Source organism: Erpetoichthys calabaricus, chromosome 17 (assembly GCF_900747795.2).
Source record: "Erpetoichthys calabaricus chromosome 17, fErpCal1.3, whole genome shotgun sequence".
Taxonomy (NCBI): Eukaryota; Metazoa; Chordata; class Cladistia; order Polypteriformes; family Polypteridae; genus Erpetoichthys; species Erpetoichthys calabaricus.
In genome coordinates this window covers 23,719,958-23,864,136 of record NC_041410.2, presented here as the reverse complement: position 1 = coordinate 23,864,136, position 144,179 = coordinate 23,719,958, and the positions used below count along the sequence as shown (strand labels likewise).

The window sequence follows — 144,179 nt, the reverse complement described above, 5'->3', positions numbered from 1 at the left end:
GCTCCAGCAGACCCCCGTGACCCTGTAGTTAGGATATAGCGGGTTAGATAATGGATGGACGGATATGAGCTTATATAACACCAGTAACAGCGCACTGCAGAATACACTTGACCTAAGCATTCATAGTTTTCATCCTCTTTCTCTGTACATTTAGTATTTGTTTGATGCGCTTGCTGCTTCCTGAGCAGCTCTTCTTTTCTCCACCCTAGCGGCCCGCTTCTCTCTTCTTTCGTCAGCATCTTTTCACGTTAAAACTGATTAAGTAAGTGTTTATGTTGCAATTACTTAGTACATTTTCTTTAATTTTTCACTTAAGCTTGCACTTAGGTCTTCAATCTGCCTCAAGAATGATTTAAGATATGAAGAGGTAGGGGAAGTGATGGCGAAGGGATGAGAACACCGCCTGTACGCATGTGGGGCCCTGCTGGCCGCTGCCAAGAGTTGATTCTACAATAAAATAAAATAAAAATAAAAAGAGGAATAACCTTGGAGGTCAATCATCACCGTGAAAGCAAATAGTAGACGTCAGGTAATATATGTGTACCAAATTTTAGGTCAATAGTTCAAACGGTTTGCAAGGTACAGGTGATTTAAAATCCTAGACAGACAGACAGCCATGGTAGCGTATTCAATTAGAAGATAGATATATAATTAATAGAAAAGTAGCGTTCTTATATACGATATCCTATTGTAAGTCTCTACAAATGAGTCCGGTGATAAAGTCAGATGGCCGTGAGGACAGAAAAAACAAACAAGCATAAACAAATCTCCAGTTAAGGTTGAAGAAAAAATGAAATCTGCTGGGGTTCCAAGGCCAAAAGACCACCCAGCCCCAACTAGGCATTTTAGCTAACATAAATGTGCCTAAATTATTCTTAATTGCTTCCAGGATTTGTCCCAGAGGATTCAATGCCTTGGGTATAGTGGACAGCTGGGGTACTCGCCTTCATTCAGGCATCACAGTTGGCTGCACAGTGCCTTGATCAAGTGGTGGGAGCGCAGAGTGCCACTACAGAAAAAACTGGAAAAAATTAGGGAAAAGAATATGATGATTCTATGCCTATATAGTCTTAATTATTGTCTATTAAGAGAACAACTAAAATGTAGCTTTGATAAAGGCAAATTAAAAAAGTGGGGTTTTAAGCAGTTTTTAAAAATGTGCCATGGTATTAGCTTAGTGTACCTCTGTTGGTAAAGTATTTCAGATGTTTGGTGCATGACAGCAAAAGGCCGCCTCACCACTTCTTTTATGCTTAGCTCTTAGAATAATAAATAGACTGTTATTAGCTAAGGTTACAGCCTGGAGTGTAGGGGGACAAACATTCCAAGATATGGGAAGGAAAAGGATTATATAAGAATTTATAAGGTTATATAAGGTTTTATATACCCCAAGATCCAGGCCTTTAATGACCTATTAGGCACAGCCATCAGCAGTGTGTCTGTCTGCAGAGAGAGTGTCGACCTCATCGAGAGGTTTACTTACCTCGGCAGCGACATTCATGTTTCTGGTGATTCTTCCTATGAAGTCAGTAGACAGATTGGGAGAGCATGGGGGGTCATGAGGTCGCTGGAAAGGATTGTGTGGCGCTTCTGATATCTCTGCAAATGAACGAAAGTCCAAGTCTTTAGAGTCCTGGTGCTTCCTGTTTTGCTACATGGTTGCAAGACCTGACACTATCAAGTGACCTGAGACAAAGACAGGACTCCTTCAATGCTGTGTCTCTTCGGAGAATCCTTGGGTACTGTTGGTTTGACTGTGTCGAATGAGCGGTTGCTCACAGAGTCCCGAATGAGCCACATTACCTTTATTGTGAGGGAGTGTCAGTTACGACACTGCGGCCATGTGGCGTGATTCCCAGTGGGTGATCTGGCTTACAGGATCCTCATTGTTGGGGACTCAAATGATTGGACCAGGCCAAGGGGACACCCACGTAACACCGGGCTGCGGCAGATAGAGAGTCATTTCCAGAGGGTGGGTTGCCAACCAGGATCCCGAACTGTTTCGTTGTGTGGTGGGTGTGGCAACGCGCTGTACCAGTGCATGCTCCCCAACCTGTCCTGACCTGACCTAACCTACATACCATCAGTAGTGCTGTAAAGTGTAAGGGAAAAGAAAAAAGTGCTTGAAACTGCCTGCCTGTTTTACTAGGACATCATGACTTCATCAGTACCAGCATATTTTATATCAAGAAATGAGATCATATATAACATTTAACTTTGTGCTTTAATGCATCTTATTCTGTAAATGAAATGTTTAGACAAGACTTTTAATGATGAACTATTTTGGAACATTTGAATGTTATTTAGTGGCAGAGGGGTATTGTTAGAATGCACCTTTTATCTGAGTGCTCATTAGTGGGACTGAAATGTTTACTATCTACTATACAGTATGTAAATGAACCAAAGTGACAGTAGGAGTTGTTCTTTTAAGACTAGACAGACAGACAGACAGACAGACAGACAGACAGACAGACAGACAGACAGACAGACAGATAGATAGATAGATAGATAGATAGATAGATAGATAGATAGATAGATAGATAGATAGATAGATAGATAGATAGATAGATAGATAGATAGATACTTTATTAATCCCATGGGGAAATTCACAAATCAAGTACCATTTGATTTACCCTTCACCATATCACTTGCTATGGAGAGCCTTGCTGCTCTCATGGTGAGTCTCCACCAGTTGGTGTAAACACAGGACATCTTTGGATTTCAATTATAATGATGAATCAAAACTTTTTTTATTTACTAAGTACTTTCTGCAACTTAACGTCAACTGTATATTTCAGTTTCTCTGTATTACTAACATTGCTTTATTGTTTCAGTTTATACTTAATTTTCTCTGATAAAAGGCAAATCAGTAAACGTATACATAAGTTACAAGTCTTGTGTAAAATAAGAGAAGGAAAGGAAGGAGAAGTTTTCTTAAGTTGCTAAGGCTGTGTTAAATTTCTTGTTCTTAACTAAGTCTGTTAACCTTCTTTTTAAAATATGTCATTTTATATGAGTATTGCTCATTTAATGCCTTATCAATTCAGATTATATGGAAACGTTAATAAACTGGGTATGCCTCTGTTATAATGTGCTATATTTTTTAAAATTATGTATACAGTATATCGCTCAACAGCATACTTGACCTAGTCGCTGTTCACAAAGGGATTATTTTTTATATATATATCTTCAGTTTTACTCACAAAAGCCAGAAGCCGCTCATCACAGTGCAAGAGACGCCCCAGTCCTGACAGTCGGTGCAGCGGTATACCTCAGCTCATTCAAAGGGATGCACTGCTGTGAAGTTTGCGGCTTTTGTCTTTTGTTCAATCGATTATAGGACACTCTACGACTGAGGTTTGAGTCCAACCGAGACCGCGTGACATGTATTACCATATCATAACAATTAAATCATTACTTTGTTGAAATATTAATGTCAAACTGAGCTGAAAAATCCTGTAAATCAGCCTTGCTGCATTTTCTGGTGGCAACGAGTGTCCTCTTTATGCAGCCTTGCTAACATCAGTGCTGAATTTTCCACTGTAGCTGATGGGAAGTATAACAACGCACACTGCACGATGTGGTATTCTGGGGCGTACACTGGAAATTTGGAAAAGGTAGGTTAAAACCTATAAAAAATCATCGGGAGCGATTTAGCTTTTCGCCTGAATGCTGCTGTGCTGTTATCGACGTGTGTTTTGCTGCCCATCGTTGCCGTATAAGCTGGCATATACCTTCGCCATAGTGACGAGGAGCCAGGGGAAGAAAAGTGCAATTGAATTACTGGGATAGAATTGATAAGGACTTCATTAGGGAGGTTTGGATGTAGGAGAGAACATTATCACGAATGTTTTCACTTGATCTTTGTACGACTTGTATTCGTAATATTCGCGTTTTGTTCGTTATTTGACGTGCTGTAGCATTTTAAATACGCTGCACACTCTTTTTTTGAGTTGTGTTTGCATTCCGTTTCAACTTTATAGTGTATGTGTTACTGATGACTTTCTAACAATCTATATGTACGTTTCGGATATAGTAGTGAAAAACGTTTGACATTTAATACTACGATCATTCACTTTTCGACCGGCGATTCCAGTCCTCCCTTTCTACCTGAGGAGGAGTCAGGAAAGAAGCACTTTAAACTGCGCTGGTTAGAAAATCGACGCTTTTGCTGAACTTGAGATGTGGCGTGCCACCAGTAACGTAAAGTATTATCCATCTATCCATCCGTTCATATTGCTCAACCCTTATCCTTATGAAAATTCTAATTTTCCTGGTTTCTGGGTGTTATGTCAAGCCTTGGATGACAATAAGAACAGACTGGAGTGAAGAGTCCCTGAATAAAAGATACGTAATCCTTTTTAATAAAGATTACTTGTTACAACTAAGTATTTAATAAAGTGTCATGGGCGTTACTAATTATAGACTAATCTGTGCCATGTACTTAGTTGATTGCAACCTATTATGTTCATTGTGCATATTCAAAGTGCATTATTGCAAAAAAAAAAAATGGCTATGTTCGCTGGTAAATGTTTTTTCTTTTGCTATTTTTCTTTTTCATACTTAAATATGTTCATGCTCTATTCCTGATACCACATTTAGGTGTATTCTTAAAATGAGATTTTCAATGTCCATATTATTTCCCTTGTTTATTTACAATAATTCTTAAAATGTTGTAGAGACAATATTAACTTTAAAATACAAGTCGAAGTATTGAAAATTAAAGTAGAAGAGAAAGCAAAAACAACATAATACAGATTACAGAATGGCATACCTGATGAAACACTGAAGTGTGTTCGGTGACTTATTTAACTTGTTTGTTCGGGGACTTATTTAACTTATTTAATTACACGTTTTTATAAAAATTAGTCATATTAAAAATAACAGTCATAACAGAATATAATCATATGTATTAGAAGAACACATAAAATATTTGTTTTTAAATTGCATTTTAAAATATTATGTAGTGAAAAACCGAATCTAAATACACATTAGATTCAACTCAGATGACATATAAATTGCAATGATTTGTACTAGTTGTCGATTGTGGAGAGTCAATGGCCAAATGTAGTTCATATTTAAAACTTAAGTACTCTATGGAAAGTTAAAATCTATGCTGATATCCCCCTGTGCACCCGTAAGCAGCCGACGTGAATGTGACTTCGTGACCACACACATCTATCTATCTATCTATCTATCTATCTATCTATCTATCTATCTATCTATCTATCTATCTATCTATCTATAACAAGGAATGCAAATTGATCATTTGTACGGAGCAAACTCTCATTGAGTGCCTTATAGCGTAGCACCGCCCCGAGACACAATGAGCGCAGAGGACTGGACGTCTTAAACCACATTACCCAGCTTGCTATGCGACACGTATACGTCAATAAAAAACGGAACTACCGGCAGGCGTATTTAGTTTTCGAGCGGAACTAAATGGTAGAATTGTGCTGAAAGTAACGTATATCTCTTTCTAAAAGTAAAAGAAGACAGAAAAAAAAATCTTCGTTATTTGGGACAGCTATTTTGCTTAAATAAGGTGAGAAGTTTTAATATAGTGTGAAAATAACCTTACGGGATATTATGCATATTTATATTTAATACTTCTGGTCTTTTAAGACGGGAACTGTAGGCGTTTCCTCGTAGTGTTAATATGCCTACTTTTGCATTGTTTTAAACGTTTGTACAGTTTCCTTACTTAAAAGAACATGTATAAAGCGTAAATTATTATTGTCATACCCGCTTACTGAAATTATGTGTCGCAATATTCAGTTTCTAATACATTTCACCTTTGAATTCAACTGTTTAGCTCATGTTTCATATAGCATTAGTTATTAATGATAAAATAAGCTTCATGTCCTTAAACATCATTTTGTAGTTCTAAAATTGGGACGGGAGTTTTTTTTTTATTAAAAACGTACACTTTTTCATTTATCACGTAATCTCAAAAATGAACCTTGTCAAAAAATCCATACACCCGCAGTCTATGATGCGTACGAGTTGTCGAGTAATCGGTTTTTATAGAAAGCCATGGACTGCGCCTGAAACTTAAGTACTGTATTTTTAATACATAAAAATGAACGTTAAGTGTCACATTGACAGACTCGCGAGTGTAGTACAAATAGAAAAATGCAGTTTTTGACACACACATCATCATATTAAACATGATTGATAGTATTATGTTCATGTTGGAACAAAAGTTTAAAAAAACATCTGTTCAAATAACTTGGAGCATTGCATCTCTGTCCCACACCATAATAGACAAGAATGTATTCAAACACACAGGTTCATTTTATTTATTTGAAAACACAAATCCACATACTTGTGTTTCAATACTTTCACAGTACTTGAAACCCTGTGAGGGGGGAAAAAAGCCAAAACAAACTCCTTTTAGGCATTTTTTTAGGCCTGTGTAGTCAATACCACTTTTATATGTACTGCATATATAGTGTTAAACAACATGCTAATTTAAAAGGTGACTACATTTATGGTTGACCTCAGCAATTACCATGCTATTAAGACTATATTTTGTGACTATATATATAAAAAGATATAGCACTGTCAAAGTTTTAAAAGACAATGACCATGCTGGCCTGGGTAAGCCATGTTATCTTTGGATGTCTTCTGTTCTGCTTAAAATGGCTGGAACAAACAATATTTTTTACTAGTTACAATATGTTGAAAACAGGAAATCCAAAGCTGATTGCTAAGAGTCCCTTCCAGATATCAAGGCCACCTTGTAAGTTACATATAATATCTTGTATTTAAAAATATTAGAAGCATAAAGCGTGATATTTTAAAGTACCGAAATACAAAGGAAAAGTGAGGGGAGCAGATTTAAAATATCAACAAAGGCTCTGATAAGTGCTGCAAACCAATATGCCTAAAACGGTGAACCTTGCGATTGCTATCACTATATTACATGTTTATAAATGTGAATTTGAGCTGTTCAGCTATAGTGATATAGGGGGGGAAAGACAGCAGGTGTGGTTTTTCTTTTATTTGCCTCTTTGGAAGGTAGTCAAAAGTAAAATTTTCATGTGTATAAAAAAAAAAAAATGTTATCGGCCCTGGTGAACTCTGTCAAGTTAATGAAATAATAGTGTCAGCTTTATGACTGGTTTGGTCAATAGTTCAAACTGATTTAGGCCAGCTGCTCTCAATTTAGAGTTGCATCATGCTCAGAAAATCTCCAGTAAAAATGTAATTTCTATCAATATAAGGGGATTTTATGTCTTTGGGGCTTCACTTAAACAGTAGTCACATTGTCTAAATAAAGAAAATCAAACTTGCTATAAGTGGACATATTATCTAAAGCTCTCTAAGAGTAATATAGTGCATGAAATTTAAATGGCATCAGTCAGGAATGGGACAAAATAGGGATCTATGACAAAACCGCAAGGTGGAAACCACTTTTCATTAGTATCAACAAGAGACCCCATCCGAGTTTCCAAAAATGTTTAATTACATACGAGGGCCCCAGAGAAATTTCTGTAGACCGTTAAACTAAAAGCACAATTTTTGCCATATATGTTCTCTCAAAATCCAATATAATGGGAGGGGTAACACTGCCATTTACAGTCTGAATTTCATGGGAGCAGTCATTGTAGTATCATGGTTTTGGTATGAACTGACTTCAGTATTATGACAGAAATCGGCTATGGTGGTACTGGGGAGGTCTAGACGTGGTTATCGACTAAAAGCATATGATGCGGTTCTATATGACTGATGTAATTTTCAAACCAATTGTGATTTTTTTTTTTTTTTTTTTTTTTTTTTTTTTTATATAAAACATTATGAATAATTATTAACATTATTGATAACTTTGAAAATGTTTTTTCTGTTTTCATACTTTCCCTAGTTTATTATATATAATAGAAGTGAGTTACAAAAAAAAAAAGCTCTCAGGAGCTCTTCAAACAAAATGATTACATCATAAAATGAATACTCTTAATGACCGAGTTAAATACGGCAATCAGACTGTTCAGTAAGTTCTGTATGATGAAGTAAATGTGCTTTTGAGTAAAGATTTTTTAGCTTTTTGTTTATTGCCAATTTTCTCTGTAACATTGCACAGAAAATGTTTTGAATATTGTTTTGGTGGGTATAAGGACACTTTACTGGTTTTAAATAAGCTAATAAATATCTAACATGTATTTGCAGAGGCTGTTGTTTTCTTGTGTTGTCTATAATTCTGACCTTTGTGGGAGAGATGAATCTAGAGAGAGTTCCAAATGAAGAGAAGCTGAACCTCTGCAGGAAATACTATTTGGGTGAGATGTTTACATAAAATCAAATGTGTGTCAACAAATAAGAAACCAAATTCCAGAGGTCATAATAAGTGTATGAAACACACACCAAATCATTTTGTCTAATTTACATACAGTAAATTTGCGGAAAGATTACATTCATTTACAGGCATATGTACTCTGTCTTCAGGCTTTAATAGAAAAGCCATATTTGAACTGTGTGTTAAGCTTATTAGCTCACTGCTACAGCAAAATACTTGCATAGTTCTAGAGAGCCTATAGCTTAGATTTTTTGATTGCAGAAAAAGTTGACTTTGCATAAATCAAAAAATACAAAATTAGTAAATAGAGGTGTGCCAGTCAGGACATTAATAGACAGGAAATACTGGTAGCCCAATAAACTTTCTCCAGTGCTAAAATAGTTTTACTTTAAAGGTGTTGAAACATATATGCATTGTATTACTATAGGTGGATTTGCATTGCTTCCCTTCCTGTGGCTTGTTAACGTGGTTTGGTTCTTCAAGGAAGCTTTCATGAAACCAGCTTACACAGAACAGGCACTGATCAAATCATGTGAGTCTCCTGTTAAACTGATTTTTTTTTTTTTTTTAAATTATGCATAAAGTGAAATTTTATTTTAATGCTATTTCTTCAAAGTTTCAGTTTATTTATATTGCGTTAATAATCTAAAAACAAACAAAAATAAATTCCTATTTATCTTTGAAATCTGTAGTTTGTGTGCAGTCCATTTTGTTTTTCCGCAAAATAGTTCAGAAAAGGAGAATATGGGGATGACTGCACAGAAGTTGAAATAGAAATGCTAAATAAAGTTGGTAATTTACCAGTGGCTCAGTTTACTCCTTTAATATCTGTCAGTGCTTTAGTAAGGGCTTTGGAAACTTGGGTAGCTTTCAGTTTATCTGTAGTTTTCTGATTTCATTTTTACCCATCTGTAAATAATTGAAAAATATACAAAGCTGCATAGCTCTATACTTTAATATGACCATTGTTCAATGATTGATTTAAAAACCTTGGAATCCATCTGTTTGCTTAAAATGCAGGAGTTTGGTGAGATTCAAATTAGTAATTTTTAATTTGTCTCTGAAAATCCTGCAGTAAGTCGCCTATTTATGTGCTGTTGAAATTAGCATAGCTCTATACTTTAATATGACCATTGTTCAATGATTGAGATGGATTCCAAGGTTTTTAATCAGTTTGCTTAAAATGCAGGAGTTTGGTGAGATTCAAATTAGTAATTTTTAATTTGTCTCTGAAAATCCTGCAGTAAGTCGCCTGTTTATGTGCTGTTGAAATTAGCTATTATCGTTTCAGTATAAAAATGATAGTGTGTCTTACAGTGCAGCTGTTGGTTCTGAAGCTGCACTGTTGAATTGCATTAAAAGTAGTCACTTTATAAATTGTGATCAAAATGTTTTGTGATTTATTATATAGTGTAAATAGCACTTCTGTGCTATTTGCAGTTTACTGCAGGATGTTCCAGTACCTTCTAACTTAAATATAATTACATTTTCTGCAGGTAATTTTAATTTGCATAAGTTGACATGCTTCATGTGTTCTGTTGTATTATAACAAGAGCAATTTTAGTAAGATTGAAAGGATACTGACCACATTCAGATGGACCATTTGTCTCTGAATTGAGCAATTTCATGGATTTAGAGTTTCTATAATACTGCCCTGAATGATCCAACCCTTCATTAATAAAATTTGGTTGCTGTTTGACTATAAATCGATTTTTAGTGAATCTAGTCAAACATGGTGAATTTCACTGTTGCATATGTGTTATAATCAGACATTGTGCAACACAACCTTTTATATCCTCCATTTGAAACACATTGATGTACATCTTTTGAAATATACCAGATGTCAAGCTTTTTATTTAGTATTCCTGTGGTCATTGTAGAACACCTTGTAAAGTTGGGCTGTGTGAAGTGAAGTGAAGTGAAGTTAAATGATGTGATTGCTTGCTATTAGAAAATGGCTAAACCCCGTGTTGTTTGCCATGCTAGTGCTGCGTACGTAATGCTTTCAGTCAAGAATTTTTCACTAAAGAAAAAAATTATAGAGCTTTTCTGCAGAGACTATTTTTCTCTGATAATACCAAGGACACGCAGTTAGGTTGACTGTCAGCTGTATATTATCCCAGTACTAGTGATAGTGGACAAGTGAATGGGTTTGCCCTGAGATTGATGGCAGCTTGATCACCGATGATTGTTGCCAGGATATTCTTCAGCTCTTCTTGAATCAGCACTGATGAACACGGGTTTAGAGAATTGATTCTTGGGTGATGAATGCAGAACCACAGTGACAGGAGTTATCAGCAGAATAGTTTTTGATTGAAAGTACCAAGATGTATTTTGCTCTGGTATTTTGTAATGACATGCTTTTTAAAATGGGATGGAACTTGTTAGTTTCTGTATATTAAGGAACTACTTTCATTTTGCATTATGTCAAGTTGGGAAAAGTAAGCCATGGCAGTAAAAGATGTGATAAAGGTTATTTACTTGTTAACAATTATAAATTTTTTGGAGATTTAGTTGTATTAAAAATTCATGTTCTCCTTTAAAGCTCCCAGTATTGCCTTACAAACAGGTGCAACATCTCTTAAAAATTATATATATATATATATATATTTTTAAATTTGAGGATAAACTTACAGGTCACTAAAATGGCTATTAAAAATTGTGCTTAAAGTAGTAGCATCCGATTATACAGCTGAGTTTTATCAATATACAAATTAGAAAATACTGTAGAATGAAGATCCTAATAGCAACTTACAAAGACAAAAGAATTCAACCCCAAGGAATGCCATATCTACTTGCAGAAAGGAATGTGGGAGTACTGTCTTGAAAACCATTTGATAAGTAGGAAGAACAGTGCCTGACTGTTCTGTATTTAGAGTGCAATGGACAACCGTATTAAAAGCTACTGTCACAGTGATTGCTCACAGGAAATGCCCACACAAGGTGGCATCTTCCCATAGTTGCCTGTGTGGTGATTAAAGTCTTTAGTATATACATGGATGGATATAGTGTGGTTTTATAAATTCAAATAGGAAATTGAAGTAGGGGTTGTACTAGAACTGCCATGGGATAAAATTGGTGATTGCAAATGGTAATAAATAGTGATCATGGTGATTTATTTGATTATGCTCCAATTATTTAGAACAAAAACACTAAGATGAAAAAAGAAAAAGCAGATAAAAGTTTGTACTGTTAGCAAATTTATGAAGACAGTAAATAACACATAGAAGTTGATCAAGCTGGAGTGTTTTCTGCTCATGTGCTTAGCGTTCATCCCCTAAATCCACAAAGCTGCAGCATATGTGCCCTACCTTCGATTGCTCCTCCGTGGGATGCATTGTCTGGTGTCTCGGGTCTTGATGACCTGTGTGCACCGACAGAGAGGTTCTGAGGGCTGGTTTCTTTGGTTCTTGAGTTAAGTTTTTCTCAACAGCCAGAGCATGCAACAGTCACATATGGTCTTGGGTTATACTCTTGCCCCTTCCTAACTAAAACCCATAAAAAACCAGTTGAGTCAAGTGTGTTATCTTTCATTTAAGATTCAGTCATAGTATATTTAGTCTGGACTGTGCTGCTACTGCAAGTGAAATTCTGTCTGAGGGGCTTGTATTTAAGTTTTATGATGTAAATCAATCAAATCTGCTATTAATTTAAATTTACTAATGTGTAATGCACAGGTGTGATCTGGTGATAGTACTTGTTCTAGAAGCAGATTCTGCATTTTCTTTATTAGTGAGTGGATGTGCCCCATGATAAACTGTAGTCCTCTTTGTGAATGGTGCCTGACTTGCTGACAGTGCAATAAGGTTAGGCCAGGGGTGGGCAGATTCAGTCCTGGAGGGCCGCAGTGGTTGCAGGTTTTTGTTCCAACCCAGTTGCTTAATTAAAAACCAATCCTTGTCAATTATTTAATTTCATGGCTTCTTAGTGCTTTAACTCTGCCATGTCAGGTCATTCTCATATCCTAGATTTATTTTCCTTTCTAAGGATATCATCCAAATGATTTGAAGTCTAAAACAGATGAGTAATTCTCAGTGCTTCACTTTTTTCTCTTCACTTTCCTTCCAAGTATTTAATAATAAAACCAAATAGTGCGTGATAAATACACGCAGGTGTAAATGGTAACAAGCTAAATGGAGAAATGCTGGCCTCTTTTGTTATTTGCATGGTATTGCTAATTAGGAGCAATTAAAAACCAAGAATACAGCTGTTTAAGACTAAAATAAGCAATAAGGGTTCAAAATCTTAATGAGCGAGACAACTAAAGTGTTACTTGAGCAATAAGGACTTCTTATTAAGCAATTGGGTTGGCGCAAAAACCTGCAGCCACTGCGGCCCTCCAGGACTGAATCTGCCCACCCCTGCGTTAGGCTGTGATGTAGTAGTAAAAGAAAAATTGTAAAACTGATGGGGAGAGAGAGGAATATACTAAAAATCAGCATATTTTGCTTTAGGGGGTTATCATCCATCTATTAATTTATATTCTTAACTTGCTTATCCAGGACAGGGTCACAGTGCAGCTGCATTTTATCCCAGCCATCACCTGTCTCAAGACAGGAACAACACCTGGAAAGCATGCCAGTTGTAGGGGATACATTTAGATACTTTATTAATCCCAAGGGGAAATTCACATTTAGTCCAAATTCCTATTCGTTTTCAACTTTGGATGGGAGCTGGGGTCACTGCATTTTTTGGTTATTGAAATAGACATTGTGTAAAGGACAGCAAGCAAAAAAATAGCATGTGAATGCTGTGTGACTCTAAAATTTGCATGCCTTCATATAAAATTTATCCTGCTATCTGCAGCCCTGTCTGTTTTCAAGGGAATGGGGCTGCATTCACTTCGCAGTGCCTTTGTTCAGCTCCCTTTTTGTTGGTTCTCTATTTTAAGAATGTGAATTCTGATTGAAAATAAATTGATTTAACAAGGTAAGATATTGTATTAGAATGGTCAATTGAATGTTAATTTTTTTTTTGTAGGCTGCAAAGTAAAATTGGACATTACCCTAGAAGTTTTGTGTATTTGTTAGTATTTTATTAGTCTTGTTAAGAAACTGCAATACAACTATTTACCTCTGTAATAACAACTACCATTGAAAAGTGCTTTGATGAATGTCAATTTCCTTGTGTGGGACCCAGTAAAATATCTCCAACAAGCCATACATAAAACTAGGTAAAGCTCATTTCAGTCTTTGTATATAGAAAAGAAAGTGGCATGTAGTAGAAATTCAAAGGGCAATTAAAATGGCTGTTAACCTTCTGGTTTTTTTTTTTTCTTCCTCCTTTAGATGTAAAGAAGTCTATGCTTGGTGTTCTGTTTTGGGTGGCAATACTAACTGCATGGATCACAACATTCCAGCACTTCAGAGCACAATGGGGTGAGGTGGCCGACTATTTGTCTTTCACCATCCCTCTTGGAATTCCCTGAGTGCCACTCCTTGAGACCACGTAATTGAGGAGATTCATGGCAGCCTTTTCAGCAGTAGCCTCAGCCTTCTTTAGGCCACCCAATACCCACATTTCAGTGCCAGAATAAAACCGTGACAGGCAGTTTCCAGTTAAGGGGCTACTTCTTTAGTCAAAATTGGAATTCTCCTTCAAGTACTCCTTAAGGAATTATTTGCATCAAATTGTGTTCAGAAGATAAATGAAAATCAAATTGATCATTACTTTTTAGTTAGATTAATAATCTGTATTTCAGTATATTTTTGTTGTGCTGTTGGTGTAGCCTGCTGTGTAAAGTAATCATTGCTTTAATACGTGTATTTTTTTTTTTTTTTGGGACTTTCATTTTTAGCAATTTTGAAAAATACAATTCAATGTCATACATAGAATTGTGCTTACTGTATTGGTCACTTTGAACCCTCTGTGATAATCCCCTACGGTAGGACTTTTTAATATTCAGCGGTGTTAACATTGGTTTGTCAATTGCTTAACTTTGAGTAAAGGAGGAGGTGACATCCCTGCGCATAAAACAGTTAAGACTATCCATATAACAAGTTGGAAAAGAATAATTACTGGCCCCGCAATTTAGGTTTGTATATTCTGTTTTAATGGGGTAGCAGGTTTGTTCAGGAAAGTATTGGGTTTAGCAGTACTGCTGCATTTGGATACATAGTCTCTAAATAATGAAGGATTTGTGAAATTAATCACAAATTTCTGAAGTTTTCTTTTATATATGTTGCATAGTTTTAATGTTCACAAATAATACAGCTGTTTATACCAATTTTGGGAAAAGGTAAGCGTTAACACAATTTTCACTTGTTGTTGATGCCCATATAGTCTCATAAATATACTGTATAATTCGAGACACTGCTAATCCTGGTACAACATGTTTAGCAAACAATGGTGTATTTACAAAAGTGGCATTGATGGTTACAATGTTTCCATTTTACAGTTTTACTCTTAAAACAGAATTGTCAAGAAGGTTCTTTAAATGTTTTCCGGTACATGTTGTATAATTTTCTTCATCAAGTAAAAGTGGACTTTTGTGTATTGAAGCTTGGCAAAGAGGTTCAACTATGTGGTAGGGGATGAAAAAGTCATTCAGAACACCAAAGTGTTCATTTTCCTAGAGTACAGCTTGAAGATGGAGGAGGCTGTAGTCCTGCCTGAAAAGTGCAGGTGTCTTTCCCACAAATGAAATATTTAACAGATACTAGGGTAGAACACTAATCTAATTTATGGCATTTCGCTTGGTTTGGCAGCCCCTGTACACCTGCTGTGTCTTTTCCTTGTGTCACGGGCTGTTAATAAACTTCATTTTGAAGTGGTAACGTTCTTAATTTTTTTTTTATATAAAGGATTGATATAAAACAGTGCAATACAAAATATCAAAATTGTCAATCAAGTGAAATCAGATTTGGTCATTTTAAAAAGAAGTCAATAAAGGAAAAAAAAAAAGTGTCTTTTAGCTTTATTTCAAGTAAATGGTGAAAAACGGCGTGTTAAATCCTACATTGAACCCAATCCATTGTGTTTATGTATAGTGCTGAGCAGAAGGCATGTGTTCAGTGCACCACGCACTGAACTAAAACAGGCATAGAAGTATTAAGACGATATTTAAAATGTTTTGTGTATTTTCATTATTTACACAAGGTAAGTATAATTTTACAAATTAGCCACGGTAGAGATTTTCATTCATAAACTGGCATAGATGTCATTTTTTTTTTTAAGTGTTAATATGTATTTGCACTAAAAAAAAAAATACATTACAAAAATACTTCAAGGCTGGTATGGAATCCACAGCTTCGAATTATTATAATGAGCAAATTTTATTGGTGTGTTTTTTAAATATATAAATTAGTGCTCTCTTGGAATATTGGCATCCTTGGTACATAAAATCTGAACAGGCCGTGAGGAAACATGTATGTATTGTGCATCGTCCTCATTTTTCATTTAAACTCTTAACAAAAAATCTAACCTTTTAATTCAAGTAAAATAATTAAAAAGCAATTCTCAAACTTTTTTTTTTTCTCACAATACATGGCACCCCTAGAATGTTTTTAGGTTCATCTAAGTGAGTAGGAACACATGAATGCCTGGTCCTTACTTCCTGTGTCACTGGAGTGTAAATATGAGGTGACACACAGTTTAAATTCCTTTATTTGTCAATGACAATGGGAAAGACCTAAGAGTGTTGAGATACACAAATCAAGAAATGGTGGTTAGAAAACAGCTAAACAGTTGAAAAATGCTCATTTCCATTATCGGCACAGTAATGAATACATTCAAAGCAACGGAGTATGTTAGGAATCAGTCCTGAAAGGGATGTGTGTTGGTATTGAGCCCACGTGCAGTGCTGTGGAAGGCCTAAGTAGCCAAAGAATCTCTAAGGATCATAGCTGGAAATCAGGTGCTGTTTGGTTCTTGGCGTCAGAAAATCTCGAAACAATAATCAAATGCCACCTTCACAACCACAAGTTGTTTGGGAGGGCTGCTAGTAAAAACGCCTCTGTGGTCATTAAACACCAGTATCGAGTGCCTACGGTTTGCCAAATGCTACTGGAACTTTGAATGGTATGTAGTTCTATGGGCAGAAATTGAGGTTTAAGCAACAACCACCCGAGGTGGGTTTGGTGAAGAGGAAATGGGAGGCAAGCAGAACAGTACCTCCTCTCCACCATGTAGTGTAGTGTGGTGCTGAATCTTTGATTTGAGACTGCTTGTCTAGCAGCAGCCCTGGACAACTCGTTCAGGTATGTGGTATCCTGAACAGCAAGTAGCAACATATAATAAAACTACAACCTCTCTCTGTCAGAAAACCTAAATTGGGAGGTTGTTGGATCTGGACAGTATTTCAAAGCACACTTCAAAATCAACACAAAATGGTGAAGTAACCATAATCGCCGTTCCATTCCCCTTGACCTAAACTCCAATGAAAACTGAGATGAGATTCTACAAACTTGGCTTTTGAAATCTGACAGAGCTGGAGACGTTCTGCATGAATGGATTTTTAACCAATCATCAAATCTCACTTGCTATGTGTTCTCCCACTAAGAGAAAACTTGGAACTGCTATCTTGTCAAAGTGGGGAAGGCTGCACAAAATCTGAGGGGTGCCAATAATTGTGGAACATGTATTTGTTTCGTCACTAGAATTTGTTTTTTCCTTTCAATTATTTTACTGCAATTAAAGGTTTTTGTTAATTTTGAATGAAAGATGAATTTGATTTTTTTTTTTTGATAAGCCTCAAGGGGAAATTGTCTTTCACATGACCTTTGGGGGTGAGAGCGCAGGATCAGCCATTGTACTGGCACAGTGGAATAGGATCCCTTCTGGCAGTAACAGGATTTGAACTGGCAACCTTCCAGATACCAGCACAGCACCTTAGCTTCAGAGCCACCATGAACAATAAAAGTTTTTCTTCCTACTCTGTTTTGCTTTTATTTATCAAGGGTGCCAATGTTAGTGGAGGGCACTGTATATTTTCTTTTCATTGGGTAGTTGGAGAAATATTTGATGGAATTCAAATATGACGGGTTTAATGAAGTGCTTGCTTACTGGGATTCAATTAAAGTCTGGATGGAAAATATGTGATGAATCAAGACATTATTATTAACACTGCAGTAAACCGTTTTAGCAGGTTAAAAGAATCTTTCCATAAACGCAACATCAGCAAACAGCAGAACAGGACACCCAGTTTTAGGGAAGGGAGAAACGTACATCTGGGTACAGATCAGCAATCCCATCGGATGACTAGTGGCTGCTGTGAGCTCAGCTGCGGAGGGAACTGAACTGTCTTAAGGGTTCAAATCATTCCAAACAGCAAATTTGTGGTAACCACCCCTGGAAGTAAAGGATTCTTACTGATTTGATTTTTTAATCTTCTTATTATAAATGGTATGTTATTTGGCAGTGCTGAAAAAATAATTGACAAGTCCAGAAAACTTTAAAATATTTCAAGGAAATGGTTTTATTATTAAAGTGGCTTTGAGGCTCATCTTTAAGGTAAAGTAACACTTAAAACAATAAATCACACCTTATATTTCTAGCCTAAACTTGGGGATTGGTGGCATGATTGGCACTCCAGCCACTGTAAAAAACCACCCGGATCTCTGGTTGGTTTGCTGTGTGGTAGATCAGCGCATACTCCCAACCCCTCTCTTTCTCGAAGCACACTTGAAAATGAGTATTTTTCATATTCATAATGATACTGTCCTTTCTAATGTGACCAAGGATGGATATTTAAACTGTGAATGTTGTCTTTGACCTGCTGGGAATTTCAGAGTTGGGCTGCACACACAGTTGCCTTTAGGTTAGGATGTTCTAGCAGTGCTGCGTCACTCGCAGTTTTGAAATGTGACTGAAACGGAATGTGCAAGGTTGAAAAAGCAACAAGTGATCAACATTGTCCAGCAGGCTGCTGCTATGTGAATGCCAGGGACATTGTGTGCTGGTGGCAGCTGTTGACCAAATCCAAACACCAGCAGTTCTACTGTTTCTTAGTCCTTGACACTGAAGACTAAAGAGTAATTGATTCAATGTGAAGGCTACTGCTTCCTGAAAAATGACACCACGAGTAATGTGTCGCTATTGATAGTGGCATTTAAAACCATTTGTTGTATCTCATATAAAACATGTAAAAACTGAAAATAGAACTGTCTCAAATGGTTAAATAACAATGGACAACAAAGATTTTGCTTTTTGAACACTATTTCGATTTAGAGACTTTTTGGAGTGTTTTTCTGCAAATTTTCGTCAATATCGCTTTGAATTTTAATTCTGTGTTTGGACTTTCATCGTGACAATGCAATGTTTAACTGCGCGTGATTGAATTTCATTTCTTTCTCTCTATTAAATAAAACAACTTTTTCAAATGTTTGGCTCCGAGATTTGTTAATTGTCTTTGCAAAAGTTATTCTAACGGGAAACTGTTAACATTTTAATATGAATGGCATATCAAGATCTACTTTGTTGTCTAATGTTATCCACGGAAGATTCACTACATTACCTTTCTTGGATACATCCTTTTTTCTACAGTAATTCTTGCGGTGGAAGACCAGACGGTGTTTAACGGTTGTATATATTCTTTGGGATATTGTAAGTTGATGTTTTCATCTTCCGCAACATCACCACCAACTGTTTTAGCCTAGTCTATTGATACGCATTTAACCAATTTGCCATGTTACCGATCATCAATTTTGGCGTCAATTCATTTGACTTCATCGTTTCTCGGTGCTAGGATTGCCCATGTACTCATTTTTCCTGTTGATAACCCTTCGTGATGAAATTCTTCAATAAGATTTGGGCATAATACATCTTCTTTAATTGGGAACTTAAAGTGAGGAAAATGTTAAAATTTATAAGAGTTGAGAGTGCAGGAACTGTGTCTGACAAAAACATTCACACGAATGAGAGGTGAGAGGACCGTAGGCATGGCTGATCATGGTTGAGAGGGGAAAAAATCTCATGGCCAAAGACTTGTCTCGCGGGACTTGAAAAAATCTCTTGAAAAGTCTTGTCTCATCGCAGGATATTTTTATATAATAGAGATATTTAAGTATATATATATACTGCATATATATATATATACAGTACAATAGTTAAAAATGGTGCATCTTAGATTATCTCAAAGTAGTGGCACTGCTACTGTGAATGCAGCTCAGACATACCAAGTACTCCAAATGGGGCAGCCAAGCTGAAGAAAGAACTGGCCGCTACATAGGCAGTTGATTTCAGGGCAGAAAAGCGTGTACCATAAACCACTTTTCGGCCCACCAAAGATAGTTTTGCCTCTTCAGCTAAAACTTGGACTGATGAAAAATTTTGTGATAGCAATAAAAAAGGAGGGTAAAGGATTTCAATAGTTGGGACAGGTGTTTCCACAAATAACTGATGCCAAGATTTAGGAAGGCATTTTTGTTGGGCCACAAATCAGACATGTCATCTGTGACAAGCAGTTCAAAGATCTGCTAGTGGAGCAGAAATCTCATGGCAGGCATTCACGGATGTTGTTGAGAATATCTTTTGTCAGCTACAGAGCACCAAACTACATCCTGCTGGCTGTCAACATGCTTCGAGGATACAAAACCATAAACTGCAAGATGTCGCTAAAGATTTGTTTTCTGCTTTCACATTTGGATTTCTTCCTTGCTAATCTTGGTGCAGTTAGTGACAAACATGGTGAAAGGTTTCATTGCAAAGATAGAAAAGCAGTATCAGAGAAGGGAAATCCATTAATATTGGCCGACAAACAAAATCAGCAGCCAAATACGTTTAGCTCTGTTGAACTAATGCAATGTGTCAGCAACATTAAGTGGTTAAACACTCTAAACTCAATGAATGTTAATTTCATGTTTCTGCAGGTTCCAACATGATACATTCAATCTAAAATTATATTTGTGTTCAACTTGGAGCTGTCTATCACAATCACCAAAAATGTTTCAGGAAGCAAAACTTAGGAAAAACGTGTTATCCAGTGTAATTAGTAACAAAAAATTAATATTAACAGATAATTTTAACATAATGCGAAACACACACACAAAAAAGGGAGTAAGGGATTTACCACTACAGATGACTAATGTGAGAGAATAATTTATATATTTAAGGGTAACATGGTTTGTGCAGGGGCAGCATGGTGGCGCACGGGTTCGCCTCCTGGTTCCTCCCTGCGTGGAGTTTGCATGTTCTCCCCGTGTCTGCGTGGGTTTCCTCCGGGTACTCAGGTTTCCTCCCACAGTCCAAAGACATGCAGGTTAGGTGCATTGCGATTCTAAATTGTCCCTAGTGCGTGCTTGGTGTGTGTGTGTGTGTGTGTGTCCTGCGGTGGGCTGGCGCCCTGCCCAGGGTTTGTTTCCTGCCTTGTGCCTGTGTTGGCTGGGATTGGCTTCAGCAGACCCCCGTGACCCTGTAGTTAGGATATAGCGGGTTGGATAATGGATGGATGGATGGATGGATGGTTTGTGCATGAAGTGGTTTGATGTGCAGTGTAGATTAAAAAGAAATATACAGTATAGCATCTATCTTAGAAGTAGCATAAAACATGTTCAAGGAAACCAGACAGAGGTCAACAGGACAACAAAGAACAAGAAGGTTCTGGGTGATGGTTCAAGAAGTTGGCTGACTATCATGTACCCAGTAAGACTTGACAGATGTCCCGCATACAGGAAATCAAGAAGTATTGGAAAGTATTGTAAGGAGCAAGAAAATAGTGAAATGAGACTTTTATTAAGATATGTTATTTGGACATGTAAGCTGATGAAACGAGATGATGGTTATGCTAGCCAGCGAACCAATCACAGTTAAATGTCAGATGGTTTGTTTGTGTGCATTCATTCAGCAGTGTTATGTAAATTCAGTTGTTTTTAAATAAAGACGTCTGCTCTTATTCTTTGACCACTTGCTGACTACCTCTGCACAGACACTGTCCTTTAGTAGACTGCTGTACAGGGGTGCTCCCTGCTGAAAAGAAATAAAAGACACATTGAGCGAGCTTCCTCCTGCCTGGATCTTCATTTGATTAACTATTTAAATACTCAAAGAGGTCCTGGTTGATTTCTTTCCTTCTTTAATATATACGTACTTTCTATTTATTTCTACCACACTAAGGTTTTTAAATGGCAACTAAGAGAGATTCATCAAGTAAATCTAAAGTGGACAAGAAGCACTTTATTTAATGTGTTTTGCAAATGGAGAACACGTTAAGGTGCTCTAAAAATAAGTAGCTACTGCTTACATGTAGTGCTGCAGTTGTTTCTGTGCTGGCAGGCCCAGTGGCCCACTAGCTTGGGACCAAAAAGGGCCAAAAAGAGATTACAAACACAAGGTCCTATAAAAACAAAGAAAAGTCCTGGACCTGATCAAACTTTACTAGTTACATAAAAGGAAAACAAGGGTGCTATGCCATGGCCCACTCTAATGGGAGACGGACCTGGCCTGGTGCATAGAAGGTTTCAATTGTGCAGTAACATCATGTCAGGAGGAAGATAAGAGGCATCCAGGTAATTATTGACTAGTAACCTAAAAATGGTAGGCATTCCATTTTCTTCAAACATCTCAAAGGAAAGCTCTAAACTGGCCCATTATGAGTGAACGTGAGTGTGTTTGTGGTATGGTGGCTAGTGATGTGAGCTTTGGACTGGTAATTGTCTCACATCCGGTCTCAGATCCCAAACACTCAGATGTGTCCTGTAGTGGGCCAAAACCTAATCCAAAATTAGTTTCATGCTTTGTGCTCAGCGTTACCAGGACAGACGTGAACTTGATAAACTGAGAAGAAAATGGAAGGCTGGTTAAACTAAGGGTCCCTCTATTTAGTAGCATGGCTGACCTAACTAACTCTTCTAAAATTTTTTTTTGACATTTTCATTACCCTTTAATAGGCCACCAATACAAATATTTAACACTTACCCATGTTGCCTATTAAATACGAGTAACAGAATACATCTTAGAATATTTACTATCTCAGAATATTTACTATCTCTTGTCGTACATGTACCTTCAGTGCCTTTCCTTTGTTTCCAAATGTGTCTGAACCTCTGTTGACCTTCAGCCCCTCTGTCGAGCTCATTCCTGTGAAGCCTTCTTCTCAGATTCTGTCATTTGGAGGCGATTTGCTCACCTCTTTTAAGGTCGTACTTCCTCAGATTGCTCGGAGGGATTGGACACACGGACCTTAGAGTTTTATTATATACTATACAGATTGTAAACCTTTATTCTTAAACGTTTTTCAAAGTCAAATATTGGCAATAAGTTTTTGCTTAAACTTCAAGGCTGGGGAGGCTTTTGCAAGTAAACCAACTGCAAAGACTCTAATCCCTTTTCTGTACCTCATTTCTTTATGTTGTTGTAGGTAGCCAAAGTCTACCCCAGTAATTTTGGGAATAAGAAATGAACCCACTCTGAATGGGATGCCAGTCTGTCAGAGGGTACATTCATATCCAGCCAGGTTAGAGCTGTCAATTACCTGAACACATAATTGTTTGAAGTGTAGGAGAGCACCTGTGGATGGGAAGAATGTTCAAAGTCCATATGGATGGTGACCAGGGTGAGAGTTAAAAAACTACGCTATTGAAGAAGTAACACAATAAAGCAGTCAGTCAGTTCTTTACCTCACAAAAGAGAGTACTTGATGTCCTCTTTAAAAGTAGGCCTGTGGTCACATTACACTGGGTGTTGTGTTTGGTGTTCTCGCTCTCTCTCTCTCTCTCTCTCTCTCTCTCTCTCGCTTTCTCTCAGTCTTTTAGCCTCAGACCCTCCCTCTTGACAAGCAGAACTGATCAGAGCAGCACAATGGAAAGAGTTCCCTCATCCTTCTTTTCCAGCCCATGGCCTGGGCAAGGATTGGTCACTCACAGCTGGCCATGGGTCACTGGCCAACTGGGACAATACAGCTGGACACCGATTTCATTCAACATTCCATCAACAGTTCACAGTGGAGCAGCTAAGGTCAGTGTAATAATAATAATAATAATAATAATAATTCTTTACATTTATATATAGCACTTTTCTCAGTACTCAAAGCGCTATCCACACAGGGAGGAACCGGGAAGCGAACCCACAATCTCCACAGTGTAAGATCTGCGGCATGGACGTTTAATTAAAGCAGAAGAGAAATTGTTGTAATTGGTTTTTTTTTAAATTTTATTGTTATACAATATTGAATGACCATCCATCCATCCATCCATTTTCAAACCCTCTTATCCTGAGCAGGGTTGTGGGGATGCCGGAGTCTGTCTCCGCAAGCACTGGGCACAATCCCAGGACAGGCCACCAGTCAGTCACAGTGCGAAAACACACACACACACACACACATGCACACGCGCACACACACACACACACACACACCCCTAGGTTCAATTCGCCTAGCTTGCATGGCTTCAGACTGTGGTAGGAAACCCATATATACATAGGGACAACATGCATGCTCCATGCAGGGACGACCCGGGATGTGAATCCAGGACTCCTCACTGCATGGCAATAGCACTACCACCACCCCAACCGACAGTGAATCACAACAGATTTAATTTGGCTTTTTTGAAACTGATCAACAGAGAGTGATATTGTACTGTAATATCAAAGAGAAAACAGATCTCCACATAAAGCTCTAAATGAACTAGAGATATAAAACACAATAAATAATTGATCACCAAAGTATTCACTCACATCAAGTCAGCATCTAGCTGATGAACATTTGGCAGCCATCACAGCCTCCAGTCTCTGCCCACCATACCACATCTGGACACGGCCAACCTTGTTGTTCTTTGTTGTCCACTTGATCTATTTTTGGTTTCCTGATGTGCCTCAACAGGTTTCTGACATTTATTAACCCTTTTCAACTACTTCTAAGATAAAGTAGATGCTATATTTTAATGTGGAAAGCATAACAAAACACTTTATACGCAATAACTGCACTACCCCTAAATGACTACGCAACCAGTAAGTCTCATTTTTCTTCCACATGGTGCACTGCAAACCTTATGCTGAGGTCTATACGTTGATCATTTAGTTTTCAACTCATCACAGCTACTAATACAACATTGAGTTCTTTGTTTTGCTTAAAGATGAGCTTTTCAAAGTTTTTTAACAATAGGATTTCTATCTTCTCACATTAAACAATTATTTGGTACTCGTGTACTAAATGGACGGCAGTGAAACCTCCCCCACGGAACCCAACACTACAATGGGTAGGGGGAAACCTTATGCAACCTCCCCTCTTTAATTTGGTGCCACGACCTTTGGATCTCTAGTTTTCCAACCCCAGACATGGGGACGCACTCACTCTGAGGCGGCTTAGCATCTCCATGCATGTCTTCAGGGAGAAAAGCCACACAAGCAAAGGCAGAATGTGCAAACTGCACACACACAGAAGGCCCAGCCGATAAACTGAAACAGAATCAATGCAGTTGTTACTGAAGAATCAATTAAAGCATAAAATCCAAACAGCTATAACCAACGGAGAAATGGAAAAGAGAAAAGCTGGAATTTCAGGTATGATTTGATTGCCCAAACTCTGGGATGAGGGGAGAGACGTAAACAGTTGACCCCTGCAAAGTCACGGTTCAGAGTTCGCGGCCTCAGTCGTTTGCGGATTTTTCTTTAGAACCTCACTAATAACTGTTCACAGAAACCGCAAATATCCTCTGCAATTTTTTTATAGCTTTTTTTGTGGCAATATATAATTTTTCATGCATTTTAATGCTAAATTATTAAAAATATAATTTAATAATTTTGTAACATAAACATTAACGTAAATTCAGCTAAATTTCCATATAAATATAATACTGTATACATTTTTTAGTACTGTAGAGAGAACACAAAGCAGCCGTACAGGAAAATGCGGCTTGGGATGGTGAAGTACTATACCCCTGTACTCAGAGGCGGGAGGTTTGAAAGTAGCCAATCTGAGAGCGTTATTCATTTCTCCTTGCTGCCGATTGGCTGCTGCCCTGTGACGCATCTCCAGCAGATGCAGCCCAGCATTCCCACATCATAACAGTTTACCGCGTGTAGCTATCTCGAGTGTTTCACCGAGTGTTCTCGTGTTTTTCGTTTTGCTCTTCTTAAAGCCCTAAGATGCTGCCCAAACGCCCTGCACGTTCTAAGGCTTCTGGCAACGAATCTAAGCATGGGATTCCTACAGTTGTGCTTGAAAGTTTGTGAACCCTTTAGAATTTTCTATATTTCTGCATAAATATGACCTAAAATATCATCAGATTTTCACTCAAGTCCTAAAAGTAGATAAAGAGAAACCAGTTAAACAAATGAGACAAAAATATTATACTTGGTCATTTATTTGTTAAGGAAAATGATCGAATATTACATATTTGTGAGTGGCAAAAGTATGTGAACCTTTGCTTTCAGTATCTGGTGTGACCCCCCCTTTGCAGCAATAACTGCAACTAAACATTTCTGGTAACTGTTGATCAGTCCTGCACATCGGCTTGGAGGAATTTGAGCCCATTCCTCCGTACAGAACAGCTTCAACTTTGGGATGTTGGTGGGTTTCCTCACATTAACTGCTCGTTTCAGGTCCTTCCACAACATTTTCATTGAATTAAGGTCAGGACTTTGACTTGGCCATTTCAAAACATTAACTTTATTCTTCTTTAACCATTCTTTGGTAGAACGACTTGTGCGCTTAGGGTCATTCATTGTCTTGCTGCATTGTCTTGCTGCATGACCCACCTTCTCTGTTCATGGACAGATGTCCTGACATTTTCCTTTAGAATTCTCTGATATAATTCAGAATTCATTGTTCCATCAGTGAAGACAAGACGTCCTGTCCCAGATGCAGCAAAACAGGCCCAAACCATGATACTACCACCACCATGTTTCACAGATGGGATAAGGTTCTTATGCTGGAATGCAGTGTTTTCCTTTCTCCAAACATAATGCTTGTCAATTAAACCAAAAAGTTCTATTTTGGTCTCATCCGTCCACAAAACATTCTTCCAATGGCCTTCTGGTTTGTCCATGTGATCTTTAGCAAAATGCAGACAAGCAGAAATGTTTTATTTAGAGAGCAGTGACTTTCTCCTTGCAACCCTGCCATGCACACCATTGTTGTTCAGTGTTCTCCTGATGGCGTACTGATAAACATGAACATTAGCCAATGTAAGAGAGGCCTTCAGTTGCTTAGAAGTTACCCTGGGGACCTTTGTGACCTCACCAACTATTACACGCCTTGCTCTTGGAGTGATCTTTGTTGGTCAACCACTCCTGGGGAGGGTAACAATGGTCTTGAATTTCCTCCATTTGTACACAATCTGTCTGACTGTGGATTGGTGGAGTCCAAACTCTTTAGAGATGGTTTTGTAACCTTTTCTAGCCTGATGAGCATGAACAATTCTTTTTCTGAGGTCCTCAGAAATCTCCTTTGTTCGTGCCATGATACACTTCCACAAACATGTGTTATGAAGAGCAGACTTTGATACATCCCTGTTCTTTAAATAACACAGGGTGCCCACTCACACCTGATTGTCATCCCATTAATTGAAAAACCCTGACTCTAATTTCACCTTCAAACTAACTGCTAATCCTAGAGGTTCACATACTTTGCCACTCACAAATATGGAATATTCTATCATTTTCCTCAATAAATAAATGACCAAGTATAATATTTTTATCTCATTTGTTTAACTGGTTTCTCTTTATAATAATAATAATTCATTACATTTATATAGCGCTTTTCTAGGTACTCAAAGCGCTATCCACACAGGGAGGAACCAGGAAGCGAACCCACAATCTTCCATAGTCTCCTTACTGCAAAGCAGCAGCACTACCACTCTTTATCTACTTTTAAGACTTGAGTGAAAATCTGATGATGTTTTAGGTCATATTTATACAGAAATATAGAAAATTCTAAAGGGTTCACAAACTTTCAAGCACAACCGTATATGGTTCAGGCTCTCAAAGTTAATAATGGCATTGATGCTGCCATTCAGACATATAAAACCCTCCTCACCACCATGAAAAAACAACGACAGCAACTTCCCATCACAATGTTCTTCAAACCTATCAAGAAAAGCCAGCATGAAACCCCACCAGAAGAAGACCCATCAGAAGATACGAGTCCTCCAGAAGCACCTGAAGAAGGAGCTGTGCAGTCATTATCTTCATTACATACCTTCATCGTACTGCACAGCTTATTCATCATCATTATCATCTTCAATCAATATCATTCATTATTGGTGAGTACCTATACATTTTACTGTATTTTTACTAAATTCAATTATTACTGTATTTACCCTACTTATACCACAGAAAACAACAGCGCATACCTAAGAAAACACGATTGCATGAATTACAGTACATATAGGGGTAACATTGGTATTTTACATTCTAGCACTGCGGCAGACATAGCAGTACAGTACTGTACGGTATGCGGGTTTACCTTTACATTCTTTTTTTGGGGGTAATGTATTAAGCTGAGCTTGAAATGAAATGAAATTGTTTTGGGGGCATATTTAGGGTTTAAACTATAAAAATATACATTTATAGGCATTTTTTTGACCACATCCAAATTTAGCGAATTTTGGGGGTCGACTGTACTACGTTTGGTTGACTAACAGCAGAGATAATGGCAAAAACTGAAGAAAAGCTGGATGAGTGCCTGCAATTTGTATGTGAAAGCAGCACATGAGGATGTGAAGTATTTTAACTCCAGGGTATTCACCACAGCAGCCTCCCCCTCCATTGTCTTCTCTTATCATGAAGATAAAGGCGGTAAGCTGAGCTGATTGTTATCTCTGCAGCAGCACTAGATGCAGGCAGGTATTCACTTCAATTCGACTCTTTCCAAGCCTAAGTCTTAGGCTGTCTGCCTAGGCAGTTGGCTTCATTTTGTGAAGCATATTTGAGTTTAAATTGGCCAGAAAGGCTCTATCAAGTTTTTCCCTGAAATCACTTTTTTGTTATTTGTTGTTTTTTTTTAATTCTTTAACACTCCCTTCTTATTTATTTTTTTTCTATCTGCTGTACTAGTGCTATGCTGTCCACTAATTCAGACTGCCATTCAACTTACATGTTGTGTACGTTCATTTCATCTCTTCACATAAGAACATAAGAAATCTGACAAATGTGAGGAGACCATTCAGTCCATCAAACTTGTGTGTTTAGCTAATAGCCGCAATGCCCCCAATATGTCACCCAGGCATTTCTTAAAGGTTATCGAGGTTTCTGATTCAGCAGCTATTCCACTTGCACTTCAGAACGGGTCATCCACCTGAAGTTAAGCAAGTTCAGGCCCAGCCAGTGCTTGGGTGGGAAAGCTTGGGCTGCTGCTGGAAGAGGTGTTGGTGAGGTCAGCAGGGGGCGCTTATCCTGTGTTCTGTGTGTGGATTCCAATGGCCCAGTGCAGTGACGGTGACACTGTGCTGTAAAAATGGAGCCATCCTCCAGATGAGACAATAAAACAGAGGTCCTAACTCTCGGTGGTCATAAACGATCTCTGGGCATCCTTCGTAAAGAGTGGGGTGGATCCCAAAGTCCAGGCTAAATTGCTCACCACGGCCTAGTCATTCTGGCTCCTAAATCATCCCCTGTCTCTGATTGGCGATCTCTCTCACCCCTTCACCATCTAACAGCTAATGTGTGGTGAGCATACTGGTGCAATAATGGCTGCCATCGCATCATCCAGGTGGATGCTACGCATTAGTGGTGGTTGAAGTAGCTCCCCACTCCTTATGTAAAGCACTTTGAGTAGTGAGAAAAGCGCTATGTAAATGTAAATAATTATTATTATTTTATGTCTTGGTAGTTCCTCAAAACTCTTTGCGTAAAGAAATACTTCCCTGGCTAAGTACTAAATTTACATCCCCTTAATTCCCATTAGTGTCCTCAAGTAAGTCAGTCGCCATTAAGTTGAAAGAATTCTGTTGGTTCTGCTTTATCAATGCCTTTGAGTGTTTTGAAGAGCTGGATTAAGACCCCCCACAGTCTCCTCTGCTGGAGACCAAACAGGCTCAACTCTCAGACATGTCCTTAATGCTGCCTTCCATTTACCTCAGAAGCTGAGATGTCAGAGCAGGGAATGATGTCACACTCAAGGTAACTGCTGTGAAAGAAGTCACCCTCGGGCACACAAAAAGATTTGGGGCACCCACCCATATATTATACCTAGCTGCAAAGGTTAATTGAAATTGCACAGATGCGCTCAGGATGAGTTCTCAACATGAACTGATGAGTAGTGGCAAAGATGGCAGCTTTAAAGGCAACCAGAACCAGAAGTGACATCACTCTTGGGGCCCGAAACCGGAAGTGACATCATTCTTGGACCTGGGACCGAAAGTGCCGTCTTATTGGGAGTCGGAACCAGAAGTGATGTCTTGTATGAGAAATCAGGCAGGATTTCCCGTGTTTGGTGTGCAGAGAAAATAGAGAAAGGTTTAGTGTACCCTACTGCCCCCTGGCCTGGCATGGAATTACCTTCTTTCGGTCCACTCAGCTTCCTCCTACTCGCACATGTGTGACACTGCGTTGCAGTAAAATATTCAGAAAACCAGTCTAGATGAATGCAGGAAAATTAGGTGTGCTTGCTCTTTTCAGACACAAACAACTACTGAACAAGTGGATAACAACACATTACGCGAGTGTTTCACGCATCGAAACACCGTAGCAACATTTCCACATATAGAAGTTGGACAGTACTGTGTGTTCAACTGATTTAATGAAACACAGATAGGCAGAAGTGCTAATAAATGGTTTAATACCTCAGTTTTCATTGCTGCTGATGCACAGTGCAGCTATCTTGAGGATGGGGTTGGTGAGGCTCTCCCGACTTTCTGAGTAGGAAATCCAATTTGTGAAAAATGTCCTACTTGAAACCTGAAAAAGTCTGACTTCCCAGGTTAAATGAAACACAGCACAAGTCATGGGATGAACTTGACTATTTTCTATTGCACTGCTTCAAGTGCTGCTATGTCTTTCTTGCAAGGTGGTGACCAGACATTCGCACAATGCTCCAAATGTGGCCTGGTGCAAGATATTGTTTGAGTATTACATCCCTTGATTTATGTAGTTGCGCTTGTTGAGGGTTTCCAAACAGTTCAAAATAGTTCAAATGCAGCTACCAGACAAGCATTCCAGCACCAATATGACTCGCTGTAGATAAAAACTCCACAGTCCAAGTGTCTTCCATTTAAAGATTTTAGAGGAGACCCTGGAGAGATGGAGATATCCTCTAGAGAGGAGAGGAATGAAGTGAGACCACCATGACAGAATACATGTGTGTGAATGAGAGGGAGGTCAGTGGAATGGTGAGGATGCAGGGAGTAGAGTTGGCGCAGGTGGATGAGTTTAAATACTTGGGATCAACAGTACAGAGTAATGGGGATTGTGGAAGAGAGGTGAAAAAGAGAGTGCAGGCAGGGTGGAATGAGTGGAGAAGAGTGTCAGGAGTAATTTGTGACAAACGGGTATCAGCAAGAGTGAAAGGGAAGGTCTACAGGATGGTAGTGAGACCAGCTATGTTATATGGGTTGGAGACGGTGGCACTGACCAGAAAGCAGGAGACAGAGCTGGAGGTGGCAGAGTTAAAGATGCTAAGATTTGCATTGGGTGTGACGAGGATGGACAGGATTAGAAATGAGGACATTAGAGGGTCAGCTCAAGTTGGACGGCTTAGAGACAAAGTCAGAGAGGCGAGATTGTGTTGGTTTGGACATGTGCAGAGGAGAGATGCTGGGTATATTGGGAGAATGATGCTAAGGATACAGCTGCCAGGCAAGAGGAACAGAGGAAGGCCTAAGAGAAGGTTTATGGATGTGGTGAAAGAGAACATGACTATGGTGAATATAACAGAACAAGACGGAGAGGATAGGAAAGTATGCAAAAAGATGATCCACTGTGGTGACCCCTAACTGGACCAGCATGAAAGAAGAAGAAATGACATTCGAAGCAAACACATCAAACAAAAAATAAGGGAAAAAATTGGTAATACACACAAAAAAGGGAGGAAAAATGGAAACATGGTATTCTGTGGATTAAATATCTAGTTTGTAGTTGTTATCTCAAGTTTGTATATGTTATCTCATCCACCACATCTACATACTGTGATGTGTGGCTCACAGACTTCCAAAAGAGAGAAGGAGGGGAATCCAGGTTTCTGAAAAAATCAGCTTTATAGTTGTGAAGACAGGAATATTCTCAAAGTATTTATTCAAGTGGGAGCCGTCACTCAAACACACGCATAATGGCAGCAGTGACGATGACGTCATCCCTTCGAAGATGAGAAAAAAAAACCAGATAGCCTTCCTGCACCAGAGAGACGACAGACAGTGAGCCCAAGGCCAGGTCAGCGGCCCGTTTTAGACGTTCCCTGTATCACCCATAAGGCAACAGACACGTTACCCTGTGAGAATGCAAACCAATCGTTGTCTACGTTAATAGAATGTCGGCGCGCAGAGGAGTTGGTGGGTGGTTGGGGGTCTCAAAAATCTCACAATACCTTAAGTACAAAACAAACATAACGATCAGAAAATACTCTATGCCCTTAATGCCTGCCTGTCTGTCCAGCAGTTCATGTTTCTCTCTAGCTGACTAACTTCATTCTAAGGGTATTCTACTGTCACACATTACAAACATTCTATTTTCTTTAACTTACAGGGGGGATAAACTGAATCTTCCATTATCTACGTTATGTTATCTATTTTAGATTCAAATTCAAAACCCAGCAAACTAAGATAAATTTACCATTAACATTAACTTAAAGGATTTGGCTCTTACATTTTATATTCAACAGTGTTTACGATGTTACCTAACATTTTATTTGCCTTTTTAATTGCTTCTGTGCATTGCTTGGATCATGAAAACTGCATCAATGTCAACCTCTAAATCCTTTTCAGAGGCTGCTTCCTGTAGGACACTGTCTCCCATCTTGTATATATAACTGACATTTCTTTTGCCCACATGTAGCACTTTTCTACATTAAACTTCATCTTCCAGGTGTTCACCCAGTTCTGACGCTTGTCCAAATCGTCGTTAACCTGCATCCAGCCTTGCAAGCAGGTTCTCCAACTCACAGGGAAAACTTGGGGGGTTGGTGGCAGCACTGGCACTGCAGCCATCGTAAAAAACCTCATACTGTGTTCTAATGTGGTGCTGAGGTGTCACCCGCTGCACCCGGGTCCCAATCCAGGTGGTCTGTCATGTGGTGGGTGCAGCAACATGCTGTCAGCATATGCTCCTAACCTGTCTGCCATTCCTCTAATTTTAGGATCATCCACAAATTTCACAAGTTTACTAATCATACTGAATGTCATTAATGTCAGTCAGCGAAAAGTAAGGGTCCAAGGACAGACCCCTTCCACTGATGACCTCACTCCAGTCTCCTCTTATCTGTACTCTTTGTCTCCTGGCGGTTAAGCAACTTGGGACCTAATTTTGCAGGCTCTCTCTGATGCCTACAGTTTCTCGTTTTGGAATTTATCTTCAGTGTAGGACTGAGACAAAGGCTTCTTGAAAGTCTAAGTAAATTATGTTGAATGTTTTGTGTCAATAATCCCATTTGGTTTTTCTAAAAAATCTAAAAGATTGGTTTGGTAAGATCTTCCTATTATAAAGTCATGGTGGCTGTTATTTAATGTTATTTTCATGTAAGTTTGTTTTCTGTTGGGAAGTCACATTGTCTCCATTTTCTTTTTCTATTATATCATACTCTGTTGTTCCTGGGGTATCACAATGGAACATGCTACTCCATCACACTTCCTCAATCCTGGTTTCAAATCCTAACCTGGACATGATCTGTGAGCAGTTTGCAAAGCCTCCCGATGTCTGTGTGGTGTGAAATGAGTAGCCCGGATACAGACAGATACGGAGACAGCCAAGTCTAAAACACACACGTTTATTTTTCTTCTGCACAACACACAGTCCCGGGATTTGTTCCTGCCTTGCGCCCTATGTTGGCTGGGATTGGCTCCAGCAGACCCCCGTGACCCTGTTTTAGGATATAGTGGGTGGGAAAATTACTGACAACACACAGTGCACCAACCACCACAATAGACTTACAGTCCTCTCTTTCTCTTCTTTCCTTCCACCCGACTCTGGCCCTCTGAATGGAGTGAAGTTGCCCCTTTTACGTTGTACATGGATGTGCTCCAGGTGCGCCCTGATGAACTTCCTGCAGCACCTCCTGGTGTGGCGAAAGTGTTGCATGGGCACCCAGAAGCACCCCAGGTGCCTTTGATGCCCCACCGGGATGCCTGGAGAAGGGAAGGTCCGGGAGAGGCGCAATATCTTCCCCGGGCACAAGAGCAGCCCCCCTGGATTACATCAGGGCCATGGATTGGGAGCTTGGAAGCTCAACCCTGTTTCAGTCCTTGGCCACAGCCAAGGGGGTGCCTGGATGATCCCGGAGCCCTGGATGGCAGCACTTCCGTCACACTAGGAAGTGCTACCGGAAGAGGAACCAAAGGCACATAAAAGGGGCCGCCTCACTCCAGCCGGAGTCAGGTAGAAGAGGATGGAGCTTGTGAGTGGAGGAGTGAGGACGGAAGAGAAGAAGGAAAGAAAAGACTGTGAGCAATAGTGCTGGTGGGTTGTGCACCGTGTGTGAGGTGCAAAGGACTGTGCAGTGAGAAAACAAAATAAATTGAGTGTTTTTTGCATATCTGGCTGTCTCAGTATCTGTCTGCATCCGGGCTTCTTTTACAGTGGATTTTCTTTTCATATTCCAAAAACTTGCTGGTTGGGTTACTGGTGACTCTAATTCAGCATCATGCTGTAATGGTTAATGTACTGCCCTCAGTACCCTGGGTTCAAACCTTCTGCTCAGTCAGTGTGTAGTCTGCACATTCCTACTGTGTTTGCTTGTTTTTTTTTTCCCCACATCTCTAATACAGCTAAGGTTTTTATTGACTCCATTCCCAAAGTCACTCCAGAATGCAAAGAAGATTCCCTGGGGAGGGAGAAAGCACTGTCCATCCAAACTTGGAGCTGCCACCCCTTATCTCAGCAGGAGTTTATGGCTTTATTGTATGGGTCATATCTGGTTACAGATAATGAATAGAGTCCTTAGAGTTATTGGGGACGTGATGCTGATTAGGTTAACTGGTGGGTTTAAACTGGTTTTGTGTAAATGGGGCCAGAGCTGAATCCTGCCTTGTGTTCAACAAACTGACCCCTGTGGTCCTGAACTGGATTAAGCGGGTTTGAAAATGACATGCTATGTGGAAGTATGTGTGAGTGTGCTCTGTTAAGCTGATGTCACATTGTGCAATTTCTAGTCATAGGGTAAGTCAGACTTGCGGACTGCAGTTGCCGATCTCATCGCTGTACCATGTCAATTTATATAACTGTAAATCAGTGGGCACATTTATCACCCGAGTGCCAACCTTCCATTGCAGCTAACTCTCTCCTGTTTGTGACAACCAACCAATGCTGCCTAACAGAGCCAGTACTGTAAGAAGGGTTAACAGCTGCGACAAATTCAGCCACAATCTCGGCCCCTTTGATTTTTCACTTTTCCATTCTATTGTGGTACATAAAGCACAAGACATCAGACAGATGTCCATCTGTACTGTTTGTGAGGTCCAAAACACCCGTGTTCCTTATTCCTTATCACACTGTACTTGCAGATGAGCATTCGTTGGTCATCAGCTCTCATGCACACAGAGCCCACCCCTACAACTAAAGACAAAATCAAAACAGTCTGATTTTGTCGGCACAAGTTGCAGACTAGATGGAGTGAATCACAGGACATGTCATGGCTGGCATTCACGAGAGCGTGCCGTCAACTGCCTCTGATTCACAAAGATTAAAGACTACGGCTGAAAATAGCTGGAAAAGTCATCTAATGTGTCAAGGCCTTTATAGACTGCAAACCACTTCCACGGCTGTCTACTGCTTTGTGACTGGTGCTGTCAGAATAGGAACCAGCTATCCGTAAGCCTGAACTGAATAAACGTGTTAACAAAATAAATAAAAGTGGATGCATTGCTGTTTGCTTTAAAGAACTGCATGATGACTGCCACTGTGAAAGGAACTCAAGAAATTAACAATTCATTGACAGATTGCTTTTGTTGGCCTTTTTATTGTATTGAATGCAGGCACAAATGGAAACAGACAGCTTCACTATAAGCATGGATGTCAGACACTTCGAACCCGATCAACTCAGTGTGAAGGTTTCTAGAGATTTTGTGGAAGTGCATGGGAGACATGAACAAAAGAAGGTGAGGAATTAAGACATAAATCAATGGCAGTGTGTGGGCATACAATTGAGGAAGCGGAGGGGTGTGACATCTACAAAGTTGGAAATCAGCCTGGCTAGAATGGAAGCATTAGAATATTAGGGCAGTTTTTATGTGACAGGCCACTCAGTCCAACAAAGCTTACCAATCCTATCCTCCTAATTTCTCCAAAAATTATATAATTTTGAATTTCCCCAAACTTCTACTATCTATAAAAATACCAGGAAATTTGCTCCATGTATCATTGTTTTGGTTTCCTGTTTGTTTTTTGGGAAATTTACCTTTAACAAATTTTCCATTGTGTTCCCATGTTCTTGATCAGATCTCATTTTAAAATATCAGCTGAGATCCACTGAACTATTTCCTTTCATAATAATAAATAATTCTTTGTATTAATATAGTGCTTTTCTCACTACTCAAAGCGCTCAGCAATTGCAGGTTAAGGGCCTTGCTCAAGGGCCCAACAGAGCAGAATGCCTATTGGCATTTACGGGATTTGAACTGGCAACCTTCCGATTGCCAGTGCAGATGCCTACTTCAGAGCCACCACTCCACCTAAAAACAGTTGAGTTTCCCACGTTTGGGGAAATCACAGGGGTCAGCACACCCGGAGTGCAATGGATGAGCCTCACCGTGGGAGAACCACCTTAGTGATCATGGTATCTCCCCTGCCAGGTAAGTATAATTTTAATTCATAATTTTAATTGTGCCACCTTTTAATCTCAGATTGCTCAAATGGAAATGGTTCAACTCCTTCAATGTCCCCTCATTGCTCATAAACTTTAAGTCCCAGCATCAGCCTAGTCGCTCTTCTCTAGACCTTCTCTAGCTGTGCTATGTCTTTTTTGTAAAATGGAGACCAAGCCTGCACAAAGAACTCACTAGTGTGCTATAAATCTTAAGCATAACCTCCATTGTCTTGTATCCCTCACATTGCGCTATATAACCTAGCACTCTGTTAGCCTATTTGACTGCTTCTGTACACTGTCTGGATGTAGATAGTGACAGGTCCACCAGGACTCCTTCTCATTGTATTCAAGTTTCAGGCCCCCACTGCATATTCAAATTGTACATTTTCACTTCACATTTACTTATAATACATGATATGTACTACAAATTGTGAATCCTGTCCAGGCCTCACTACAATGATTCACTGATTCTACATTATCAATCTCTTCAACTGGTTTAGTACCATCTGCAAACTTAAACCAGGTGGGATGAAATAAGAACACGGCAAGTGGAGTGTGTGCCTGTACTTGAGTCATGAAGATCACAAGTAATAATTAAGATTCCATGCTGCAACACAATGAGTGCATTCACATGCGCTTCAATAACCCAATTCTTCACAGAAACTTGATTTCTAAAATGCCATGGAAACCATTATATCCAATTTGATAAATCGTGCTACTGGCCTCCGAGAAACCTGGCTGACAGAGGTAGATTTCTCGGCGAAAAAAAACGATTATGTGGTCATGTAAACCTGTAACTGGATTACTGTTGAAGGTTCTGTAGTCTGCTGTGAACACGGCCAGGTAAGCAGAACAATGTAGGCCGGAAAAAAGGTTGGTGTGCCAACCCATTTAGAATACACAAATAAAGAAAATTAGCCATTCGGGCAAGCAAACAATCAGGGCTTCTTAAAGCGCTGGTCATTAAACTTTTAGCTGGAATGAGTTGGAACTCTCCTCGTATTATGCTGGGTCCAAAGGAGACGCCACCTTCCAGGTTCGGGCGCCATTTATATAGTTTGGACCAGAAAGGGTGCGAGATTCGTCAGGGCATTGTCCTGTGTTCGGGAAAAGGAGATTATTAATGTCAGTAACTCCTCTCGTTCAAGTGCTTACCTCGCTAGAACCATGAAGATGGCCCCGCAGCGTACATGTGTGACAATGAGCATGCAATCTACGTCCACAAAATACATTTCCAGTGTCAAATGCATTATTCATTCACCTGACTGAAAAAACTCTGTCTCAGTACTTCAGAAATTTGCTAAATTTATGCTTTTGAGACAAATGCACAGTGCTAAACTCAGCGACATAATATCGAGAACAGTAGGGGAAACAGTTAAAAGTAATGTGCGTTACGTACTCTGATTGCTTTTTAAAGTCACAAGTAACCTAATGCAATACTTATCTTTTATTAAAGTGAAAATACCTGTGTCATTATTATTCCAGCGGCACGGGGTGTAAGGCAAGAAGCACACGTACCGTTATGCCAGTCCCTCGCAGGGCACAATCGCACAACCAAGCAGAAATGAGTAAGCTGCATGCAACCTGGCAACAGAAACCTATAAATAAAGCATCAGTTTGACTAAACATATTTATAAAACGCAAGTAAATGATCACAGGTGTCATGCTTAATTTCAGATTCACAGTTGCTGATTAGCGTTTAATAACATAGGAGTGTTTTGCCAAAGGAGAACTCCAGAAGATTCCTTGCACAGGTTAACAAGGATTATTAAGAAATCAGGTTTCTGTCTTAGTCGGACTATTCATCGTATCCTGAATATGTCGTAACCTGAATACGTCTGTGCATGTAAATGCACTAACTGAAATAAGAAAAAAGTCCAAGAAGGGGAATACATTTTGTAACTATCACATTATGTCAAAGTAGCAAGACTTGTCGCTGCCTGCGAGGAATCTGGGATTTGAAATTTTGGAAGTTGGACGATTATACAAAAAAACGAAAGAATACGTCAAGGGTTAAACACTTTTTAATTGCCACTGCATGGTCACTGCCTGCACAGGACTCCCATAGTGCATACAGCTGCCAGCTCTTCCCCAAGTAAGCAACACACACAACTGGCTATCCACATCTAAAACAAAATGTTATTCATCAGACCAGGCCATCTTCTTCCATTGCTGCATGGGCCAGTTCTGAGGTGCACATGCCCATTGTAAGTGATTTCTGTGATGGACAGTGGTCAGCATGGGCACTATGACTGGTCGGCAGGTACGCAGCTCCATTCGCTGCAAACCCTATACTCATGGACAATATTAAGTTTTTCATCAATTTGTGCTACAGTGGCTCTTTCTGTGGGATCGGACCAAACATGCTAGCCTTTGCACCCCACGCTCATCAATGAGCCTTGAGCACACCTGACCCTGTCGCAGGTTTACCAGTTGTCCTTCCTTGGACCACTTTTGGTAGGTACTAACCCTTGCCTACTGGAAACACTCCCACAATGCCTGCCATTTTGGAGTTACTCTGACCCATTCATCTCCCCCATCACATTCTGGCCCTTGTCAAAGTTGCTCAGATCCTTACACTTTTCCATTTTTCCTGCTTGCAACTGTTCATTTGCTATCTAATATATCCCACCTCATTGACAGGTGCCATTGTAACAAGATAATCAACGTTATTTACTTCACCTCTCACTGGTTTTAATGTTGTGGCTGATCAGTGTATATAAACACAGAATTAAAAAGAAATCTTCTGCCATGCATTCTGCCTCCTCCATTTACCTGACAAGCTGATGACCTGACAAGCTGCTTTCAACTAGTAACAGGTTAAAATCAACCCTGGTAATTAATTATTTCTTGGCAGTTTGGTAAACACTGTCTCGTCAGAAAAGTGAATAAAAAGAAATGATTGGCCCCTTTAAAGCATTGTAAAAACAATTGGTGTAAAAGCATTTATCAGGATAATCTAGTCCTTACATTTTCTGATATCTTCATCTAGGATCAACATGGATTGGTGAGCAGAGAGTTCCAAACGCGACACCGGATCCCAAAAGGTGCGGCTGTGTCTGCTATCAGTTCATCACTTTCCTCAGAAGGCATTCTTCGGGTAATAATCCCATTGCTCAACTCCAAGTCCCAAAATGAACATTTGGTACCCATCTCAGTGGGACAGGATATGCTGGAAAAGATCAGAGTGCAAACAAAGGACAGAGAGGCGATATATGTACAAGACAAACTAAGTTTGAAATAAAGTTCTGACTGCACAAAACATTATGGTGTAGGATAGTATCAAGAGCTAGGACATTGCTAAATTCTTTGCATATTAACACCATACTTTATTAAAGTGTGTTAACTTAGCCATTGGTGCTTTTCCACAGCTTAATGAACACAAAAAAGAGACTCTGCGACTCCATGATTTGCTCTGAGGGAAAGGAATGCAGTGTCATGCTACTGTGTGTTTAGGGTTTCCTTGGTGCAAAGATTTATGGGAAACCAACACTGTGGGGGATGGAAGACAGTTTTGGACCCCTTGTTATGTTGTGTTTTTTCATTGGAGTTTCCAATATTTCTAAGCCTTTACAGCACCACTTCAAAACAAATGGTGTAATGAGATCCCCAATAATTTTGCGAAAACCATACAAATCAATACAGGGTCTGTCGGAGTTAACATGTTTATTAAGATGGCCACAAGCATTGATGATGTACTACAAAACACTAGAATTGAAGAAAAACTAGAAGGCTAGTCTCACCTTTCCATACTCTTGTTAAACATCTGTTGAACTGAAACATTCTTGTGTGTGCTAGTCTCTGAACTTCTTCAATGTAATATTGTTAAACATGTCATGGAGTTTGCACAATTCTCCTTGTGTCAGTGTGGCTTTTATCAGGGTACTCCAGTACCCCTGCTATCCTAAACAAATACAAGTTAAACCAAAGTGAACGGCGTGTGTCAAATTGGTTGTGACATTCTGCAAATTTAAAACAGATTAAGTACTTGATAATACTGGTTACTGCAAAAGGTGCAGCATAAAATAAGGGCTTCAGATTTTATTAGCTAATATTACCCCGTTGAGATTTCTAAAGGTAACATTCTAAAAATGGCCAAAAAGATAGAAGGCCGTGTCAGAAAACTAAGAAATGGGGAAAATGAAAGTGCATATAGAATTTAATCGAGAAATGGTTTAGTCAATAAATGAAAAATAGCATTGCATAAAAATAAATTAATTAAAAATAAAAAAAGAAATAATAATAAAATTGGAGCATTTTATTTTTGCTCCATTGTGTACTGGCAGCACAGTGGCTACTCTAGCTTCCTCACAAATCCAGTGTCTGAATTTAAAATACTGTATTTCCTTAGATCAGGTGTCATTTTGGCCCGGACGTTCTGCATGGGCACTGCAGTGAACTAAAGTTCATCTACAGTTACTACCTCACTTTGCGTAGACTTCGAGTTTGGATCTTTCTGGTGTGGAATACAGCCCTGACACAGTTAGTCGGACACCGTAGGTTGTCCCCAACACACGTTTATTCATATTTACAAGTTACAAATAGACAGCACACAACCCAGTGCCCCAGCACCAATTACCCACAAAGTCCAGGCCCCACAACAATGCTTCTCTCTCTTTGGTCCGCCTCCTCTCCTCTCGAGATCTGTCCTTCTCCACTCCCGACTCCAGCCATCGAATGGAGGGGGGCGGCCCTGTTTATATCCACCCGGATGTGCTCCAGGTGCCTCCCAATGAGCTACTGCCGGAATTCCCTGGTGTGGCAGAAGTGCCGGCTATGTACCCGGAAGCACTCAGAGTGTCCCTGGTCTTCTTCCCCCCAGCACTTCCGGGTGTGGCGGAAGTGCTGAGGGCCAGGGCTCCTCAGGCATTGGGGCACCCCCTGGCGGTGACCAGAGGCCCCTAAAGGGTTGAGCTTCCATGCTCCTTTCCTGTGGTCCCCAAAGCCAACAGGGCAGTCACCCCCTTGTGGTCTGGAGGAGGTGTAATCCCTCCTCCGGTCCTTCCGGGCGTCCCAGCTGGGTACCGCCCCCAGCCGCTCGCCACACTGGGTAATGATTGGAAGAAAGGTCATGATAGTCAGTTACAATTTTGTAAGTGGAATTGTATTTTCTTTAAAAGTGGATCATCATTGTCTGATACATGTTGAGATGTTTTGTTGGTAACCCACCTTAATAAATAACTACATGGACAAAACCCTCCTTATTTTTAAAGTAAAAGGTCTGTTCTGCTCCTGACATACGCCAAAGGCAGCTATTGTTTTCTACATTGCTCACATATAGTCAGCTGTCAAACATAAAACACAATAAGAAGTACAATGTGAAATAAACTTTAAAACACGTAAAATATATTTTATTTTAATAAAACACAATATATACAATGTAGAACAAAATTAAATAAATCAATGTTCTGAAATCTTATTTAAGAGTGTTTTTCATTGCCAAATATGAAGATTAAGGATTATATTCAGAAATCTTTGCTTCAACTTCACTGTAAAAAAACAAAAGGAAGAAATAACAAAAATTACATTAGCACTTTGAATTTTTATTAAATATGTCACTTTTTGGTTGAATCTATTATCCTAGTCTGATAGCATCTAGTCTTTTGGAAAACAATACTATGTTAAAACCCAAGGTATTTTATTGCTTATATAGGGGGAAGAATGCCCATTTCTCATTTTAGATGTCAGACTTTTTTTTTTTTTTTATAACTGCAATATGATTTGATGAAACAAAGGAATACTCCACCCAAAAATGATTTTTATATGTTATTTACCCTGTATGTTTTGTAGTGATGGCTGAGAAACATTTAATCTAATTTTTAAAGCAAAATGGACAGAAAAAAAGTTTATGATATACTGTAATAGTAATGCTATACTACAGGAAACAATGTGAGAAATGTAAGATTTTTTTTTTCCTTTTTCCCCATGGAGGTTACTGGTGTTGCATAATCCATGTGTCAGTTATGCAGTCAAATGCTCAAAATGATCAAAAGGACTTTCTCATAATATTCTGTTTATGAACTGTAAATAAGGGGGCGAGACAGATCCCTTACCTGACAATAAACACCCTATAAACCTATGATTAGTACATTTTAAACTGAAGGAAGACATTCAAATATAAAGTCCATGGTAATTAAGAAAACCTGTATATTCCAGATAAAATGAACTCAGATATTTAACAAAACGGGGGTTCAAGTTTTATGGGTTCCCTTTGAATACTCCTGTTGATTGATCCATATTACTAACCGAGAATAAACCAGATATGGACGCAGGGACACGGCGATGGGACCATGAGACGTACTGCGCAGGCGCGCGTCTCATAGACCCGCAAGCGAAGTCGTATCCACTGCAAACGAAGGAGTCACGGACCAAGAATGAAAGAGCTCAACTAACATGAATGAGAAATGAAGCAACAACGCGCCCATAGCTACCACTAACGACACAACCACCCAAAAAAGAGGATTCTGCGCTGCACCAAGAGTCACACGTAAGAGGCTACGGAGGCCCCACAGGTCCACAAAGATAGTATGGAAGCCTCAGACGTCACCACCATATTGTGTGTAGCACTACTGCGGAGTGAAAGCGCAGGCGTCACCGCCATATTGTGAGTGGCACTACTGCGGAGTGAAGTTAGGAATAATGTGCTGCTTGGGATTGTACAAACCGCTGAACGCTTTACACCAAATTCAAACACAATACAGTTTAACAATCCAAACACGAGCCCACCTAGATAAGATCAATGAACGCAGGGGCCTAAACACGCGTCTGAAACTGTGGAAGGAAAGCAGGCACGGGTTCAAAACGAACGAGCTCGACTGACGGATATACAAACACGAGCCTGCCTGGATAAAATCAATGAACGCAGGCGCCTACAACATGCGTCTGAAATGCCGTGGGTAAAGCGGGCACGGCTCCAAAACGAACAAGCTCGACTAATGTATTTCAGGATATCCAACGCCGGGGGTAGGCGAGCGAAGCGAGCAGGGGGCGGAGCCCCCTTGTATCATTATATTGCATGTTCCAAGTTTGTGTGCCACTGATGGACTACAACGAGCTCTGGCCTTGCGTTCATTCCTGTATGGAAATTTATATGGGTCCTGAATATTACGACTTCAAATGTATCTCACGTCAATTATATTATATGTAAAGGAAGGAGTTATATTATATGTAAAGACATGGGTTAAACTTCCAGCCCACCTTTTCTCCATTTCTGGTACTGTACTATCAGTCGTCTATAGGTGACATGCAAATAAGAACTGTATTGCATCTATGTATACATATTGATAAACAGTAACCTCATTGTTATTTATTTACTTTTTCTCAACCCCTTAACTCCAATCTTCCCTACCAAATGATGGAAGAACTTCACTTCCAGCTGTAATCATATGAAAGTATAAGGATTCGATTTTTCTCTTTTTTTACCATTTACAAGAATCAATCTGAGTTACTAACATTTGCAATATACAATCTATTGGAATAAAAAAATTTAAATTATTTCATCAGCATTGTACATAAATAACAAATGCATTCCCGCTGATAGCACAAATTTATTTTGGATTTGGAATATTACAACAAAGTTTGATGTGATATCTATAAATTGTAACTTCTCAGGCAAACTACAAACTCATTTTTTTCTTCATCTCCAGCTCACAGATGCTCCAAGGTTGATTAATACTGAATGTATGATTCGTGAAATGATGTCATCAAAGAGAAAGTGGACAAGCATGAAACCTTAGGTGAAATAGCCTGCCGTGTGCTTTGTGTGTATCTCTCCTGACTAGATAAAGTTCTGCCTGAAGCTCTGTGAGCAAAAACAATGGGCATTGATGACCTTAAAATAAAAAAGTAAGTGGATGCAAAGCATTGCATTTACCTCTGAACAATTACACATCTATAACACCAAGAGCTTTAAACACACATTTGCTAACTGTATTTTCCAACAGTTTTTTAATCTTAAATAGAATTATTGGTTGCCAGTCAAACTACAAATATATGGTCTCAAGCTCAGCTGTATTTATGAAAACACAAGACAAACGTGCATGAAAAGTACTTGAAAGACAGACACCTAACTGGAAACATTTATTCTTGTTAACATTGAATCACAGTAGATTTAATTTGGCTTTTATGATGTTGATCAACAGAAAAAGGATCTTTAATGTAAAAGTGAAAACAGATTTCTTTAAAGTGGTCAAAATTAGTTACAAATATAAAACAAAAAAAAAACTGAATTCATCCAAGGGAGTGAGTACTTTTTAAAGGTGCTGTAAAAATGCATTGCATTGCACAATACCTGAGCTGCTCGTTGACCCAATCTCTCTGTTGCCGTAAGACTTGAAGTAACGGATCATCTTCAAACTCAGCTCCATCAGAATCTTAAAATGTTTAATTAAAAAAAAAAAAAAAGAAAAATGAACTGCAGCAGGATATGAAATGATACACTGCATAAGCTGATATTACAAAGAATCTACTATTTTCCTTGATATTATCCATCCATCCATCCATTGTCTCCCGTTTATCCGAGGTCGGGTCGCGGGGGCAGCAGCTTCAGCAGAGATGCCCAGACTTCCCTCTCCCCGGCCACTTCTTCTAGCTCTTCCGGGAGAATTCCAAGGCGTTCCCAGGCCAGTCGAGAGACATAGTCCCTCCAACGTGTCCTGGGTCTTCCCCGGGGCCTCCTCCCGGTTAGACATGCCCGGAACACCATACCAGGGAGGCGTCCAGGAGGCATCCTGATATGATATTATATACCATAAATGAAAAAAATGACAAACCATACACTTTTCTGAGATTTAAATATAAAGATAATGTGAAATAAAACAGTAGTTACTGTAAAATATTTTCAATACATAATAATGAATTTTATTGGGACTTCCATGTTCTGAACTGCCCATAATCCTAGCAGTGAAGTGTCTTCCTAAAGTGTGGTAAAGTATAACATGCACAGACTACTTCACGTTCACATTGCAGAGATGTAAGAATGAAGGCACATTTATGATAAGTCTTTATACTTACAGAGATTTCCTGGAGAAATATGCCTTAAAATTTCACAGAAAAAGCTACTTTGCTTACCTTATTGTCTTGTATTACAACAGCACAGCGTGAGAAGGCTGTCAAATCTGTAGACTATCTAAAGACACTGCCTTGAGTCAATAGCAGTTCCTCTGGACACCTGCAGCTCTGGAACTTCAATTTAAATGGTTACCAGGCTTTTTTTTTTCACCCCCTTTGATATATACAAAGAGGAACTTAACATCTAATCCATTAAACTTACTTCACGTAGCATTTTCCACCCCAGATCCATTACTCTATTTTCTAACATCCACATTCAGTCCAGGGTTACAGGAAGATTCTGGCAGCAGTGGACTCTAGGTGGGAATCAACCTCTGAAAAAGTCCCAGTCCATCACAGAGCTAGCTCACTTGTGTACCACACTTAACGCAATGTGGAAGTCTTTGGGATGTAGGATGGAAACACAAACATGCAGAACAAGCAAACTCCACTCATTCACTGCCCAGGGTGGGAATATAACTGAGGCCACTTGAAATGTAAGGCAGCAACTGTGCTGTCCTCACCGCCAATCCAACTTCTAAAAAACAATTAAATTCTATCAAAAAAGTGTGGAGCTATACTGAGACAGTCTAAGAGACATGGGATGATGTACTGTCTTTATAACAAAAAAATACAAGGCCTGATTATGTAAAACTTTGTAAAATAAGCTTGTAAAAACTTCTGAAATCAAGGCCTAATTACCAGAACTCACCAAATCCACAGCGACCAACTTATTTATAGTGGAACATTTTGGAATTGTTCATATATAAAGTTCAATAATATTCTTTTTCATTCTGCAAGAGCTTCTTTCAAAATTCAAGAAAACTTTGTAAATTTGGTTTTGAAACTTTGTGCAAATATATACAATGAAAAAAAAATGTGACAGGTAAATAGACAGTCTCCTGACTGGCGCTTACTTTTACTTTGCCATGTGACTTTAAAGAACAGATTCAATTTAGTAATAAGTTCTTTGGCTTTTTTTTCTTCTTGAAATAATCACTGAAGTTTGGAGGCTGCTCCACAAAACATTCACTTCTGCTCTTTCTGTGGCCTTAGCCAGTCTTAGGGGTTAGGATTAGGGTAGGGGATATCAGCTACGAATAGCTACACACAGATACACTAATCCCAGAATTAAATTCTAATTAAATCGTCCTTAACTCAATTGTACGAGATTACTAAAGACAACCTATTAACATTTCTCATTAAGGCCATTAGGGTATATTGTACCTAAGGCCTTAATCCATTCCATCTCCTTCTTAAGCCTATAATTTTTGTTCCAATATGCCTGTTGTTCAACTCCAAAAAATATAGGTAGATGTTCAGACTGTCCAAAATGCTTATATAACTCAGTCTGTTTGGTTTGATCTTCTATTAACCGGAGGTGTTGTATACATCTTGCCTTGATTGAATTTTTTGTTTCACCTATATATACAGTGCATCCGGAAAGTATTCACAGCGCATCACTTTTTCCACATTTTGTTATGTTACAGCCTTATTCCAAAATGGATTAAATTCATTTTTTTCCTCATAATTCTACACACAACACCCCATAATAACAACGTGAAAAAAAAGTTTACTTGAGGTTTTTGCAAATTTATTAAAAATAAAAAAATTGAGAAAGCACATGTACATAAGTATTCACAGCCTTTGCCATGAAGCTCAAAATTGAGCTCAGGTGCATCCTGTTTCCCCTGATCATCCTTGAGATGTTTCTGCAGCTTAATTGGAGTCCACCTGTGGTAAATTCAGTTGATTGGACATGATTTGGAAAGGCACACACCTGTCTATATAAAGGTCCCACAGTTGACAGTTCATGTCAGAGCACAAACCAAGCATGAAGTCAAAGGAATTGTCTGTAGACCTCCGAGACAGGATTGCCTCGAAGCACAAATCTGGGGAAGGTTACAGAAAAATTTCTGCTGCTTTGAAGGTCCCAATGAGCACAGTGGCCTCCATCATCAGTAAGTGGAAGAAGTTCGAAACCACCAGGACTCTTCCTTGAGCTGGTCGACCATCTAAACTGAGCCATCGGGGGAGAAGGGCCTTAGTCAGGGAGGTGACCAAGAATCTGCTGGTCACTCTGTCAGAGCTCCAGATGTCCTCTGTGGAGAGAGAAGAACCTTCTAGAAGGACAACCATCTCTGCAGCAATCCACCAATCAGGCCTGTATGGTAGAGTGGCCAGACAGAAGCCAATCCTTAGTAAAAGGCACATGGCAGCCCACCTGGAGTTTGCCAAAAGGCACCTGAAGGACTCTCAGACCATGAGAAAGAAAATTCTCTGGTCTGATGAGACAAAGATTGAACTCTTTGGTGTGAATGCCAGGCGTCACGTTTGGAGGAAAACAGGCACCGCTCATCACCAGGCCAATACCATCCCTACAGTGAAGCATGGTGCTGGCAGCATCATGCTGTGGGGATGTTTTTCAGCGGCAGGGACTGGGACACCAGTCAGGATAAAGGGAAAGATGACTGCAGCAACGTACAGAGACATCTTGGATGAAAACCTGCTCCAGAGCGCTCTTGATCTCAGACTGGGGGACTGTTCATCTTTCAGCAGGACAATGACCCTAAGCACACAGCCAAGATATCAAATGAGTGGCTTCAGGACAACTCTGTGAATGTTCTTGAGTGGCCCAGCCAGAGCCCAGACTTGAATCCGATTGAATATGTCTGGAGAGATCTTAAAATGGCTGTGCACTGACGCTTCCCATCCAACCTGATGGAGCTTGAGAGGTGCTGCAAAGATGAATGGGCAAAACTGGCCAAGGATAGGTGTGCCAAGCTTGTGGCATCATATTCAAAAAGACTTGAGGCTGTAATTGCTGCCAAAGGTGCATCGACAAAGTATTGAGTAAAGGCTGTGAATACTTATGTACATGTGATTTCTCAGTTTTTTATTTTTAATAAATTTGCAAAAACCTCAAGTAAACTTTTTTCATGTTGTCATTATGAGGTGTTATGTGTACAATTCTGAGGAAAAAAATGAATTTACAGTAATCCCTTCTCCATCGTGGGGGTTGCGTTCCAGAGCCACCCGCGAAATAAGAAAATCCGCGAAGTAGAAACCATATGTTTATATGGTTATTTTTATATTGTCATGCTTGGGTCACAGATTTGCGCAGAAACACAGGAGGTTGTAGAGAGACAGGAACATTATTCAAACACTGCAAACAAACATTTGTCTCTTTTTCAAAAGTTTAAACTGTGCTCCATGACAAGACAGAGATAACAGTTCCATCTCACAATTAAAAGAATGCAAACATATCTTCCTCTTCAAAGGAGTGCACGTTAGGAGCAGAGTCTGTCAGAAAGACAGAGGAAAGCAAACAAATCAATAGGGCTGTTTGCTTTTAAGTATGCGAAGCACCGCGGCACAAAGCTGTTGAAGGCGGCAGCTCACACCCCCTCCGTCAGGAGCAGGGAGAGAGAGAGAGAGAGAGAGAGAGACAGAGTTTGTTTTTCAATCAAAAATCGATACGTGCCCTTCGAGCTTTTAAGTATGCGAAGCACCGTGCAGCATGTCGTTTCAGGAAGCAGCTGCACAAAAGATAGCAACGTGAAGATAATCTTTCAGCATTTTTAGACGAGCGTCCTTATCGTCTAGGTGTGCGAACAGCCCCCTTGCTCAATCTCCCTACGTCAGGATCAGAGAAAGTCAGTGCAAGAGAGACAGAAAAGTAAGCCGGGTAGCTTCTCAGCCATCTGCCAATAGCGTCCCTTGTATGAAATCAACTGGGCAAACCACCTGAGGAAGCATGTACCAGAAATTAAAAGACCCATTGTCCGCAGAAATCCGCGAACCAGCAAAAAATCCGCGACATATATTTAAATATGCTTACATATAAAATCCGCGATGGAGTGAAGCCGCGAAAGGCGAAGCGTGATATAGCGAGGGATTACTGTAATCCATTTTGGAATAAGGCTGTAACATAACAAAATGTGGAAAAAATGATGCGCTGTGAATACTTTCCGGATGCACTGTATATTATTATGCACTTCCTACATTGTATGCCATTCTCAAGTAATCCTGCATAAATTCCATCCCCATTTTCTTTGGCCTCCTTTTTGGTACCCTCCACTCCACCCCATCACAATGACCCTCTTTAGCCAGTCATTCTTTGACTTCTACCCCACAAGCCTAAACTTCTTTTGCTCATTTCTTTTTAACATACCACTTATTGACGCAATTCTGCACTCATCTTTAAAACTTTAGCCTGTTTTAGTTGCATACCAATCCTTTAAATTCTGCAATTGCTTTCCTTTCCACTAACGAAAATAAGCACATCCCATCCACTTCATCTTTTTCATCCTTTCCCACTTTGATTTATGTTTTACCTTCATTTGATGTATATCACACCCCTGGCACCACATATTTTTTAAATAGCATGCTTAAATGTTTCCCTTAATAGAATATAAGCTCCATTAAAGGTCAGATTCGGGAATAACTCATGGGCCTTCTTTCCTGTCACCCTCATTAAAAGTGAGAATGTATATCTTTCCCTCTTTGCCTTCAAAATGTTACTTAATGACAAAACTTTCTTACTTTCTCCAAAAACAAATCCTTTTCCATACCCAGTTCATGCTGAAGTACAGTCAAAGTAAAAGGTATGTGAACCCCTAGGAATTATCTATATTTATGTCTAATTCCCATATAAAACATGGTTGTATCTTCATGTCAGTCACAATAATGAACAAACACAGTCTCCTATAACTAAAGATACACAGATTTTCAGAGAATTTTTGACCACATTGAGAAAAGCCAAGCAAAATGACACCTTTTATTGGCTAACTAGAAAGATTACAATATGCAAGCTTTCGAGGCAACTCAGGCCCCTTCTTCAGGCAAGATGTAATGGCTGTGGATTACATCTTGCCTGAAGAAGGGGCCTGAGTTGCCTCGAAAGCTTGCATATTGTAATCTTTCTAGTTAGCCAATAAAAGGTGTCATTTTGCTTGGCTTTTCTCTACATTCATAATGGCTAACACGGTACAACACCCTAGTACTACTGACCACATTGAATAGGTTGGAAGGTTGGAAAAAGTAAGTGAACCCTAAGCTAATGACTTTTTAAAAAGCTCATTGCAGTCAGAATTTCACACACCTGGAGTCCATTTAATGAAACAAGTTCAGAGGTGTGGCCTAGAATTACTTTGATTGATAAAAAACACTATAAAGTTTTGACAAGAAGCATATCCAGATGGGAATCATGCCTCACACAAAAGAGCTGTCTGAAGAGCTACAATTGAGAATTGTTCATCTACATAAGTCTGGAAAGGGTTACAAAGTCATCTCAAAGATTTTAGATATTCATCAGTCTACTGTTAGGCAAGTTGTCTATAAATGGAGACAATTTGGTATTGTGGCTAATCTGTCTAGAAGTGGGTGCCCTGCCAAGATGACCCCAAGTGCACAATGCAAAGTCAGCATTGAGGTAAAGAAAAACCCTAGAGTGATAGCAATGGACTTGAAGAAGTCATTAGAACTGGCTAACATCTCTGTTCATGAGTCAACTATATGCAAAACATTGAACAAGAAAGGAGTCCATGGCAGGACACCAAGAAGGAAGCCATAGCTATCAAAAAAGAACATTGCTGAACACCTGAAGTTTGCGAAAGAGCACTTGGACACTCCACAACGGTACTGGGAAAATGTTTTGTGGAGTGATGAAACCAAAATTAAACTACTTGGGAGGAACAAGCAGAACTTTATTTGGCGTAAAAAGGGCACTGCATATCAACATCAAAACATCATCCCTACAGTAAAGTATGGTGGAGGGAACATCATGATCTGGGCCTGCTTTGCTGCATCAGGGCCTGGACAGCTTGCCATCACTGAGGGAAAAATTAATTGACAAGTTTATCAACAAATTCTCCAGGATAATGTGAGGGTGTCTGTCCGTCAACTTAAGCTCAGAAGAGGCTGGGTGATGCAACAGGACAATGACCCCAAACATTGCAGCAAATCCACAGCACAATGGCCCAGATCTCAATCCTATTGAGATGGTGTGGAATGACTCGAAGAGAGCCATACACAGAAGACAACTAAAGAATATGGAAGAGTTAAGGCAGTTCTGCAGGGAAGAATGGGCTCAAATCCCCCCCGCACGATGTGCAGGTCTGATCTGCAGTTACAGGAAGCGCCTGGTTGAGCTCATTACTGCCAAAGGAGGGTCAACCAGTTATTAAATCATAAGGTTCACTTACTTTTTCCACTACCACTGTGAACGTTGAATGCGTTTGTAAAATAAACACATGAAAGAGTAGAATTTTTTGTGTTTCATTGGCTTAAGCTCATTGTGTATATCAGTACCTGCGACTTAGATGAAGATCAGATCACTTTTAATGACCAATTCATGCAGTAAACCAGATAAATCCAAAGGGTTCACATACTTTTTACTTTGACTATATACAGTATGTCCAAGCTTATCATTATCTAGTATACTTCTCACACTCAAGTTTTTCACAAAGCTTATGTTCACCATCTCCAAAGTAATTTTTATAGCTCTACATCTTATATGAATCCATGTTTTCCAGCCCATGAATTAAAGACACCTTTATTATATTCATTGTTTGGCCAAATGCCCATTTCTGTCATACCTTCTGCTCCACTGCCTCCTCCTATAATCACCACCTTGGTCTTTCCTGCATTCCCTTCATGCTTTTGCTCCCATATCAAATTACTGTTTGATTAGCTTTTTCAAATGGACCTCATTTTTCACCATCACTAACTCTTTTAAAAGTCTTCCCATATCAGTCTCTATTACTGTTGGTAAAATGCAACAAGGACACTCTAAAGTAATTTAGTTGGATGAAATTTCGTAAAATAGTTTTCTTGCTTTTCATTCCTCAATTAACTGACATAGTAAATTGTTCAAACTGAATTAATTACAATTTGTTCTATGTAAAAATCAATTTTTAAATAAAATATTTTTAACACTATGGCAGTCTTAAGGTAGGAATAAACATGGGGCATATAATAACATCAATGTTTGTGCTAAAATCCCCAAACTTTTATATCTGTCATTCTTACTTTCTTCCAATTCTTTATTTTTATTTTTTTTTAAAGTGACCTAAAATGTGTGAAAAATCTTATTCATTTTCTGAGGTTATGACAGAGTACTAAACAGCAACATAGTATTTCCAAAATACATATTTTTTAAGGGAAAACTGTTAAAATGTTATCACATATAGTATATTGTTTACTTATCCTCTTCTGTTATCAAACAATTTCTTTTTCAAGAGATCTTTAAAATGGAAAATATGAAGTAGGTCATCAGAGTACAATTTAAAATGCATGTCACTTCTAAATAATGTCACCATATGGCAAAAAATCATGTACTGCTATTTCAATACTTTAAACACCATATTTTGAATCAATGAAATGACTTTTGACACAAAACCCGCATCAACACTCAAGCATTTTAAGAAAGAACTTACAGGAAGGTATGAGGCTTGCTTGCAAGGTATGTAACGTGAGCCTTGAAATTTGGTTTCTGTGAAGAGCATGATTGTAGATTAACCTTATTCTTAATGTATAATTTTTGGTACAAGTAATCTAATATAAAAATGGTTTGTGATACTGACACTGACTCTGGTGTTATAAAGAGTCCTTCCGTCAAAAAGGGCCAGCATCTCCTCTACGTATTAATATGATATTCCTCCATACACATTAAAGGTGTCAATTGTAAAAGTTTTTACTTTTCACATCATTACTAGGCCTATATTACCTTCAGCATCCTGTAGAAGTAGCTGGGTGATGATCTCAGGGGGCTGAGCTTCTTCTGCAGCAGGCTCATTGGATTGTTCAGGAGGACAGAGTGGTTTTTGAGAGCGTAGATGTGACGGGGAGTCAGGGGGAGAAAACAGCCTTTCTGAAACAACCTTAAACATGCAAATGAATTAATTACAACTAACAATGAATGATGCTAGTGAATCTGCTTTGAAGTAGTGTCTCATTTAAATAGAGATCCTAATGTGTAAAAGCAAGCTGAAAGGTCACCACTATATACAGGTTTACACTGTCGCAATATCCTACAGTTTTATGCATCTACTCTTGGCCATTTTGGAATATACCTTCCAAGTTTAAACACACTCTTATGCCACACAATTTTAACTTGTACAAGAAAAACTGGGGCAACTCTAAAAAGGAAATGACAGCATAATCTATATAAAAATGAGACAATAAATAATTTAATATACTGTTTATTATTCCATTTTATTTACAATTACGAAAATACATAACTGTCCAGAGGTGGTTCTCATTGCTTTTCATTTATATTATTAAGCTCTCAGTACTAACTGAGAAGGCCAAAATTTAATAAGACCTGCCGTTTCCCACGTAACAGGCTTGTTCGATTTTGCTACAGGATAATACTCTGGCAGTTTGCATGTTCTCCCCGTGTCTGTGTGGGTTTCCTCCGGGCGCTCCGGTTTCCTCCCATAGTCCAAAGATATGCAGGTTAGGTGGATTGGCGATTCTAAATTGGCCCTAGTGTGTGCTTGGTGTGTGGGTGTGTTTGTGTGTGTCCTGCGGTGGGTTGGCACCCTGCCCGGGATTGTTTCCTGCCTTGTGCCCTGTGTTGGCTGGGATTGGTTCCAGCAGACCCCCGTGACCCTGTGTTCGGATTCAGCGGGTTGGAAAATGGATGGATAATACTCTGGCAAAATTACGCCATGTACTGCCCCATTATACCATACTAGCCCATTATAGACTGTATACAGACCTCTTTCATATTTAACCATATGCATAAAGGGCACTAACACTTACTTGCAGAATGCAGATATATAAGGGGGGTGGGGGGAGAAGGAAAGTTGGCTGGCACCCAACAACCTGGCAAAGAACATTCCAAGATGATCTGAAGACCATCAATGTCGCACTTAAAAACAATAAAAGCTACAGCTGTTGAACAAAAGTGATGGAAAACAGTTGTTACTCGATTTACCCGGTTGCGCAGGAGGAACTAAACTAATATTTTTGCTTCCTGCCTTTCTAGTCATTATATATGAAAACTACTTGTATGTGAATGCTTCATAAATCTTTCAAAACACAGCACAACATAAGGACAAGACTATATGGTGTTTGTTTGAAACATGTATATAGACAGCAAGTGTGCCCTGACAATGTATTGAATACTGTATACTACTATACAAATAAGCAATAAATTTACATATTTAGGAAGTGGCACAAAACTACTAATAGTAGATTTTACCAGTCTGTCAAAACTATGAGACTGAATGAGCACAGTATAGTGTTTCCTATATAACGTCAATGCATAAAATTCGTTTTTAACTAGCATACAAGAATTTTAGCTTAATATCCACCAAATCGTATAAATGCTGGCCCAAAATAAACTGGATTTACTGATTAAAAAGATTACTGATACTAAAAAGAAAACAATCAATGTACAGAAATGCCATTCTGTTATATTACATGACAGAAACTGAAAATAAATTTACATTATTTTTACTGTACTCCCAAGTATAAGTCTTTGGCTCACATCCTGTCTTCCTCAGATCCTTTTTATTTATTGAAATAAAGATCTGGTAGAAATACTCATGTATAGGTTTCACAAACGGCCTTTTGTAACTCTCAGCCATGACGAATTATAGCAAATGGGTTCATTCTTCGAAACTCCAGAGAACCAAAGCAGCTTTGTAAAGCTACTAAGAAAACATCCTCTCTGTAAAAGGGGCAGCATCAGTAAGAATCCTACATACAACCATACAATTAAACTTAAAACTGCGAGCGTTGCACAGTGCCTATTGGAAGCCGAGATTGTAGATATGCACAGTACATTAATTGCTGGAGATAACTGAATTTATTGTATAGGTTCATTAATATTCCATAGACTGCATGTGTTAAAAAGTGAATGTGGGCTTTACCTGCCTGTTGATTATTTCAAAAACTGAAGTTCATGGATTGATTTACAAGGAGTACAGTCACCTGCATTCTAAACTGCAATATACTGGATTGTCCTTCATTGTGAATCCCGACCACTGGAATCAAGTTATTAATAATTACACCATGTAAGAAAATGGAGAACATAGTTTGTGTAACAAATTATGTTATATCCATCCATCCATTATCCAACCCGCTATATTCTAACACAGGGTCACGGGGGTTTGCTAGAGCCAATCCCAGCCATCACAGGGCGCAAGGCAAGAAACAAACCCTGGGCGGGGTGCCAGCCCACTGCAGGGCACACAAACACACACACACACACACCCCAAGCACACACTAGGGACAATTAAGGATCACCATTGCACCTAACCTGCATGTCTCTGGACTGTGGGAGGAAACCCATGCAGACATGGGGAGAACATGCAAACTCCACGCAGGGAGGACCCGGGAAGCGAACCCAGGTCTCCTTACTGCGAGGCAGCAGCGCTACCACTGCACCACCGTGCCGCCCACAATTATGATACATTTTCCCAAAAAAACTGTACAAATGAAAATTAAAATTAAAAAAAAAAATTCAGCAATTTTTTTGGAGGAATAGTGTTAATAGAAATGTACATAAATTTCATGTTGTCCTTACAATAAATTATAATAAATCAGAACAGTAGTATAGAGGTTAGCGATGATACTGCTTATGTCCACAGACTAGTGTTCGATTATGTTTATGTGTTAATAATTTTGTGCTACAGAGTAATATTCTTAGATGTACTGTATTGATCAATTCATCGGTGTGCATAAAAGCTTTCAATGAAGATATACATCACACTGATTGACAACATGTACACATTACATTTAACAAAAACTGCTATTAATGTTCTGCCAGAAACAAGGGGAAAAAGTCATCAAAAAAACTGCAGCAAAAGAAATTAAATATACCATATATATTAATTTTTGAGATAATACAGGGAATTTTGCAATACTATTATATCAAGTATATTGGTGCCACATGCGAAAAAATCAAAATTCACATAAAGTATTTTATTTGAGCAAACATTCAAATTCCTTTATTTAGATTAATATTGTGACTACATTATAGTTTCCTTGTTGGCTACTTTTCATTTATCCATATTCTTTTTAATTTGCATATTGTTTCTCTGGGAAAACTGTTTCTATATTTTATTGGAGATGATCTTTGTGGATAATGGGACAGTTGTCAGCATAAAAAGGTGCAGGAATTTAGATATACCTAAAGTTAAATTCACTTCATTTATTATCATCTATTTTATTTTAGAATTACTTACTTGTTCCAGAGCTCTGCGAAGTGGAGAGGGTGCGGCTGTTACCTCCTTTTCTTTCCTTGTCAAATTCACATCCCTCTCTGTGTTTGGTCTCGGTCTTCTTTTTTCTTTAGTCAATGTGCTCTCCACTTCCCTAGAGGTTCTCTTTTTATCGTGTGCAGGTTTACTCTGTTCATTGCGCCCATGCACGCGTGTCAGGCCTACACCATGTATGTTTTGTTTTTGTGAAGGCTTGTGGTTTCCATTGTCTCTGGCAGGAACATCCTTTGCTTTGGTTTGCTGTTTGCTCATTGTAGACTCTAGTTCATCCTTAGGTGTACAAAGCTGAACAGAATTTTTAGAAGCTGCCATACCAAGAGTCAACATTGTTTCATGTAAAGGAAGATGTCTGGGAGTTTTGAATTTTTTCTGTTGCATCCCTAAATCTTGTGGTTTGTCTTTCAAAAATTTTCTATGGTCATCTTCAGAACCAATTTTCCTTGGCTCCTGAAAGGCACAGCCTGTAGAAAATGTATCAGACAACATGGAAGATGCAGAGCTATTTAGATGCTCTTCAGAATTTATTTCTAATGAGTTTTGTTCCTCACTTTCTCTTTGTAATCTCTGCTGCAATTCCTTACTGGATGAGCAATCCATTGAATGTTTCAATGTATCATTAAGGTGTTGCATTCTCTTAACTGTGCCTTTTGATTCAAGTGAACAGTAGTGACCTTCATGTGGACAGGGAAGAACATCACAAAGCAAATGATGATGAGGTGGTACATCAGCTGACTTGTGTTCTAATGAAGGGCTGGCAATAGGATATATATGGTTTACGTTAGACACAGATAATGAGACATTTTCTCGTTTTTCCGAGTTCCTTGTTGGATTAAGTTCTGTCCTATCCACAGCACCCGATAAGACAATGCGGTCTTCTCCCTTCAATGCAAAAAATAACCAGTTAGTTTCCCAAACTAATTTCTGAATATTAATGTAAGAAATCTCACTCCTGCCTCTACAAATATTGTAAAAATAAAGCATGCAGAAAAAGGTCCTTAAATAATTAATTTAGCAATTTGGCAAACTTGATGTAGCTAACTTTAAATTTGGAGTCATGTGATCTCTATTTCAAGAAACATCTAACCTGTAAATCAGTCAAGGAGTATTAAGATGAAAAGTTCAACATTAATTGAAGGCACCAGGCTTTTAAGAACATCCACAGATTCTCACTATCAAGGGTCTGAAAATTTGGTTCTGTGAAGCTTTTGTAAATTGGCAGTGACTGCATAAAAAGAAACCTATGTATTTTAAAGTCCTGCCTCGCAGATGTGAGCAGGGAGCCTCATAATGATGTCTTTTTGATGTACTGTAAATTATAATAAAGAGGACTTTGTGGGTTTGGCTATATTCTTTAAATATAAATTTGGGTAGGACTGCAGGGACACATGAGGCTGTTGGGAGAGTTCTAGAAAGGTTGGCTGCAAGTGTTTTACAAGACATTACATCTCAGAAGTGACACCTGGATGAGGCTTAAAAGCTTCTTCTGGTTTTATTTCAGGTGAACTTGGAATTGAGATAGGAGGTAAAGGCAAGAGCTGAACTGATGGAAGGAGACAGTTCAGCGGCAGTGAGTAAAAGCGCAAAGCTTTTTAAATAAATATTTTGAATATGTCAGTTGTGGGAGATTGCCTTAGATGCTTCACTGGATAATAACGGATTGCACCTGAGGAACAGTAGGCTAGTTGTTTTATTCACATTTATGTTTCACTTTGTGTTCTTCTTGTGCTTAACTCTCAATCATTTGCCTTATTTGTATAATATATGCACCTTCTTCCATAGCTTTGGTCCTTATTTGTGTTCAGGAATGGCAGAAGACTACCTCTTTCAATCCTCTCTATATATTATATAATATTATATATATATATATATATATATATATATATATATAATATTATATATATATATATATAATATTATATATATATATATATATATATATATATATATATATATATATATATATATAATATTATATATATATATAATATTATATATATATATATATATAATATTATATATATATATATATATATATAATATTATATATATATATATATATATAATATTATATATATATATATATATATATATAATATTATATATATATAAATATATATTATATATATATATAATATTATATATAAATATATATTATATATATATATATAATATTATATATAAATATATATATATATATATATAATATTATATATATATATATATATATATATATATATATATATATAATATTATATATAAATATATATTATATATATATATATAATATTATATATAAATATATATATATATATATATAATATTATATATATATATATATATATATATATATATATATATATATATATATATATATATATATATATATATATATATATATATATATATATATATATATATATATATATATATATATAAATAGCGCATCACTTTTTCCACATTTTGTTATGTTACAGCCTTATTCCAAAATGGATTAAATTCATTTTTTTCTCAGAATTCTACACACAACACCCCATAATGACAACGTGAAAAAAGTTTACTTGAGGTTTTTGCAAATTTATTAAAAATAAAAAAACTGAGAAATCCCATGTACATAAGTATTCACAGCCTTTGCTCAATACTTTGTCGATGCACCTTTGGCAGCAATTCCAGCCTCAAGTCTTTTTGAATATGATGCCACAAGCTTGGCACACCTATCCTTGGCCAGTTTCGCCCATTCCTCTTTGCAGCACCTCTCAAGCTCCATCAGGTTGGATTGGAAGCATTGGTGCACAGTCATTTTAAAATCTCTCCAGAAATGTTCAATCAGATTCAAGTCTGGGCTCTGGCTGGGCCACTCAAGGACATTCACAGAGTTGTCCTGAAGCCACTCCTTTGATATCTTGGCTGTGTGCTTAGGGTCGTTGTCCTGCTGAAAGATGAACTGTCACCCCAGTCTGAGGTCAAGATTTGAACATTGCTGCAGTTATCTTTCCCTTTATCCTGACTAGTCTCCCAGTCCCTGCTGCTGAAAATCATCCCCACAGCATGATGCTGCCACCGCCATGCTTCACTGTAGGGATGGTATTGGCCTGGTGATGAGCGGTGCCTGGTTTCCACCAAACATGACGCCTGGCATTCACACCAAAGAGTTCAATCTTTGTCTCATCAGACCAGAGAATTTTCTTTCTCATGGTCTGAGAGTCCTTCAGGTGCCTTTTGGCAAACTCCAGGTGGGCTGCCATGTGCCTTTTACCAAGGATTGGCTTCCGTCTGGCCACTCTACCATACAGGCCTGATTGGTGGATTGCTGCAGAGATGGTTGTCCTTCTTGAAGGTTCTCCTCTCTCCACAGAGGACCTCTGGAGCTCTGACAGAGTGACCATCGGGTTCTTGGTCACCTCCCTGACTAAGGCCCTTCTCCCCCGATTGCTCAGTTTAGATGGCCGGCCAGCTCTAGGAAGAGTCCTGGTGGTTTCGAACTTCTTCCACTTATGGATGATGGAGGCCACTGTGCTCATTGGGACCTTCAAAGCAGCAGAAATTTTTCTGTAGCCTTCCCCAGATTTGTGCCTCGAGACAATCCTGTCTTGGAGGTCTACAGACAATTCCTTTGACTTCCTGCTTGGTTTGTGCTCTGACATGAACTGTCAACGGTGGGACCTCATATAGACAGGTGTGTGCCTTTCCAAATCATGTCCAATCAACTGAATTTACTACAGGTGGACTCCAATTAAGCTGCAGAAACATCTCAAGGATGATCAGGGGAAACAGGATGCACCTGAGCTTCATGGCAAAGGCTGTGAATACTTATGTACATGTGCTTTCTCAATTTTTTTATTTTTAATAAATTTGCAAAAACCTCAAGTAAACTTTATTCATGTTGTCATTATGGGGTGTTTTGTGTAGAATTCTGAGGAAAAAAATTAATTTAATCCATTTTGGAATAAGGCTGTAACATAACAAAATGTGGAAAAAGTGATGCGCTATGAATACTTTACGGATGCACTGTATGTTGATATTGTTTGGCTTTAAAGTTTAAGTTGGAGACTTGTAGATCATCTAATTCGTGTTGTCATCAGGGAAAAGTAGTGTTTCTTCCGAATAAAAAGGCGTATCCAGGAGAAATAAAAGATTTGTTATTTGGTGAAAGTGAAATCCACAAACACTACAGGCAAAATATCCACATCTACAATAATCTGTTCATGCTTGCAGCATTCAAATGGTCAAAACGTAGATTTACATAATTCAGGACCATACGCTATGAGAATCTGTGGTCCCACAACAATTAAAGCTACTACAAGTTTAATTTCAAAGAAACCACAATTCTGTCAGGTTTATATTTATGATCACGGAGAAGAGATGCAACATAGAATAGAAAGAGTTAAACGATTGGACGTATTAGAAATAATACAGCCAATAATGGATACAAACCCATACGTCCAAAAGTACTGCACTTTACACACAATTTATCTGAAAAACACGGACAAATAAGTTTTGTTGGAATTCTGTATGAATCTGAAAGATCACGCTCGCATATATAATAAACCAACGTGTGACGAACTGTCAGCGATAACAGTTTTGAAAGATGGAGATATCCAAGACAGAGCTGATATTCACGTTTATCCAAAAGCACAACATGATTCATCACAAGCGGCAGATCCGGGGAATGACTAGCGCGTAGGGCTTGCACGGGGTTGGTGAGCGAAGTGAGCAAGGGGTAGAGCCCCCTAGTACTAAATAAAAATGTACTAAAATACAGAACTTCATTTAACTTACTAAAAAATACAAATCAGATTATCTTGTATACTCTTTACTCATGTTTGGTTACTCTTCCACTACCTGATTCCTAGTGAAAAAAAAATTAAGTTTGGAAGATCCCCAAAATTTTCACAAAGTACTGTGTAATCCAAAGAAAATTACTGGGACTCAACTTCCAGATATTATTAAAACAATCGTACTACTATAATGTGTAAGCAACTTATGGTAATAGCACAATCTCATCAGTAAAGTGATGAATTAGGTTTTTCATAGGAAATTAATCATGAAGCCCTTGAAATTTGTAAAGGAAGGCAAAGTAGCACAATGGCTAGTATAGCTTCTCCATGGATTCAGAGTTCTAAGTTGAAATACTTAACAAGATTATTGAGACTCCAAAGTCTTCCCAAATTTGCGCAATATTTTTCTCTTGGGTGTTCCATTTGTACTTCCACATCCAAAAAGGTGTGCTGGTTTTGGTAATTGCTGATTCCAAATCATCTCTGTGTCTGTGTGTACATGTATGTGATTGTGAGTGAACCCCGCAATGTACTGGTACCCTGTTTAGGGTTGCTTCCTGTCTCTTGCACCCAGTCCTATGGGGACAGGCTCCAGCTACTTACAAACATGAATTGGATTAATTGGGTCTCAGAAAGGAGTATATGATATGAAATTGATATAAAATGATTTCTGTATATGTAGCATGTCAAACCCTATGAAAAACAGACTTGTGTAGCCCGGACACTAAAAACATTGGCAACTGATGTAAGGATATGCCACTGAAAAAGCAGCTGCTACAAGGCATGTATGAGACTACTTTATTTAAACAACATACCTCTGAAAAGTGAATAATTTTACATGTACATCAGGTATACATGGACATAGAGCTGGTGCACTGCTACAAGTACTTGGGGTTCCGTGTCAGTGACAAACTAGGCAGGTCTTGTAATACAGAGGAAATATAGAAGAAAAGTACAGAAGAGACTCTTTTAATGTGTGTAATGACGTACTTTATATATTTTAAACTTTGTGATGGCCACTGCAGTTTATTATGCTGTGCTGTGCTGGGCTGGTAACATCACAGCAAGAGAGTCCCACTCAATCAACAAGCTAATTAAAAAAGCAAGTTAAGTTATGGAGTGCACTTTTGACCTGCAAAAGGCAGTAGTGGTGGAGAGGATGAATACAAGACTGATGGCCACTTTGAACAATGCTGTTCATCCCTTTAATGACACAGTTACAATGAGTACTTTCAGCCAACAAATTATTCAGCAAAAATGCGTCAAGAAACACTACTGGGGCCCTTTATAGCAACAGTAAAGTGGCTATATAATGCATCACTGGGACTTAACTGTTGAGTCAGAAGTTTTCTTTCTTTTTAGTTATTCTGATATATATTTGAGAGGGGTTTGTTGTTTGTCATAATATAATATTATTTATATATTGGGTTTCTATAAAAAGCCAAATTTCCCCCAGGGAAAAATAAAGTTTGTTCACTCCTCTCATATATATATATATCTTCCTAATTATATTTGTATGCTGTAAAATCATATTTACACAATATCGTTTAAGAAACTTGCCTAGCTTTACTGCAAGGAAACAAACCAACAATGAGCCTTATTCTATCCAATTTAGTCTTATTTCCAAGCTGCTGTCTGCGTAAGTGGACATTATATTAAAAACTGCTTTTTTGTCCTGTTTTTTATTTTAAATGCACAACTATAGGTGAAAGAAGCTGTGATTGGCCCAAATCTATGAAAACCAAACATTAATTGATGTGTAATTCATAGCAATTTTACCACTTGCCAGTGTACCCTGAACAGTACTCAGTTTGCTAAAGTAACAAATAAATGATAACCTGTTCAGAGAGTCTGACAGGCGGTGAATAAGAGTCCCTCCTTGATAAAATAGGAAGAGAGTTTTCTCTTGCAAGCTCCAATTTTCTTCGTAATCTCCACTGATACAAAATATCTTCTTCTGGTCGAACCACTGTTTTTATTGTTCCAAGAGCTGGTCCAGCCATTGAAGTTGTAGGTAGATGAGAAAGGTTTAGGCCACCTGAAGTGGACAAAAGCAGAATTTTAAAGAAAAAAATACCTGCTTTCAAAATAAATAAATAAATACATTTTCTCCTGATATTCTAAAGGTAAAACACATACATTTATTGATAAAGTATTAATAATATTGTTACTGTATAAAGAATGTCTTTTTTAGCTTATTCTAGTATATTGAACAAAATCTGATCAACCTGTTAAGGACCAAACATGATTATAGACTTCTTTAACTGAAAAATGCAGAAATAGCGCGATACATTAGGACCAGTGTCCAATAAAAACAGGATTTCTACATCTTATTCTTTATGTATTTGTGGAATGTGTTCTTGATTTTTGTTTAACCTTCACTCAATTCTCTGCAGTATTGAGAACATTAGAACAATCTAGACGAGAACAGGCCATTTAGTCCAACAAAGCTCGGCAATCCTATCCACTTAATTCTTCTAAAAAAACATCAACTCTTATTCCAAACGTCTTATTCCAAGTGACTATGGTTCTCTGTGTAAAGAAAAACTTCCTAATGTTTGTGCAAAATTTACCCTTAACAAGTTTACATCTGTGTTCCTATGTTCTTGATGAACTCATTTTAAAATAACAGTTTCGATCCACTATACCAATTCACTTCATAATTTTAAACAATTCAATCATGTCACCTCTTAATCTTCTTTTGCTTAAATTGGAAAGGCTCAGCTCTTTTAATCTTTCTTCACAATTCATCCCCTGTAGTCCTGAAATGAGCCTAGTCGCTCTTCTCTGGACCTTTTCCAGAGCTACTATGTCCTTTTAGTAGCCTGGAGACCAAAACTGCACACAGTACTCCAGATGAGGCCTCACCAGTGCATTATAAAGCTTAAGCATAACCTCCTTGGACTTGTACTCCACACATCGTGCTATAAAACCTAACATTCCATTTGCCTTCTTAATTCTGGACACTATCTGAAAGTTTATAGTGTAGAGTTCCATTACGACTCCTAAATCCTTCTCATAAGGTGTACTCTCTATTTTTAGACCTCCCATTGTGTATTCAAAACTCACATTTTTACCCCCCATGTGTAATACCTTACATTTACAGACATTAAATTTCATCTGCCACAAATCTGCCCAAGATTGTATGCTGTCCAAATATTTCTGTAATGATTTAATGAATTCCAAATTATCTGCAAATTCACCTATCTTGGCATCATCTGCAAACTTAACCAGCTTGTTGCTTGTATTCCTATCCAAAAATTTATATATGTTAAAAATAGCAGCGGAACCTAGCACAGACCCCTGTGGGACACCACTCTTAACGTCAGTCAATTCTGATAAGATTTCTTGCAACATAGCCCTCTGCTTCTTGTGTCTGAGCGAATTTTGCCCCCATCTATAAACCTCACCCTAAACACCCACTTCTTTTAGTTTGATGCTCAACCTCTCGTGTGGCACCTTATCACATACTTTCTGAAAGTCCAGATAAATAATATCATAAGCTCCACTTTGATGATATACTTTTGTTGCTTCCTCATAGAATTCCAGCATGTTAGTAAAATATGACCTCCATCTTCTGAACCCATACTGACTGTTCAGAACAACTCCTATACTTGCCATGTGCTGCTCAATCATATTCTTAATAATTCCTTCTATTAATTTTCACGTGATGCACAATTAAGCTTACTGGCCTACAGTTGCTTGGGTCTGCCCGGTCATCCTTTTAAAATAACGGGATAATGTTTGCTATTTTCTTGTCCTTCAGAATCTCCCCAGTATGTGACTTCCAAATACTGTATTCTTCTTATTGGTTTTTCTCATACACCCTACTATTCACTTTGGAGTTATTAGTCGTATACGCCTTATACAGCTGTTTTATCCTTTGCTGCTTCTCTTTTACCTCTTTATTAACCCACTGCATATTTTGTTTTAAATTTCCTATTAATTCTAAATTTAGGTTTGTACCTATCCTGCAATATATGTAAAACATTTTTAAACCTGTTCCACTGCTCCTCGGCTGTCTCCACACTTAAAAGCGTATCCTAGCCAATCCTCCTTAGATTTTGCTGCATCTGCTCAAAATTTGCCCTACCAAAGTTAAACTTAACAATTTTAGTCTTTGCATCCACACTCTTACAAAACTCTGAGAACTGTATTATTATGGTTACTTGACCCTACTGGTTCAATTACCTCTACACCCTCAATTCTATTCTGATTTTAACAAAATACTAAATCCAGACAGGCTTCACCCCATGTTGATGCTTTAACATACTGTGTTAAAAAACAGTCACAGATTACTTCTAAAAACTCCAACATTTGCAAAGTTATCCCAGTTAATATTCAGATAGTTAATGTCCCTCATGACTATAATATCCCAATATCCCTCTGTAAACTTACCTCTTTAATATTACTAAAAAGACGTGTTGAAATTACTGTCTACATTGGGTGGTCTATAACACACTCCTAAAATAAGGCCTCTTTCTTTAACACTTTCTAGGCAAAGCCACATGTCCTCACTAAGGTGGGGCTCATCGTCCAACTGAAGAGGTCTTGCATTTAAATTCTGTTTGTCATAAACAGCAACCCCACCTCCTTTTCTGTTCTGTCTATCCTTTCTATAACATGTGTATCCCTCTATGTTATACTCATTCCCATCTTTGCTATTTAGACAGGCTTCTCTAATTGCTATAATATCATAATTATGCCCAGCTACATATCCAATCCAACCTACTTTCCTTATTTTTGATAATTCTAGCATTAAGGCAAGCTATTTATAATGTGTTAGTCTTTTTACATTTAAATGTTGGGTTAGAATTTACATTACTACACATTTTTATTTTTGCACTATTGTTTGTTCCTTCAGGTATAGTTCTAAACTTGGCCTGTCCTAAACTCCATGCCCCCCTTTTTCCTACTTTATACAATCCTCAACTAACCTACTCATATGCCTTCCAAATACACAGAGCGGAACAGGAAGAGTACCAATGCCCCATAAACCTATACACATTAAGCCTTCTAATCTCATTGATATTACCTGAACTGGCGCATGGCACAGATAGAACTTCAGAGTAAGCTATCTTGTCAGTTCTGCTCCTCAGCTTGGCACCTAACTCTTTTAATTTGAATCAAAGAACTGAGAGACTACTCTTATCTATGTAAAAAAGAAAAGAAGAGCAAGCTAAGGTGGTATTCATCTAACCATTACTGCCAAAAATCCAAATATACATTTCCATGAAGGCCATACAAAGGACACTTAAAATACCAAGTAAAGTTGCACGTTCTCTTACATTTAGACAATTTTTGATATTTACAAGATGGCAGAGGAAGTCTGCAATATAATAACCAAAAAGCATTTCTTCTCTCTTCAGACTTTTAAAACTTTGGCAGCATGATTGTGCTTCAATAGAAATAAAATACTAATTTAATCAAAATGGAAAGGAAAATCTCCATTTGTGATGACTTCACCAGTGTAGCCTTAGACCATGTAGTCGGTGAGGCATATAGTGAAAAACTAATGGCTGGCACAAGTCTGATAAACTTTCTAACACCCACAGAGGTTAAAAAAAGTTACCTGCTGCAGTGTCAAAGAAACTGGGGACCTCAGGCCTACGTTCTGGCTCATCTGAAGGAATGGGAAATGAGATGTCAGAAGAACCCAAGCCATTGGAGCTTACAGGTCCCAATACGCTGATGGTGGTATGGCTACAGAAAAAAAACATTCAGTTAACAGATGTCAAGCAGAAGCATGCATAAGGAAAGTAGAAAAAAAAAATCATTCCAAAAACAGATTTTTAGACAACAAAATTAAAATGATGTACTTAAAATCTTTAGAACCTATACCTTCTTTGCACCAAGTGCTTTGCTTTTTCTTGTAGTTGAAGGATTTCAGGTTCCTCTGGATCATACAGGGAGGTATCAGAATTCTTCTAAAAATAGACCCAAATACAAACAATCAGTAGGCTTCAAGAACCAAGAGTAGTAGTCATTCATTAACCAGTCTTTGTAAAGGGAGAGATCATCTCACATGTGAGTAGCCAGAAATACGTGTGAGGGATAAGAAGGCACAAGTAAAGAAATAACATCATTAAGTGTCGTTACTAATTCTTGCATTTATTTATATATATATATGGGCAGCACGGTGGCGCAGTGGGTAGTGCTGCTGCCTCGCAGTTGGGAGACCTGGGGACCCGGGTTCGCTTCCCGGGTCCTCCCTGCGTGGAGTTTGCATGTTCTCCCCGTGTCTGCGTGGGTTTCCTCCGGGCGCTCCGGTTTCCTCCCACAGTCCAAAGACATGCAGGTTAGGTGGATTGGCGATCCTAAATTGGCCCTAGTGTATGCTTGGTGTGTGGGTGTGTGTCCTGCGGTGGGTTGGCACCCTGCCCGGGATTGGTTCCTGCCTTGTGCCCTGTGTTGGCTGGGATTGGCTCCAGCGGACCCCCGTGACCCTGTGTTCGGATTCAGCGGGTTGGACAATGGATGGATGGATATATATATATATATATATATATATTTGTCTGATTTTGACAAGCTACCATCATTGTGAAGTTGAGGTGCTATATAAAAGTGTGACTATCAATTTTAATGAAAGCATAAAACAAATTTCATGCTTATTCATTTTTGCAACAAATGCATTTATCCTTAGACTGTTTTGATAAAAAGGAAATTAGGAATTGTTTGGTATGCTGTGTAATAAGTTATTTTTTATGTTTTTACTATTTTTCCTCATTATCTCCTTAGCTTTGACTTATTGAGAACATTTTATTCCATACATTACGATATTTGAATGTAAATTATCCAATAGTCAAAATATCCTTATTGACAGGCAACATTCTAATGCATTAAAAATGATCACTTTCAAACCTTTATTGAAGAAATCATTTACTTAATCATACATAGTACTTAATAATTATAAATCAATTTACAATAAGCCATTTCTGCATTTTACTTTTCACCTTAAAAACCACAAACTGTGTTTTGTACTTTATTGTATGCTTTTAATGTCATTGCAATATAACTGAATATGGTTATTATTATTTTACATTCAAGCACAACTTTGAAAATGCTGATCATATCATTCTATTAAACTTGCTTGAAAACTATGCTGAACCACTAATTAATTAAATATCTTTCCTTATGTACAGAAACGTGATGATAGTATACTAGTTTTATGTTCTGAACTTAGACACGGAGTCAATCAAGGTTCAGGACTAAGACAACTATTACTTGTGGAAAACTGCATATGTTATGGCAATGGAAAAAAAAATTAAACTTGTAGATGATACAGAGTTGTCACCATCAGTCAAACGTAATGAGGTTTCTGCTATTATTTTGTATTTAGTTGCATCAATGAGTTACATTACAACTTTCGCAGAGGGATAACTATCTCTTTAAACAAGAAATAAAAACAGAAACTCTATTATTTGTACTGAACACTTCAGGCAATAAAAAGATAGTAAAAATGACTAGCTTGGATGGACTGAACAAATCAAAACACAGGTTTTTTAACAGCAATCTATCCCTTAGCACACAGCTAATTCAATATGCTGCTGCAATGATCATAACTATAGTTAAGAACTATAACCAAAGAAATACATTTCTCAAGTCAGACTTCCCACACTAACTTCCAGCTATGTTTAGGGCTGATTTCTATTTTTCAATTCTGCCTTCTACCTTTAAAAGTTATATAATTCTATCTAATATAGCTTTAAACTATTTTTCCACCCAGTACTTAAAAGAAATTAATGCTGAGTATATTCCAGAGGGTACATTCTATTTGCTGGAGGAATGTCACAATAATTTCTAAGGACAGTTAAAAGTATCTTTCAAAATAAAGTTTCTAGCTATAAACAATTATAAATAAGGCCACATTGATCTCAGATTGAAATCAAGGCTGAAGACTAATTACTTTACTTTAGTGTACCCTTATTAATTCTACAGAGTTGAGTGTTTATGTTGCCCTGATGTTACTGACTTTCTTCTGTTCCATTTTTTTTTTTTCAGTATCCAGCCGTTAAACTCAGTGTCATTGCTACTATGATCAAGCTACCATTCCTGTCCTCAGCATCAGAGAGACATCAGTGGTTACTGATTCAATACTGGCATATGAAACTGTAGGACCAGTCAATTGAACTTTGAGGAGGGAAAAATAAGGAGGAAAAAAAACCCCAAAAAATTTCAATCTCCAAACCCACACAATGTCCTGTCAGTGCAGCGTTTTCTTTTGTTTAACCTGGAAGAATGTATTAGCATCACTCTGTTTACATTTTAACTTTGAAATTAATTTTTAATTAGGTATGAATGGTTATGTATGTAAATGCTGAAAACCTGTAGTTATATTAAATATATAAATCTTAGTAGGTAATCCTTGGTTGAATGACTATCTTGTATTTTTATCCCTTTTCATTTCATCCATATTTGAAAGAAGCAGGATGCATATTGGGAACTAAATTTTACGAGTAGTGCAAGCAAAGATTAGTCAATGAATAATGTCACTTGAGACAGAATAATAATTTACAAATGCGTTTTTGGTGTGGATATCTAAAGGAAAAAAAGAAAGATTCTGTTGGTGCAATTTAACACCACTAAGTACCCTCACCATGTGAAGCATTTGTAAAATTTAAAATTAAACTAATCAAGCAAACCAGCCATTTCTATACATCATTTATATTAATGAAAAAGACCCTGAGGTTAAAATGTTAATGATTGCAAAATAAACACAGCAAAGAAGACTCTTACCAGTGGGCTTAGTTCCTCATCCATAAAACCCAGTCTGCCTCTGAGTGAAAGTGGAGATTTGCCAGTTCTTAGGTGACCAGGAGGGCTTAAAGATGCAGTAGAATGACTAGACACTAGTAGAAGGAGCATAAATTGCAAATTTGGAGTTACATAAAATAAAAAAAAACATGCATTTATGTAAGTTTTGAAGCAATGATAAATAAGGAATCTATTTTAATGACACATAAATATGTCAATATTTCATACCAGTACAGCACTTCAAGATGCTTCAAGATGTTAAGACAGCTTAACAAAACTGAAAACAACTAACAAATATATTTTGGATGAAGAATAAAATTACAATATATAGTATATAAACATTTATAAAAGACAAAGCAATCATAATATATTAATAAACAGAAGTTAAGCTAAGTGATTATGATTTGAGAAAATATTTATTTTAAATTATAATCACACTGCACTATTTCACATTAGCAGTTAAGACATACAGTAGAATAAACAGACACATCCAAAATATGTACATCTAGATATGTGTGCTATAAACATGATAATGTGGTCTATTGCAAACATTGCAAGACATCAAAGGCAACATCAATCATGCTTCTGGGGAAAAAATGTTCTAAAAGTATATATTCCTTTGATCATATTACAGCAGCACTGTGCAAATATCCTCTGAAGGTAGTCTTCTATATCTACTGTGTCATTCATTATGAATGGCAATTCATTTTTCTGATAATAATTTGAAAACTCATATATCATGTATGAAGCATTTACAAATTGAAAACTTTCTTGTTATTACTTTGAAGGACTTTTCACCAGAATGTACATCAAAGGTCAAGCAGCACAAAACTTAATAAACCTGCATTCCATCCAAGCAGAAACTGATTAATTTTATTCAGTTTCAATTTCTATGTTGATAAAATCTATTTCTTCTCTTACTTTTTCTATTAGCGCTTTAAAGCTTGTAAACCATATATCTTTTTCATTTTATTGGGTCATATATTTAAGGATAGACAGAAGATTACTTTAATTAAGAGCATATATGGAGAGTAGGTTTGTAATTTCTGGAATCATATAGCGGCCTTTTATCACAATAAAGACAATCATCACTCTTATCACCCTTATCCTTAAAAACTATAGACGATGAAACTAAAAATAAAAAGGCATATATGTACTAAAAGTTACATTTCAGTTTTAAAAGAAAAATGGGATTTGATCACAAAGTGAACTACCATGTTATTAGGGCTTAAGCCATGAAAATTTAGCACTGACGAGTAATCAAATTGATGTGCAAAGCCACATACTACGTTGTTTCTTTGCCATGAACCAAGGTGAGCTGCCAGAAAGCACTCTAGGCTTCTATTTGTTTTTAAAGTCATGAAAGATTTAGCAGCAATTATATTTCACTTGTCCAATTTTCCTAAGGTAGTAGTCCTCCAAAAGTTACACACGCAGTTCAAAAACAGATAAAGGGAAATCGACAATTTCAAAATATATTGATGAAGATGATGGTGTATGTGTAAGTCACCAGCAGCCAGAGGAAAATAACTGCAGCTGATGATGTAATGATATTAGAAAGAAGAAAAAAAAGAAAAAAAAAAAACTTAAAAGAACTTAACAGTCTCCATAAAGCAGGGGTAAATGTATCCAAAATCATTTATAAGACCAAATAGTAACATGCAAATCTGTCATTAGTACCACATATAGAAAAGACCGATCTGAATATCTTAAAAGTAATGAAATGAGGCAGCAGACTTCTGGAGCAAAGTATTATGCACAGACAAGATAAAAATAAATGTTGTCACACATGTGCACATGGGAGGCAGCTAAAGGGCCTGAATGAGAGCAATTCCACACCAGACTAGGTGGTGGCGGAATACACAGACTCTCTATCTCACTTCTCTGCAGACCAGTTATGGGAAATTCTGCCTGGCCCTGATGACGTCACTTTCGGTTCCGGGCACATCGACGACTTCACTTTCGGTTCAGGCCCCATCAATGATGTCACTTCCGCAGCTTGCCTTTAAAACTGCCATCTTGACAATCTCAAATCAGTTCTGTGTTGGACTCGATCCTGTACACATCTGTACAACTAATGTATTCATTTGCAGCCAGGAATATTATACTTGTGGCTGCCCCCAAACCATTTTTTGTTTGGCTCCATTATTTGTCTGTTGTTGAAAATGTTTACCAGAGTGATGTCAAAGTGAATGTGTGGGGAACAAAATAAACAAGTTATGGTGTAAAGAAGGCTATTTCATCTGTAAAGCATGGCAAAGTTTTTGGGCTTGACCATGCATGGCCAATCAATGTACTGGATCATTCATCTTTTGTAATGAGCTAACCAATGGTTATAGCAGTAGGATAACTTTGGAAGTAGCTTCTTAAGAGAAAAAGTGGAAAGTCTTGTATCACTTTCAGACATGCCATCTGGGAAATTCCCAAATTAATCATTTTAAGAATGTATTTATACCAGAACAGCTGTACCCTTTTCTGAATAGAAAACATTTACACACAAAACTGTCATCGTGAGTATAGGGGTAGAGGTTTTTAAAGATGCTGAAAAGTATCACAACTGACTGACTGAAGAGTTCTTTTGGTTGGTGGACAGCAACCATCAAGTTTTGCATTCATGTACAGTATATTTATGTGTTCTAATTTTGCTAAAATAAGAGTTGAGGTAAATAGATTCAATTGTCCATTATTGCTTTTTAAAAACATCTTTTCTATAACTGAATTATATTTTGACAAATGAAATTTGATCTGATCTTCCTAGTATTAAAAGGAAAAGTAATAAAAATAACATTTGCAATTCCATTTCAAGAATTATTTCAAAACAGGTATCTCCTCTAGATACTAATTTGACGACAGTCTCATGTTAATGTCTCACTCTACTAACTTGTTTAACCACTGATTAATTTAGCTAACAGTAATCTTTGGTTGACATGTTGTTAAAGTCCCCTCATTCCTATTCTGAACCTGCTTAGCTCTTGGAATCTGAAGCCTATACCAATAGCTTTAACTGCAAGACGAAGACATGGCTCTGTCCATCACAATGAACATTCCCTCACCAATACATTCAGCCACACATCGTGGGTTTGTTCAGAGTCACCAATTAATCTGTGACATACTTGTTTGGGATGTAGAAGGCAAAATGGGGTGCCAGAGAAAAAAAAAAAAAAAACTAAACATGCACCTGAAAAATCGGAAACTCCACAGTGACTCAGGGCAGAATTTGACCTCATAACACTAAGGCTGTGATATAACAATTATAATAGCCACCACTTACATTTGTTTTCATTTGTAATTTCTCAGCTCAGCAGTTAATTATTATTATGATTACAGGTAATCCATTTACATAATGTATTTATAATAGTGCAAACTTTGGTATCATTTATCTTAAGTAATAAAGAATGAATTTAAAATATTGATAACTACTATATGCAAAAGAAATTTAAAAAAATGACCACACTATATAGAATTACTTTGAAAATATTTATACAGTATTTGGCAATTTTTTTTTAAATAAAAGTGAAAGTATACAAGAATAATATAAGGACACCATAAACTTGCAAAATGCTACTAGTGACTAATAAAATGATGACTGTAGAATAACATACCTTTTCCAATGCTTGAGGTAGGAGTTGAATTAGAGGGAGGAGATGTTCCCAACCACCAGAATGATCCACCTTTTCCATCAGCCACAACATTTTGTTCACGTTCCTCTCGGCTCTGTGGCCTACCATGGCGGAAACGTTCAATGTACCTACAGTAAGAGAGCCAAGTGTATTAGTTGTGGATTAGTGTGCCAATATTACGCATAAAACAGGCTGTCTAGGCCTCAGCAATTTCATACTGAAATTACAATTTATTCTTAACTTATTTAAAAAAAAATACTTATCTTAAGTTAGTTTTATATACTGTATAATAATATTGTGCATATGGCAACAAACATGTAACAGGTGGAAGTGAGCCTTACAGACCTTGCACTCTTTGAATATTAATAAATTACTGAACATTGCCTTGTCTGCATTTGGAATGGTCATAGTAAACATAGTATATAAACAAATTGAAAGAAGTGAATAAGTGATACTATGAAATGTTTATCGTAATAAGTGAGCAATTGTGATGAATGAGGTAATAGTATTCAAAGCAATTTTTTCAAGTTACTCATATATTAGTTGAAAAACCCAAACATTTCCCGATTTCGTTGCTAAGTTTATTTTGGCATTTTAAATTTCCAGTATCTTCTGTATTGTACACATTTTCTGCCTTATTTTTAATTATGGTATGTTTAATAACATTAACGTAGTTGCTAGTGGAAGTACAAAAAACAGTTCCTCTTTATCTAAAAGGCAAATAGTTTGCCTCCTACAATTCTGCATATGTTAACACAAAATAATTACATATAAAAGACACAAGGACTTTTTTTAAATGCCCATTTACAGTGCATCCGGAAAGTATTCACAGCGCATCACTTTTTCCACATTTTGTTATGTTACAGCCTTATTCCAAAATGGAATAAATTCATTTTTTTCCTCAGAATTCTACACACAACACACCATAATGACAACGTGAAAAAGTTTACTTGAGATTTTTGCAAATTTATTAAAAATAAAAAAATTGAGAAAGCACACATACGTAAGTATTCACAGCCTTTGCCATGCAGCTCAAAATTGAGCTCAGGTGCATCCTGTTTCCCCTGATCATCCTTGAGATGTTTCTGCAGCTTAATTGGAGTCCACCCGTGGTAAATTCAGTTGACTGGACATGATTTGGAAAGGCACACACCTATCTATATAAGGTCCCACAGTTGACAGTTCATGTCAGAGCACGAACCAAGCATGAAGTCAAAGGAATTGTCTGTAGACCTCCGAGACAGGATTGTCTCGAGACACAAATCTGGGGAAGGTTACAGAAAAATTTCTGCTGCTTTGAAGGTCCCAATGAGCACAGAGGCCTCCATCATCCATAAGTGGAAGAAGTTCGAAACTACCAGGACTCTTCCCACAGCTGGCCGGCCATCTAAACTGAGCGATTGGGGGAGAAGGGCCTTAGTCAGGGAGGTGACCAAGAACCCGATGGTCACTCTGTCAGAGCTCCAGATGTCCTCTGTGGAGAGAGGAGAACCTTCCAGAAGGACAACCATCTCTGCAGCAATCCACCAATCAGGCCTGTATGGTAGAGTGGCCAGACGGAAGCCACTCCTTAGTAAAAGGCACATGGCAGCCCGGTGGGAGTTTGCCAAAAGGCACCTGAAGGACTCTCAGACCATGAGAGAGAAAATTCTCTGGTCTGATGAGACAAAGATTGAACTCTTTGGTGTGAATGCCAGGCATCACGTTTGGAGGAAACCAGGCACTGCTCATCACCAAGCCAATACTATCCCTACAGTGAAGCATGGTGATGGCAGCATCATGCTGTGGGGATGTTTTTCAGTGGCAGGGACTGGGAGACTAGTCAGGATAAAGGGAAAGATGATTGCAGCAATGTACAGAGACATCCTGGATGAAAACCTGCTCTAGAGCGCTCTTGACCTCAGACTGGGGCGACGGTTCATCTTTCAGCAGGACAACGACCCTAAGCACACAGCCAAGATATCAAAGGAGTGGCTTCAGGACAACTCTGTGACTGTCCTTGAGTGGCCCAGCCAGAGCCCAGACTTGAATCCGATTTAACATCTCTGGAGAGATCCTAAAATGGCTGTGCACTAACGCTTCCCATTCAACCTGATGGAGCTTGAGAGGTGCTGCAAAGAGGAATGGGCGAAACTGGCCAAGGATAGGTGTGCCAAGCTTGTGGCATCATATTCAAAAAGACTTGAGGCTGGAATTGCTGCCAAAGGTGCATCGACAAAGTATTGAGCAAAGGCTGTGAATACTTATGTACATGTGATTTCTCAGTTTTTTTATTTTTAATAAATTTGCAAAAACCTCAAGTAAACTTTTTCACGTTGTCATTATGGGGTGTTGTGTGTAGAATTTTATAAAAAAATGAATTTAATCCATTTTGGAATAAGGCTGTAACATAACAAAATGTGGAAAAAGTGATGTGCTGTGAATACTTTCCGGATGCACTGTAAATTGTTATGCTTAACATCTCAAACTATATATACATTTTTTTTTTTTTGATGTTAAATTGCATCAGCCCTGCAAACAGTCCTCCACCTTGGCACTCCAGCCACTGCAAAAAACTTTACACAACTCCAAAAACGACAGACAGGACTCCTGCCTGTTCTCCATGGGAGTAGCTCTGCTGCAGCTGCCCATAGGAAGGCTGCTCGCATTATGAAGGGTATGGGGGCAAGCTCTTGGGAGCCTCATCCCCGGAAGAGTCAAAACTGCCAGATAGTCAATGGGGTCAGGTCTGTTGGGGATCGGAACAGCAGCACTCAGGTCCCAATTTGAGGCAGCCCATCCAGGTTGCACAAACGAGAACATCTGTAGAGTTTCTTTGCATCCTTTATTGATTTTTGTAAAGCGTTTGAGTCAGTTGATTGAGCTGCCCTGTGGGACATCCTGAGACTTGGAGGGATCCCACCCGAAGATGCTGGATGTCATGGCCAGCCTGTAAATTGCTACTGGGAGTGCTGTGCAAAGTGGAGCAGAACCTCTGTGTTTTTCTCAGTTGATTCTAGGGTTCGTCAGGGTTGTGTTCTTGCTCCTACTCTGTTCAATGCTTGCATGGAATGGGTGTTGGGCAGTGTCGTGGGGTCCAGCAGCTGTGAGGCATCTGTTGGTGAAGAAAGATTCACGGATCTTGACTATGCCGATGATGCTGCGATGTTCACAGAGTCAATGGAGGTTCTGATCGGGGCTATCGAGAGACTGAGCAAGGAGTCAGAGTATCTGGGCTTGCCAGTGTCTTGCATAAAAACCAAGATCCAGGCCTTTAATGACCTTGAGAGTGTCAACGCTATCAAGAGGTTTACTTACCTCTGCAGTGACTTTCATGTCTCTGTTGACTCTTCCTATGAAGTCAGAAGATGATTTGGGAGAGCATGGGGGGGTGGGGCGGGAGTCATGAGGTTGCTGGAAAGGGGTGTGTGGCACTCCCAGTATCTATGCAAAAGGACAAAGGTCCAAGTCTTTAGAGTCCTGGTGCTTCCTGTTTTGCTGTATGGTTGTGAGATGTGGATGCTGTCTAGTTACTTGAGACGAAGACTCGACTCCTTCGGTACTATGTCTCTTCACAGAATCCTTGGGTACTGCTGGTGTGACTTTATGTCAAACGAACGTTTGCTCACGGAGTCCTGAATGAGGCACATTAACTGCATCATGAAGGAACATCAGTTAGGGCACTATGACCATGTGGTGTGATTCCCCAAGGGTGATCAAGCTCACAGGATCCTCATTGTTGAGGACTCGAGCACCTGAACCAGACCAAGGGGATGCCCATGTAACACTTGGCTGCGGCAGACAGATGGTCATTTCCGGGGGGTAGTACTGGACCATGTGTATGCCTGGGGGGATGCCAACCAGGATTGCGAGCTACTTCATTGTGTGATGGGTGCAACAATGCACTGTACCAATGCATACTCCTCAACCTGACCTGACCTATATATTTTTTTAAAGAAGAGAAGGTGAAAGAATACGTACTTGGCCAATACAGACTCTCTTGAGGTTTGTTCTGATGTTTGGAATATCCCTCCTTTGCTCCTCTGAGCTTCTAGTGAGCTCTCTAGAACACTGCTCGAGTTTTCTCCCTGAGAAGTTGGAGATAACGAAGAGCTTATCTCAGTTGATGGCCATGCCTCATCATAGCTTGCCTGGTCATCACAGGCAAGGGTCTCTTTATGTTGGGAGTCTGTGGCAACAGGGCGTTCTGCTTGAGCAAGAGGAGCAGACTGATGTTTTGTTGGCAAAGGCTGATGTTGTAGAAGCCGAACTGGACTTAAAGCCTGAAATAATAGGGGAAACAAAAAAATGAATATCCTATGCTAAGAAAATGATTTTATGGTTTTACTTCATAAAATAAGGCTTTTCCATTTTTCATGTCCCGAAACGTACCAGTGATGAACTTTAGCAGTAAATGTTCCCTTTTGTTACTTTTAATATCTTTATATTATATGATTATTGCTATTTTTTCTTTCTTGAGTATAATATCACAATGTTTTATGCACTGGAATGGGTGAATAATAACATATCTTACTTTTTTCTCTCTTTCCTAAACAAATATTTTATTTAAGAAATTATTTTATGTTGAACATACAGTAAACTGGTATAAAAAGGACTACACTTAGTTTTTGGGTCCACTGTTTGCATCTGTTTTTTTCAAATAATACCTGGTTAAGTGATCATGAATTCTGAACCTTACCAAGCGAGTAAACTGAAAATTAGACCAATAAGGCTTTCACCATTAGGAACCTGTGCTCATAGCCTATTTTTTACACATAAGTTCTAAAGACTTACTTCAGTTGTTTGAATTTCCTTAGTTTTGTGCAACATCTTCTTTTAATGCAGGTGTATTGCACTGAAGATAAGTTATGAGCACTTACTGATATACACATCAATAACTTCAGTGCATAACAAAATACTGAGAATTGGTGAATATTAAGGAACTGGATGAAACTGATTGTCATAGGACCAAACAGTGCATAGTAAAGAAAGCATTCAAGGGTATACAAAACCATCAAATATGCAGTTAGCACCATATTAAAATCATCTATAACTTACTGCATCCATACATTACATTTATGTACAGCTATTATTTCTCTATAAATAAACTAGCTTTTACAAATGAAGGCTTATATCCATGCAGGATAGATAGGCAGAACTTTATTTGCTCCAAGGGGCAATTTGAGTTTTTACAGAAATATGTAAATAACTAAATACACAAGTATATAGTAAAATAAGTTCAAAAACAAAAAGAAAAGTAGAGAGAACACAGAGCTTCTGAAAAAGGCTGCTGCCTGAACAGCTCATGAAAGTCTATTTTCTCTCCCAGATATTAAAATGTAATGAACTTTTCAAATCATATCTCAGAGCATTTTACTTGTATGTTTCAATTAACAAATGATTTTATATATCCTTTAACTGAAAGACTGATTAAAAACTAATTATTTTGTATCTTTGCAATGAATACTTGTACCGTTTTTCTCTGCTGTTTGGAAATGGGGTTAACTTTTGAAGGGTTGTAGTGGCTTTTGGAGGTGCGTTTTTCAGGAAATGGGTTCCGTTTGGAGAATAAAACACCACTGAAACAAAAAAATTACAAGAAGACTATAAAAAACATGAAATAAAAACTGCTTACAGTATATATCCAGCTTATCTCAATTTAATGTTGATGAATTAGTAATTAATTCTGCAAAATACAGAATTTATCACTGAAAAGTTAAGAAATCATTTGTTATACAGTCAGTGTAATTATATTTTTCTTGCTGTTTCTGAATTGTTAATCAGAATCATCTGAATATTCTTATATTTTCAAACCTTGAAGTATCGGAGTCTTATATTAACTAAAATTATAAAATAATTTAATCTCTAGTATTGCTAGAAAATATGGTAACCCTTCATTTAGCACTAATTCAATAGCAGCACACATTCAATATATATTATTTCATTATTTACTAAACAGAATTTATTTATTATAAATGTTCTGTGAATTTTAGTGAATTTTTACATTTTTTAAGATATGACATATACTTCAACAGCTGTAACAGGAACCAAAGATATTTGTTTCACTACATTAGACTAAAAGACAGGAACCTCTTATTAATGAGTAAGAACTCCATCATAGGACACACTCATGTACATGTCCACACTTAATACCAGTTTAAATCAGAGTCAGAAATTGACCTAACTGAAAAATGTTTTTGATGTGAAACAAAACAAATAATATCTACATAAAAACTAATTCAGACATTGAAAGAACATACTGACAATGTCTGAACTGTAATTATTACTGAGGCTTTGTTACTCAGCCTGTGTCAAATTGTTTTGAGGTACAATAAAACTTCAATTATCCATCAGACATCGGGACCGAGGCCATTACAGATAACAGAAAAGACGGATAAGAAAACAGCTATTTTAAAAATGATATGCAGTAGATTAGTTTAGTGAATAGTACAAAAAAAAAACAAACTACTGGTAAAATTCTGCTACAACAAATATCTTTACAACGAAATTCCCATTACAACAAAGTATTTTATGGTCCCGACAGTTTCCCCATATGACACGAGTCTATAGAAATCTTGTTACTACAAAATCCATTCAGCATACATTCAGCAGATGGTTTCATTACAATGAAGTGCCCAAAAGACTTTGAAATGCTTGAATGAATCAGCCACAAAGCAATTACTTCTGTGGTCACAGCTCAGTTGTGCACAACGATCCCTGAACAGAAACATTGTAATTTATTTTTTCTTTCTTCAAACTTTCCTCGTACTGTTTTTTTGCTGTTTCTGTTTTCAGTGGTTTTCAGTGATACCTTTTGCTTATTGCTCGTCAACATTTGAAAAACATCCATTGGAATTTAACTCATTGTCACCCTTCTATAGAAACGGCACACAAGAAAAAACGATAACAGATCATATTAGAAAAAAAACTTTAAAGTTTTGCAGCTCTCGATTCCGGCAAAAGAAAAAAAGACATTGCCAGTGAATTCGGAATTTCATCATCGACACTGTCAACTTTCAAAAAAAGCAAAAAAAGAAGAAAAATCCCGGGTGGCAAATGTATGCGAACTGCTGCATTTGAAGACATCGAAAAAGCCGTTTTTATGTGGTTCAGTGATGCTCGTTCAAGAAACATTCCGATTAATGCGGCACTCATTCAAGAAAACTGGAGGTTTCTAAATTCTGTTGGGACCTCCCCCAACTGGACAAATGCCGAAAAGCTTCCCGAAGTGCGATCACCCAGTCTGTGGAATACTGTTTATCTGTTGCCTGGGCAACAGCAGGCTCACAGCTATGCTGCGGCTCTTCACCGAAAGCAAACAGATAATATCTCGATGGGTAATGCAAGGAACATTGTAAATGCAGTAAACATTATTATTTGGCCACTAACCTGGTCATAACCCTGCCTGACTGTTGTGTCTGTGTATACAGTGGTGTGAAAAACTATTTGCCCCCTTCCTGATTTCTTATTCTTTTGCATGTTTGTCACACAAAATGTTTCTGATCATCAAACACATTTAACCATTAGTCAAATATAACACAAGTAAACACAAAATACAGTTTGTAAATGGTGGTTTTTATTATTTAGGGAGAAAAAAAAATCCAAACCTACATGGACCTGTGTGAAAAAGTAATTGCCCCCTGAACCTAATAACTGGTTGGGCCACCCTTAGCAGCAATAACTGCAATCAAGCGTTTGCGATAACTTGCAATGAGTCTTTTACAGCGCTCTGGAGGAATTTTGGCCCACTCATCTTTGCAAAATTGTTGTAATTCAGCTTTATTTGAGGGTTTTCTAGCATGAACCGCCTTTTTAAGGTCATGCCATAGCATCTCAATTGGATTCAGGTCAGGACTTTGACTAGGCAAGTCCAAAGTCTTCAGTTTGTTTTTCTTCAGCCATTCAGAGGTGGATTTGCTGGTGTGTTTTGGGTCATTGTCCTGTTGCAGCACCCAAGATCGCTTCAGCTTGAGTTGACGAACAGATGGCCGGACATTCTCCTTCAGGATTTTTTGGTAGACAGTAGAATTCATGGTTCCATCTATCACAGCAAGCCTTCCAGGTCCTGAAGCAGCAAAACAACCCCAGACCATCACACTACCACCACCATATTTTACTGTTGGTATGATGTTCTTTTTCTGAAATGCTGTGTTCCTTTTACGCCAGATGTAACAGGACATTTGCCTTCCAAAAAGTTCAACTTTTGTCTCATCAGTCCACAAGGTATTTTCCCAAAAGTCTTGGCAATCATTGAGATGTTTCTTAGCAAAATTGAGACGAGCCCTAATGTTCTTTTTGCTTAACAGTGGTTTGCGTCTTGGAAATCTGCCATGCAGGCCGTTTTTGCCCAGTCTCTTTCTTATGGTGGAGTCGTGAACACTGACCTTAATTGAGGCAAGTGAGGCCTGCAGTTCTTTAGACGTTGTCCTGGGGTCTTTTGTGACCTCTCGGATGAGTCGTCTCTGCGCTCTTGGGGTAATTTTGGTCGGCCAGCCACTCCTGGGAAGGTTCACCACTGTTCCATGTTTTTGCCATTTGTGGATAATGGCTCTCACTGTGGTTCGCTGGAGTCCCAAACCTTTAGAAATGGCTTTATAACCTTTACCAGACTGATAGATCTCAATTACTTCTGTTCTCATTTGTTCCTGAATTTCTTTGGATCTTGGCATGATGTCTAGCTTTTGAGGTGCTTTTGGTCTACTTCTCTGTATCAGGCAGCTCCTATTTAAGTGATTTCTTGATTGAAACAGGTGTGGCAGTAATCAGGCCTGGGGGTGGCTACGGAAATTGAACTCAGGTGTGATACACCACAGTTAGGTTATTTTTTAACAAGGGGGCAATTACTTTTTTACACAGGGCCATGTAGGTTTGGATTTTTTTTCTCCCTAAATAATAAAAACCACCATTTACAAACTGCATTTTGTGTTTACTTGTGTTATATTTGACTAATGGTTAAATGTGTTTGATGATCAGAAACATTTTGTGTGACAAACATGCAAAAGAATAAGAAATCAGGAAGGGGGCAAATAGTTTTTCACACCACTGTAGGTGATTGGTAGATCATGTTACAATAAATAACCGTGCTGTTCCTGTTTCAAGCTGAATAAAACTGGTTTTACTAAAGTACCGAGACTCAGCCTTGTGTTTTGGGGTGCAAGACAGGGTCTTACAGCGTGACCACGATCTCTTAGATTTGCTTCTGTGGTGCTTCATTGCAGTGCTGTGAGCCTGCGGTTGCCCTGCCCTGGCAACGGACAAACTTCCACAGATGTGGCAATCACGCTTCGGGTTGTGGATTAAATTTTGTACATATTTATGTTTATATCGGTTTATCTGAACAATACATTTCTTGGTTTAAGTAGAGTAAGGATCAGTATTCTTAAATAAGGATTTGTAGTAAAAATCCAACATTTTTAGAACTGCAAACTTTCATGTAGCATCATGCTCAAACTTTTAAAACCTTACTTTAAGTATGAAATTCTGTGTAAAACTACAATTTAAAAAATACCCCTACCTGGATTTCATATTCTTCTTTAAGTAGACAGACAAAACGTTGCAAACAAAACTCTTTCATGAACAGAATTTGAACCTACAATAAAACACAGAATTATAAAAATTACTTGCATCACATGGTCATCAAGTCTCCATATTTACAATTAGATACCATTCCATCCTTAGACGTTTTTAGAACACAAATTTTATTAGGATCAACCAACAAAAGAAACATTCAAGAGTTTGACAATAGCACTTAAAGCTAGATCAAAACTGGGTATTGTTAAAAAATAAAAACAAAGCAAGGTTGGTAATACATAACAGTATTAGCATTGACAATAAGCGGTGGATGTTTATGCGGAACTGAATCTACTAATAATCTAATCTGTAATAATGAATATTTGAAGGTTATTTGGCTATTTGCTTCAGGTGATTCCTGGTGTTAAAGATAGCTGCATTATGATATTTGATAAGCAGTGTAGCTAAGATAACAAACAAATCAACTGTCTTTGCAAAGAAGCTAAAAATTGATTGGCTACAAGGAGACCATCAATCTAGCCAAAGACCTAAAGCATACATAAATATTTACAAACAAAATTGCTGTCTATCAAAAATGAAGACCCAGTCATGTCCAGAGGCAGGAGGTGAGGAGGAAGATAAAGAGAGTGGAACTGAGGGTAGGAACTTTAAATGTTGGCAGTATGGCCGGTAAGGGGAAAGAGTTAGCAGATATAATGAAGAGAAGGAAGGTTGATATATTGTGCGTGCGAGAGACTAAATGAAAGGGGAGTAAGGCCAGGTGGATCGGAGGTGGATTAAAATTGTTCTATCATGGTGTGGCTAGGCAGAGAAATGGAGTAGGGGTTATTCTTAAGGACCAGTATGTCAAGGGTACAGTAATCCCTCCTCGATCGCGGAGGTTGCATTCCAGAACCCCCCGCGAAAGGTGAAAATCCACAAAGTAAAAACCATATGTTCATATGGTTATTTGTATATATTTTAAGCCCTTATAAACTCTCCCACACTATTATAAACATTTCCCGCACAATTATACAGCATAAACCCTTTGATATTAGGTAAGATTCGTTGAAATTATGTATGTAAACAAACTGTTTATATACAGTAAAACCTAAATATTATTTTAAAGATATCGAGCGTCTCCAATATCACATATGTTACAGCCATTACGACAGACAGGCCACCAGCAAAAAATACGTACAATGCAAGAAAAATTGTATACAGTAAAATGTGTGTACAGTGACACTAAACTATGTACATGTAATAAGTACTGTATGTAGAAAATTAATTATGGCTACTCACCAACAATGACACGACGACTTGTCCGATAATGAGGAGTTTAATTTTATTACACAACAAAGGACAGCATTACAGCTCTTCTAAAGGAGCCTCTTCAGGCGATTGTGTAGCACCGCCGTTGTTCTTCTTCCGGCAGTCTTCAATCCAAATCCCTAAAGCAGATTCCATCCGGACTACCGCCTTATTACATCCACTTACAACTCGTTTTGCGCCCTGGTTAAAGGACACTGTGGCCGTAGATCTTATATTCTTTTCCTCCTTTTTAAATAAAAAGAATCGTGGACTCTTTGATGCCGTAATGGCGTCCTGCAGCGGTGTAGCTGTTCTCTTCCTTCAGCATATCCAAAACTTTTACCTTTTCGGCATTCGTTAGCATCTTCCGTTGGTGCTTGGGCACAGCCCCTGAAGCAGTAGCAGGAGCACGTTGATGCTGAATGAGCGAGACGAGACTTCCTGGTTAACGCAGCGGAATCGAATTCGGCGCACCGTCGCTGAGCCAATCAGCACACAGGAACTTAACTGCATGCTCTGATTGGGTAGCTTCTCAGCCATCCGCCAATAGCGTCCCTTGTATGAAATCAACTGGGCAAACCAACTGAGGAAGCATGTACCAGAAGTAAAAAGACCCACTGTCCGCAGAAACCCGCGAAGCAGCGAAAAATCCGCGTTATATATTTAGATATGCTTACATATAAAATCCGCGATAGAGTGAAGCCGCAAAAGTTGAAGCGCGATATAGCGAGGGATTACTGTATTTTGGAGCTGAAAAGGGTGTCAGACTAATGATAATGAAGCTGGAAATTGGAGGTGTGATGATGAATGTTGTTAGTGCATATGCCCCGCAAGTTGGGTATGCAATGGATGAGAAAGAAGATTTTTAGAGTGAGTTGGATGAAGTGATGAACAGTGTGCCCAAAGGAAAGAAAGTGGTGATTGGAGCGGATTTCAATGGACATGTTGGTGAAGGGAACAGAGGAGACGAGGAGGTGACGGGTAGGTATGGTGTCAAGGAGAGGAATGAAGAAGGTCAGAGGATAGTGGATTTTTCCAAAAGGATGGACATGGCTGTGGTGAATACGTATTTTAAGAAGAGGGAGGAACATAGAGAGTGGAGTAAGATGCACACATGTAGATTACATCCTATGCAGGGGAAAGTGTAGTTAAGCAGCATAGGATGGTGGTCTGTAGGAGGACATTGGAGATCAAGAAGAGGAAGAGAGTGAGGGCAGAGCCAAGGATCAAATGGTGGAATTTGAAAAAGGAAAGACTGCAAGGTTGAGTTTAGGGAGAAGGTGAGACAGGCACTGGGTGGCAGTGAAGAATTACCAGACAGTTGGGAAACTACAACAAATCTAGTAAGGATGACAGCAAGAAGGGTGCTTGGCGTGACATTTGGACAGAGGAAGGAGGAAAAAGAAACCTGGTGGTGGAATGGAGAAGTACAGTAGAGTATACAGAGGAAGAGGATGGCAAAGAAGAAGTGGGATAGTCAGAGAGATGCGGAAAGTAGACAAGAGTACAAGGAGATAAGGTTCACAGGTGGCGCAGTGGTAGTGCTGCTGCTTTGCAGTAAGGAGACTGTGGAAGATTGTGGGTTCGCTTCCCGGTTCCTCCCTGTGTGGATAGCGCTTTGAGTACTGAGAAAAAGCGCTATATAAATGTAATGAATTATTATTATTATTATTATTATTATTATTATTAAGAGAGAGGTGGCAAAGGCTAAAGAAAAGGTGTATGATGAGTTGTATGAGAGGTTGGACACTAAGGAGAGAGAAAAGAACCTGTACCGATTGGCTAGACAGAGGGACCGAGCTGGGAAAGATGTGCAGCATTTTAGCGTAACACAGGATAAAGATGGAAACGTACTCACAAGCGAGGAGAGTGTGTTGAGCAGATCGAAAGAGTACTTTGAGAGGCTGATGAATGAAGAGAACGAGAGAGAGAGAAGAGGTTGTGCAAGAGGTGAGACCAGCTACTGTATGTTATATGGGTTGGAGACGGTGGCACTGACCAGAAAGCAGGAGACAGAGCTGGAGGTAGCAGAGTTAAAGATGCTAAGATTTGCATTGGGTGTGACAAGGATGGATAGGATTAGAAATGATTACATTAGAGGGTCAGCTCAAGTTGGACGGTTGGGAGACAAAGTCACAGAGGCAAGATTGTGTTGGTTTGGACATGTGCAAAGGAGAGATGCGGAGTATATTGGGAGAAGGATGTTAAGGATAGAGCTGCCGGGCAAGAGAAAAAGAGGAAGGCCTATGGATATGGTGAGAGAGGACATGCAAGTGATGGGTGTAACACAACAAGATGCAGAGGACAGAAAGATATAGAAGAATGTGATCCACTGTGGCGATCCTTAACGGGAGCAGCCAGAAGAAGAAGAAGAAGAAAATAATATGATCATAAGTTTTTCTTTCGGGTTATACCAGGTAAAGCCAAGTTACCTTTGTACGTGAACTGGAATGTCCTGAATGCAGTTATAAATGGTTATAAACCTCATTATAAAGGGTGTTGTACATATACCACTAAGGCACAGAAATAGTTTTATTTGTGATTGTGATCACAATATCTCAATAAATTTGAAAAAGGTCTGACATGGTTTATTTTGATTTCAATCTTATCAGCAAAAGATGAAATTTAATTTATGAAATATATGTAGGATTTTGTAGAAGACCAAGAAGCATTGGCTATAACAGGCTTAAAATAGTTTCCACCTGGATGACTTTGACACCATATTTTGTCCTTCAAGGTTTCCTGCAGATTAGGAAATAAAACTTACATTACTCCAATTAACAAAGATATTTGTGTTTATTACAGGACTGATCTTGGGCTCCACAGTAATTAAGTTGACCTGACAATAAAAACAGCTTTTAAAGAAGTGAAAAATCAAATTCAACTGACAGTATGTTTGGGCAGGTCCTGTACTTGATGTTGCAAAGGCACATCTGAAAACTGAGAGGATTTCATCATCCATACGACAATATGGAGAGAAGTAATGTACTATATAAAGAGATACCTTTCCTTTTGGTAGTAATGAGAGCTATCAGTCATGTGGGCTTACAGGTGTCAAATGGAGAACCTGGAGAGCTGCAGTGGCTACAAGTTCCTATCACAGTCAATTTCTTAATTTGAAACCAGTTACTGATGCTAGTGGCCTGGACTTCTTTTGCCTTAATAAGAATGGACTTTTTTTTTTTTTTTAAGAAAAAAGACCATTAACTGTTTCTTTTCTTAACCAACAGTCACACAATAATAAGACTTAAACCATGCCAAAAGATGACCAACTAACTCATGAGTTTCAAACTCAGAAAACTGTTAATTTTTTTGTTTCTGAGAGCACCATGCAAATGTTTCATGGACCACAGTAGATAAATAGTTCTCAGTGCTTCACTATTTTCTTTTCAAATATTTTATTGAAACATATTTATCTATCTAGGCTGAACACATAACGCCAGTTTGATCATGTTAGCTGGCCAATCTGCTCACTGGCTTTGTATGTCGTTATTGCTTGGCTGTTAATTTAGATAAAAAGAAACAATTACGCAAAATATGTAAATTAAAATAATACAGTAATTGATCACTAATCAAGAGTCCCTGGCATAGCGAATTTTATTTTGTATGGAATAGAAATCCTGAAGAAGCGGTCTCAGAGGATGTTGAGGAAACCTGAAATAAGCGTTATGGGATAGATAGATGCAGAACCAATCGGGCATTTATTTATTTTCCGCTTTAAGAAGACAATATGGAAAAAATATAAATGGTTGTTAAAATATTAGAAATATCAGTTCAAATTATTTCTGAGGATTTTTGCCACTAATAATAGTTTCTACTTATTTATTTGCTTTTTTTATTATTATTGAAAGCAATGCTTATAAATGTTCACTAATCCTTTAATGATCAAAACCGCATAGCCCAGATCAGATTCACGGTGAACCATAAACTAGCTCAGCGTGGTTGGGCACATATTTCTATGTTTTGGACTATTTTTTGGAAGTTTGCATTCAATTAAGGCTGTGTTTTGACTAATACCACAAAACAATGCGTAGCATTGCCTTACTGGTGTATTTCGAATTAAAAACATGTTTTGTTCCTACAAAAAACATAAACCATAAAAATAACTTACCCTACTGTCACATATTCACTTACTTCAGGAGCTTAGACATTCTAGGAAACAGTTATAGTGCAAGGTTGTGACACTCTTCCTTCTCAACTGAAATCGAACTGAAATGCCCGCTCTTCCGGGACAAGCCTGTCACCAGGCAACAAAGCGGAACATGGCAAGTTAACTACGATTCCCATAATGCAACGGTCCAAGCGAAATGACGTGTATATATAGCGAGTAAATTTTTGTTCATAATATTATTTTAATTGTTGTCGTTTCCATAGTTCAGAAACTGTAGGAGTCAGACTAGCATTAATCCTTTGAAAACAATTTCAAATGATGTCTTCGCTGAAATGTGTTTTTGTACCAATCAAATTAAGGAGAATGGTTGAATAACAACTATTATCACCATTCAGAGTACGAAGGTGGGGACTTGCTCCTCCAATCAAAGTCAAGCTTAAGGTGCGCGCGGAAGAGGAAAGTCTGATATTGGAGTGTCGCTAGGCAGAGAAGAACGCGGGTATTTACTAACATTTTATTTTTGGTTTAGTTTTTAATATTTTAGTTACTTTTATCGCTCAATATGCGGAAAGTCTGAGTGTTGCTCTAGGGATTTTATAGACAGTTATCTAATGAATAATGTACAACGATATCGATGATTTGTGATACAGCGAATCAAAACAAACGTTGGTGTTGCAAAGCATACTTGACATCGGAGGCGCCTCCAGAAGATTTTGAGTGGGGTGGCCAGTGAATATCATGGTGTGGCACATTTAAAGTCTACAACAAAGGGACATTACATTACATTGTAGAAGTTATTAATATCATTGGAGGATTACGTAAAAGAAATATTATATTAAAGAGTGCCGAAAACGCACATTTCATTGGACTATTAAATGCAAACTTGCCAAATTCAAATTTAAAGGAATCATCTGCAGTAGCCTACTGCTTATGAATATTGTACCAAATAATGATAATCAGATACCAATGGGAGTATTTATTCTATATATAATTAAGATTGAGTTATGAATTGGAAAATGTTATTGGTCTACAGTAATGCACCACAAGCCAGATTTAATTTTTAGTTTATTCCTCAGTGAGCAAATCACAGTAAAAACATATCAGACATTTACACTGGGATATACTAACATACAACCATACTTTAATATACACATTTATGTTCTCTGTGCAGCTCCTTGTCAGTCAAGAAATTATGGAAAAAATCCACTTGATAGTTGTCAATATCTGTAAGTAACCTCTACTCCAAAATACTGATTAATTTTAAAGAAGATACCATCCTTACATTGTTTACGTCAAAAGAAACAGACCTGTGTTTTTACTCTTTCTGGGTGCCTTATTGCCTCCTTCTCAGTGACTGCAGATCCTTTCTTTCAAAAACGGAAGATGACTAACATAAAGACATATGGGTTTGACGAAGCGTTTGCAAAATAGTTTCCAGAGGATTTCTACAGGTAGTTGTTATTCTGCTAAATTTTTTGGAGTCGGGGAAGAGGTGCTGGGGCAATTCTTTTCCAAGAATTAAATTTGTTAATTGCAGGGTGTTATACAGTTTACTTATTTTACCCTTTTTTTGCTTTATAATCCATCCATCCATCCTCTTCCGCATATCCGAGGTCGGGTCGCGGGGGCAGCAGCTTGAGCAGAGATGCCTAGACTTCCCCCTCCCCGGCCACTTCTTCTAGCTCTTCCGGGAGAATCCCAAGGCGTTCCCAGGCCAGCCGAGAGACATAGTCCCTCCAGCGTATCCTGGGTCTTCCCCGGGGCCTCCTCCCGGTTATGCTTTATAATATTTATTTAAATTATACATGTGTTATTTGTAAGTCATCGCTGCGGGAAACTTGTTGGATTAGTGTTTGTGTGCTATATATTCATTTCAGATTTTTAACATTTCCTACACCAATGTTAAATTTCGGTATATTTGCTTTTACTAATAAGTTACTGCTTATTTGTGTCCACCTTAATACCAGATTTTTTATTGATTATTTTACTATCCAATGTTACAAGGCTCTTAAAACTGAATTACAGTAGCACTTTTATAACTAAAGAATTTTGTGAAACTCTTGGTATTTAATTATTTTAATTTGATTTGATTATTAATGCTGATATTTTCTTTGCAGTTTGAAGTCATTTAAAGTTTACAATGCTGAATGTGAAAATCAAAACCGAAAAAACAGGTTTGAAAATTATTCTGCATATGTATGTTGATAAAATTTATAAACTCATTTTTAATGTATTTTTAACAAACATTAAGGAAATAGCTTTTTTAAATTATTATTATCCTTTGATGGATTGGTTTCATAATTAGGGCTGTCCTGATGCTTTGTGGATTGGCTACAAGATTCATAACTTTGAAATAAAATAAGTGGGTTTGCAAAGCTTAAATTATTTATTCATTTTGTATAAGAGGTTATCCTCAATCTGAAGTACAGGTAGTACATTATGTTACTAGTGAAATAGTTGGTATTACTTAGAGGTTTTTTTATTGTAAGCAAAACCTTGAGCATTCTAAGGTCAGATTCCAGAAAATCTTTCCACAGCTAGCTTAAAGTAATCCAGTTATTGTTGGCCGTTATTCTATTTTTTTAATTAGATCTGCTAGGTTTGAAGTCATTTTCTTTTGTATCATAAATGCTTTTCTTGTTTTTCCATTTACTTACAGATCTCGAGGCAGCAAGTGCCCGTAACAGACTAGATGCAGTTTTACAGTGCTTGGTGGAAAAAACAGACAGTGAAAGGTTAGAAGGATATCTATAAGAATACCATTTAAGAATACCATTTAATCTTCTGTAACGATTTCTATATTTTTTTTATTTTCTTGAAATGTATAGTAAAAAGCAAATTTAAACTTTGAGTGATCTAATAAGATATATAAAGTGCAGTCTGTATTTATGTGTTTAGTTACTTTCTTTTTGTCTCATTGTTGTTCAGGGACCAGACAGAAGATGATTCGGGAAAGATGGTGTCAGATTCTCATAACAAGTAATACATTTACCCCAAAAATGATTTGTTCCACATGAAAATATTTAGATAGATTTGGAAGTTGATTTTAATTAAAGTAAACGTAAAATTTGAAAATTAATGAGTTAAAGGAATTAGAAAAGTATAATATGAAAAACTGACTTCATATGGGACCATTCTCCTATAAGAATTTTCATCAAAAGTCCTTTGGGCTGTTGATGGTGATGGTGGTGACAAATGCTGTCCTTGGTTGCTGATCCAGAATGTCTGATAAGTTCACAACTGGACTGAGATATGGTGACAAGGACAACCATGGCATGCAGTTTGTATTGTTATGCTCTTTAAATCATTAACTAACCTCTCCTGTGCAGTTGATGAAGACACTGTCATCTTGCAAAATTCTCCTATCAGGGAGCAAAAATTCACCTAAGGTTAAGTGTCATCATTTGGTTTAACTTTTTAACCATTTTTATTTTCATTTACCAGTCATTGTTAGAGAATTAGGAGATCCACACTATTCCAGGAAAATATTCCATATATGGTAACAAAATCATCAGATCACTTCACTGTGGTAATCAGATTTTTATGATTGTAGACAGTAGCTAAGCATAATGACTAAGTGGGTCAGCCTAGCATTTTTATTTGACATAATGTAATTCTTTAAAATTATCTGCTTATCTCGATAACCACACGTGTATCGAAAAACTTAATTCAGTAGAATTTGTAACCTTTATTTTCTCATGTGTTTATTTTTGCGTCAGTTACATAATATAAATGTTGTGCCATTATTTAAAAGATGTACTGTAACTGGTAATTAGAGTCCAACTTGATTTGCATCCTGGGACAGATTCATACATTTTCTAACCTGAAAATCCAGTTCAGGGTCAAGCTGAGGCAGTACCTATGCTGGCGTCAGATGGAGACATGTGTGAGCCAAGACGAATAACTGTTTCTTCATTACAAGATTGTCAGCAGGCAGTTAACATTGGCTTACACAACAACAACATTTATTTATATAGCACATTTTCGTACAAATGATGTAGCTCAAAGTGCTTTACATAATGAAGAAAAGAAAAATAAAAGACAAAGTAAGAAATTAAAATAAGACAATATTACTTAACATAGAATAAGAGTAAGGTCCGATGGCCAGGGAGGACAGAAAAAACAAAAAAAGACTCCAGACGGCTGGAGAAAAAAATAAAATCTGCAGAGGTTCCAGACCATGAGACCACCCAGTCCCCCCTGGGCATTCTACCTCACATAAATGAAACAGTTCTCTTTGTATTTAGGGTTCTCACGGAAGGACTTGATGATGATGGTAATGCAGACTTCTGGCTTTTAATCCATCAATGTTGGAACATCTTGATGCTTTGAGTAGATGGTGGTGGCGCAGGGAAATTGTGTTTCATTAATGTTTTGGAGTTTTATGATGGATCAGCAAAATCATTTGATAGTGCAGTGTATGACATTATATACTTGGGCTTTCAAGAAGCTCTTGTAAGTTTAAAAAATTAGATCATACAGTGATCAGTGTTGGAGCAGCAGTTTTTTTTATTTGAGTAGATAACCGTAATTTAGGTGGATTGATATACCATATAATCTTGAGTAAATAAAATCCATACACAAGAAAAATTTCTTGGATATTCATATATACGAGAAGAATATATACTGTATAGAGTAGTAAATATAAATCATTGTACACAAAAAATAAAAACATACAATATTAAGTACGGACAGCAGAAAATCCACCATACAGTATATTAAAAATTTAAGAATTCCAATAGACCCTTCATTGTTTTCAATGAGGCTGTTCACTAGTAATTAGAACTGTTTTCTGGCATAAAAAAGCTAAGTAAATGCTGGGGGACCCAAAACCCACGCAGTGAAAATGGTACAGTGGATAATGTTGTAGCCTTACATCACCAGCACAATGAATTAGGATATCAGCCATCCGCTGTCTGTGTGGAGAATAAACCTTCATCACATCTGAGCATGTATTATTCTCTAGGTTCTGATTTTTATCCCTCGTCTCCCAAAGGCTTGCTTTTTGGATTAATCTGACTCATACAGTGGAGTGTAGATGTGTGTGCAGATGTGATCTGGGTTGTTTCCTGTCTTTTTCTGACAATGTCAAAATAATAAGTTTTGGCCACCCACTCTGACTTAGATTAAATGTGTTGAAAATATATGGATGCAAATAGTGCTGTGTGGCGCTGTATAGGGAATTCTGGTTTTTAACAAACTTGTGAGACTGTGTCCAATATTCTGTACAATGTTAGGAAAAGGACATAAACCCATTGCGAATAATTCCGAATTCATCCATCCATCCATTTTCCAACCCGCTGAATCCGAACACAGGGTCACGGGGGTCAGCTGGAGCCAATCCCAGCCAACACAGGGCACAAGGCAGGAAACAATCCTGGGCAGGGTGCCAACCCACCGCAGGACACACACAAATTCTATTTCTCTTATTTGCACTGCAAGAGAAGTTTTATTGTGCCTAATCTCTTCATTTTAAGAAAAACAGGGTTAAGTGGTAACGTGATGGACATATTTAATATTTAAAATTGTAAAGCATGTAAGTTGAAAGGATTCTAGTTGCTAAGATGTACAGTATATTTTCATAATGACATGGAAACACAAATATTAAGGGAGGGTAGTGGTAAATTCTGCACAATTAATAGGAAGTATTTTTTTAATCAGAGAGCTATAGGTACATGAAGTAAGGTATTGACGTTTGTAGTTGAACATTGAAAAGAAGCGCAATGTACTATCATCAGTATTTAGCAAACCGATAAATAAGATATGACATGCATTTTTGGGCTGAGCAAAAACTCTTGTTGTGGGTTGATTTTTTTGACACCCACCAGTGTGTAAAAATACACTAAAGTGAAGTTGGAATAAGTACAAATTTAATCAAAGATATGAAGTAACCTTTTCTGAAAGGGAGCTTGACAATGTGATTTGAATCTTACATGGAGCATAACATTACTATGCTGTTAAAGCTTTTGCAGGTTAGTTCTAAGTTGTTTTTGACGAATACATGGTACTTTTATTGTGTACACATGTTTAGTATTGTATCCGCTTTGAACATGGTCATATTCATATGAGCCTGGGAAGTGTGGTCTCCTAATATTGATGTACACAATGTTCTGTTTACATTTGAAAGCTTAATGTGTTGCGTCTGAAATTGTATCCGTTTTAATGATAATACACATTGAACATAAAATATAATTTTAATTACATAAATCTTTCTTTTTCACACCAGAGATTTGTCACCAACCACAGGTGGAAAACGGTAAGTTTACTAACTTTTCTGGGAAATCTCATAGTTGTTCAAGTATCAGAAGCTATCAACTGTAGAATTGTTACTATTCTATTCAAATTTGGAGCATGTCTTTTTTGCATGTGCATCTGCATAATAAGTTTTGTTCCTTCACAGGTGCATAATATGTGAAAATTTGCATAATATGTATGGTAGCATTAAAATATGGATTTTTTTCTTTGTGTTTTTTGGTGTTAAAATGATAGTCAAATGATAGAAATCCTATAATGAATAATATATGTAACATTTTATTAATAAAATATTGCTTCAGTTCTGTAATATATTTTTGTATTACTCTGTAGCCCTTCCACCAGATTCTCTCACCATCGCAGGAAGAAGCGAAAAGAAATGGATGATGGTCTTGCAGAGGGCACACAGAGCAAACCAAGTAAGTTCCTTAGGTTTAGTCAGCTGAAGGCAAAATTTTTCTTAGCCACCACTACAAAATTACATGAGGTAAATAAGATATAAAAAATACATAATTTTTGGGTGGAGTATTCCTTTAAGTTTTTTTCTGCACACTGTTTTTTTTTTTAGATGCCTATGTCATTAAGCTGTTTGATCGCAGTGTGGACCTAGCTCAGTTTAATGACAACACACCACTGTATCCAATCTGCAGAGCCTGGATGAGAAACAGCCCATCAGTGAGAGAAAGGACCAGGTCTCCCAGTCCACCCACAACCTTCAGTGAAGAAGAGGTTTCTGATCTATATGTTTCAGTGTTTATGCAACTTAATAATAACGTCTCATAAAATGACGCCATAATGTATTTAATAGGGACCCTATGGAAAAACTGCAATTTGTACCACCTCACCAGGCTGTAAAGTTTTTGGTCCTCTTGGCAGAAATGCAGTGTAGACAATATTATAGAAAATTCAGAGAAGCTGAATTAGTTTTTGGTGTTTTTGTTTTTTTTTTAATGCCCAAGTGTTTTTGTGAGAAGTGGCCTCTTCTAAGTGATTCAGATTATAAAGGACACACAGGGACTATAAGCAAGTCACTGTTTTAGATTTTGTCATATTTTATGTGTGAAATATAGCATCTTAATACATGTAATTTGATATTTTTGACAGCCGTGCAAAAAAATTAAAAATTCAAAACACAATTTTGTGTACATGTAATTTAAGAACATATTCATTATAAATGGATAAACAAAGTCATTATTAATATGAGCTCACAAGCAAATTTGCATTCAATACAAGTAAAAATTGATACTACAGCAAAGTTGAGTTACACAGTTCAGCTTATGAATGTAGTTGGTCCACAGTACGTTTGTGTAAATATTTAATAGTTTTAAAAAGTTTTTGGTCACTGAGCAATAACCCTACAGAATTTCATTTTTGTTAATGAAAAATGAATTGGTATGATCTGTGGTCTTCAGTTTAATTATTAATATACCACTTTAACATAGAACATAAGATTTGTATGTGGCTGGTTCTGTAGGAGTGTAGTGCTAAACAAAATAAATAAATACATAAAAGGTTAAAGAAAACAAATATGAATTGGACAGTTCTAGTAACATGAAATCCTTATCGCCCTAAAAAATATAAATCTAAGCATCTGTAAAATTAACCAATGTTCTAGGGCTGGGCAGTATGACCAAAATTCTATATCACGGTATTTTTCAAAATAATACCAGTTTCACGGTATTCTTTTCCCCATGCATGAGTGGATGTTAACCACATTTTCCACTGCAATTGCTGCAGTAGACTGGCTAAGAATAACCTATCTCACTGTCATGAGAATTGCACATTGTACAAGAAAACATTTTAATGTGCACACAAGTATTAATACAGGTTTGCATGGTCCTATACAGTGATAGTTTTCAAGGGGGTGGCACTAATGAAGAGAAGGAATCACATTGCATTACAGTTGCAGTCAAAATATAGAACCATTTTATTGAACAAATTTTGCAAACAACATATTTTCAACCATCCAAAGAGGCATTTAAACTTAGTAAATTATTCAGAGGTGCTTGTCAAAAGTTGTATTGCACTGAACATGTCTTAGAAAAGGAATAAAGAGTAAATATTTTTTGTAAACCAACTACACTTTCTGTTAATGTTAACAATCTTTGTCCACTGACATGTTAGCTATATGGATTGTAATGGTGTTGGTTATCTCGATCCACTGCTTGCTTTTTTTGTCGTAAGCAGTCCTCTAGCAAATGCGTCTACAAGTGACGTCTGACTCGTGTGTCCTCTAGATTTTTCAGTTTTACCTGAGGACGTGGAGGGTGCCAATCTTAGTTCCATACATTCATGGTACTTCAAAGCATGCTTGCGGCTAAGGTGGCGCAGCAAATTCCTCGACATCATTTGCAGTAAATAGTTGTTTGGTCCACATCCGACCTTTTAAAACCAAAATCTCCAGACAACAGACGCGGCTCCTTTTTTCGGCAAAAGTTCTTCTGTGTCACCATGTTCAACTTTATTGTCTGTTACAGCTTCAGTTTCAGAATGTTCTCCGTCCATTTTCACCACTCACTCACTGTTGCATGCGTGTTTAATGGTGTAGCAGTGAAAAAAGTCCCCCCTTAAACAGTTTCCCTCTGCGCCACGTTCCGATCATTGTTTAGGCTATTTAAACCGGTATTGTGGTATAAGAAAAATCAATATCATAACAAAAATAAAAAACGGTTTTCGGTATGAACCGGTATACCTCCCAGCACTACAATGTTCCTTCAATGGCAAGAATGAAATTTACAATTTATGTTCGTTCTATCATGTTAAAACATTTACCAAAAAGTGTTTAAAGCAGACATTATATTTAAATTTTTGTTTTTGGTTCAGATTTCATTAATTAATAACCAATAAATAACTAATATTTGATGTATTGTCTCAACAGGTAGCAGATATGCTAAATGGAAAAGCTCAAAACATTTACCGAATGCCTCCACCATCCTGTTGCCCTGTTAATCCATCAGGAGAACCAGTAAATTTGCGAATCCCCTGTCCTCTTCCTGCTCCTGAAAAGCCAGTGTCAAGTGATGTAAGTTAAACAGTTCTTTTGCATTTATCTGTATTAATGTTTATTACAGATTCTTAGACTGCAGAATAATATTCTTTTATTACCCTAACTAAATTAATTTAAAAGTTTCTTGTTTATTGATTTTGCTCTGAAATTAGTTGTTGGGTGAACATAATAGAGTTAATCTCCTATAATTTGTAAAATTTCTTAATGTTTGAACACAGCCTTGTGGCATGCTGCTGTGACATTGAGAAAATTACGTCAGGCTGAAATTTTACAATTTTTATTTTAGAGAAAAATTCATAGTTCCTTGGATATTCAAGAGTGCTTTCCTTTTATACAAGTACTTTTAGTAGTATGGTGATGCTGACATCAGTTTTGGCAAGTGTTTGTGGCCTACTGGCTAAGGCATTGCTCTGTAAAACAGTTATTTAATCTCAGCCTCTGACTCCTTGTGTAATCCTAAGCAAGTCACTAACCTTGTCTAAGATGCAGTATATTAGTAAAAAAAAATATTATACTGTATATAAAATCCAACGTCTGTCTGTCCGTCTGCTTTTCACAAGAGAACTACTTAACGGATTTAGATTGTTTTTTTTTTCTATAATTTGCTTGAACATTCCGGTTGATTTTGCGACCTCTCTCATTGTGGGATGTTTCATTTTTCACTTACGGTACAGATTTACAGACACGCAGGGCCTAAATTTGAACTAAACCACATGCAGATAGTGTTCAAGAGCCCAATAGGATTTTCAATCATATGGTTAAAATAAAAAAAGAAAAATAGTGCTCAATTGTGTCTCCGGCTGCACTTAAATCAAACAACATAATAAATGTAGTGTTCCATAAGGTGTAATTGACAATGTAAGTTAGTGCTGTTTCAGTGTTGTTAACAGTATGAGAAATGTTTTATCTTCTATGCAGTGTTAGCTTACACCATAGAAAAATCCAGAAAGATGATCTTTAAATTAGCTGATGAATCTCATAAAAGAAGAAATGTTAATATTTTTATGTTTAATTAAATCAAATTATTAAAAGTATTGAAGAAAAACAGAATATGGGAAAAAGCCTTCTCTGTTTGACTTGTTAAACAGTTTGGAACGTAAAGTTAAGTATACATCTGTAAGATAATTAACGTAAAACTTGGAATAGTTTAAATTCTAACTTTTGTTTTTTATTTGTAAAACAGCTTTCAGAGTCCACCCCTGCATCCTTATTGTATAATCACATGGAAAGATGGAAGAAAATAAGACAAAGGTGCGTGTAATGGCAATTGTTTGGCTAAACATATCTTTGTCAATTAAATGATTCTGAGAAAAATACTATTTTGAATTCAAAAAATAATTTTTCTCAAGATAATGTTATTTATAAAGTGATAGCAGTTAGGTCATTTTTGGTGATTCATGCTAGAATACACTGTTTTCATTTTAATGTACAGTAATAGGTTTGTGTAATGTATAAAGTTTTTAGCTTTGATAGTGCGTATTTTTTTTTTTTTAACAGTGCAGTTATATAATATTTCCCTTGACTTTTTTTTTCAAAATTAAAGATCTTGAAATGTAACAAAACAATAAAATAAAGCATACATTAAAGAGTTTTTTTTTTTTTTTTTATAACCTTTTTGTTCGGACCACATGTGACTTCTAACTGGGTAGCTACAATTTCACTAATAATAAAGTCATTTCTTTGTTGCATGGTGTCTTGGTTGCTAAAGAAGGCGATGAGCAATAAGTTTGTGAATGAAAAAAACTTCCAGGTCCTTATCTTCTAGTTTTAAAGCAGGTGACTTACACTGCTTAAACTTGATCACATTGATTAATTTAGTGTCTGTCTGCCCTACTCTGCTCATTGATCATGGTCTCTCTTTTAAGCCATTCTTCTTCTGACTTTTTTTAGCAATCCAGCACACTGTAATAGAGAAGTAACAACAGCAGAGTTTGAAGAAAAATGTGGGCAGTCATCTCCTAATTGTGGGTCTAGGAGATGAGAAGGAACACATAGTAGTTATGGAAAGACTGAGCTAAAACATTAGAAGACAAAGTTTTTTAGATTAAAACCATTTTTTTTCCCTGCACTCTTTAGTGCTCGACACAAGCAGTTATTGGACTACTTGGTACCTCAATGTTGTAAAATATCATACTGTGTGTGCTTCTGGAACAGACTTAGGTTAGAGTTTAATTTGCTGTTCCGAGTTGTGGCCACAGTTAGCACCATCTCCCCCCTCTTAGGCCTCGTTCACACTTCTGAGTTCCTTGTGTGTTTTATTTATTTATTGTAGCTATGTAATGCAGGTAATCTGCAACAAACTGGATTATATTCTATAACTAATGTTCACATAAGCAATACAAGTGTCACATATTCTCCATTGTAAAGACGTGATATATTGAAAGTCTCACATACCATCTCCTGTGTTGCTGTTTTTTTTTTTTTTAAATGGATACAGTGCCTGCATAAGTGGGTCCTACACTGGACTGGCATACCCACCAGGGCCGCTCTTAGCTTTGTGCACAATGCGGGCAAGATAAACTGCAGCCCCTCATGACCATAGATTATATTAAGTGGATTTGGGAATGTTGCATTATTTTTAATTTCGCTCAGAATTTATTGAAAATTTGGGAAAATGAGCAGAATTATTGGTGCTAATTTTTGATGTCATATTTTTCAGGTGGAAAGAGGCTTCTAACAAGAATCAAATGCGTTATGCAGAGAGTATGAAGATTCTAAAAGAAATGTATGAGAGGCAATGAAATCTGCACATTATGTCCTAAAGCCCTATTGAGGTTGTATCGTCATGTATAACATATATATACACATATACACACACACACACACACACACACACAAGGGTGGGCAAAAGTAGAATTACAGTTGTTCATATGGAAAAAGACACAGGTTATGATTGCTACACTCAAGCACACTTTAATAATAATAAGACAAATAATATAATTAATAAATAATATTACAAGAATAAACTGTTTTGCATACTCACAACTGTAAACCTATTTTTGCCCACCCATATACACACACACTATATATATATATATATATATATATATATATATATATATATATATATATATATATATATATATATGTATATATATGTGTGTGTGTGTGTGTGTGTGTGTGTGTGTATTTTTATCCCCATAGAAAACATTTAGTTTCTAGCTGGTAGCTGCCATTCAGTTGCTGAAATTCAATATTTGCCTTGTTATAAAGGACATACTGTTGTAAAATTGTATTCATGAAGAGTGAATCAATGTATAAAATGGTGTTTAAAGAAGTGTGCCTAAAGCGTTCATTTAAATTGGTGATAAAAATAGTTGATTCAGTTACATAGCTTGTGCTGTTTAAGTTCTTTCCAAACTACTTCTTGCAGCAAAAGTTTAAAATAACAGAAACCTGTAACATTCTAGAGGAAATGTCACACTGGCTGGTTAAATAATAATTGATTCATTTGGAATTTTGGATTCTATAAACAGCAATTAAACTGTCAGTTAAAGTTTTATATCAACAGCCATTTAATTTGTGAGCATGTTTAATTAAATTTCTAACACTTGATTGTCCAAGTCATTATTTGTGTAAAGTGTTCAAAGTAAGAAATGGCATCAGCGTTAAAGCACATGATGTGATATCACAATGTAAATGAGTTGCTGAAGACCTGCAACTTCAGGAAAAAAAATAGTTAAAGGAATATTCAGATGCTGAAAAAATTGATAAGATAGAAAGAGAAACAACTTTTTTGGCATTTGTTTCTTCAGCATTACAGCCCTAAACCAGGATAATCTGGTTAGGAAGATTAAGTAATGGGAACATCCATCCATTCATTTTCCTTGTATTCTGACAATAGTACTACCCAAGTAAGAGCCAGCAGCTTCAACCCAATTTAATTAACCCCACTTACAAAAAAGTTGGGACAATAAGTGAAAGGCAAATAAAAACAAAAAGGGGTGAATTGTAAATTTTCTTCACCCTATACTAAAATGAAAGCACTACAACACAACATTTGATGTTTTACCTTGTAAATGTCATTGTTTCTCTTTTAAATATATACTTTTGAAATCTGGTGACTGCCATAAGCACCAAAAAAGTTGGGACAGCTGAATACTTGTCACTATATCACTTCACCGTTTCTTTTAATGAAACTTAACCATTTTGTGTCTTCAGTGCTAAAACGCTTAAGTTCAGCAAGCAGAGTTTTTCCCAATTCAGCCATTATGCTGGTCTTCATTTGAACAGGGCCTTCCTTTCCATATTTTGCGCTTCATAATGCGCCACACAGATCAGGACTGTAGGCAGGCCGATCTCGTACCCGCACTCTCTGCATACACAGCCATTCACTTGGAATCTTTCTGGATGGCAGCTTGGGATACTCCCAACGTTTATACATACCTTTCTGCATTAATGGTGCCCACCCAGATGCCATGGGCATTGACACACTACCATGATGAATGCTGGCTTTTGGAGCTGACACTGATAACAGCTTGGATGGTCCTTCTCGCCTTTGACCAGAGAAAACAGCAGCTGTTTTTTTCCCCAAAAAGTATTTGAGATGATGATGTGTTGACCTACATAACACAATTCCATTGTGCTACTTTCCATCTCAAGACGAGAGCAAGCTGAGTAAAGATTTGGCGCTTCTGGACAATGTTGATGTATTTCTGTTGCTTCGGCTACTAAAGCCTTAACTTGCATCTGTGGATGTGGCAGTGAATTCTGTTGACTGACAAAGAATTCCTGAGTCCATGTCATGATATCCATTACAGACACATGACAGTTTGTAGCAGTCCAGTGCTGCTTAGATGTACACCGCCGATATGATGATGATTTATTTATTTTTTTGGTGGGGATTCCAGGAACACCCCCAGCCTAGGCCCAAACCACACTCCATCCCAGACAGAGACATGAATCCACTAAATCAGATAAATGAATTAATAATATATTAAATGGAAATCAAATATAGACAAAAAAAAATCGGACAACCATCCCTTTTTCCCTTCAGCGATAACAAATACAAAGCACAACAATAAAAACCTGCGACACTGTCCATGAACCAGTCCCATTTAACAGATGCAAATGAATCTTGGGTTTGGAATATAAAGTTTTTCCTACCGTTTCTGAAGTGTTTTGTGTTGAGATGCATGGGAGCACTCCGTCTGACGAAGATGATGCAAAACTTGAATCTAATACAACGGTAATGTAGGACAACCACGTAATATCCACAGAGGCAATTGGTGACAGTGCTGATAAACAATGCTGCTCCTTTCTCAGTTTAGCTGGCTCTCTTTTAAAGTTCCCACCAGCCCTTCTTGTCCCCATCAGCCCCTGCCCCAGTTGCTGACATCCAATACCTTCGGGGCAGCTGGTGAATTGGAGTCCATTAAGTTGAAGCCCTGCTACATTCCCCACACCCAGGCTGTTGTGTACGACTGAACCAAAACTTAAAGTTGGCAATTTTAACGGTGTCTATTTTCTTGTTCTCTGGCAATCCCCACTCTACTGAATAGGTCACCGGACCCTTCTGCTGGACTACTGTTGCCGAGCCGAACCACTTCGGAGTCAGTTTTGCATTGAATTTGTCTGGGGCTTTGGAGAGGGGATGATTGTTGATCCAGATTCTCTCCCCAACCGAGAACTGCACAGGCCTATGTCTCTGGTTGTATGACTGAAATTGTCTGGACTGGGATGCCATCATCCTCTCCTTTGTGAAAAATGGTGTAGTGTCTCAAGATGGTCATGAACAGATGTGCCTGGTTTCGGTGGGTCATGACCAAGTACCTTTTCAAGTGGACCGATAAGCTGCCCGCCTAAAGGTAACAATGCCGGGGTTTTACCTTTGACCTTGTGAACCACCAAATTCAATGCAAACTGGAGCTCGGCCAGCCACCTGGTCCATTCCTGCTGGTGTTCTCTGATGAAGGATGCAATCTTCACTTCCAGGGTCCAGTTCACCCACTCAGTGCAATTCGATTGAAGGTGGTACACTATTGTCTTCAGGTGGACCACCCCCCACTGCTTCCAAAATTCTATAGCCTCAGAGCCAGTAAACTGCAGACCCCTATCAGTGACAATACTTTATGGCACCCCTCATTGGGTGAGTATTTTGTCTTTCAGAGTGGAGCATATCTTCTTCATGGTGGCACTGGCCAGGAGAAATAGCTCCACCCACATAGTGAAATAATCCACAACCACCATCAGGTACGTCTTCCTTTCCTTGATTGTTGGAAAGGGTCCCATTAAGACCATAACTAGGCACTCCCCTGGTGTGGTGATAGTCACTGGTTGAAGCTGACCAGAGGGGAGGCCAGGTGGGGTTTTATATTGTTCACAGGTGGTACAAAAGTCTAGACGTGAGACCAAATGTCTTTGCGAATCATCAACCACCATGTCATGTCCTCTGTATATGTGTGTGTATTTATTATAATATGGTTGAAATATTTTGCTGTCAATAACGCAAAGAGTATGCGACACGTGTTTCACCCTAATTTTGGGCTCATCAGACGTACACACTCACTGCACCCCCCTCTCGGGGAATCGAACCTCGGACGTCAGCCACACGTCCCAGATTGGCATAAAATAACAAGCATTAAAGCAATGAAAGAAAAAAAACAGTAAAAGGTATATTTAAATATTAACAGACAAGACATTTTACGTAATTCCCCCAAGAAAAAAACAAGTACATAACAAGAATCAAAGACAAACTTTTACAGATGAGGGTGCGAGATGTTCTCGCCTGAGATAACCCGGTTTCCTCAAATTGGATCACTGTCCTTACAGTTCATGGGCACGGTGCTGCGTGAAGCCCCACGGAGTACGCTGTCAGCCGATGCCAATATCAAAAATGTTCTATCCTACCAGTCTCAAAGGTCGATCGCTCCGGTGAAACAATAAAAAAAAAAGTTCGTCTTCCGAGACGCGTCTCCCTCGTATCTCCGAGTAAAATAAAACCTTCTTCCAGCAGGTGGCGCGCAAGTGGATTCTTGCCGCTCGATGTCTCTCTCTTTCCCCCCTGGTTTTCTGGTTATATCGTCTTCAGCTCCAACCGTCCCATCCGCGCTGTGTCTTCCCTGTAAAGGTGTACTGTATTTCTCCATTTTTGGGGAATCCTCAGCAAACCCATTTCTTGATGTACACCCTGAGGAGACGCAAACTGACTGCGAGACAATAGCACATGTGGCACCCGCTACAAATGAAAGGTGTTTTAGTTTTTAAGTTTAGTGATACAACTTTGGATCTTTTATGGGAGAACTCTGCCTTATTACATTAAGCTTGTTTCTTGTCTATTCCTTAATGCTTCAGTTCATAATTATTTGTCTATGTACACACTACTATGTTTTCATTTGAAAATGGTATTTTAAAACAAAAACAATTTTCATCCACACTAGCGTTTTTGCGTCTTTGCCAAAGTTTCTCCGCCAACAGTAAAATGACCGAAAATGCATCAGACATAGATGTTCGCTTACGCTGGGCATGTGCTCATCAACTGAAGAATTGTTGAAGGGACGGTAATGCTGATGACCACTGGATTTCTCACCAAACTATAGTGACAGATAAATTATTTGCCTTTTACTCATGCATGGATCATTCGGAGTGGTGGCTCTGAGGTTAGGGATCTGCACTGCCGGTTCGAATCCCGTAAATGCCAACAGGGACTGCTCTTTTGGGCCCTTGAGCAAGGCCCTTAACCTGCGATTGCTGAGCGCTTTGAGTAGTGAGAAAAGCGCTATATAAATGGAAAGTATTATTATTCAAAGGGTATAAAATGCAATTTAAATGTGTACAGGTAACCAAAACAACAACGCCATGGAAAGAAACTCTAATGTCCGCTATGTTGTAATGTGGTTGTCTTCTGTGCCGGGTGACCAATCAGGGAAGGGTTACATAATAAGCACAAACCAATCAGTGTGCGATTAGGGTCTATGTTTTCAAAACCCTACGTTTTCACCAATCCCCACTACGGCGCCCAGCCGGCATTTTTAGAAGTATACGGCTCCATTTTCAGGGGTTATAAACACCCGGATAGTGAGACTGAGACTAGTGGCTGCATTTTCAAGCAAAAACAGTAGTAGTGTGGATGTAGTCTTTGCGGACTGTAGAGCTTGCCTTCAGAAACCCTGCTGAGCAGAATTCATTTAGTGATAAATCAGTGAATTTAGAGTTTCCAATTTTTTGCATTCAATTCAACTTCCTTTTAAAAACAACCGTGCATTTATCCTGCAGCACCAGAATCTGCACTTTCAAATTCTCGATTTGTTAAAACTCAGGACTACAGTACAAGAAGAGTGGAGGCTATAATGTCAGCACTGACGGCAAGGTAAGATCCCACCAATCCATCCTTGTATCCATACTGCTTAGCCCAATATAGTTACAAAGAGGCAGAGGGTTCAAGGCAATCACATAGATTATTAAAGAGTGTTCAGTGTTAAATAACTTTGTGATAAGGAATTGATCAAAAGGCATTAAAAGAAATATTAAAGACTAAAAAGGAGTTTGAGGTGTGACATCTGAAATGTAATACTTGTAAGGTGATTTTGCAATGCTTATATTTTTAAATGTGAAATGAAGATAAATTCACATTGATGACATTGAAATATTTTGCAGAAGTAAGCACTTCTGAGGAAAAGGGATTTCATGTGCTTCAAAACACCGGCCTTCTGGTTAAATAAGGAAAGGCAGCTGTTTTGTGGCTATCAGATAAACAAAGAGCAGTTCCTGAGCTGTATGCTTATCACGATGGCATAAGTGGCCTGTAGGTCAAGATAAGCAAACTAAAAGCTGTCGGCAATTTGAGATGGGGCCGTGGCTGCCTTGCTACTCCAGGAGACTCCGTTCCAATCCCAGTTCGCTTACTAGCTCAAAATAATTTAAAATTGTCTGTTTTACATTTTTAGACATCTGTTCGTGCATATAGGATTTTTCCAATATTAATAGATTGAATATGCTCACTATTGGTTGAAATAGTTACGACTTTTGTTTAAATGGCATACATGACTGACAGGATCAAATGCAGTATCGAGGAGGTACAAGACAGGAGTACGACACACCATGGCATGGGCCGTAGGCTCACAATACACTTTCAATGATTTGCTGGTGTGGTGGTTAAGGCTTTGGACTTTAAACTCTTAGGTTGTGCATTGAAATCCTGCAGCTGGCATTGTGTGACCATGAGCAAGTCACTTCACCTGATTGTGCTCCAACTGAAGAAAAAAAAAAAAGAAACACAGCCATTTGTATCTATTAAATGTTGTAAGTTACCTTAGATAAAGGTGTTAGCCAAATAATAATAAATTCACAGCCGTCATGTTTTAGTGTCCCTGTTCCTACTCTGGTGTCTTCTGAGTACTTTGGTTTCCAAACACACCCAAAAGATGTGTGCCCATTCCTAGCTGGTAATGTGAAATGATCCCAGAATGAACAAGGCAGGCATCCCGTCCAAGGTTAGACTTTCTAGCACCCTGTAATGAGCTAAACAGGTTCACAAAATGACTGCACCTCCTTAACAGGGTATAGGCCACAATGGCTCTTTTTTGCTTTTTTTTTTTGTGTTTTATTCTGCTGATCTGTAAAGAAAATATAAATAAAAACACAAGCTGGTATATTCTTTCATGCAAATTGTTTATTGAAAATTTGCTTTTGTAAAATTGCAATATAGCTACTATGTAAAGTAAGGCCAAAATAAAATGAGCAAATAATGGAAGCATTTTAATAATCTTTGTCACATTTTATAGTGTGGCAATTCTACTTTTCAAAATGTCTTTCACCTCATTGCTGAAGTGCTACCATACATTTTAATTCTTATTAATCATTAAATTGCCAAATCAACCAATCACCAAGCTGTCGTAGGAAACAAACAACACAAGGAGAACACGTCAACTCCACACAGCCTAGAAAGTGAACCCAGATCCCTGGCATCTCTTCACTTTGAGACAGCAGAACCAATGGACATTTTTTTACTGAAGCTTTACCATTCCCTTTTTCATGCAAATGATCTGTACTAAGAGTGGACCAAGATGGCAGTTGCCATGTAGAGGAGAGCCATAACTGGACTGCAAAAAACATTTAAACACTGCCCCAGTGCCCACTTCAAGTGAGCCTGCAAAGTGGTATTTGTTGCAAAGGAATAATTGTTTGTTGTGTTAAACTCTTTAGGAGATGTGGTAGGACGACACACAGGAAAGTCACAGGCGTAGCTTAGGCTTGCACCCACTGTGCAACAGAAGTAAAAAAATAATCATTTTTGGCCACCTGTTATAATTTGTTCCAGTTGTCAGATGCCTGATATTTCTGTTTATCATCTCTTACTTGTTATCTTATTTCCATATTGTCTTTGCTTTCCAAGTGAAAGAAATTAAAATTTCACCAATCCATCCATCCATTATCCAACCCGCCACATCCCAACTACAGGGTCACGGGGGTCTGCTGGAGCCAATCCCAGCCAACACAGGGCGCAAGGCTGGAAACAAACCCCGGGCGTGGCGCCAGCCCACTGCAGATTTCACCAATACATTTTTTTCTAAATAAAAACTAAATGTTTCTTTATTGAGTCCACCTTCGTCTTGTATTTAAATTTAACATTTTTATATCCTCTGTGTCATACCTCACACTTAGCTTACGCATATCAGGTTCCACACCATTATGTAAAAGCTTATCACCCAGAAATGTAACAAAAAGACATGAGAATCTCTATGGGGTGTGACTGTAGATGACGCTATACCAATGCTCAACCCGACACAGACAGACAAGGGAGGCACACTTCTAAAAACACAAGTACTTTTATTTTTCTTCACTCGTGGAGAACATCTTCCCCGTTCCCACGAGTCCACAACACACAGTCCAAAGTACTATACTGCACAATACTCTCCTCTTCACTCTCTATCTCCACCACTCCTCTCTGGCAAACTTCATCCACTACCACCCGACTCTGGCTCCTGGAGTGGTGGCTGCTGGATCCTTTTATAGCCCACCTGGAAGTGCTCCAGGTGTTTGATGACCTAATTCCGGGCAGCACCTCAGGGTGTGGAGGAAGAGCTGCTCTGCAGGGCTCAGCAGCAGCTACAGCACCCCCAGGCGGCACCCAAACTCCAACTCTCATGAATCCCTGCAGAAGTTCTAGGCACCGCTGCAACCCAGGGGGGGCTGCCATCTAGCGTTCCGGGGGAGGTACTGTCCCGGCCAGTCTTGTTCCCCTGGTCCATACAGTGAAGAGGCGTCCCGGCTGTCTGTGACAGGGGTCATTACACATAATGGTATCATTGGTGGACCACCACCCAAAAACATCAAGCCAATAGCATGAAAGATCATGGTCAGTCATGTAACAGTGCAACCGATTTGCTGATTGGGCCTCCTGTTTCTTCATCTTTGGTCTGAAGATTGTTTATTTTTTTTAGTATGAACAAATAGTGGGTCTTTTACCTGACCTTTATCCACTTTAATAAAAGGATTAGTGACTGTGTGTTTGTCTAGTTGATATGTCTCTGTTATTGGAACAGCTGGCACTTAACATAAATTAAAACTGCTTTTACAAATCCCATAACAAATGGCATATAACAGAGATATATATGCATTTGTCTCATATACATAGTAATGCATTTTGTAGCTACAAATGCTTGTGTTGTGCAATCCTTTGCAATGACAAATGCAATGCATTTCAGACTACATTCCAATAGATGGTTCATTACAAATGATTGCAAGTGATGAATTTGCTGAAGTCTACATTGATTATTTAAATTTCAACCCCTTAGATGGGTAGCACAGCTAGTTACAGTTATAAAACAACAGTGTATAATCCATAATGTTTCCTCTATGCTATGTTACTCTACCTAAGGTATGGCGGTAGCTGACTACTAATGAAGCACACCTACAGTATATATATATATATATATACAGTATAGTCACACATGCACGTTGAAGGATCGCCTTCTGGGCTCATCAGAGTTATATTATAAGACTTCAGAACAATCGCTTCGCCCTCCCCTCGGCCCGTAGCCTCTGTCTTGGATTTGCGCAAACAAGCGAACTATGATACTTAGCACGATGGGAGAAGTTGCAAAATCAACCGGAATGTTCAAGCCAATTCTAGAAAAGAAGCCGATCTAAATTCATTAAGTAGTTCTCTTGTGAAAAGCGGACAGACAGACAGACAGACAGACAGACAGACAGACAGACAGACAGACAGTTGTTGGATTATATATATATATATATATATATATATATATATATATATATATATATATCAATATTCTGTATATAGAGTATATAAACTACCAACTACAGGGCCAATGTACCTTTTTACATTATCACCATATCTTGTCTCCTTTCAAAATAAAAAAAAGCAAGCATATATGCTTCAAAAATACATTTTTACATGATTAATGTCTTCATTTTAAAAATGTAGTCTTTCTGATGTTTTTCTTAGTGCAAGTACCACAGTTGCTTTTGCTCCACCAGACTGGCATCATCTGTCTCAGCTGCTGATTTATGCCTTGCTGTCAGCCGTCTCATCCTCTCCATGGGTCTGTTCTTGCAGTGGTTCCTTTTCTTTTAAGAAGACTTTCGTAATTCTTTTTCAGATTTTGCCCATTCCGTTCTCTCTTTGAACAGTAAACGGCTAGGACTTCTTTTCTCTTTACAGCAGGTTTTTTATTCATACCAGTTTCACAAATTAGTGTGTTATGTCGATTTGATCTACTTGTTTAATTTGCTTGTCCATTTTTCTTGTCTTATTTTACATTCAGAAAATGATATTTACATGTAAATTCATAAATGTACTTTTTTGCCATGATTTAAATGCTTAGCTTTCATTTAACATATTATTTTTAATTTAAATTTTAGTAGAGTTTGCTCCATTGATCGTATCCAAATGCTGACAGGTGTTTCATTGCTAGCTTTTGTATTCTTTGAGATATTACTTTTGCTTTTTGTGTTTTCAAAGCTATTAAAGATTTTGACTAGTCTCTACCAGGAATGTTGGTAAACTGTCTGTTGTGCAAAGTCGTGCAGCTTTTTCCCACCAAACACCAGACTAAGCTGAGAGACCCTCAGACAGAGACATTGTCTTTGAAGCTTCCGTGACTGGCTTCAGGTCTGTACCCTCAGCCCTTCGTAAAACTGCACTTAGGCCATCCTTCAATGCATCTGTTGAGAATTAGCTAGCAGGATCAAAGAACATCAGTACTAGTTCTGTGGTAAGAAGGGTCTTCATCTTATGAGATTCATTTTCATGTTTATCAATCCACTTAAATGTATTTGTATTACAGTTTTCTCAGTTACAGTATTAGAAGGCAAGTTTAATCATAATTTTTGAATGAAATTAATCATTCCCATTACTTAATAATTCCATGAAAAGTTGTTTTTTTATGTGTGGGTCTGAACATATTAGGAATTAAAACATTAGAACAATTTTAATGAGAACAGGCAATTCAGTATAATGAAACTCTAATCCTATTCTCCAAATTTTTCCAAAATAAAATGAAATTGAGCTTTGAAAGTTGTTCAAATACCACTCTCTACAACACTATCTGGTCATTTATTCCATGCATGTATGGTTTGAACAGACTACTAATGAAGCACTCCTCTTATATATATGGTTAGCGTAGCATACTGTCGTCTAAAGGTTTGTTGTACTTATCACAGTAACATCTTTTCTTCTTCTGCCATTGACGAATTGTGTCTTCTTAAAGCATGTTCTGCATAACCCTGAACAGGACTTCTTGCATGTCCTCCAGAAGGATGGAGACAGGAAAGCATACAACATCGGGTTGATGGAACTGTTGATATAAATTATGTTACCGACAAAAGGATATAAATATGTTACATATTTTTCAGTGATTTCATTTTCTGGCTGAAAGAACTCCAATATTTTCATAAAATGGTACGGAAACCAGCAGAGGAAAAAGATGACAGTGATAGCCACAAAGATTGTGACCATTTTGGAGGCTTTTTGTTTGATTGCATTCTGGTGGCAAGTGATGACAGTGTAGGAGCTGGTGATACTGATGAGTGGGATCAGAAAGCCACCCAGGAAGTGTGCAAAGTTGAAAACATTAGTCCAGTATACATTTACTTTAAAGTTAATGCTGACCTCAAAATAACAATAGGTATTGTTGTTAAAGGTAAAATTTTTCATAAAGACTGCGTAAGGGAGGCTGACCACAAGTGCCAAGGACCAGACAAGCAGGCACACAATGCTAGTATTCCGAGGTATACGATGGTGATGCATCCACACAGGAGCTTCCACCAGCAAGCATCGGTCCACACTGATGACAGACAATAGGAAGATGCTGCTGAACATAGTTGTGTACATGACCAGGGCATTCAAATGGCAGAAAAATGTACCAAAAGGCCACTCATAATACATAAAAATATTAATGATGTCAAAAATCAGAAAGGTGGTGAAGATGAAGTCAGCGAGGGCAAGATTTAAGAACCAGATGGAATTGATGGATTTCTTCATCTTGAACCCAGTAATCCAGATGACAAGGCCATTGCCAGTAGTGCCCACCATGAAAAGAATTGCACAGATTCCAATATTATAGAATGCTGTTATAAAAAAAAACCTTTCTGATGGTATATCACTGAATGTGACATTGGCATCCATCTTCAGAAACCTCTGGAAAAAAAAAGGGGAGAACGTCACTGGGGTGACAGCACTGCTCTGTCAGCTTGAATAGTTTAAGCCTTTGCTGAGAATGCATTGAGAATGTTAACCATAAGGAGTCCATCAGTCAGGCCCAGTGAGACTCATATCAGATTAAAACTATAGACCCGAACCTGCATAATTACCATGGTGGGGCTGGGCAGCCTGTTGGCCGTGGACAGACAAACGTTAACTTGTTCTTTTTGGTGGGGTTTCAAAGTTTCATTTTCTCTGTTATTTCTGTAGACTGGAGTTTTGGACTCCACTGGCCTTATTTCTCTGACAGTATTCAACATTACCATTTACTTTTTATGTGTCTTAAAAGCCTACATTAAATCAAATTAAATTAGCCTGCATTAGATTGAAATTATGCATTATATACTGTATCTCTCTATTATAATAAAGAAATTTTGGGAGATGAGATTTTTTTATCCTGCGACGAGACGTGATCTTTTGAAAAGACTTTTTGGAATGAAGTCCCGTGAGATGGAGACTTTTAACATGAGATTCTTTCAAGTCACGCCCTACTTACAACCATTTTCACACAAGACCACCGTCCTCTCACCTCTCAGTCTTGTGAATGCTTTTGTCAGACACAGTTTCTGCTCTCTCAGCAGATGTATTATGTCCAAATCTTATTGAAGAATTTCATCACGAAGGGTTATCAACAGAACAGGCAATCCTAGCACCTAGAAACGAGGAAGTCAAACGAATTTACGCCAAAAATGTCGATCGGTAACACGGCAAAAATGGTTAAACGCATATCAATAGACTATGCTGAAACAGTTGGTGGTGATCGTGCAGTAGAAGAAAACATCAACTTACAGTATCACAAAGAATATCAACAACCGTTAACACCGTCCAGTTTTCCACTGGACAAATTACTGTAGAAAGAAGGATGTATCCAAGAAAAGTATTACATCTCCCATGGATAACATTAGACAACAAAGGAGATCTTGATATGCCATTCGTATTAAAACATTAACAGTTTCCCATTAGCTTTTGCAAAGACAAATAACAAATCTCAGAACCAAACATTCGAAAAAGTCGTTTTATTAAATAGAGAGAGAAACAAAATGCAATCACGGGCAGTTATACGTCGTGTGGATGCAAATGTAGCACTTCACATAAAAATTAAAATCTGTTTAAATTGTACATTCACATCCCCATATGCGAGCATCAGAACTGCAAAGAGGCTAGCGTGTAGCGCTGGCCAGGGGGTTGGTGAGCGAAGCAAGCAGGGGGCAAAGCCCCCTAGTACTTTACATGTCTTCCATACCAGTAGTGTCTCTACATTAAGTGCCCACCCAGATGTGCAAAATACATTACATACTTTCCTCAATATGTTAACTTATTAAAAAGAACAACCCTCTGCTATGTCATCTTAAGTATTTTTTCCCAATTTTCTGTTATCTGCTCAATCTAATTACGTATTTAGAGAAACTGTGAAATTGTCTTTATGCCGGGTGCTGCTGTTTCTAGGACCAATTGGCCCTTCAGTGTTCTCTATAGCCTTGGGTGTGTGTGTGCATAATTTCCAGTGAAGGTCATCGTCCATATTAAAATAGGATCAATCCACCTTTTCTTTTTTTGGGGGGGGGGGGGCGACAGACCCCAACACCTCATGTGTGTAGCCTTGTTTTTTATTACATCTGTTATAAATGCATAAGATCTTTGCTTTTGTTTTGACTCCTGGTTAGGCATCAGGATCCCATCATTTGATGGAGTTTTTTTCGTGACGTGAGAAGTGTGTGGACGTGCATGTTTTGTTAATCAATTGAAAAGAGGGACAGAATTATTAGCTTAATATTAAGCTAATATTTGCATTAGGGAAGTCTGCATACATATAGGAAAGTTCCGATATGACTCTACCAGTCCTTTCCATGTGACTGGCTGCTCGGCATCATACGGTATAAACTGTGGCCCACCAGGGGTTAGGGTTAGACACGAGTGCAGGTACAACACACCTTTATTTTTTGATGTGGGAACAGCTTCCCACCCTTACAGCAAAGCTCTTCAATAACGAACCCCAGGTTCTTCTTTTCGTCTTTGCACGCCACCACTCCTCCTCCGCAGGCTTTGTCCTCTTCCACCCGACTCTGGCCCTGGAGTAGTGGATGCTGACTCCTTTTATAAGGCACCCGGAAGTGGTCCAGGTGCTTGTTGACCGGCTTCCTGCAGCACTTCCGGGTGTGGTGGAAGCGCTGCAACACAGGGCTCCAACCAAGCCCAAGTGCCCTCTGGCGGTGGCCACTTGCCCCAGCAGGGAGGAGCTTCCAAGCACCAAACCTGTGGTCTTACAGCAAGCCAGGGCAGCTGCCCTCTACTGTCCTGGGGAAGATAATGCCCAGAACACAATCTCTCCTCCGGTTCTTCTGATACAGGGACATCCCAGTCGGGCAAGGCCGTCCATCACAATACAGTGGAATCTCGGTTTGCGAGCATAATTCGTTCCGGAAACGTGCTCGTAGTCCAAAGCACTCGTATATCAAAGTGAATTTCCCCATAAGAAATATTGGAAACTCAGATGATTTGTTCCACAACCCAAAACTATTCATATAAAAATGATTAATACAAAATATAAAGTAAAAATACGTAAAACAAATTAACTTGCACTTTACCTTTGAAAAGAATCATGGCTGGTGTGAGTGAGTTTCTAAACTCTTGTGGGATTCCACCCAACGGGACGACACGCGGAAGAGCGTCCCAAATCAATCGCAGTCTCCCAGCCCTGTAGCAGTTCTCTGTAAAAGCGAATTCGAAAAGATCGCGGACATGCTATAAGCGCCTGCCGTCAATGAGTGATACAAGGAACAAGGAACGTTATAAATGTGCAGGGCCCTGCCTGACTGCTGTGTCTGTGTATAAATAACCGCACTGTTGCTGTTTCAAGCTGAATAAAGCTTGTGTTGCTAAAGTACTGAGACTCAGCTTCGTGTTTTACGGTGCAAGACGGGGACTCGCACGTCACAGCACACACACACACTCAAACACAAGCGTGCGCGAGCACACATACACACACATGACCGCCCGCGTGTGCACACACACACACACACACGACCGCACGCGCACACAGTCACAATGCTAATGCTGTAGTAAACACTCGTACGGATGTTGACTATATGAGTGAGGCACGCCGACTAAGACGGAGATTAGGAGACGATTGCAATCCCGCAGTGAGAGAGAGAGAAGAACCATCGGCTCAGTTGTGATCACATGACGCTCAGCAGACAAAGCGCATACAGTACATACTACTCGTACTGCAAGACCTCGCTCGTTTATCAAGTGAAAATTTATTAAAAATTTTTGCTCGTCTTGCAAAACACTCGTAAACCAAGTTACTCGCAAACCGAGGTTCCACTGTACACTCAATTCATGTCATTCAGATGGTGAAGGAGCCAAACTAAAGTTTTATTTTTAACTATTTTATTTTAATTTCAGAGTTTTGTTTTTGGCATTTTGTCAGATATTTGCTCTGCTGACTTTTCAGTATGCGGGGTGGCCATCCCCAAACCTTTTTCGGTCTGCTGCCTGATATTTTATCACAATGGTAATAAGCTTCTCCTTGGCTGGACTCATACTTAGGGATGCTAAAGAGCGAGAGTGGAATTAGGCATGCATCCAGAAAAAACAAATATGCTTACTTTCTGATTTTTAACTAGATAATCTTCAAAAAAGAGAAGGACTGCAGATTCTTGCTGAACTCAGGATGTTTCTTTCCTCTTGCAATCAGCATACAGAAAAGAGGCACAAGCTCCACCGTGGAGGGTCCCAGTGTTTGCAGACCTGAACTGAGACCAGTCAGTCAGTGGCTAATTGATACCTATAAGAAAAAAAGAATAAAATAGCAGACAAACCATTCAAATCCTGTCCGATTCCAATGTTAGGTTAGGGGAAATAAACACAGAGACCATTAATTCATTAAAAATCTCATTTCATTGAAGACTGAAGTAATACCCTTATCTTAATCTTCATATTCGAATATAAAGAAAAATAAATATTCTGCAAATCATAACTGCTTATCATATCCTTCCCAAAATTGAATGCATTTTATTTTCAATAGGGATAAAATATAACAATTAAAAATGCTAGTATAAATATGACATGAGAACCTTTAACCTAATTGTATACAAAATCTTGTGGATTTTAAACATTTATTCATTTAGCCATTTGGGAGTTTGTATTTGCAACATTCTTATCCATTGACATTTGTAATAACATCTTTGTTTTTTGCTCAGTTTCTGTTTGCTTGTAAGCCGACCATGACTGGAAAATATTCTGATTTTTAAAATGCTCACATAGCGCAGAGCGTTTATTGCCATTTATAATACAGTACATGTGTTGCAACCACCTTTCTTTTAACATATTCTTAGTGTGTCGTATGCATAACTTTCCAAATCATTGCTTCTAATCTTGTATATTTATTTGTAATATATTTGAAATGTCTAAAGTCTGTCTTATGAACAGCGCTTTTCCATTCTAAAGAAGGTGCATGAGTTAGTGACTGGTGACTGTGTTTGTGTGTGCCACGCGGTGGATTGGCACCCACATCCAGAGCTGGCTGCTGCCTTGTACCTGATGTTGGTAAAATGGCCACTAACCGCTCTGGTCCCAAACTAGATAAAGTGGATGTGATAACGAGTGAATGTTTATTTAAATTATTTACACTGACAATGTCATCACTAACTTCAAATATTTAATCCTCCATTTATCCTTTATATCAACCTGCAATACAGAGTCGCAGAAAACTGCAGACATAGCCCATCTACTGTATGTAAAGTCAGGCATTGAACAGGTCCCACACTGGACAGCAGAAGGTTCCTCAACCACCCACCCAGCCTCTCTCATACTGGGACAACTACAATACATTTATTAATCCAAAATACATATTATTAGACTGAGAACAAACCAATGCAGACATCAGGAGAACATACAAATTTCTGATACAAAGTGACCTAAGAACTGAAATCCATGTTCTTACTGTAGGCAGCTAAATGCACGGCTGTTGCTTCACAAGTCTTTATTATTAACATACTGTAACTGCCTACTTGACTTCAGAGTAGAAAAGATTTATGTTTTTATCATTCCCACAATCCCACAAAGTTAAATCACAACTATTGATTTTTTATACAGCTAATATTCTTGACACATCTCATTGCTGGTAGCCATTGTTTTTAATTTATTTTGCATTACATTGTTTTGTACTGGACTTCATCCATCCATCCATCCATTTTCCAACCTGCTGAATCCAAACACAGGGTCACGGGGGTCTGCTGGAGCCAATCCCAGCCAACACAGGGCGCAAGGCAGGAACCAATCCCGGGTAGGGCGCCAACCCACCGCAGGACACACACACACACACACACACACACCAAGTACACACTAGGGACAATAAAGAATCGCCAATGCACCTAACCTGCATGTCTTTGGACTGTGGGAGGAAACCCATGCAGACACGGGGAGAACATGCAAACTACACGCAGGGAGGACCTGGGAAGCGAACCCAGGTCACTGGGCTTCATCAACTTTTAATTACGCCTCTAGTGACCTTTGTGCTGCAGTAGTGCCCTACAGACTTTTAACAATCTGGAATATGGAAAATAATCTTTTTGATGTTTACGCCAATCCTTTACTCACCAGCACACCATATCTTGAGTCCCAATGACTCAAATACTAACAATTTAAATATGCATTAATTTTAATTGCCCATTATAATAGTTAATGTCATACCGTATAGTTCTCAGTCTTGTTGCATCCTCATAAATCTCCAGTCGGCCAACGAAACATGTCCACGTGTGTCTAGACTCACGCGCCCCCATAATGGACTGCCAAACTGGCCTTTCATCTCCTGCTCTAACCCTTCCATTCTGCTGATCATCATACCAAGGATGGTGCAATCTCATTTTCTTTTGTGTATCAAATTATTTTTTTCTTTTATTTTCCAAAAGCAAGAAATTGTAATGACACAATCAAACAAATGATAATAACATAAAAGATATAACCATTTACTTAAAAATCTATTCAGAGAAAACAAAAAAAAAACAAAACAAGATTCAGCAACCAGCCAAGAGGAAGAGAAAAACAAGAAAGACATGAGCAAAACAAAAACTCCTCCATGTTAATTTTTAAATAAAATAGAAAAATGAATAGTGTAAGAGAGGCAATCACAGGCCCACATGCTTATCGCAGAATATCATTAATGAATTTTTCCCTGTTTTAAACAAATGTTTTGAAGATACATTCTAAAAGAGAATTTGATTTTTTCCTATTTTTAGACAATTTAAAATGTTGCCTACCATTGAATTATTCAAGTTGGATCGGGATTTTTTACAATTAAGTCTGAATTAAGTCTGTGTGCCAGCAGTGTGTTGTAGGCTTTTACTGTAACCCCAAGAATGTCTAAGGAATGTGTAACGATGATGTTAATTTAGTGCCATTCCCAAAACATATGGCTTAGTAATGCTGGTGCTACATGCCAACGCTTACAACTGGAATCATCCCTTGGGCATATTTTAGACAATTTTAAACGAGATAAATGTGATCGAAGAAAGATTTTTAGTTGCATTATGGAATGCTTGGCATATCCAGAACTACAATGTGTTCTGCGTATGGCTGAGTTCCACTCCTTTTCTGAGTTGCTAATTGAAAGGTCTCTCTCCCGCTGTTTTCTAGAATTGTTTAAAATATTTTTATATATTGTTGAAATGCTGTCTGAGTCTTCATCATGACTAACCAGTATTGCCTTTGGGATAAATATTTGTGTCAGGTTTGAAAATTTTAACAAGAATTCTAATTTGCAGAAAAAATGCGTGTAGCTCAAAAATGTTACTTTTGTCCTTAAGTTTCAAATATAGTGACTATGTAAAGATCTCTAAGTGTCTTAATCCCTAGCTTTTTCCATAGTTTAAATACTGAGTAGGTTAGAGAAGGCGGAAAAAGGTGAATATCATGTATAGGAACAACAGATAAGATCTTTCTCACCTTAATGTATCTTGCATTGGTTTCATATTTTAAGAACTTGGTGAACGACTAGATTTCTAGTAAACTGACATTAGAGTTTTGACTGGAGTACACAGGAGGGCAGACAAAAGAAAATTTGGAACAAGATTTATTTTCCAATTTTTAATATTTTATTATGTGCATATTTGATGCCCAGTTGTAAAATTGAAAGTTGGGTAGAGCCATGCCACCTTCTGCTTTAGATCTTTGTAGAGTTGCCCTTTGGATGCGTAGCCATTTCAGATTCCAAATGAATGATGTTATGCTTGAGTCTAATTTCTTAAAGAATGATTTGTTGATGTTGTAAAAACATAAAATGATGTAATTGAACAAAATGTATGTGTGTAAGTACAGAAAATAGAACAGAATGATCAAACTTGTTTGTGTTTTGCGTACGTGACAAAAAGCATGTATACTTTCTGGAAGTTTTCTTTCAATGATGTGTGTGACAAGAAAATATACCTTTAGGGTAAGGACTTTACCAATTGGAATAATACAAAATGAGTCAGGACGCTATTTTTATTGCTTACGTGGTCAACGATCAGGAGACTAGAAAGCTATAAAAGAGCAAGGATATCTGCGCTCGAGGCAGATGAAGTGCGGTGTCCTAGGACTGTATTTCTCTGTCATTTTACCCTTGTCTGGTATGTATCAATAAAAGGTTTTTACTAATTTTAATTTTCTTCTCTGTCTTCAGTCACAAAAAGTGTCCACAGTTTTTTGGCGCCCGGACGTGGGGCAAGAGACGGCCGGTCGACTCCTCCAGCGAGACCATTTCAGTGATCCGTCTTACCAGCGGACTGCCGTCAACTTGAGCGCTCCTGCAGCAGAGCATGCAGCTCCGGCAAAAATTAGGACTGCCCTGTCCTGAAACAGTTCTTGCGTGAGGAGCCCCTGGTCTCCTCTTTGCTACATCCACGGTGACTGAACGGATTTCCAGACAGAGCTTGCACACTTCCAGGCTGGGGTAAGCACCGGGGAATTTCCGAACATTTTTTTTATTTATTTTCTAAATTACGGGAGGGCGAGTTTCCTGTTGACCGTCTAGTCATATTCATATCTCAACGGGTTGCTTAAGGTGATGGAGACTTGACCCAAGCAGTTTGACGCATACGAAAGGTCTGACGAAAGGATACTGGCCTCACCCATATCCTAGACTCGGCTGGACGTATTGATGTAGTATTCTGCTGAACCGAATCGGACACGAAGTCACCTGAGCTGGAATCCGGGGATGTGAGCGGACAGGCTAACGGGACGAGTAACGGGGTGGTATATATATATATGGAAACATAAACAGAAAAAGAGCACAGATTGCAGGATTGCTGTTAGGACGGAATAAATAAATCTACATACTAATAGGAATACCGTGTTCTCCTGGGAACTGGGACAGGACCGATAGTTAGGTGTCTCCCCTTGGGACTAAAGAAGGGAACAGTAAGGGAACAGTGAGTGGCACACTTAATACCTCGCTGATTCATACGTACAAGGGATTAGACGAATCAGTATATAGTTGGAAAATTAAATACAGGACCCGGGAGGGCAAGGGGACATAATGGGAACTTATAACAGTAAGCCTGTTAATCGCCGCACAGGGGGATCAAAATCATTAACGCTGGAAGAATTATTTTCGGAGGATCAACAGACGCCCCGTAAAAATGGGTCTCCTAGGAAATTTATAGAAAAGAAGACAGGTTTAGATTTCAAGAAGGCATGTAGGAAATGGAATAGACAGAGTGGTGGGCGTTGGCCGATAGAGGGGACAGGAGATGTAAGTGAAATACAGGAAGCTAGGAAGATCCTGTGTAGGAATAAGCAGGGTTGTTATAATAGTGGACCGTATCGAATGGATATGTTCGATAGATGGGAATTAGTAATAAAAGACAGAAATTTAGAAGCAGTACAGAAACAGAATGAATTGTTGCGGGCAAATGAGGGAAAGGCTAAAAAGGAGAAAGAGGAATTACTAATTACATTACAGAAAGTTCAGACAGGCACTGAACCACAGGCAGACGGGAGGAAAAGGAAGAATAATCCAAATAAAGACCCCCTTTATCCTATTATTTGTTCCTCTCCTCAGTACCAACCTCAGGCACCTCCATTATCCCCTCCTCTATCCCCCATTCCGACTGCCCCCCCTGCACTACAACTGGCAGAAGTTTCCCCTGATGATCCCCCAGGCACAGATCACTATGACCCCTCTACCCATCGTGATGACCCACCCTGTACTAGACAAACCCCCGTCTCCAAATGCACTCGAAGTCAAACCTCCACTCACAAACCAGCTCCAACTTTTTTCTCTTCTGATCCTTCACCCTTACTTACTTGCCCTTTAATAGAAGTTCCCAATCCTCATTATAACCCTGCCCATCCAGCCGGACCCCAAAATCCCACAACAGTTATGATAAATCGGAACTGGGACATCCAAGAACTAAAGGATGTCGTGAATGCACTTCCAGATCCAAAGGAAGTAGGAGGACTAAAATTTGTTGAACAACTTGATCAGTTAGATAGCATGTATAAGCCTAACGCTGCTGAATGGACCCAGGTACTTCGTCGAAAGCTTGGGACCACATGGGCCACTGTTAGCAGGGGTGTCCGCAATGACGTTCCATGGGTATGGAACCCAGCTTTAACTCGAGGACAGGGGATTGGTGGAGAAGGCGAATTTAACCCACAATGGGAGGCGTTGAGACAAAATATTGCAGAAAAATATAAAAAAGGAACGGACTGGTCCCTTATTTCTGCTGCAAAACAAAAGAGAGACGAGACGGTTGATGAATGGGCACATAGGATTCAAGACCTTATGGCTAATCACTCGGGCTTGGAAAATGTTGATGACCGCACCCGAGCTGCAGTTCCACCTTTTGTTTCCGGTTTGCGCCTTGATATACAAAACAAGGTCCGCACTTCCTGTATTGAGTGGGAAAGTGCCGCGTTTGATGAAGTCAAACGACATGCTGAACATGCCGAAAAACAAACTAAGCAGAAGGAATCGGACTCTCATGCCAAATTATTGGCAGCACAGATGAACTATTATACCAGGAATACTCCTGACCGAGGCCGAGGATATGGCATTAGAGGAAGGGGACGAGGACGAGGAAGAGGACGAGGTGGTTTTGGAGCTCCTCCTGCTGACCACAATAAGAATCCTTTTATTCCCTCTCCCTTTAATCCCAATGTTAATTCCTACTCTTGCTACGCCTGTGGTGAAACTGGACATTTTCGTCGGGAGTGCCCTCACAGACAGCAACAGCCCCCACCTCCCCCTATTCCACCTGTTTTTTCTGACACCCCTGACCAACAATACTGGCCATAGGAAAACGCAGGGACCTCCAGCCACTCTTTTCAACTACCTTTGCTCACCCATAATTCAGAGACTGATCCTTTACTGACATTGTTCGTTGATGGCACTGAGACTATTTTCTTAATCGACACTGGTGCCACTCGCTGGCAAAGGTCCCTGCCTCGAACGAGACTGTTACTGTGCTTACTGCTTCTGGACAACCTCACCTTCTTCAAGTATCAAAACCTCTTCAAGTCCAGTCACGTCCTGGCGGACATACCTTACTGCATCGTTTTCTTTTAAATCAGCTCTGTCCAGTTAACCTTTTAGGAAGAGATCTCATGACAAAACTTTCTCTTTCTATTTCTATGACTGACAAAGGTTTTTTCTGTTCTACCCCCAAGTTGTTGTGTCAAATTGCCCCTTACCCCAAACCCTCTTTTGCAGCTTGGACTTTAGATATTTCCCCACACACCATTCTCCTCAAAGCCCTACACTCTTTTTCCCCCTGTCTCTTTCCCAATTTACAGGCCCCTGACATTTTACACTGTACTGCCCAATACTTCCCTATAGAAGTAGACACCCCCTGGCTAGAATCTTTCCTTACTTCTGGTACTCGCCCCGAAACCCTTCACATCTCCTGTGTTTTTATTTCATCCACAAAGGCAGCTGCTTCTGTTCATCTTACATGCTTACAGCATATATATTATCTTGGCGGCTCAGTGCCTCATATTTCCTTAGCTAAATCACGCACTGTTAAATGGGGGGAAATAGGACCATGGGTAGAAAAATGCCTTGAAAGAACAGACTGGTTACAAGTTACTCCGGGTATTTTTGATACTCCTGACCGTTTAATAACTAAAGTGGTGTTTCAAACTGATTTTTTAGTACATCGCGCTTTGTGCCGTCCTTCCTCTTTTGCTTGTTCATTACAAACCACTTTCCCTTCTTGGCTCTCTATGCTCCCTGATTCACTATGGTCCCAGGGAAAGAATGATTATGGAAGGATAGCCCATTGTGAGCCTCTGGTGATCCACCCGAAATCCTCCTTCCGCCCGCACCGTGCCCAATATCCTCTGTCTCCCGAAGCAGAGGCTGGCATCTCCGCCGTACATTCCGATCTCGTCAAACGCGGTGCCATTATTCCAATTGAATACTCTCCAGTCAATTCCCCCATTCTACCTGTAAAAAAGGCTGACGGTTCATGGCGTTTCGTACAAGACTTGCGACAAGTAAATTCTGCCATCTTCCCTAGGGCCCCTATCGTCCCTAATCCTTCCACTATCCTCTCTACTATCCCTCCTTCCGCTCGGTACTTCTCCGTTATTGACCTAGCTAATGCTTTCTTTTCTATCCCTGTACACCCTGATTCTCAATTTTGGTTTGCTTTTACTTTCCAAAACCGCCGTTGGACATGGACCGTCATGCCTCAGGGATACACTGAAGCCCCTTGTGTATATGGACAAGCTCTTGCCCAAAATTTAGAAGGCTTTTGGCCGGACAGAGGTAGTACATTGATACAGTATGTAGATGACATAATGATATGTAGCGCTACGGAAGATGATTGTACAAAAGATACCCAGAAATTGTTGCTGTTTTTGGGGGACAATGGCCATAAAGTTTCTAAAGTTAAGCTGCAGCTAATCAAAACAACTGTAAAATATCTAGGTCATGACATTACGTATGGAACAAGAGCTCTCTCTAGCGATCGCATTACAGCCATCCAAAATCTTCCTAGACCGGTCACAAAACAACAGGTTATGTCTGTTTTAGGTATTCTGGGCTACTGCAGACAGTGGGTTCTAAATTTTACTGAAAGAGCACAGCCGTTGCAACAATTGGCTAATACTCCTGGCATCCCCCTTTCTGGCCAGGTCCAATGGAATGAACAGGCTGAGAAGGCTCTCTGTGACCTCAAAACTGCTCTTCTATCTGCGCCCGCGCTTGGTTTGCCTGATCATTCTCGTCCATTCACTTTGTTCGTGGACGAAAAGCAGGGATTTATGAATGCAGTACTGACGCAACAACATGGAGATAAACAAAGACCGGTGGCTTATTTTTCTAAAAAACTGGATCCAGTGGCCGCAGCACTTCCTCCGTGTCTTCGTGCTGTGGCTGCAACAACAGAAGCTGTATTAGCAAGCACGGATGTAGTTCTCATGAGCCCCCTAACAGTTAAAGTGCCTCACGCTGTACATTCTATCCTAGTACAAGCCAAAACTTCACATCTCACTACTGCTAGGGCAATACACTATCAGAATGTACTCTGTACTTTGTCAAATGTTACAATTGAAAGATGCTCCACTTTAAATCCAGCCACTCTTCTCCCAATTAACAACGAAGGAGAACCACATAATTGCCATGATGAAATAGCAAAGGTTGTAAAACCTAGAGTAGATCTACAGGAAACACCTTTAGAAACTGGAGAAATGATTTTTGTGGATGGATGTTCCTTGCGATTGAAAAATGGAGCACCCTCAACCAGTTACGCAGTGGTCCAAGGGGACCGCCTGCTGGAAGCAAATCGAATTTCATCAAGCTTGAGTGCACAAGCAGCTGAACTCGTAGCACTCACTCGAGCATGTCAGCTGTCTGAAGGGAAGATCGTAACAATTTATACGGATTCCAGGTATGCTTTTGGAGTCTGCCATGATCATGGAGCACTATGGAAACTAAGGGGATTTAAGACCAGTACTGGCAAACCCATCCAACATCAGAAATTGATCGAATCCCTTTTAGAAGCTATAACCAAACCATCGAAGCTAGCGATTGTTAAATGTCAAGCTCACACAGGAAAACAGGATCCTGTTAGCAAAGGAAATGAATTAGCTGACCACTTTGCTAAAGAGGCTGCATATAATAACACCAATTTCTTTATTCCAACAGAGAAATGACCAGGACCCTGATAATCAAATTATTTCTTTACAGAGTGCAGCCACGGATATCGAAAGGAGAAAATGGTCCAAAGAAGGGTCCCTCTCTGATGGAGTCTGGACTCATAAACACACTAACAAACCTTTTCTCCCAAAAGCCTCTTTCCCAGGAATGGCAAAAATCGCCCATGGCCTCGATCACGCAGGTAGAGATGCCATGGTTCGAGATGTTGAAAAACATTGGGAAGCTGTAGGTTTCTCTACATATGCAGAGCAATTTTGCAGACGCTGTGCAATATGTCAAACGTTTAATGTGGGAAAAGGTACCCAGGTAAGTCCCGCCGTTACCCCTAATCCAATGGGTCCGTTTGAACACCTCCAAATGGATTTCATTGAACTAACCCCGTCTAAAGGGTACCGATATTGTCTTGTGATTGTCGATGTGTTCTCCCGATGGGTAGAGGCTTTCCCTTCAAAACACAACGATGCCAAAACAGTAGCTAAAGCACTAATTAAAGAGATTATTCCAAGATGGGGTATCCCTCAAAAGTTACAAACAGATAATGGCACTCATTTTGTGAACTCCGTTATAAATGAATTAACCACCTGGCTCCAAATTAATGTGCACCATTATTGTAAATACCATCCCCAAAGCGGAGGCATCGTAGAACGATGCAATGGCACTTTAAAAGCTAAACTCGCAAAAATTTGTGAACAAACTAATTTATCATGGCCAGATGCACTACCCTTAGCTTTAATGGGACTAAGGGGACGGACACACCGACAACTGGGACTATCGCCGTTTGAGATTCTGACCGGACGTCCCATGCCCATTGGCATGGTTGTAGGAAATGTGAATTTGCATACTGTGGACAATGATCTTCTCTCTAGTCTTGCAGGTCTGCGAACCTCATTGAAGGAAATCCACCAGCAGGTTAATCAAGCCTGGAGGACCAGCCCCCTTTCTAAGGATTTACCAATTCCCTTGGGCACCTGGATCCTGGTTCGAGATACTCGGAGGAAACACTGGCATCAGCCTAGGTGGAGAGGACCATTCCAAATTCTTCTATCCACACCACACGCCGTGAAAGTTGAAGGACTGCCTGCCTGGATCCACGCATCGCATTGCAAGAAATGGCTATCTTAAAAATACTTTTTCTGTTGACTGTTACCCGCACCCTCTCGGGCTACCCAAGGATGGGTGGTGATCTTTATCTTTATAAGGTAAAACAGAACCAGAATCAGAGATACCCGAATATCACAGTCACACAGGGACTCACCACTTCAGTGCAAATTGATTTCTGCTCAATTGTGGACTGTGGAGTCGGACGACAAGAACAATGGACCTGGTCTGATAAATATGTTTGTGTTTCAGCTCCTACGGATTACGAAGACTGGTGCAGTCGGTGGGGTTTAGTCTTTGCAAATACAGGGTCAGATGACTGGGGATATTCTCCTTATAAAAGCCTGCAATACAGCTTGAAGACCCGATTCTCTATAATTAAGGGGCATGCCGTTACTAAATGTGATGAGAATCAATGTAACCCTCTAATTATTACGCTTAAAAACCCTACTGTTCATGATACTGGCACTTATATTCTTGGGGCTTATGTCTCAGGAACTGACCCCTTAGGAAAATTTAATATTAGAGTACAGGACCCCCTTCTTTCACCCTCCAACGTTTCCTTTGAAACCTCCACCCCCACCACCATTCCTTTACCTGACGATTCAGCCCCTATAGTTCGCGTGTTAAATCTAACCACTTTAACAAGCACCTTTTCAGTAGAAACTGGTTATGGGGATCAGAATAGATGGTTGCAGTGGGTTCTCTATTCAGCTAAGCAAGTTAATCGTTCTCATTGTTACGCGTGCGCTGCAGCCCGTTCCCATTTAGCTACAGTCCCTTTCCCATTATCTAACATTTCTGACCCCGCGGGGTTGCCCTGCCTTCTGTACTTATTCACTACTTCCAAGAAACCCCTCTCTGGTTCAAAGTGTTCTAATCTATCTCTGTCTTCCTTTCTCCTCTCCCAAACCACTCCTAGATCAGATATTTGGTGGATGTGCCGTAGGTCCAAATTATTTGCCACCCTTCCCCCTAACTGGTCTGGTACCTGTGCTCCAGTCCAATTAGTAATGCCTTTTAGACTTCTATCCTTACCTCCCTCTCACTCCCCATATTATTCCACCCCTCCTTTTTATTTCCGACATACCCGCTCCCTTTTCCATATGCCTACTAATATCTCCTTACATGGCCCTGGAGTATACATAGATGCTATTGGAGTCCCCAGGGGTGTCCCAGACAGATTTAAAGCTAGGGATCAAGTTGCTGCCGGTTTTGAATCTATTATACCCCAAATTACTATTAATAAGAATGTTGACTGGATTAATTACCTTTATTATAACCAACAACGTTTCCTTAACTTCACCAAAGACGCTATTGAAGGCATACATGAACAGCTTGACCGTACTTCTCTGATGACTTGGCAAAATCGTCTAGCCTTGGACATGTTACTTGCGGAAAAGGGATGCGTCTGTGCTATGTTTGGCGATGCTTGTTGTACATATATTCCTAATAATACCGCGCCAGATGGATCAATAACTCGTGTATTGGCAGGCCTCACTGCTCTCTCTAATGAACTTACCACTAATTCTGGCATTACAAATCCCTGGGATCAGTGGTTTACATCCTCCTTCGGATCCTGGGGACAATGGATAAGATCTGTTTTCATCTCTTTGGTTGTGGCATTTTGCCTCCTCCTCCTGGTTGGCTGTTGTATTATCCCTTTGTTTCGCTATATAATATCTAAGTACTTTACCGCCTCTATGGAAAGGGCATATATGCTACATGAGGAGCACATGTCTCGTATAGCTTCTTCCATTTTCTCCTCCCCATCCCCTTCCCCCCCCCCTTCCCCTTCATCAACCATTTCAATTTAATTATATTGCCCACATCATTTTGTTCAAAAAGGGAGGAGTGTAAAAACATAAAATGATGTAATTGAACAAAATGTATGTGTGTAAGTACAGAAAATAGAACAGAATGATCAAACTTGTTTGTGTTTTGCGTACGTGACAAAAAGCATGTATACTTTCTGGAAGTTTTCTTTCAATGATGTGTGTGACAAGAAAATATACCTTTAGGGTAAGGACTTTACCAATTGGAATAATACAAAATGAGTCAGGACGCTATTTTTATTGCTTACGTGGTCAACGATCAGGAGACTAGAAAGCTATAAAAGAGCAAGGATATCTGCGCTCGAGGCAGATGAAGTGCGGTGTCCTAGGACTGTATTTCTCTGTCATTTTACCCTTGTCTGGTATGTATCAATAAAAGGTTTTTACTAATTTTAATTTTCTTCTCTGTCTTCAGTCACAAAAAGTGTCCACAATGTATATAGTGGATACTCTGGAATAGGAACAGTGGCTTGGAGAAGATCTTCATTTTGACAGTATTAATTCTCCCTGCTAAGGTAAATTGAAGGGTTGACCATCTGTTACCATAATATTTGATTTTTTTCCCATCATGCTTCCAAAATTATATTGAAAAAGATCTTTATATCTACGTATGATAGTTGATCCCAGATATTTAAACTGTTTCGATAAAATGAACAAATAGGCATCAAATCTGGTATGATATACTGGGGAATTCATTCTAAAAAGACCACTTTTATAAAAACTAATTCAGAATCCGAAAATCTTCTGAAATTCTCCTAATAGGTTTAAGAGTGGAGCTAGAGATGATTATGGGTTTGACATATAATGCACCATATCGTCGAGATATAATAATATTTTCTGTTTAGTTCGTTCTATAATAATACCCTTTATCTCTCATTTCTTCCAGAGAAAAAGAGCTAATGGCTCAATAGCTATTGTGAATAGCATTGGCGACACTGGGCACTCTTTTTGAGTATGTTATCTAATGTCAGATAATTTGAGTTAGTGTTATTAATATGGACTGAGGCTTCGGAACTGGTATAAAGTAGTTTTATCCAAGCAGATATGTTTGGCCAAACTGGAATTTGTGGAGTGCAGTAAAACAGAGAGTCCCATTCGACTCTGTCAAAGGCCTTTTCTGCATCTAAACATAATAAGACTTCTGGTGTGTCAGATTTTGAGGGTTAGTATATTACAATAAACTGGTGCCCACGATTTGAGGGTGAGTGTGTGTCTTTAAGTTATTTGGTTAGTCTTTTGATATTACTGAGGGGATAACTTAGTCTGTTCTTTTAGTTAAGCCATTCCCTAGCACAGTGTTTCTCAACCTTTTAGTATTTGCGACCCGAGTTTACATAACAGTTTTAATCGCGCCCCCCCTAACGTTTTTTTGAAAGGATCCCACTAATACCAATTTGTTCTTTTTTAATTAATGATATATCATAGATGCATATTTTATTATACCTACTTAACTTTTATCAACCTTTATCTAACTCTATATTTATTTTTCTAGTATCAGAATGTAGTTTAAGTTAATTTGTTTTGGTTTCAATAGATGTATTTTTCATAGTTCCAATTCGTGTTTTCTATTTTTCACATCTTCGCGCCCCCTTTTTGGTTACTTCGCCCCCCACAGTTTGAGAACCGCCGCCCTAGCATTTTAGCATCATTTAACATTGGCCTATATGACAAACTCTGTAGTACGTCGTTATGTTTCTTTGGAAAAATTGTAATTATTACTTGGCAGAATGTTTGGGTTAACATTTTATTTTCTCTACCTTCTATGAACGTTGTTAATAGTAATGAAGCTAAGGAACTGAATACAAATGAGGTCAAACAGAATGACAGCGCAAAACGTCAATAAAGTAATAACAAGGTCTTACCTTTATTCACAATACCAGTGCTGTAGTCCTGCTCTAATGAGGTCTTCTGTGACTTTGAAGGAGGGGCAAGTTCACCTCTTTGCATTTAAGGCTCCGGAAAAGTTGGGTTTACTTGAAGAAAGATAACAAAATTATTTAAAGGCAATCTGCTGACTATGAGCATTAGTACTGGGTCAAAAGTTTATTACTTACTTAGAAAGAAAGAGAGAGAGAGAAGTTAGGAGCACACGCTGATACAGCACATTGCCGCACCCACCGCATGACAAACCAACTCAGGATCCAGATTAGGATCCGAGTTCAGCCATGCAACGGGTGACACCCCAGCATCACACTAGTTCAGATGGAGTGGAACAGTGTGAGGTTTTTCATGGTGGCTGGAGTACCAATTCTACCACCAACCCCCAAGTTGGGGGCCTACATGCAGGGTTGGATGCAGATTAACGTCATACCACAGGACCAGCAGTTCTCAAACTGGGGTCCACGGTCCCCTAGGTTTCGGTGGGACCATGAGAAATGATTGCATATTTACACTATTTATATTTGTACAATTATTAACCTTTTACCATCCGAGGGGAAGTAAGTGACTGAGCTCCATTGTTACCCTCACCACCTAGACCTGACCACTAATCCGCTGTTCCGTTATTTGCTGCCACCGCATTGTTTTCCCAATGTTATCACTCGGCACAAACCAGCCCTTATTATTTTTATCATAATCAAAAATTATCAATTCTTTTGTAGAATCAAAACACTCGCGAACAGTTTTCATATATTTTAGAAGCAAATAAGAGCGCTAAAGGTGGATACAGATAATCAACAAACAACATATTTTACATTTTTTGTGTTTTTAAGTGATGAAATTGCCCGCTCAATGCAGATGGTTAAGACAAAGCAGATGCATCCATCCCATTAAAATTTTAACTTAAATTTAATAACTAAGATGTACGTAATATTTTCTGAATTAATAATTGTTTGTCAAAAAATGTTTTATTCACAGCAGCCTGTACCTATGCAGTGCCGCACATTGGGTATGTAGCACCCTTGTGCAAATTATTTGGCGCCCCCAATTTTCTTGAAATAATACTGATTTTTAAATTTTTAATAAAAAGGGTCCGCGAGCCATCGAACAATTTTTAAAGGGACCGCCACGCAAGAAATTCTAAAGAAGTTTGAGAACCGCTGCCCAGGACGGAGCAATTGCAGGTTAAGGGTCTTGCTCAAGGGCCCAACAGAGCAGAATCCCTTTTGGCATTTATGGGATTCAAACTGGCAACCTTCAGATTGCCAGTGCAGATCCGTAGCCTCAGAGCCACCACTCTGCAAATTCTAAGACAATTCTAAAAAACACATATAAACCAAACCTCCTTTCTTATGTACTGTAGCGCCTCTACCAGTTGAGTCAATTTTCAATATGTTATAATCTTGTTATAATCAATATGTACTTTTATAAATGTTTTATATATTTATACTGAGGGGAATGAATTATACACAATTTTCTAGAATGCGTAAAGTCTAGCCACATCTGTGTTGTCTGTGTCTTCTGCTTAGCGTCACTGTCCTGTTGTAAACTGAACAATCGGCCCACTCGGACACTTAGAGTTTTGGCCTTACAGTTCAAGCTTGGTTTCATCAGACAAGTAAGTCTTGTTTCTCACAGTCTGAGGCTCCTTTGGGTGGCATTTTTGTGGTTGTCGTTGTTTCAAACTCCATTTAAGAATTCTTGTGCTCTTGAGGACCCTTAATGTCGCTAGAATTTTTGGTAGCCTTCTCCAGATCTGTGCCTTGACACAAGCCTGTCTCAAAGCTTTGCAGGTAATTCCTTTGACCTCATGCCTTGGTTTTTGCTCTGATACACATTGTCAACTGTTGGACCTGCTATAGACTGACGTGTGCCTTTCCAAATTATATCCAGTGTGACAGATAGGGGGCACTACTGAGCCCCTCAAGTGCACAAACACAATCAAGGGAAAAAATAAAGTGCATTTTATTTACTAACTACCTTGCACAGATTATTCATTTTACGCAGAATCACAAGCACCATCCAATATAGTAATTCCGCCACTGCCCTCCAGGCAAGCCTTGTCCTCTACCTCCTGACTCCAACTCGCCTGGATGAGGTTGAGCGGCTTCTTTTATGCCAGACCCAGGAATACTTCCGGTGTCACATGATTACATCCTGGTCAGGTGGAACTTCCTTAAAATGTGTGAGTTCCCTCCCCACAGCTCCCTCTGGTGGCGCCCACATACACTGACAGGGCTGTCCATCAGGACTACAATTCCCAAGGTGCCCAGTGAGTGTATAAATGGAAGCTGTACCCAAGTGATGCTGCCATCTGATGTACTGGGGACTTCCTTCTCTGTCCTTCTTTTATACGTTCCTGGTCAGGGGCACCTGTCCACCCATATCCTTTTCTTATGGCATCCCTTCTGGGTAAGTAACCATCCTCCTTCCTGGTCTGTCCACCTTGGCACCTACTCCAGTCAATGGAATTGACCACAGGTAGACTCCAAACATGTTGTAAAAACATTTTAGTAATGGTCAAAGGAATGGGATGCACTAGATCCAAATGGAGTGTCAAAAGAGCAGGTCTGCATTCTTGTGTCAATGTAATACAAGGGGTGTTCAATTATAAAGAAGAATTTTCATGCTTTGTTCTTATAAATAGTGCAAGGTAGACCCGACTCATTGGGCAAACACATGCATATATGAACTTGTCGATAGTATTGCTAGCTGCTCTAATACCAGCACACACACTTTTTGTCAGTTGTAATCAACATGTTTGAACAGGAGGTACATAGTAGTGTTGCACAGCGCATTATTTTTCAATTTCTGAGTCCTTCCATCTTGGAGTTATTCAAGACTTAAAAAACAGTTTGGGGATGAGTGTCTCTTTCTCTCAGTCTAGAGTGTATGATTGGTGCAAGTCATTCAGAGAGGGACTATCATCTCTTCGGTCCACTTAAGGAATTTTTAGGAGGGAAGAAATTCAAGCCTATGCTGTGCTGTGTAAGAATGGGTCAACATGCAGTCAAAAGACTTCTACTCTTCGGGGATTAAGAAGCTTCCTGAGCACTGGAACAAGTGTATTGTAGCGGCAGGAGATTATATAGAAAAATACTGTGTAAGTCATTTCTTTGTATTCAATAAATAAAGCATAGCGCATAAATTCCTGTTTATATCTGAACACCCCTCATATTTCAGTTTAATAAATTTGCAAAATATCTTAAATCCTGGTAAATCATTAGGTGTTTTTTTTTATATGCAGGAAGAATGAACTTAAATGTTTTTAGCACAAGGCTGCAATATAACAAAATGTAAAACAATGAAAGGGTCTGAATACTTTCTGAACAAGTCCATCCAAGTGTGCATATATTAACACTTGGATTTGTAGTGTGTCTCACTCATCTCTTTATGTAGTGTGTTGTATTTATCCTTGAAGTTCTGAAACAAGTTGAGACGTGATTTCTCTAAATATTATTAGGAACAACATCCTGTTTATTAATATTTTTTTTGGCAGGCGTTGTACACAGCATGGAAAACTATGAACTTATACACTTTAAAATATTTTAATTACTTTTCAAATTTGTTCTCAAGGAAACATCTGTCATTTTAATTTATAGGTGTTTTTTCTTTTTAAACATCTACTGAGCAATCTTGGAGTACACATGAAGTGAAAAGCCTCTGACTGGGAAGCAGCGGGTCAAGAGCGTGAAGGACAGACCAATATGGAGATGGTCGGCTACTGAGCCGAGATAACCTGCAGCTTGGAGGCTCAGGCTCCCTGCACTTCTCTGAAGACCAATGTTGTATTATTACATTATGGACAAATAGTTACTTACTTAGAATTCTACTTTAATTACAATCTTGTGAAGAAATACTATTCAAATTAATTTATTTTATTTATTATGAATTTAATATTTTCTTTATCAGTATGCTGCTGCTGGAGTATGTGAATATCCCCTTGGGATTAATAAAGTATCTATCTATCTATCTATCTATCTATCTATCTATCTATCTATCTATCTATCTATCTATCTATCTATCTATCTATCTATCTATCTATCTATCTATCTATCTATCTATCTATCTATCAAAAGTGGAAATGCATCAACTGATATTAGCAATTAATTCATTCATATACTTTTTCAACAGATTATTCAGGTAATTTTATACAAAAGGAATCTGGTAGATGAATAATGCTTTAACAAATGTCAATATTTTGAAACAGGGGTGCCAGCATTTTCATATGTAATTTCTTCATGCCTGTTAATTCACTTCATTTTATTCCCTTTACTGGTTGTACTACCAATCAGAGATGGATTGAAATTGAAGTAATCAGCGCAGATCTCAACATTAATGTTTGCAGTGCACAATCTATTGGAATGTATTTTGTAATGCATGTATCTAGAAAATGCCTTGCAATTGTCAATACAATAGATGCCACATCACAAAGATTTGTAGTAATAAAATGCATTACAGCAAATGTTTGTGATGCACCATCTGCTAGAATGAAAAATGCAATGCATATGTCGTTGTTAAATGCCATTTGGTATGGGATTCGTAAGAGCAGTGTTAATATTTCTGATGTGCTATCTATTGGAAAGACAAATTAATCTTATTATGGGAGGCTATGAATGACAAAGAATTGTGGGAAATCAAGGTGCAAAGCCCAGCCCATTGACCCATGCTTATTAAAAAGTATTTGCATGTTAAGAACCTGAAAATGAAAATGCAAATTGGAAAATGAAAATGCAAAGTGGAAAATGAAAATTCAATGAGCAGCAGGTGATGCAAGTGTTTTAAAGCCCACTCTTCTTTTTTCTCTCAAGTGTTCTCTGCTGCATTTTGACTTTTTCTCCTTCTCCTCCTCCTCCTCTTCTTCCTGTTTACCTGTCTCTGCAATCTTCGTAGCAAAAATGCCAAGAAATCTACTAAGTTTCCTTTCAATACAGCCAGGAAAAACAAATTAATTAATGAAGTTTGGCTGTTGGGGGTCCACTATTTTTTCAGTTGGACAATGGATCCCTTGGCCCTACCTTGGTGGCACAACTGGATTCAGCATAAGTTAAAACTATTGTGAAAGAAATGTAAAAAGTGTGTAATATAGTCTGGTTAGGTGTCCACTATTTTTTTCAGGACACCTTGGTAGCTCCACTGGATTCAACATAAGTCAGAACCCTAAAGAAATTAAAATAAAATGTGCATAAGAAAGATAGGAAAATTTTAAGAAGAAACCAAATCATAACAGTATTGTTCTGCAAATGACTCAGTGTAGCAGAGAGAAAAAATGTTTTACTAATGACCAGGAAATAGAAGAGGCAAACATCATAATTAGGGACAAAATGAAGGTCAGCAATTAGAAGCTGAAAATAACCATCCCAAATGTTAGTCAAAAATCAAACGTGAAAGTAACTCATGTCACACACGTGCCCATGGGAGCCAGCCACAGAGACCAAAAGAAGGGAATGCCATGCCCAGCCAGGCAGACCAGACACGGGATATCCTACCTGAATATGAAGACGTCACTTCGGCCTCAGCTCTGATGACATCACTTCCTGTCCTGGCCCCAAGGACGACATCACTTCCTATCCCAGCTCGGAGGATGACATCACTTCCACAAACCTCCCTATAAAACCCCACTTCCTTTCTCTGTTGATCAGTTCTGTTTTGGACTCCATTCTGAACATTGTTGTGGTGAATACTTTGTCTTATTTTGCAGCGAAGGTCAAGTAAACGGATGGCTGCCCCAAACCTTTGTTTTGTGTCAAGGCTCATTATTTCACACACGCTAAGGTCTTCTGCCATTAATCAATCTGTTAAACTCTCAACTCCTAACCACTACAATAAACTCTTCTTTGCTTTTAAGAATCCAGAATCTTGGACAACCAGAAAGTATGCGTTAAACCATTGAGTTAATGACATCATGCATCAGGACTTCTGGTTGGCCCACCATGGCAACCATCACAGTAACAGTAAGCAGAAAGTTTTTCAAAATGGCAATGTCATATGAGGAGGAAAAAAACTTTAAGTAAATAATAAAATGTGGATTCAATCGGGGGGAAAAATAAATTTAGCCAGATCATAACATGCAGACACATTCAGATGACTCGATGTACAGCCAACTTTTATTTATTTATATTATTTTTTTAAATGATATATTTATTTTATTTATGTAATTTATAAATTACTGGTAGTATTTATTAAATTACAATACAGAATTGCTAGAGCAAATATTCCCCAGACATGTGTAACCTTTAAAGTCCTGCAGTGAGCCTGCTGAATGTTCCAGAAAAAATACAAATGGAGACAAGAATGGAGTTCAGCTTTAGAGGATACTGTTATGACCAAAGAAAGACAGTCTCAGCATGCAGTAACGACAGCCAGTTTCCAACAGTTTGGAACATGAAACTGCAGAATTAAGAGATCAAAGATTAAGATTAGATTCAAGTTCTTGGAGAGAAGATAGAACGTAAGAGAGATAAGCTCAGCAGCTGCTGCGTAACACCAACAAGTTATTAACTTGTCTATACTCACATGCTAATATGCTGTATATGTTGAACTAATCACAAAAGGTGTTTTAAACAGATATTTTAGTTGGTAGTGTTAGTTAAACTAATTGAGGCAACAGGCTGAGGAAGGTTATAAACTTGTTCGTAACAACAATTTGACAGACAGATGTCAATTAAAGGAGCTGCTGAGAAACCAGAGCAATGCAAGAAGCCCTGTGTGTTGGTTTCTAGAGCTGTTTAGGATGGTTCAAGCTGCTTACTCCATCATTTATTGATTTTTGAAATTGCTTATTTTGGTTGGCAATCCTCCATTGTTGCCTGGAATCCATGGTGTTCTTCATGATTTATATGACATTGGCCGTTTTCCTAGCAAAAACAGGCCTATGGACAATGCTGCAATCATAAGCTAATCCATTCAATGTAGGCTTACCAGAATCTGCTTCTTTCTGATATATGTAAGCCATTTTGCTGATTTCTCAGATTTTTGCCTTTTGATACATTTAATGTGTTTCTTATTTTTGTAGTACTGTGGTCATGCTTATCATGCTTATTATGCCCTTTTGGGGCTTTTATGAACCAAAATAGAAGGGAGTCCCAAAAATGCCCACTATAGGGAGAAATACCATCAAACCCCGGCTAGATATAAGGACAAATACAGGATCTATATCAATTAAAAAGATGTATTCTCTAAAGATAATGAAGCTCTGTGGAGCACAAAAGGCAATAGGAGTTTACTGAAACAATAATGTCAGAGAATAGTCAAAAAACAGAGCAGAAGGTCAAAAATCCAGCGATATCACAAAAAGACAGATATTAAACACGAAATAACCGATAACATGAGTATGTTCCTCCCCTTTAATATGACACACCTAAATTGTCAGTGGTGTAGCCAGTTGGTATTAGAAGTCACAGAATTAGTTCAATGGCGATTACCTGTCTGTTTAAGGGGTTTCACTAGATTGTAGTATAAATGCCCCTGTATATGGAAGGTCCAGGTTGTGTTTAGTCAGTATAGTGGCCTAACCTACACAGAAGAACACAAGAACACTTCAAGCAACTCTGTGAAAAGGTTCACTGAAAAATCAGAGGATGAAAACAAGAAAATATCCATGTAAGTGAATATCCCTTGGAGTTCAAAATGGAAACAATATGGAACAGCTGGAAATCTTCTTAGAGCGGGTCAAGCACTAAAGTGAGTGATCGAGAAGAAGACTAGTGAGGGAGTCTACCAGGAGACCTATGAGAACTCTGAAGGAGATTACAAGCTAGAGTAGCACAGATTGGAGAGACACAGTGCAGACAACAACTCTTGCCCGGGTGCTTCACCAGTCACAGCTTTATGGAAGAACTGCAAAGAAAAAGCTGCTGTTTAAAAAAAAAATGACAGCACGCAGAGAGTTTGCCAGAAGGCACATGTTTTCAATTTCAAATATCGTAAAGTTTAAAAGCAAGCGCTAACAGGCTTGTGGTGGCAGAAATACCTTTCAAAGCCAGCAGATTCCAACTCAAGGGATATAAAAAGTGCATCGGTTGATGTACTGTTGATAGTTGCTGCTCGTGGAGGGTCAATGGCTAGATGTAGCTCATACTTCCTAAACATAAATCTTTTGAATGAAGTCCTTGATGGAGGCATAAAATCTGTGTTTACGTCCACCCACTGGCATTTCAATAACTTGTTTTGCGGTCAAAAACAAGTTGGTTGAACCAGTGATGACGTAGGTGTATTATATAAAAAGTGTCAATACTTATGAGATCGATTATTTAGTGTTTTACGTTTGTAATCCATTTAGATCACCTCGCAGAGATCTGTTTTCACTTTCACATACAAGAAGTTTTTTTTTCTGTTGTTCAGTGTCAGAAAAGCCCAGTTAAGTCCACTGTTATTCATAATTGTTTACCAATAAAAGGTGGAAACTTCCAAGACAGTGAGCACTTTTTATTGGCACTTTATAATAACTCAAAAATAAATCCCTTGAAACAGTTATTAGGATTGTAAAATACATGAAGGCTATTGATTAAAATCATTTCTGTAGATTTTGCTCTACAGAGAAATAGCAGTTGTACTAAAACCACAGCATAACAGGTTGAAGATTATAATTTTTTTTAATAACATATGATTCTTCCATTTTATTTTACACTATATTGCATTATAAAATACCAGTAACGGCGCACTGCATGATAACGTGCAGTGAATACACTTGACTTGAGCATTCCTAGTTTTCGTCCTCTTTCTCTGTACGTTTAGCATTCGTTTGCTCAGAGGCTGATATGCCTGCTGCTTCCTGAGCAGCTCATCTTTTCTCCACCCTTTTGTCAGCATCTTTTCACATTAAAACTGATTAAGTCAGTGATTGTGTTGCAATTACTTAGTAGGTTTTCTTTCATTTTTCACTTAATCTGGCACTTAAATTATTCTTGAGGCAGATTGAAGACTTAAGATATGAAGAGGTAGGGGAAGTGATGGCGAAGGTGGTAGGGAATGAGAACGGCGCCTGTACACATGTGCCACACTGCCACCCTGCTGACTGCGGCCGAGAGTTGATTCTACAATCAATTAAAATAAAAATAAAAAGAGGAATAACCTTGCAGGACAATCATCACCCCAAAAGCGGATAGCAGACGTCACATAGTATACAGTATATATACCAAATTTCAGTTCAATAATACAAACGGTTTACGAGCTACAGGTGATTTAAAATCCTTGACAGACAAACAAACAGCCACTATAGCGTATTATAGAAGAAGACTGGCATGTAAAGAGCCCTGGAAAGTACATTGTGTGAACAGTTTATTATTGGTGTGCACATTTTAATTAAAATATACCCTCAATTTAGATAGTTCATGTACATTTCTTGTTATATAACATTATCTTGATTTATATAATTCATATGCTCATTTGGATATAAATGTTCAATGTCCTCAATTTATCTATTTTGTGTGTACGTTTTGATTAAAATATTCCATTAGCTTAAGTAATTTGTGCATACATTTTGATTAAAATACTCCCTCGATTTCTGAAATTTGTATGCACATTTTGATTAAAACATTCCCACGATTTAGCTATCATGTTTACCTGGGCTCTGCATAGCACTGCTGCTCTTGTTGATGTATACAGGCTGATGTACACAGATTATTATAACTAATTCTAGACTAAAAGCAAATGATCTGCACTGTAGTTTAGTCCGGAGCAGGTTTACTCCATGTCTGCAAAACTATGAGAATATTTTGTGGAACAACTGCAACAAAAATTTTAAAATAAGAACAAAAGCATAAAGTTAACTTACCTTAAGTAACAAACTGATATACTACATATTAACACTAATCTCCAAATTTGGTACATTTCACTGACAACTTTCACATTCTAAATTAAATTTTATTCCTGATAAAATGAAGCTTTAAAACTGACGTAGATGATGTCCATCACCCTGACAGAGCTTGAGAGTCCACTGCTGAAATCACTGCAGAGGTCAGAATAGTTGCAGTATCTCTCATTATAAATGTATGTATGTGACTGTCTTTGAAAGTCTGTTGTTTCAGTAAACTCAGTTTTGATTGGCTCAGAGTAATGCCCCAAGAGTCACTACAATGATGCCAAAACTAATTCCCAAATAACAACACAAAATAACCTTATCATGGTATTTCTGGCCATTAGGTTGTCCATATGCAACAAAAGGCACAGCAGGACTCCATTAACTAAATCGTGAGAGCAATTTTAATTAGAATGTGTGAATGAATAAACTAAATGAAGGGAAGTTTTAATTCAAATGTGTGCACGAATTGTAAATTATTCCCATGATTTATTAATTTTTTTCCTACCCACATCCTCTCCAGGGCTCTGTTAGGTGTGTATTACATTACTCTTAAAAAGTACATCTTTATATGAAGCAGGCATATGGAAACTCATACTCTGAATATTGTACATCATATTTTCAATTTCCATAATGTTGATGTTGTTTATAAACTTGACATTTTAATGTAATTCAACAACATTTGCTGTTTAACAAAAGAAAATAAAGTTTAGCTACAGCAGACTGAACACATGGCTGTCTCACATTTTGGTCTCCACCACTCTTTCACGTCACCTGTCCTCATTCTTTTTCTTGTCAGGACACAAATCCTCTGTGCAATTTGAGGGGCATCTTTGAGTAAAGGTGTGCAGAGATCTGTCCTCAGTGAAGGCGCTCTCCAGCACGAGAAGAATAGACTTCTTAAACACTTGCCGGAAGTCTTCACACATGCAGACGTAGAGGACTGGGTTCAGGCAGCTGTTGAGGAATGCAATGCTTGTCACAATTGGGTTACCTATTTCTATGATCATATCGAGAGTTTCTGAAAGTGTCTTTAATTGCAAGAGCTGAAAGATATGGAAGGGGGCCCAGCAGGTGAAGAAGGCAACGATGACAGCAACAATAGTCTTGAACCGCATTAAGCTCCTCTTGTGCTTCCGGCTGTTGTATCGCCAAATGATAACACAGTAACAAACCAAGATAATAATAAGTGGAATGAGGAAGCCACAGAGAAAACGAGTGATGATCAGACTCCTTTTTCTGTATTTCCAAAGGTTTGTATCGCTAGAATAGTTGTAGCCACACCTGACTCGATCTGGATATATTTTAAGGTCACGAAAGACTGCATGTGGGGTTCCCAGAACAATAGCCAACAACCAGATTAAGAAGCATGCAGTGCCAGCTGTGCGTGGTGAGCGATGGGACTGTGACCAGACGGCAGCCACCACAGCCATGCAGCGGTCAACACTGATGGCTGTCAGCAGAAACACACTGCCGTACATTGTGAGGCAGAGTATGAGAGAGTTGAACTGGCACATGAACTTCCCAAAGATCCAGTTGTAGCTGTTAGCAGTGTAGTAAATTGTGAATGGCAAGAGGGTGGTGAAGATAAAGTCGGCAATGGCCAGGTTAAGGAACCACACAGTGTTGGCTGTCTTCTTCATTCTAAAGCCAGTGATATAGATGACAAGGCCATTTCCGATGCAGCCAAGGATACAGGCAAAGGAGTAAACCACAATGGCAACTGTGTTCACTCTCATGTTCCTGTCTGGTGTGCTGGTGGTGTTATTCATCAGAGTTGATCTGAAAAAAAGGTAAAATACAATACACAATTATTATTGTGAATAGTAAAACACTTCATTTGTGCATTTCAGGTGGCTATCTGAGCTTTGATGTTCTGAAATGATGAGCCCGGACATCTGACTCCATTAAATCTGAGTGACTCTAATCCTCTGGTGCAATCAGGTATTCCACTAATGTCAGTACCTTATATAATCTTTATGGAAATACTTTCATTTTTTACTCTTCAGCAACACTTTTCAGCTGAAATTAGAAATATGGATAATGCACCGATTTCACCACACAGACAAAGTAAAGTGAATTACTAAGTACCATGGAGGACATACGGACACGCCGGTTGGCCGAGGGAACAGCTTTTTGCCCAGCAGGAGACATATAATGGATTGACCAGTGGAAGCTGGAGGCCAAGAGCAGTTAAATTCCCCTTACGAAATGTGGTAGCGGTCCTCCCGAGGCATTCCAGTTTGGACACCCACAGGGGTACATGGGAATTAGAGTCCAGAAGTGCAGTCTTGTCGGGGTCCCTGGGTGCCATTAGAGGGTGCTGTCAGGGGAGGATCTCCCTTGTTTCCATATGACCCAGAAATGCTTCCAAAAGGACACACTGTGGTGCCAGAAATGTTCCCGGGTCCAGGTTAAAAGGAGCCCACCGCCTCACCTGGAGGAGTCAGGGTTGGGAGGCAGCAAGTGGCACTCAACAAGAGGAGCAGAAGGAGAGAATTAGACACTTTATTTGTAATTGTGATTGGTTGTTTCTGCACATTTAGTGATTTATTTGTAATAAAATACTTTATTTTGTACCTGGAACTGTGTTGGGTACTATTGTGTCTGAGGTTTGGGGCTCAGTTGCACCCCTTGTGATCACACCGGATGTACATAATTTTAACACAACATAAGTGCCCTGGGACTGAAGGGTCCATACATGTTTGATATGATAACCGGTATCCATCTCATATGACAAACTGTTTGCTTTTCATTTTTGTTAAAAGCTGAAATTTAAACTTTGGATTAATCTTGGGGAAAATGAAGACGAACGTCTCATTAGTGTCAAATGTGAAATGTTGAATCATTTTAGCCAAATGTATGTTGGCACAGTGGTTAGCACTATTCTCTCACGAATTCTACATCCTGGGTAGAAATCGTCCATTTTTTTGTTAGTGTTTGCATGTTCTCTCTGTCTGCATGAGTTTTCCATGGATTCTCTGGTTGTCCTTCCACATTCTAAAGACAGACATGTTCAGTTAATTGTCCATTCTAAGTTGGGCACATGTAAGTTGAAGTGTTGATCCCATAATTAACCTTCTAGAATATCCCTGAATTGGATTAAGAACATTCCAGAAAATTCTGTCATACAGTACATCCGGAAAGTATTCACAGCACATCACTTTTTCCACATTTTGTTATGTTACAGCCTTATTCCAAAATGGATTAAATTCATTTTTTTCCTCAGAATTCTACACACAACACCCCATAATGACAACGTGAAAAAGGTTTACTTGAGGTTTTTGCAAATTTATTAAAAATAAAAAAATTGAGAAATCACATGTACATAAGTATTCACAGCCTTTGCCATGAAGCTCAAAATTGATCTCAGGTGCATCCTGTTTCCCCTGATCATCCTTGAGATGTTTCTGCAGCTTAATTGGAGTCCACCTGTGGTAAATTCAGTTGATTGGACATGATTTGGAAAGGCACACACCTGTCTATATAAGGTCCCACAGTTGACAGTTCATGTCAGAGCACAAACCAAGCCTGAAGTCAAAGGAATTGTCTGTAGACCTCCGAGACAGGATTGTCTCGAGGCACAAATCTGGGGAAGGTTACAGAAAAATTTCTGCTGCTTTGAAGGTCCCAATGAGCACAGTGGCCTCCATCATCCGTAAGTGGAAGAAGTTCGAAACCACCAGGACTCTTCCTAGAGCTGGCCGGCCATCTAAACTGAGCGATCGGGGGAGAAGGGCCTTAGTCAGGGAGGTGACCAAGAACCTGATGGTCACTCTGTCAGAGCTCCAGAGGTCCTCTGTGGAGAGAGGAGAACCTTCCAGAAGGACAACCATCTCTGCAGCAATCCACCAATCAGGCCTGTATGGTAGAGTGGCCAGACGGAAGCCACTCCTTAGTAAAAGGCACATGGCAGCCCGGTGGGAGTTTGCCAAAAGGCACCTGAAGGACTCTCAGACCATGAGAAAGAAAATTCTCTGGTCTGATGAGACAAAGATTGAACTCTTTGGTGTGAATGCCAGGCGTCACGTTTGTAGGAAACC

At 38.5% G+C, this 144,179-nt stretch overlaps 6 protein-coding genes and 1 non-coding gene across 9 annotated transcripts; 3 read left to right on the top strand and 4 right to left on the bottom strand.

Moving 5' to 3' along the window:
- Nucleotides 1-5,399: 5,399 nt before the first annotated feature.
- On the top strand, nt 5,400-15,202 carry psenen (presenilin enhancer, gamma-secretase subunit). The gene is made up of 4 exons (XM_028823278.2): nt 5,400-5,545; nt 8,170-8,279; nt 8,724-8,828; nt 13,585-15,202. The coding sequence occupies exons 2-4, from the start codon at nt 8,219-8,221 to the stop codon at nt 13,722-13,724; spliced, it is 306 nt and encodes a 101-aa protein (XP_028679111.1). The 5' UTR covers nt 5,400-5,545; nt 8,170-8,218; the 3' UTR covers nt 13,725-15,202.
- A 7,743-nt stretch (nt 15,203-22,945) lies between these two features.
- Nucleotides 22,946-39,463, top strand: hspb6 (heat shock protein, alpha-crystallin-related, b6). The gene is made up of 3 exons (XM_028823479.2): nt 22,946-23,185; nt 35,284-35,406; nt 39,106-39,463. Exons 1-3 carry the CDS (start codon nt 23,030-23,032, stop codon nt 39,355-39,357), a joined length of 531 nt encoding a protein of 176 aa, XP_028679312.1. The 5' UTR covers nt 22,946-23,029; the 3' UTR covers nt 39,358-39,463.
- LOC114668278 (U1 spliceosomal RNA) lies at nt 35,944-36,107 on the bottom strand. The gene has a single exon (XR_003718867.1). It is a non-coding gene; the product is annotated as a U1 spliceosomal RNA (small nuclear RNA).
- A 1,702-nt stretch (nt 39,464-41,165) lies between the features above and the next one.
- proser3 (proline and serine rich 3) lies at nt 41,166-88,599 on the bottom strand. 2 transcript variants are annotated; one of them, XM_028823191.2, is made up of 13 exons: nt 88,459-88,599; nt 83,041-83,115; nt 79,000-79,105; nt 77,508-77,809; nt 73,530-73,675; nt 69,910-70,022; nt 67,015-67,100; nt 66,746-66,876; nt 63,012-63,211; nt 56,363-57,277; nt 52,891-53,044; nt 44,404-44,485; nt 41,166-41,602 (listed from the first exon to the last, which is right to left on the bottom strand). In XM_028823191.2, exons 2-13 carry the CDS (start codon nt 83,049-83,051, stop codon nt 41,566-41,568), a joined length of 2,283 nt encoding a protein of 760 aa, XP_028679024.1. In that variant the 5' UTR covers nt 83,052-83,115; nt 88,459-88,599; the 3' UTR covers nt 41,166-41,565. The 2 variants fall into 2 exon arrangements, with proteins under 2 accessions (XP_028679024.1, XP_028679025.1); XM_028823192.2 differs by having other exon boundaries at nt 88,482-88,599.
- Nucleotides 88,600-88,833: 234 nt separating this feature from the next.
- On the top strand, nt 88,834-100,636 carry lin37 (lin-37 DREAM MuvB core complex component). 2 transcript variants are annotated; one of them, XM_028823386.2, is made up of 10 exons: nt 88,834-88,957; nt 90,576-90,632; nt 91,118-91,193; nt 91,387-91,437; nt 94,685-94,714; nt 95,044-95,129; nt 95,279-95,439; nt 97,589-97,732; nt 98,901-98,968; nt 100,377-100,635. In XM_028823386.2, exons 2-10 carry the CDS (start codon nt 90,599-90,601, stop codon nt 100,456-100,458), a joined length of 732 nt encoding a protein of 243 aa, XP_028679219.1. In that variant the 5' UTR covers nt 88,834-88,957; nt 90,576-90,598; the 3' UTR covers nt 100,459-100,635. The 2 variants fall into 2 exon arrangements, with proteins under 2 accessions (XP_028679219.1, XP_051776466.1); XM_051920506.1 differs by lacking the exon at nt 88,834-88,957 and having other exon boundaries at nt 90,570-90,632; nt 100,377-100,636.
- Nucleotides 100,637-110,984: 10,348 nt separating this feature from the next.
- LOC114668129 (chemerin-like receptor 1) lies at nt 110,985-112,317 on the bottom strand. The gene has a single exon (XM_028823760.2). The coding sequence runs from the start codon at nt 112,305-112,307 to the stop codon at nt 111,318-111,320; it is 990 nt and encodes a 329-aa protein (XP_028679593.1). The 5' UTR covers nt 112,308-112,317; the 3' UTR covers nt 110,985-111,317.
- Nucleotides 112,318-140,257: 27,940 nt separating this feature from the next.
- LOC114667571 (chemerin-like receptor 1) lies at nt 140,258-141,941 on the bottom strand. Its single transcript, XM_028822926.2, has one exon. It carries the CDS (start codon nt 141,906-141,908, stop codon nt 140,907-140,909), a length of 1,002 nt encoding a protein of 333 aa, XP_028678759.2. The 5' UTR covers nt 141,909-141,941; the 3' UTR covers nt 140,258-140,906.
- Nucleotides 141,942-144,179: the final 2,238 nt, after the last annotated feature.

Excerpts from the sequence above, each read along its gene's own strand:
- psenen (XM_028823278.2), top strand. The coding sequence starts at position 8,219 with ATGAATCTAGAGAGAGTTCCAAATGAAGAGAAGCTGAACCTCTGCAGG. Across the intron at positions 8,280-8,723 it reads CTGCAGGAAATACTATTTGG|GTGGATTTGCATTGCTTCCC; the intron begins GTGAGATGTTTA and ends GTATTACTATAG. Across the intron at positions 8,829-13,584 it reads ACAGGCACTGATCAAATCAT|ATGTAAAGAAGTCTATGCTT; the intron begins GTGAGTCTCCTG and ends TTCCTCCTTTAG.
- hspb6 (XM_028823479.2), top strand. The coding sequence starts at position 23,030 with ATGGAAAGAGTTCCCTCATCCTTCTTTTCCAGCCCATGGCCTGGGCAA. Across the intron at positions 23,186-35,283 it reads TTCACAGTGGAGCAGCTAAG|GCACAAATGGAAACAGACAG; the intron begins GTCAGTGTAATA and ends TATTGAATGCAG. Across the intron at positions 35,407-39,105 it reads GGAGACATGAACAAAAGAAG|GATCAACATGGATTGGTGAG; the intron begins GTGAGGAATTAA and ends ATCTTCATCTAG.
- proser3 (XM_028823191.2), bottom strand. Across the intron at positions 63,212-66,745 it reads TTTCTTTGACACTGCAGCAG|GTGGCCTAAACCTTTCTCAT; the intron begins GTAACTTTTTTT and ends TGTCCACTTCAG. Across the intron at positions 41,603-44,403 it reads TGGGTCAACGAGCAGCTCAG|TGAAGTTGAAGCAAAGATTT; the intron begins GTATTGTGCAAT and ends GTTTTTTTACAG.
- lin37 (XM_051920506.1), top strand. The coding sequence starts at position 90,599 with ATGCTGAATGTGAAAATCAAAACCGAAAAAACAG. Across the intron at positions 95,130-95,278 it reads GGGCACACAGAGCAAACCAA|ATGCCTATGTCATTAAGCTG; the intron begins GTAAGTTCCTTA and ends TTTTTTTTTTAG. Across the intron at positions 97,733-98,900 it reads AAAAGCCAGTGTCAAGTGAT|CTTTCAGAGTCCACCCCTGC; the intron begins GTAAGTTAAACA and ends TTTGTAAAACAG.
- LOC114668129 (XM_028823760.2), bottom strand. The coding sequence starts at position 112,307 with ATGGATGCCAATGTCACATTCAGTGATATACCATCAGAAAGGTTTTTT.
- LOC114667571 (XM_028822926.2), bottom strand. The coding sequence starts at position 141,908 with ATGAATAACACCACCAGCACACCAGACAGGAACATGAGAGTGAACACA.